This window comes from Podarcis melisellensis, assembly GCF_964234715.1.
Source record: "Podarcis melisellensis genome assembly, chromosome: 8".
Classification (NCBI taxonomy): domain Eukaryota; kingdom Metazoa; phylum Chordata; class Lepidosauria; order Squamata; family Lacertidae; genus Podarcis; species Podarcis melisellensis.
The window spans coordinates 87,481,124-87,621,601 of record NC_138540.1 but is presented as its reverse complement, the minus strand read 5'-3'; the positions used below and the strand labels follow the sequence as shown (position 1 = coordinate 87,621,601).

The 140,478-nt window shown below is 48.6% G+C and overlaps 4 protein-coding genes and 2 long non-coding RNA genes across 12 annotated transcripts in view; 4 read left to right on the top strand and 2 right to left on the bottom strand.

The window, feature by feature from the left end:
* LOC309376192 (snake venom vascular endothelial growth factor toxin HF-like) overlaps positions 1 to 8,994 on the top strand; it is an 11,563-nt gene extending 2,569 nt beyond the window's left edge. The window contains exons 3-7 of one of the 2 annotated variants that reach the window (XM_081922450.1): positions 1,284 to 1,480; positions 3,704 to 3,783; positions 5,908 to 5,937; positions 7,419 to 7,481; positions 8,682 to 8,994. In XM_081922450.1, the coding sequence (XP_081778576.1) occupies positions 1,284 to 1,480; positions 3,704 to 3,783; positions 5,908 to 5,937; positions 7,419 to 7,481; positions 8,682 to 8,778 (467 nt within the window). In that variant the 3' untranslated portion in view covers positions 8,779 to 8,994. Of the gene's footprint in view, positions 1 to 1,283; positions 1,481 to 3,703; positions 3,784 to 5,907; positions 5,938 to 7,418; positions 7,482 to 8,103; positions 8,230 to 8,681 lie in introns of those variants that run through there. The other variant, XM_081922451.1, reaches the window with a different exon arrangement.
* LOC309376256 overlaps positions 1 to 15,071 on the bottom strand; it is an 18,979-nt gene extending 3,908 nt beyond the window's left edge. The window contains exon 1 of the long non-coding RNA XR_014171123.1: positions 14,995 to 15,071. This is a non-coding gene — a long non-coding RNA (uncharacterized lncRNA). The remainder of the gene's footprint in view (positions 1 to 14,994) is intronic.
* LOC309376285 overlaps positions 1 to 74,764 on the top strand; it is an 85,699-nt gene extending 10,935 nt beyond the window's left edge. Inside the window, exon 2 of the long non-coding RNA XR_014171154.1 lies at positions 74,628 to 74,764. This is a non-coding gene — a long non-coding RNA (uncharacterized lncRNA). The remainder of the gene's footprint in view (positions 1 to 74,627) is intronic.
* PPP1R13L (protein phosphatase 1 regulatory subunit 13 like) lies at positions 14,596 to 71,305 on the top strand (the record flags this gene model as incomplete). Of its 3 annotated transcripts, none has more annotated exons than XM_081921971.1 (13): positions 14,596 to 14,707; positions 39,166 to 39,284; positions 45,244 to 45,374; positions 46,132 to 46,702; positions 47,801 to 47,899; positions 49,765 to 49,862; positions 51,416 to 51,812; positions 54,733 to 55,283; positions 56,183 to 56,320; positions 58,729 to 58,862; positions 61,113 to 61,279; positions 69,621 to 69,820; positions 70,535 to 71,302. In XM_081921971.1, 12 exons carry the CDS (start codon positions 39,230 to 39,232, stop codon positions 70,571 to 70,573), a joined length of 2,580 nt encoding a protein of 859 aa, XP_081778097.1. In that variant the 3' UTR covers positions 70,574 to 71,302. The 3 variants fall into 3 exon arrangements, with proteins under 3 accessions (XP_081778097.1, XP_081778096.1, XP_081778095.1); XM_081921970.1 differs by lacking the exon at positions 14,596 to 14,707 and adding an exon at positions 31,720 to 31,858; XM_081921969.1 differs by lacking the exon at positions 14,596 to 14,707 and having other exon boundaries at positions 39,143 to 39,284; positions 70,535 to 71,305.
* A 3,072-nt stretch (positions 74,765 to 77,836) lies between the features above and the next one.
* On the top strand, positions 77,837 to 109,194 carry ERCC2 (ERCC excision repair 2, TFIIH core complex helicase subunit). The gene is made up of 23 exons (XM_081922022.1): positions 77,837 to 77,992; positions 80,562 to 80,661; positions 82,337 to 82,414; positions 84,294 to 84,356; positions 85,072 to 85,185; positions 85,431 to 85,547; positions 88,269 to 88,385; positions 92,222 to 92,345; positions 92,792 to 92,888; positions 94,749 to 94,882; positions 95,494 to 95,662; positions 96,057 to 96,175; positions 98,963 to 99,032; positions 100,002 to 100,071; positions 100,217 to 100,318; positions 101,108 to 101,171; positions 102,337 to 102,458; positions 103,147 to 103,239; positions 104,132 to 104,204; positions 105,368 to 105,438; positions 108,088 to 108,231; positions 108,356 to 108,499; positions 108,901 to 109,194. Exons 1-23 carry the CDS (start codon positions 77,988 to 77,990, stop codon positions 108,991 to 108,993), a joined length of 2,283 nt encoding a protein of 760 aa, XP_081778148.1. The 5' UTR covers positions 77,837 to 77,987; the 3' UTR covers positions 108,994 to 109,194.
* Positions 109,195 to 110,188: 994 nt separating this feature from the next.
* On the bottom strand, positions 110,189 to 140,187 carry KLC3 (kinesin light chain 3). Of its 4 annotated transcripts, none has more exons than XM_081922168.1 (13): positions 140,057 to 140,187; positions 133,728 to 134,108; positions 130,905 to 131,132; positions 128,086 to 128,164; positions 124,036 to 124,258; positions 122,660 to 122,747; positions 120,191 to 120,292; positions 119,477 to 119,650; positions 116,020 to 116,119; positions 114,996 to 115,039; positions 113,623 to 113,756; positions 112,288 to 112,354; positions 110,189 to 110,762 (listed from the first exon to the last, which is right to left on the bottom strand). In XM_081922168.1, exons 2-13 carry the CDS (start codon positions 134,025 to 134,027, stop codon positions 110,682 to 110,684), a joined length of 1,620 nt encoding a protein of 539 aa, XP_081778294.1. In that variant the 5' UTR covers positions 134,028 to 134,108; positions 140,057 to 140,187; the 3' UTR covers positions 110,189 to 110,681. The 4 variants fall into 4 exon arrangements, with proteins under 4 accessions (XP_081778294.1, XP_081778295.1, XP_081778292.1 ...); XM_081922169.1 differs by lacking the exon at positions 140,057 to 140,187 and adding an exon at positions 139,616 to 139,968 and having other exon boundaries at positions 110,189 to 110,759; XM_081922166.1 differs by lacking the exon at positions 140,057 to 140,187 and adding an exon at positions 139,616 to 139,967.
* Between the last annotated feature and the right edge of the window lie 291 nt (positions 140,188 to 140,478).

Here is a 140,478-nt window from a genome sequence, read left to right as displayed (position 1 = left end):
AAAGCCACAACCTTCCAAACTGCAAAGTTTGCACCCAGGGGCAAAGAGTGTTTTGTTTGCCAGCTACAGCCCCTTTCGGACAGAGATGACTTGGCCACTGCACTCCAGGCACTGGTAACTTTCTGGCTGGATCACTGCAATGTGCTCCACATGGGGTTTTCAGTCGGTCAAAAATGGAAATGTCAGTGGTCCAAAATGCTTTGGCCAGATTACTGGCTGGAGTTCCATTTAGATTTTATAAAAAGGTAAAGGTAAAGAGGGAAGCGGGTGGCGCTGTGGGTTAAACCACAGAGCCTAGGACTTGCCGATCAGAAGGTTGGCGGTTCAAATCCCCATGAGAGGGTGAGCTCCCATTGCTCGGTCCCTGCTCCTGCCAAGCTAGCAGATCAAAAGCACATCAAAGTGCAAATAGATAAATAGGTACCGCTCCGGCGGGAAGGTAAACGGCGTTTCCACAGGGCGGGCACCACCACCGAGAAGGCCCTCTGTCTGGTTCCCTGTAACCTCACTTCTCGCAATGAGGGAACTGCCAGAAGGCCCTCGGCACTGGACCTCAGTGTCCGGGCGGAACGATGGGGGGAGGGAGACGCTCTTTCAGTTATACAGGACCGAGGCCGTTTAGGGCTTTAAAGGTCAGCACCAACACTTTGAATTGTGCTCGGAAACGTACTGGGAGCCAATGTAGGTCTTTCAAGACCGGTGTTATGTGGTCTCGGCGGCCACTCCCGGTCACCAGTCTAGCTGCCACATTCTGGATTAGTTGTAGTTTCCAGGTCATCTTCAAAGGTAGCCCCACATAGAGCGCATTGCAGTAGTCCAAGTGGGAGATAACCAGAGCATGCACCACTCTGGAGAGACAGTCCGCGGGCAGGGAGAGTCTCAGCCTGTGTACCAGATGGAGCTGGTAGATAGCTGCCTGGACACAGACCTGACCTGTGCCACCATGGACAGGTGTGAGTCCAAAATCACTCCCAGGCTGTGCACCTGGTCCTTCAGGGGCACAGTTGCCCCATTCAGGGCCAGGGAGTCCTCCACACCTGCCCGCCCCCTGTCCCCCCCAAAACAGTCCTTCTGTCTTGTCAGGATTCAGCCTCAATCTGTTAGCCGCATCCATCCTCCAACCACCTCCAGACACTCACACAGGACCTTCACCGCTTTCACTGGTTCAGATTTAAAAGAAAGGTAGAGCTGGGTATCATCTGCATACTGATGAACACCCAGCCCAAACCCCCTGATGATCTCTCCCAGTGGCTTCATGTAGATATTGACTGTATGTTCTGCAGTGGTGCCCTTTGAGGAGGTCTGGAGCCGCAGCTACTGCCGAGCCCGGGAGACCCTGGTGGACATCCTGAGCGAATTCCCCCACGAGGCCGAGCACATCTTCAAGCCCCCCTGCGTCCCCCTCTGGAGATGTGCTGGTTGCTGTGGAGACGAGAGTCTGGAGTGCATCGCCGTGGAGACCCGGACCATCGACTTGCAGGTGCGCCGGTGGGGAAAGGGCTGCTGCCCTGCCCCGAGTCCTAGAACCACAGAGGCATCACGGAATTGTAGAGTTCAAAGGGACCCCCAAAGGTCATCCAGCTCAACCCACTGCAAAGCAGGAATTGCAACTTCAGCCCTTCCTTAACGTCGTCACCTTGCAAAGCTCTGGTGGTTTCCCTCAACCTCACTCCACTTATTGGGAGTCCACTTAGGGTCCCAGACTCCCAGTTGCTTAGTTACATGTAAAACCAGAGGCACACTTAATGCTCATAGTACTGTATGGTTGGAAGGGATCCCCCAGAGGTCATGTAGCCGACCCCCCCAGTCAATGCAGGAATCACAACTAAAGAACTCATGGCAGATGAACCTCCCAAGTCTTGCAAGGAACGGTTGAGGTAGCTGAAGAGGAGACTGAAAGGTGATATGATAGCCATCTTTGCATGTCTGAAGGGCTGTCCCATGGAAGAGGGGACTAGCTTGTTTTCTCCTGCTCCAGAGGGTAGGACTCGAACCCGTAGCTTTGAGATACAAGACAGGAGATTCCGACTAAAACTTAGGCAAGATGGTAAAGAGCTGTTCAACGCCGGGGAAGGTGATAGATTCTCCTTCCCTGGAGGTTTTAAGCAGTGGCTGGATGGCCATCAGTCATGAATGCTTCAGTTGAGATTCCTGCATTGCAGGGGGTTGGCCTAGATGACCCCCGGGTGCCCCTTCCAACTCGGTGATTCCACAATGGATGCCAATGGGTCGAATCCGTATGACTTTTTCAGCCTCCCCCCCCCCCCCGCATATCGTATTTTTTGCTCTATAAGACTCACTTTTTCCCTCCTAAAAAGTAAGGGGAAATGTGTGTGTGTCTTATGGAGCGAATGCAGGCTGCGCAGCTATCCCAGAAGCCAGAACAGCAAGAGGGATTGCTGCTTTCACTGCGCAGCGATCCCTCTTGCTGTTCTGGCTTCTGAGATTTAGAATATTTTTTTTCTTGTTTTCATCCTTCAAAAACTAAGTGCGCCTTGTGGTCTGGTGCGTCTTATAGAGCGAAAAATATGGTATATATATAGCGTCTTACGTTTCCACCGAATGTCTTTTGTCCCAGTAGTTTTTATCCATTGACGACAGGGGTTCCATCTGTTCCTTATCGTGGTGGACTTGTCCTTCCACGTTGTTTCCTGTGACGTGACTGCGACAATGTCCAACTGAACAAGTTCAAAAAAATAACTATTCCATGCCTCTACTGTCCATTTTCCTCTGTCTTCCCAACCTAAAGCTATCGTTGCCTTTCCCGCTGATATCATAGCTTTGAAAGTAAACTGGTCCCCTTTCCATATACCCATTGTCATGTAATCAAAGTCTATTGAAAGCTTCACTTTAAACAGTTCATTAATAACCTTTAGGATTTTATTCCAAAATTCCTTTACCGCTGGGCATTCCCAGTACATCTGGGGGAAACATCCCTTGGCTAGTTTTTTTTTTTTTTAAAAGATTTTTATTAGGGTTTCAACAAATTTTATCATAACAAACAAAACAAAACAACGCAATAACAGACAATAAACAATATAACACAAAAAATCAAACAGAAATATATAAGTTCAATTCTTAATTTCATGTACCTTACTTTCCCGACTTCCTCACACCTCCCTTTTCTGTATTCCAATTTCCAAATTAGTTTCAGCAAACTCTTCCATTATTTTGTCTGATTTTAATGTTACTTAATTTCTTTTAAATTAACCATTATCACTATTAACCACTTATCTTCTAATCCCCCATCATTGATTAATTTTGCTATGTTTCTTTACTTGTTACTTATAAGACATCTTTGCACGTTCCTTTCAACTTTGTCACTAATGCCGCACTATCTCTATATCCTGCATCGTTTTAACATTCAAATAGTTTACAATGTTTTTGCAGATCATCTTTAAACTTCATCCAATCTTCTTCTGTTTGTTCTTCTCCCAAGTCTCGGATTCTGCCAGTCATTTCTGCCAATTCCATATAGTCTATCCCTTGGCTAGTTTAGTGTATGACTAACATTGGATCTGATCCAGGATTTGGCAAGAAGCCTAGCAGGCACACGAGGGTATGTCTGGCTGGATGAAGCCCAAAGTTCAGTCTTCCCCAGCACACTGTCTCCGTCGTCTAGTGGGGCAGGTACCCGAGGAGGACGGGAGCTGGAGTGCGTGCAGCTGGTGGAAGGTGACATGTCCCCCTTCCCCCTTGGCAGGTGGTCCGAGTGAGCCCCATTCTGGGCACGACACAGCAGGAAGAAATGAAGTTCGTGGAGCACACCCGCTGCTCTTGCAGGTGAGACGAAGGCCAAGCAGGAGCCAGCTGGGAGGTTTGGCGGGGAGGGTCTGCAACTGGATGTTGGGGGGGTGTGGAGGGGCATAAAGGGTTCCGCGACCAGAAGGAGTATCAGAAAGAGTGGGATAAATTTAATGATTATCTAGTTAAATTTGTTAAGTTAAATTAATTGAAAATAGCTTGCAGATACTTAATTGGCTTAGGATTTTATTTATGTGAAGTGATGAATTAATATGTTTAATTCCATAAGATTTAAGGATGTTAATGTTTAAGTTAAATTTCATAAGAATTGGGATTTGGAAAACCGTTAAAAGGACATGCAATGAAATTCAACCAAGGGGAAGCGAGGAAGTCACTTAACTTAATTTTCAATAAGGCTATGATTTATGTTTGTTTGTCTTGTTTGTTTGTTTGTTTGTTTATAATATTGTGAAAACAAACAAACAAAATTTGGGGGGGAAGGGTTCCGTTTTATGCCACAGCTCATTCTCGCTGCACCCCAGAACCTATTTCCCAAACCACAGCTCATCCCTATAATGTATGGTGCACTTGTAAAAGTGCCCCTGAGCACGTACAGAGGTTCCCCCTCTCCCCCATATCCACCCATTCCCTGAATTTTAGAAAATGTGCATTTGGGACTCTTTAGTTCAGGGGAAAAGAAAAGGAAGGAGTGATTTGGTCGAAGTTTATAAATAAGTATGGTATCGGATAATCTGAAAGCTCAACCGAACACTCAGGAAATGGACAAATTGATGCAGAATGTAGAGAAGGATCTAAACACCTTCACAGAGGAGGTCAGGTAATTGAAAGCGCAGAAATTCAACGGGGACAAAAATGATTATGCTCACAACAATGTATATTGGTGGTTCAGTGACAATGATAAAAACAAGAACAAACAGACCAGAAGATGTGCTGGTGGTAATACGCCACGAGATTTCCCTAGTGACTGTGATTCCATTAGTGACATAGAGAGAGATAGGGAGTTGCAGCTTAGATCCAGTAGGCGCTGTCCGGGTTTTCGCGAGGGCCAGATGACACGTCCTCACAGGAGAAAAGGATCATTGGTTGTTAATTTGTCTTCTCATAATTTAACTAGAGCAGAATTAAGTATATTAAAGCCCTATACAGCCTAGGACTCTCGTATCTACGGGACTGCCTCTCCTGGTATGTCCCACAGAGGACCTTACGGTCTTCAAACAAAAACATCTTGGAGGTCCCGGGCCACAGGGAGGTTAGGCTGGCCTCAACCAGAGTCAGGGCCTTTTCAGTACTGGCCCCGGCCTGGTGGAACGCTCTGCCACAAGAGACTAGGGCCGTGCAGGACTTGACATCTTTCCGCAGGGCCTGCAAGACGGAGCTGTTCCGCCTGGCCTTTGGCCAAGGCGCAGTCTGACCCCCTCCTTCGGTAATCCTCACAGAACTCTAGCCCAATGGTTGCCATTAATTCGATTTGAACTGATTTTATAATGAACTGATTTTAGAATGTTGTATTATTTTACTGTTGTTAGCCGCTCTGAGCCCGGCTTCGGCTGGGGAGGGCGGGATGTAAATAAAAATTTATTATTATTATTATTGAGAAAGGATTGGGTTTTGTACCCACACCAAGCTATTCTGCCTTCCAAACTTGTGTAGATATTCATAAGATCATTTGTCAAATCACACTTAGATCCTGTTTTGCAAGTATGGCATGGAGGAAGTGGCAATTTCTCGTCCCCCTCTCTCATAAGACTAGAACTCATGGACATATAATGAAGCTGGAAATTCAGGACAGATATAGGAAAGGGCTCCTTTCACACAGCACAGAGTTAGACCATGGAACTCACTGCCACAGGAAGCAGGGTTGGCCACCCGCTTGGATGGCTTTAGAAGAGGAAGAGACAAATTCATGGAGGACTAGTTGGGATATTGGCCTGATCCAACAGCCAGGCTCTCCTTAGGTCCTTGTGGAACCTCCAGCTGCAGCGGCAGTCTATCTACATTCCTAGGTTCTTAGGGATATTTGGCCACTTCGAAAACAGGATGCCGGACTGGGTGCTTTTTCTACGGGAGGCACACACACCAGATCAGCTTCAACCAATCCATCCGCTTCCGCTTGAGTAAATATATGTTTTCCTCTTTTTCCAGGCCTCGGCGGAAACGTTTGAAAGGCGAGAGGTAAGTGGTATATAATAATAATAATAATAATAATAATAATAATAATAATAATAATAATAATTTATTATTTATACCCTGCCCATCTGGCTGGGTTTCCCCAGCTACTCTGGGCGGCTTCCAACGGAATATTAAAATACAATAACCTATTAAACATTAAAAACTCCCCTAAACAGGGCTGCCTTCAGATCTCTTCTAAAAGTCTGGTAGTTGTTGTTTTTCTCTTTGTGGGAGGGCGTTCCACAAGGCAGGTGCCACCACCGAGAAGGCCCTCTGCCTGGTTCCCTGTAACTTGGCTTCTTGCAGCGAGGGAACGGCCAGAACAGCAGAACTAACCATGAAAACTCTTTAAAACATTCGGAAGATAAAATAAACAATGAAAACACGCATCAACATCTGCCTGCCTGGTGCCAGAGTTCAGGTGCTGCCACACTAAAATATTGACTTCTTTAGAAATGTGGAATGGGGTCTTATGTGGCAGCTGGAACAGGGCCACTTCCATAGATCGAAGCGGTTGAGGGGGAGGTACCTGGGATAAGGAGATCTCACAGGTGAACCGGTCCCAAATTGTTCAGGGCTTTATATATTAATAGCAGCACCTTGAATGTGGCCATTGTGAATCAGAGCAGATCTCTGGGCACAGGTGTTGCCAAGGCTACCTTCCTGCCCAGGGCCGGATTTAGATTTGATGAGGCCCTAATCTCCTGAAGGTAATGGGGCCATTTATATGTCCAGCTGTCCTTTGTCAACAACAAATTGCCGCTGTTTTTTGTGTTGAATATATGCTATTTGGTAATTTATGGACCTAATATGTATCTAAAGGGACATGGGTGGCGCTGTGGGTTAAAGCACAGAACCTAGGACATGCTGATCAGAAGGTCGGCAGTTCGAATCCCCGCGACGGGGTGAGCTCCCGTTGCTCGGTCCCTGCTCCTGCCAACCTAGCAGTTCGAAAGCACATCAAAGTGCAAGTAGATAAATAGGTACTGCTCCAGCAGGAAGGTAAACAGTGTTTCTGTGCGGTGCTCTGGTTCCCCAGAAGCAGCTTAGTCATGCTGGCCACATGACCCGGAAGCTGTACGCCGGCTCCCTCGGCCAATAAAGCGAGATGAACGCCGCAACCCCAGAGTCAGTCACAACTGGAACTAATGGTCAGGGGTCCCTTTACCTTTACCTAAAGAAATATACAATAATAAGAGTACATTCAATTGTAAAAAAGGAATATACAATGGGATAGACAGGAAGTCCAAAGTGTTGGTACAGATATGACTTTTTTGTCTTTGTTTTTTCCTTTTCTTCCTTTTTTGTTACCTTTAGGTATATAAACTTTGTATATAAATTTTGTAAACATGTTGAAAATTATATGATAATAAGCATTGTACTGTAATATGATATTCTTTACAGATATAACATAATAACATTAATAAATAAATAAAACTGCCAAAAAAGACAAAAAAAGATTTACCTGTCTCTCCTTTCCCCAGGAGCCACCGGATTGGGCCCAAGAGGAGACCCCGGGAGCCAAGCCTGACGCCTTTTACACCACTGTAGGTACACGAGAGCACGGTGTCTGCGTGGCAGTTGGCGACAATAGGAAAGAGGGGGAGAAATTGCCTGCAAAAGCCTGGCATCTCCAGATTAAAAATAAAGGTCCATTGGGAGAACGTGATGGGAAAGACTGAGAGAGGCTGCCAGCCAGAGTAGACAACATGGTTAGATGGACCAACGCTCTGACCCAGGTGGTTTCATAACATTATTCCTTACTTGTAAAGCTTCTCAGGTGTCCTAGGAGATTGAAAGGTCAGGCAAGCCTTGCCTGCAGGCTCTCGATTGAAAAGACGCAAGAGGAAAGAGGAACAGGGAGGGCAGAGGAAAAGTAGCGAGCTCAGTTGCCAAGTATTGATGTTACATACTCAGAGCAGTGCAGTCTGATCTGGAGGGGCACCGTGCTTTTATGAGCATATTTCACACCCGACCAGCACCCCTTAGTTCTCTAGATGGTGGGTGGGGCCAGAGCATAACCCCGCCCTCTGGCTTCGGGATGGAGGGAATGAAGGGCAATGTTACGATAGGGTTAGCAATGTCCTGAGCTGCCTGTGGGTGCCGCTGTTGCTTCAGCCCTGGCTATTTAAACCAGCCCTTTATCTCCCCAATTTTCCTCTCCTGCAGTGCAGAATTCTGTAAAGTCAGCAGGTCTGCTGGGGACTGGCACCTTCAGACCTCTCCAGTGTAATAAACGAAAATCTGCCCTTATTTCCTTATGGGGGACACAAGAGCCCTTATAGAGTCCTTTGCAGGTTCTCCATCATAAAATCATACCTACATCACAGAAAGGGCGGTCTACAACAGAAATCTGAGTGCATTGTTTATCTCCTGTCTGGCAGGTTACCTATTAATGCTCACTTGATTGGATACCCTGGGGAGCCTGGCCAGTCTTTTGTAATGATAAATACTTAGTTCCTGAGCCAGGTCACAGGCTCACCCTATTCATACACAGACATACCCTGAAGGAAAAGACAATGGGGAGGCTTGTCCATTTTCCTTTGACCTTGCAGAGAAATCATTGGGTCAGTTTGGGAGACAAAATGGTTTTCAGGGCTGTTTTCCTGTGCTGCTTCAGACATGTGGTTTATATATCTTTATGTACGTGTTTGCTTGGTACATTTATGAACATTTATTATATATATCAGACCTTATTTTTTTTATTTCACCCCCCCCCAAACCTGTTGCATGTGGTTTTATTTCAGCTGCAAACTCCCCGGTGCGGAGAGACCAGAGGCGCAGCACAGAGACCAAGAAGAAGCCAAGAATTTGCCCCTGTCCGAGAGAGACATTCCTGTCTGAAATCCGGACGCAGGCAGGACTTCCTCGTTCCCAGCTGCCCATGCAAGAATGGCGGACAGAAAAATCCCTGCAGGCCCAGTCTGGGGGCTGCCCTCCGTGGGGGCTGGGGTCAGGGGCTGCCCTTTTCTGGACGCTGATGGGATCGGGAGACCCTCCATCTACAAAGGGGTGGGGCAGCCGTCCGCTGACCATCCATTAAAGAGTCCTGCTCCCTGACTGCTCCCCAGATACATCTTACAGACTTCCCTGATCTGGTCCCCGCCAGCTGTTTCGAACTCAGAACTCCAAAGAGAGGACCAGGTTGGGGTGGCCGGACCGTGGCGTGCCGACGCATTTCCCCCTTCTTCTGATGACCCAAAAAGGCATGTTTTGTTTCTGCACTAAAAAAGGAGCCTTTTGCAAAGCATTCCTGCCCCCCACCCCATCGCTGCCTCCCTCCCTCCCTCTTTTATTTATGACGCATCGTTCTTAGGTCTAAAACACATGTCCAGGCATGCGTCTCGCGTGTGGCTGTATGTGTGGAAGTGAGTGTTTGTGTGTCCACCCGAAGGACGTTGCGTTGGTTTCCGTGCGCTCCTAGCATGAAAGAAGCCGCAGCTTTTTGCAAATGTTGTGTTTTTAAAATAGCATTTTCTATGCCCCGCCATCAGGGAAAAACCCAGTGCTTACTTTTGAAAACAGGAGATGTTATATGGGCTGACCGAAATTGAGGCACTTCAAACCCCAGATAAGTGGGAATCAGCTTTGGCTACTCAGTGGTGGTGAGGGAAAAGCACTCTCCACATGTGCAATGACACTCTTTCCACTATTATTATTATTATTATTATTATACCATATATTTCAGTTTATGTCTTCATTAGCCTCTCATCTTGCAAGTCAGCCTTCCAAGTGCATTAGAATTACTTGAGCAGCGTTGAAGGGCATTGAAGCCCACCTCATTGATATTTCTTTTTAGCCACTGGCTTATGAAGCCACTCACGCCTCCTTCATTTCCTCGACAAAACACCGCAGAGCCTTTCCTTCCTCACTGCCGAGAAGCCTGCCTTTTGAAGTGCTTTGGAGTTAATTGTACAGCGCTAAACTGCATTGAAGTCTGCTGCGTGTTTCTTTCAAGCACCGACAGATGGAGCTGGTGCTTTCCTTAACCCTGCTGTCAGCGATGCTCTGGGGAAGAGAATAGCACTTTTAAAAACTAGGCCCCGAGAGAGTAGGAATCCTGCGCCAGGAGATCCTGAAGTGTAGAAGGAAAGTCGGCGGTAAACCTAGGTGTGGCACTGGTACCCTTTTGGTTATTATGGCCACAAACCACTTTTAAAAAACACACCCACCTGTATGGACGAAAGAGAGGATTATATATTTTTGCATGCATGCTCTGTAGATGGCTAAGAACAGATTTACCACCTAAAACACCACCTGCAAGTTCTGTGCAGTGGTTTGATTTCATTGGATACGTGGGATTACAGAGGATAAGACTTACCCGTGACTATCAGTGGCTAAGAGCCACAACGGCTATGCCCTGCCTCTACGGACAGAGGCATCACTTCTGAATACCAGGAGGGGAGAGCGTTCTTGTGGTCAGATCCAGTTTCTGAGCTTCCCATTTGAGCACCTTGTTGACCACTGTGAGAACAGGATGCTGGCCAAATTGGCCATCGACCTACCTGGTCCAGCAGGGTCTTCTTATAGAGCCTCCAGGTCTAGAGGAAGTCTACCTGGGTTCCTAGAGGTATTTGGCCACTGGGAGAACAGGATGCTGGCCTGAAACAGGATGCTGGCCTGATCTTATAGCCTTACGACTGCAGAGCTTAAACAAACTCAAAGGGTTTGTGCATGCGCTGTGTCTTTCAACCTTTATTGGGAGTTGGGAAATAGATTGAGGAAGCAGAACGAGACTGGGATGTTCACTTCCTTTCTGGCTCTATGTAAATCCTGGATGTGGGTGGCGCTGTGGGTTAAACCACAGAGCCTAGGGCTTGCCGATCAAAAGGTTGGCAGTTCGAATCCCCGCGATGATGGGGTGAGCTCCTGTTTCTAAGTCCCTGCTCCTGCCAACCTAGCAATTCAAACGCACTCAAAGTGCAAGTAGATAAATAGGTACCGCACCGGCGGGAAGGTAAACGGCGTTTCCGTGCGCTGCTCTGGTTCGCCAGAAGTGGCTTAGTCATGCTGGCCACATGACCCGGAAGCTGTACGCCAGCTCCCTCGGCCAATAAAGCAAGATGAGCACCACAACCCCAGAGTCGGCCACGACTGGACCTAATGGTCAGGGGTCCCTTTACCTTTACCTTTAAATCCTGGAGATCAAACCACTTGCAAAAGTTATATCCATGTCTACGGGAAAGATATGTCACAAAGTGATAGATTTTGTGGTTTTTGGCGTGTGGTTTTGATGTTCCGATCGAGTGAGCCAGTTATAAAGGTGAGTTTTATCTGCTTCCTTTTCTGGACTGTTAAATCTTCAAGAGTCCGACTGTGATTCATTCGCCTCGCCCCAGTTATGGCCAAATAAATTCCCTCTCCCTGCCACTGTTTGCTTTACAAAAATGCACACGGATATTCTTAAATGTAAAGTGAAAAAGTTCCCAGGCACTTTTCGAGGGGTGGAATGGGGGGGGGGATTTCCTGATTAAGAGGCAGTGTGGTGTAGTGGTTAGAGTGTCAGACTAGGACCTGGAAAACCAGGTTCTTATGACTGCAGAGCTTAAACAAATTGGTAGGGTTTGTGTTTGTGTCTTTCAGTTTTTATTGAGAGGTGGGAATCAGATTTAGAAGGCAGAATGAGACTTGAGTGCTCACTTCCTTCCTGATTCTATGTAAATTCTGGCGATCAAACCACTATTAAAATTTTTATCTGTGTCTGAGGGCAGGATCTGTGACACAGTGGTTGCTTTTTGTGGTTTCAGACATGTGGCTTTTTATGTTCTGATTGATTGAGATGGTTGTAAAGGTGCGTTTTATCTGTTTCTTCTTTGGGGCTGTTAAATTTACAAGAGTCCGACGGTGATTCACTCGCCTCTCCCCAATTATGGCCAAATAAATTCTCGCCCTGCTGGTGTTTGCTTTACACAAATGCACATGAGTATTCTTATTTACAAAAAATCTGTTTACAAACAGATATCCCCCGCCCTTTTTTCCCGGCAAGTGTTTCAAATTGTGGGTGTCGTTGGATTTCGGGATTTAAAAATTATTATTATTATTATGAAAAAAGCATTGGTGCCGCAGCTAAATCCTTTTAAAAGGCCATTTGCTTTGCTTTGACTCCATCCTATAGAAAGGTCACCAGACAGTTTTCTATAGCCAGCTTAAAGATTTCTTTTTTCTTTTTTAAAGAAAACAAAAGAGAATTCAGCTTTCAAAAAAGTTCCCAGGCACTTTTTGACAGCGCGGTGGAGGGAAATTTCCTGATTAAGAGCCAGTGTGGTGTAGTGGTTAGAGCATCGCACTAGGACAGGGGTTGGCAACCTAAGGCCCGTGGGCCGGATCAGGCCCAATTGCCTTCTAAATCCGGCCCACGGACGGTCCGGGAATCAGCATGTTTTTACATGAGTAGAATGTGTGCTTTTATTTAAAATGCATCTCTGGGTTATTTGTGAGGCATAGGAATTTGTTCACCCCCAATCTTCCACCAATCTTAATTCCGGCTTTTGGATTCATCCAGCCCAGCCTTTCGCATGATGAATTTTGCATATAAGTTAAATAAGCAGGGAGATAATATGCAGCCTTGTCGTACTCCTTTCCCAATCTTGAACCAATCAGTTGTTCCATATCTAGTTCTAACTGTAGCTTCTTGTCCCACATTGAGATTTCTCAGGTGACAGATGAGGTGATCAGGCACTCCCATTTCTTTAAGAACTTGCCATAGTTTGCTGTGGTCGACACAGTCAAAGGCTTTTGCATAGTCAATATGATATGATAGCCATCTTTAAATATCTCAAGGGTTGTCACATGGAAGATGGAGAAAGCTTGTTTTCTCCTGCACTGGACGGTAGGACTCGAACCCGTGGCTTCAAGTTACAAGAGAGGAAATTCCGACTGAACATCAGGAAGAACTTTCTGATTGTAAGAGACATTCAGCAGTGGCACCAACTCTCTTGGCAGTTTTTAAGCAGAGGACGGGTGCCAGGGATTCTTCATCAGTGATTTCTGGGGTTGGACTAGATGACCCTGTGGGAACCCTTCCAAATCTATGATTCTAAGTTAGCCACCCTCTTATTAAGGATGGAGCCAAGTTACAGGGAACCAGGCAGAGGGCCTTCTCGGTGGTGGCGCCTGCCCTGTGGAACGCCCTCCCACCAGATGTCAAAGAGAAAAATAACTACCAAACTTTTAGAAGACATCTAAAGGCAGCCCTGTTTAGGGAAGCTTTTAATGTTGAATAGGTTATTGTATTTTAGTGTTTTGTTGGAAGCCGCCCAGAGTGGCTGGGGAAACCCAGCCAGTTGGGCAGGGTATAAATTTATTATTATTATTATTATTATTATTATTATTATTATTATTATTATTATTACCAAGGTGAAGCCCTGGAGGGAATCTGGTGATGGACTTAATCTTAATCTTCAGCAGGGGAGAGAAATGCCAAGCTGGCAAGGCCAGGAACCGCTCCTGGCTTGGCTGCTACCTTTCTGCTTTCGGGGAGAGGCGCTGCTGACTCGAGGGCGATTCCCGGCTCTCTGGACCGGTTTCTGCGCTGCAGAAGGAGCCGGAGAGAAAAGGCTGGCATTCCAAAGCCATGTGTCACCCGGCGGGCGCGGGGGCTGCTGGGAGTTGTAGTCTTCTCCCCCCTTCAGCTGGAGAAGGTCCCAGGTGTGCTGCCGTCCCCTTTTCTCTTTCCCGATCCTCTCCTCGATTGTTTTAGCTGGCCCCCACCCCGCCTGCCCTCCACGTGCCAGCTCATCAGAGACAGTGATGTGGCCTCTGAGCATGGGCAAAGTACTTTCCCCCCCCTCCCTCCCTCCAGGGAATCCAGGGCGAATCAGAATGGTAAAAAAACAACAACAGGGAATGCAATTCAAAGAAGGCGCAGTGTTTCCAATAATAATAATAATAATAATAATAATAATAATTTTTATTTATACCCCGCCCTCCCCAGCCAAGACCGGGCTCAGGGAGCCTAACAATCAATAATAAAAACAAGTTGATTAAAATACAACTTTAAAAACAAGATTAAAATACAACATTAAAACCCATGGGGGGGCCGCGTTGTACCCCCGTATCCACACCTTAAAATAAGCGCCCTCCATCCCCCGACAGACCAGCAGCAAGAATGACTTCAGACCCCCCCCCCAAAGAAAAAGAGAGGGAAAGGGCTTGCGGGGACAGCCTGGGCACTCTGCCCATGCTCAGAGGTCTCCCTGCAGCGTCGGCTTCCAATCGGATCCCACCCCGCCCCGTCGCGGGACCTTGTGTGTGTGTGTGTGTGTTTTAAATTTTTATTAAATTTATTAAATAATGCAAGAATGTCAAAAAAAGAGACACATTTCAAACATATGCATCTAAAAACACAATCATTCACACATTGTTAAACGATATTTAGAAACCAAGAAAAGAAGCAAAGACAAATTGGGAAATGGAAAGATACTTTGCGTAAACAACGCTTGCACGCAAACATGCATTGCCATGCCACAAAAATCCCCCAAACACCAAATGCAAATCTTTGTGCGTGTGAACGGCCCTAATAATCCGGTTCAGGGCAGGACTACCAGTCCCAGAATGCAGCAGGAGCCGCTCCGGAGCTGTCCTACCTGTTGGACGGCCAAGGAAAGCCGCGGTGGGCGGAGGCAGCGGGCAGGGAGCCCGACCTGTTCCCGGGGAGAGGCGTGGGGCGCACGGCGGCGGCGGCGGATCACTCCCAGGAAGAGCCCCGACGGCGGCGGCGGCGGCGGCCGGAGCCCCCCCGGGAGAAGCACCAGCAGCGCCCGTTCAGCCCCAGGTCGGTCCGCGGAGGGCGAGGGGACGGGGGCAAAGTTTGGCAAACTTGGCCAAACTTGGCTAAACTTTGGGAAACTTGGCTAAACTTTGGGAAACTTGGCCAAACTTTGGCAAACATTTCCCTCTAAGCGCCCAGCCGGGGTGGAAAAGCCTCCTTTAGGTGGGGGCGGCCAAGGGTTTGGGGGGCGCGGGTCCTTCACCCCCCAAAAAAAACTTTCCCCCAGGCGGGGACTGGGCGGAGGAATGAGGGTCCCCCCCCTCCCCAAAGCCGTCCAACGCGCCTCCTACCTCTGCGTGGGAAACTGCTGCTCTGCGTTTTTTCTTGCCGCTTTTTGGGGGGGTCTTGCCAAGATGCCCCCATTTTCCGTCTCCCCTTTTCCTCTCCTCCCTGATTCTCTCTCTCTCTGGGAATCGGATCCGCCTGTCTCCAGGGCACCGCGGCGGCTGGAGGTGGGGGGGTCGGCCGGCAGGCGGATCCGATTCACGCCCGGGCTTGCTCTCGCCCTGCGCTGCAGACATTTTGGGTGCGATTATTCACCGCTGCAGAGCCAGGCAGGCAGGCAGCCTCAAACCCCCCCCCCCTTCCACCAAAGACTGGAGGGGAGCGGGGAGGGAGGGGCCGCCCTGGAATTTGACTTGGAAGAGAGAACGCACCCCCCCCCCGCGCGCGCAAAAAAGAGAGATTTATTTATTTTGTTTTGGAAAAAAGATGTTTGCCAAAAGAGAGCCTAGCCTCCCGGGTTTCTTTTCCCCTTCTGAGTTTGCAAATTGCATCCTATTTTTGGCGGCTGGTACATTAGGGTGGTGGGTGGTGGGAAAGGAGGTCTGCGGTGGAGAGCTGCTTGGCATGCAGAAGGGTGTCCCGGGTTCAGGGGCGCGGGTGGCGCTGGGGGTTAAACCACAGAGCCTAGGACTTGCCGATCAGAAGGTTGGCGGTTCGAATCCCCGCGACGGGGTGAGCTCCCGTTGCTCGGTCCCAGCTCCTGCCCACCTAGCAGTTCGAAAGCATACCAGTGCAAGTAGATAAATAGGTACCCCTCCAGTGGGAAGGTAAACGGCGTTTCCATGTGCTGCAACTCTCTATGTTCAGGCGCTGCCCCCAAAACCTCAGTCGGCCATCTCCCCATTTCCTGGTCTGATTTCTTACATACAACCGGCCCAGCGTTGTCTCTGCCTGCCATGGGGCTTAGACATCACCCCAAAAGGGTCTGCCAGCCTCTTGCACTGGGCACCAGCTGCCACTGCTCTCCCGACGGGGCCTTGGCGAGGGTGGCTGCCCCCGATTGCCCTGCGAGCGGCACAACGGTGTGTGTGTATGTGTCATAGGGGCACAAAACAGGCCCCAAAGCTCCCTTGAATATTGTGTTGTCATCAAAGAAGCTTCGGCAAGTGATACATGGAATAAGCAGGGTAAGAAGGGACGCTGAGGGTCATCCAGCAGGAGTCCCAACGGCAAATGACACACACTGGCAGCTAAAAATATTTCACGTTTTCTTTGCTGCGTGAGAAGGTGCGGCTGCGGTTTCACCGGAGGCTTGGTGTGGGCAGCTGCCCAGGCAGAGGGTGTGGCGGGCGGCGTGTTCTCCTGGGCCTGGGCCCAGCTGCCTCCGGTGGCCCCGTGCCACGTGAGGAAAGCTTCCAGTGGCGAAGGCATTGTGCGATAATTGGGATAATCCGTACGTGTAAAAGATGGGCATGCCCGAATCCGCCTTGGGTTATCCTGATCCACGTTAATGGCGCTTTACCCAACATGCAGGGTCCCTGCCCCTCCCACTCTCACGCACCCTAAAAAAATTGGGGGTTGACCACCTGTAAGCAGCACAAGGGGTTCCTCAGAGGTAAAGGGGGGCAGGGGGGGAACAGAGTGGAGGAAATATGCATTTATTTCTGATATGTGTGATTCAGCGTAATAGGAGGATGGAGCAACCAAAACAGTCAGGGAGACCGAGAGACTAGGAGAAAAAGGGTTGTGGCATTTTGGACTCTTTAGTTTAGAGAAAAGGCAAGTGATACCTTTTAACCATTAAAGCCCTATACGGCCTAGGACCCCCGTACCTACGGGACCGCCTCTCCTGGTATGTCCCACGGAGGACCTTACAGTCTTCAAATAAAAACATTTTGGAGGTCCCAGGGCACAGGGGGGTTAGGCTGGCCTCAACCAGAGCCAGGGCTTTTTCGGCCGTGGCCCCGATCTGGTGGAACGCTCTGTCACAGGAGACTAGGGCCCTGCGGGTCTTGACATCTTTCCACAGGGCCTGCAAGATGGAGCTGTTCCACCAGGCCTTTGGCCAAGGCACAGTCTGACCCCCTCCTTTGGTGAGCCTCGTAGAACTCTGGTTGCAATTTGATTTTGAATTGATTTTAGAATATTGATTTTAGAATGCTGTGTTACTTTTATTGCTGGTGGCCGCTCTGAGCCCAGCTTCGGCTGGGGAGGGTGGGCTATAAATAAAAGTTGTTGTTATTGTTGTTGTTGTTGTATAAGATAAGTTTATTATAAAGTAATGTGTGGCCTGGGGGAAGTGGGCAAAGAAGATGTCCCCCCATATAACACTAGAACCCGTGTTCATCCAACGAAGCGGAACGTTGGAAGATTCAGGACAGAGGCGAGATAATGACTTTGTCACGCGGTTAAACTGTGGAACTCTCTGCCACAAGAGGCAGTGATGTCCTGGGTGGCTAGGCAGATTTGTGGAGGAGGAGAGGGCTCCTGTGCTCAGGCCCTGCTTAAGGGTTTCCTTTGCGGCATCTGGGGGAACAGGATGCTGGACTCGATGGGCCTGATCCTGCAGGCCGTTCTGTTGTTGTTATGATAGCCTTGGCTGGCCCAGGCTGAGCTCAAAAGAGCTGAGGCTTTCAGACAGATAAGCTAATGCATTCCTGGCCCTGCGAGTTCCAAAAAAAGGAATCTCCTTCCCTCCCGTCGCTGTTGAAACTGGTTCCTCCTCTGCCGATAACCTCAATGTCACCCTTCCCTTCTCCTGATCACGTGGCCTCACACTCAGACCGCAAGGCCAGGATCTGCGGGATAGCTCAGTCGATAGAGCACGAGACTCTTAATTTCATGGTTGTGGGTTCGAGCCAGACGTGGGGCAAAAAAGATTCCTGCATTGCAGGGGGTTGGACTAGATGACCCTTGTGGTCCCTTCCTACTCTTCGATTCCGGGGTTTCTAGGATGCATGGCTAGCTAAGGACGTCAGGGGACTCCTAATGGACCAGGGTACACCCAGTCCTGAGTCCATTTCTTGCAGTGCCGCACAGAAATTCAGTTTTGTGGTAGTAGAAAAGAAAGCTAAGTCTGCAGCTTAGCAGAAACTGAGTAGATGAGGCACAGGGTTAAGTGCCAGCCCCCTTGGTGGTGGGTCAATGGGTGAGGGTCAGCCTGCAGAGCTCCTGGTTTTAATGCCAGCTTTCCTGAAGGACTCAGTTGCAGAGAAGCCGTCTTCCTTACCTTGACTTTAAGATCTGCTTCGAAAGCCTTGCTTATTATTCCACCACCAAGTATAAGGCACGAATATCCATCACTCATGAAAAGGGCCTTCTTGGTGGTGACTCCGTGTTTGCTGGAAAAGCCACGCAGCAAAGACTCTGTTTAGTTTTTGGCCCTGGTGAAAACTTGCCTCTTCCTCCAGGCTTTTAACGATGCAGAGCCCTGAGGTTTTAGGCTACTAATTGGCCGGGGTGAGAAGGAGCGGTTAATATTGTTTTGACAGTTTTAATGCTTCAGGTCTGAGATCTGCGGACGAAGGGCAGCATGCAAATTATAATAATAATAATAATCAGGGCTTTTGTCAGTCGGAACTCACTGGAACTTGGCAATTCTCAGGTGGGCGCCATTGCCATTTTAAGAAAAATATTTCTAGAAAAAATTCTAATAATAATAATTCTAATTATGATGATGAAGAATAATCTAATAATAATAATGATGATGATGATGAAGATAGATCAGGCCTGTGTTATGGGCAAATGTGGACCACAGGGTTTTTCCTAGGCCACTGATCCTAATTTTCACCCTCCTTGAGTATTCTTCCCTGGTTGGGAAGTGTCCTTCAGCTCTGAATCTACCGTATTTTTTGCTCTATAAGACTCACTTTTTCCCTCCTAAAAAGTAAGGAGAAATGTGTGTGCGTCTTATGGAGCGAATTCAGGCTGTGCAGCTATCCCAGAAGCCAGAAAACAGCAAGAGGGATTTCTGCTTTCACTGCACAGCGATCCCTCTTGCTGTTCTGGCTTCTGAGATTCAGAATATTTTTGTTCTTGTTTTCCTCCTCCAAAAACTAGGTGCGTCTTATGGTCTGGTGCGTCTTATAGAGCGAAAAATACGGTGTCTCCTGCTCACTTGGCTGGAAGACAGAGAGAGCCTGTGTGTAAGTGTCTTGTCGAAACTGGCCTACGATGCCAAAGTGAAATTCAGCGCCTCGCCCTCTTTTCGCCTCTGGCCCTGCCCAACGCTGGCATTCGGCCCCCGGAACATTGCCCAGGAGGGAATTTGGCCCTCGGGTTCCCAATAGCTGTTTTAGATTTCGTATTCGATGTCCCCGGCCCTTGCGTGATGAGAAGGTGAGAAGCAAAGAGAATGAACAAGTAGGAATAATTCCCACAGATCCACAAGGAAGTAAGATTGCTGTCTGAGCATCCTTAGACATGAAATGAATAATAATTATTATTTTGTTATTTATTAAAACTGTATGCCGCCCTTTGTCCGGAGATCACAGGGCGGTCTGAGGCAGAATAATACAAAATGAGAACACAAGACAATGCGGAAAAATTTAGATATGATATAAAAAAGCCAGAAGGAGGGAAGTCAGGTCTTAGGAGCAAGTGTAAATGTAAAATGTAAAACCATATTTGTATGTGATGTAACTGAAAAACCAATAAAGATCATTATAAACAAAATGAGAACACAAAATACATATGAAAACAAACCAATAATTACACACACACCGCATTTTAAAAGCCATAGAATGTGAATCAGCTGAAAGACTGGTTGAAGAGGAATGTATTTGCCTGGCACTTAATGTTATGTAATGAAGGTGCCAGGCCAGCTTTCCTGGGGAGAGCATTCCACAGATGGGGAGCCACTGCAGAGAAGGCCCCGTTCCTGTGTTGCCACCCTCCAGACCTCTTGTGGAGGAGACACACAAAGAAGGGCCTCAGAAGGTGATCTTGGTCCGGGTACGTTCATAAGGAAGAGGTATTGTGGTCCTGAGCCGTTTAAGGCTTTATAGGTCAAAACCAGCCCTTTGAATGGGGCCCGGAAGCTAATTGGTAGCCGGTGCAGTCAGACCAGGATCGGTGTAAGATGCTCAAACTGTCTTGAGCAGGGGTCAGCAAACTTTTTCAGCAGGGGGCCGGTCCACTGTTCCTCAGACCTTGTGGGGGGCTGGACTATATTTTGAAAAAATAAATAAGTGAAGGAATTCCTATGCCCCACAAATAACCCAGAGATGCGTTTTAAATAAAAGCATACATTCTGCTCATGTAAAAATACCAGGCAGGTCCCACAAATTACACATGCTACTCATGTAAAAACACGCTGATTCCCGGACCATCCGTGGGCCGGATTTAGAAGGTGATTGGGCTGGATTTGGCCCCCAGGCCTTAGTTTACCTACCCATGGTCTTGAGCAACCTGGCCACTGAATTCTGCACCAGCTGAAGTTTCCAAACCGTCTTCAGCGGCAGCCCTACTTGTAACACATTGCAGTAATCTAACCTTGAGGTTAAGGAACGCGGGTGGCGTTGTGGGTTAAACCACAGAGCCTAGGGCTTGCCAATCAGAAGTTCGGCGGTTCGAATCCCCACGACGGAGTGAGCTCCCGTTGCTCGGTCCCTGCTCCTGCCAACCTAGCAGTTCGAAAGCACGTCAAAGTGCAAGGAGATAAATAGGTCCAGTTACAGATAGGTAGCCGTGTTGGTCTGCCATAGTCAAAACAAACAAAAAAAATCCTTCCAGTAGCACCTTAAAGACCAACTAAGTTAGTTCTTGGTATGAGCTTTCGTGTGCATGCACACTTCTTCAGATACACAGTGTGTATCTGAAGAAGTGTGCATGCACACGAAAGCTCATACCAAGAACTAACTTAGTTGGTCTTTAAGGTGCTACTGGAAGGATTTTTTTTAGATAAATAGGTACCGCTCTGGCGGGAAGGTAAAGGGCATTTCCATGCGCTGCTCTGGTTCGCCAGCTTCATTGAAACAGCCTGGGGGATAAAATTGAGCTCTGAGCAACCCCACATTGAAGACTCCATGGGGCTTGTGCATCACTCTCTGGCAATGACCATCCCAGTAGGATCGCGACCACCTCAGAGTAGTGCCAGCCACCCCAAACTTGGACAGCCACTCCAGAAGGACACCATGGTCGATGGTATCAAAAGCTGCTGAGAAGTTGAGGAGGATTAAGATGATTTGTTAAGAGATGTAAAGGCAATATCAAGTTAAGAAATGCATAAGAAGTGGTTAACCTTTAAATGCATAAGAAGTGGCTTTAACCTTTAAAGCCCTATATGGCCTAGGACCCTTGTACCTATGGGACCGCCTCTCCTGGTATGTCCCACAGAGGAACTTACGGTCTGCAAATAAAAACATCTTGGAGATGTTTTGAGGCCACAGAGAGGTTAGGCTGGCCTCAACCAGAGCCAGGGCCTTTTCGGCCGTGGCCCCGATCTGGTGGAACGCTCTGTCACAAGAGACTAGGGCCCTGCGGGACTTCCGCAAGGCCTGCAAGACAGAGCTGTTCCACCAGGCCTTTGGTCAGGGCGCAGCCTGACCCCCTCCTCTGGCAACCTGCACAGAATTTTGCTTGATGGTTGCCATCAATTTGATTTTAATTAATTTTTATAATGAAATGTTTTTAGAATGTTGGATTATTTTGATTGTTGTTAGCCGCCCTGAGCCCAGCTTCGGCTGGGGAGGGCGGGATATAAATAAAATTTATTATTAAAACGGTGGATCATCAGAGGTACTGATTGAAGTCTAAAAAGATTGTATAAGTGATAAGTTTTGTGGTACATTTTATAATTTATATGTTAAAATCAATAAAAATTATCTTAAAAAAAAAGAGAGAGAGAGAGAAGTTGAGGAGGGTTAACAGGGACATATTTTCCCTGCCTCTCTCCCGACGGAGGGCAGTTTCTGGGCCTAAACCCCGACCGAAATGGATCTAGAAAATCAGTTTCCTCCGAGAGTGTCTGGATCTCGTCCACAAGCTATTGGCCAGTAGTAAGATTTTCCAGATATGGAGGGGCAGTTCTTGAGAAGTGGTCTTATTCATTCAACTTGTTTTTATTATTGCTTGTTAGCCGCCCTGAGCCCGGCCTTGGCTGGGGAGGGCGGGCTATAAAATTTTTATTATTATTATTACCCCTCTCTGCCTCCTTCAAGCAGGCAGGGACCACCAGGAAAACATTCATCACCTCCCTGGCCCAGCCAGCTGTCCCTCCTAGTTTTTATCAGCCACGAGTGTCCAGGGCACAAGCAGTCGCCTTGACCGAAACAAGGACTTTGTGCACATTATCAAGCCTTCCCAACTGAAACTCATCCAGCACAACAGGACTCAGCTGTGCTCTGGACACCCCAGGAGATAAATCTGCTGTCAAAGCAGACTCCAGATCCCAGTAGAAGGAGCGTCTCCACCCCCATCGTTCTGCCCGGACACTGAGGTCCAATGCCGAGGGCCTTCTGGCGGTTCCCTCACTGCGAGAAGCCAAGTTACAGGGAACCAGGCAGAGGGCCTTCTCGGTGGTGGCGCCCGCCCAGTGGAACTCCCTCCCACCAGATGTCAAAGAGAACAACAACTACCAGACTTTTAGAAGACACCTGAAGGCAGCCCTCTTTAGGGAAGCTTTTAATGTCTGATGCATTATTGTATTTTAATACTTTGTTGAAAGCCGCTCAGAGTGGCTGGGAAAACCCAGCCAGATGGGCGGCGTATAAATAATAAATTATTATTATTATTGTTATAGATGACGCAAACGATTCTATCCTCAAAATGCTTTGCAAAAAAAAGTCACAGGAAGTTCTGCCACCTCCTGTCCCCTCGTGGCGCTTCTCAGCTAGAAACAAACTGGGCAGCTGGCCGTTCCTACAAGGTGATGGTTCTTGGGCAGACTTTGGGGCTGTGGCCACAGTGGGCAGCTGGGTGGCTCCTGTGAGAACAGGATGCTGAACAAGGTGGGCTTTGGGTCTGATCCAGCAGCCAAGCTCTTTTTATTTCCTTCTTCTTGGGCTAGAGCTTGCAGTTCACCTCTTGCAAAGTGCATCTTGTTTTTGGGCACCCCGCACCAGATAACAAAACAATGGATTAAGATACAACTTAAAAACAAGATTAAACTACAACATTAAAATGCAGCCTCATTTCAATAGAAACTCAAAAACTTTTGGGGGATGAAAACGTCAAGTCTTCACCAAGGCCAACTATCCAGACTGGTCCTACGTGGGCCAGAAAAAAGCCAGGGAAGTCCCCAAATAGGAGTTCCATAACAAGAGGAAAGAGGGGGAGGGGATCAAGTTGATTCCAAGCCAAAGGCCAGGCGGAACAACTCTGTCTTACAGGCCCTGCGGAAATCAGATCCTGCAGGGCCCTGGTCCCATGAGACAGAGCGTTCCACCAGGCCGGAGCCATCACTGAGAAGGCCCTGGCTCTGATTGAGGCTAATCTGACTTCCTTAGGGCCCGGGACCTCTAGGGTGTTGCTATTTATGGACCTTAAGGTCCTTTGCAGGGCAAACCGGGAGAGGCGGTCCCGTAGGTACGAGGGTCCAAGGCCAATATAGATCAGACGCAGGCATGGGATCAATTTATTTCTTCCATTTCATCAAATTGGTTGGGGGTTTTTTTTTGCCAAGTGAAATGCCAAAGCCTTGCCCTCTCTCCTTGGCAAATCCATGTGGGTTTGGCAACACAGATTAATATGCTAACTTGCCTGGCTCTCTGGAACTGGGTGTGGGCTGAGAAAAATAAGAACAGGTTTTTCCCTCCGGATGGGACCGGGAAGAGCAGCTTTGGGGCGGAAGAGTCTTGCGCAGCGGCGGTTTGTTTCAGTCAGACGCCTTCCGAAAGGAGTTTCGGCGCATGCCATGTGCCAGGGAACCCGGGGCAAATGCCCCTACGCAGTGGCTAATTTTGCACTCGTGCCTTTTGGAGAGGAGTGGCTATGGAGCTGTTGCGTGCCATCCTTTTGCTGGGCTCCAGAAAAGCACTTTGTGTCTTGAGAACGTGTTTGGGGTGTGTAAAATCTATTGACGAAACGTCTATCCTCCTCTGATTTGGGGGTTCCCAGTGGTTCCGCCTTCTTGCTCCCAATTAGATCCCGGCTTACTTAACTTCAGCAATCCTACAGCATTCATTTATTTCCCATGGAATCGTAGAATTGTAGAGTGGGGACACAAAGGGCCATTTGGTCCAACCCCCTTGCTTTATTTAGCAGAATTTGCTTGCTGCTTCATTTGTAATCGAAACTTCTTAATTGGCCCTCCCTGTGGACTTTATTTTGGAAAAAAGAGACCCAGGGTTCAGACAGTGCCTGGAAACACCACTCAGCGATTAGGCAGACCTTCTCCCAAATTCTGAATATTTGGAAACTTCACAGCAAAGAAGGGAAAGGCACTCTGCACGTCCCTAGAAGCTCATTTGTCCCGGGAAATTAGCACACGCCCTTCAGCCCTGTCCCTGCTATGGGAGGAGTCAAGCCTCAAAGCTGCCACTTTAATGACAGGTAACAAAGAAGACCAGTGTGCAGCTCTGAGCTCTTCTTGCCCTATTTCTGCAGGCTGCGGCTGCATCCAGGTTAGACTGCTACAATCCACTGTGCCTGGGGCTGCTTTTGAAGACAGTTCAGTAACCTCGGTTGCTGTAGAATGTGGCCATTTAGATTCCTATTTCGGGCCCAATCTCATTACACCAATATCCATTTTTATTGGTTTTTTATTTGTTTCCAAGGGACGCGGGTGGCGCTGTGGGTTAAACCACAGAGCCTAGGACTTGCCGATCAGAAGGCGGTTCGAATCCCCGCGACGGGGTGAGCTCCCGTTGCTCGGTCCCTGCTCCTGCCAACCTAGCAGTTCAAAGTGCAAGTAGATAAGTAGGTACCACTCCGGCGGGAAGGTAAACGGCATTTCCGTGTGCTGCTCTGGTTCTCCAGAAGCGGCTTAGTCCTGCTGGCCACATGACCCGGAAGCTGTACGCCGGCTCCCTCGGCCAGTAAAGCGAGATGAGCGCCGCAACCCCAGAGTCGTCCGCGACTGGACCTAATGGTCAGGGGTCCCTTTACCTTTATTTGTTTCCAACTCATGATGATATTGAAATACACACACACACTCCACACCCCTTTATAAAGCTCCAAATTCCCGCTATGGGGAATACTGTCCCCTGGGGAGTGATGGTAGTGGCATTTCCTGGTGGAAAGAGACGGCAGAGATGTAAATGAGTATCACACTTTGACAAGTTGTGTCAAGTTCTCCAGTTCAGTTGAATTCATTAAACCACATAGTTTTAATGGGATGTTGAATAAATGTGCAATTAATTGTTGCTATTTTGAATCATTCTGTGCTACTACCTTAGTGGGTCGAGCCAACGGGAGCTCCCTGTTCCAGAAGAGGGGTGTTGTTGTTGTTGAATTTGACCAAACTGCGGGAGGCAGTGGAAGACAGGAGAACCTGGCGTGCTCTTGTCCAGGGGGTCACAAAGAGGCGGACATGACTAAACAACAACAACATTATCAAATTTATATACTGCCCTATACCTGGGAGTCTCAGGGTGGTTCACAGAATAAAATCAAGATATAAAACCATAAAATACCTAATAAAAATTAAAACAACAACCTAATAGCCGCCGCCCCCCAAAAAGGGCATAGGTTGTCAATCAGTTCAGCCAAAGGCCTGGTTAAAAAAGAACGTTTTTGCCTGGCGCCTAAAGCTGTATAATGAAGGCGCCAGTCAAATTTCCCTGGGGAGAGCATTCCACAGTTGGGGAGCCACTGCAGAGAAGGCCCCGTTCTCATGTTGCCGCCCTCCGGACGTCTTGAGGAGGCGGCACCCGAAGGAGGGCCTCAGAAGATGATCTCAGGGTCCGGGGAGGTTCATATGGAAAGAGGCGGTCCTTGTGGTATTGAGGTCCTGATGCGTTTAAGGCTTTATAGTTGAAACCAGCACTGTGAATTGGGCCCAGTAGGTTGGGCTTCATGGGGACACGACTCCTGTTCCAGTTTGGGCTGCTACTTGACCGGGGGGGTGCAGAATAGTACCAGTTGCCAGAGTCGCATCAGAGCCTGGCTGCTGACATCTAGCAGCTGTGGGCAACCAAACACCGAGCTGGTTTGCCTTCCCCAAAACAATGTTTTAAATAATAATAATAATAATAATAATAATAATAATAATAATAATAATAACTTTCTTATTTATACCCTGCCCATCTGGCTGCGTTTCCCCAGCCACTCAGGGCGGCTTTCAACAAAGGATTAAAAATACTGTATTTTCTGGCGTATAAGACTACTTTTTAACCCAGGAAAATCTTCTCAAAAGTCGGGGGTTGTCTAATACGCCGGTTACAGCAGCAGCTCCTGCAGCAACTCCCCACCAAAGGATAAAACGACAGCAAATTAAATCAGAGGACACCAAGCTCTCTAGATGAAGCAGAAATACGCTTGAAAATTGGCCCCAGAAGCCCCCGGCCACTGGGAAGTGGAGCGGATTTCCGAGCCGGACTGGAGACTGGTTTTTTTTGAATTTTTATTTGGTGTGCGTTGTAAGAGGGGTAGTCTTATACGGCGAGTATATCCCAGACTCTATACAGTGGTACCTTGGGTTATATACACTTCAGGATACATACGCTTCAGGTTACAGACTCTGCTAACCCAGAAATAGTGCTTCAGTTTAAGAACTTTGTTTGAGAACAGAAATCGTGCTCCGGCGGCGCGGCAGCAGCAGGAGGCCCCATTAGCTAAAGTGGTGCTTCAGGTTAAGAACAGTTTCAGGTTAAGTACGGACCTCCGGAACAAATTAAGTACTTAACCTGAGGTACCACTGTATTTTAACTGGAAAAGTTGGGGGGTCGTCTTATATACCCAGTCATCTTATACGCCGGAAAATGCGGTACATTAAAACATCAGTTGTTCAAAACTTCCCTAAACAGGGCTGCCTTCAGATGTCTTCTAAACGTCAGGTAGTTGTTTATTTCTGTGGTGTTTTGAGACACACATCCTCCAATTTGTGGGAAAGAATTGTGCCACGCAAGATAGACCCTGAACACCAGAGGAGGGCAACCAAAATGGTCAAAGGCCTGGAAACGATGCCTTATGAGGAACGGCTAAGGGAGCTGGGCATGTTTAGCCTGGAGAAGAGGAGGTTCAGGGGTGATATGATAGCCATGTTCAAATATATAAAAGGATGTCACATAGAGGAGGGAGAAAGGTTGTTTTCTGCTGCTCCAGAGAAGCGGACACAGAGCAATGGATCCAAACTACAAGAAAGAAGATTCCAGCTAAACATTAGGAAGAACTTCCAGACAGTAAGAGCTGTTCAAGAGTGGAATTTGCTGCCAAGGAGTGTGGTGGAGTCTCCTTCTTTGGAGGTCTTTAAGCAGAGGCTTGACAACCATATGTCAGGAGTGCTCTGATGGGGTTTCCTGCTTGGCAGGGGGTTGGACTCGATGGCCCTTGTGGTCTCTTCCAACTCTATGATTCTATGATTCTTTGATTCTATTCTATGGTACCTCTGGAGCTCCCATTGCCACAGCGAGGTCAGGTGAAATCAAAGCGCTCCGCTACCTGAGCTATCGCGATGTGGAGACCAGTGTAGCCGCTGACAGGTGGCATATTTGGTACACGATCCAGGTTCAGTGTTCACAACCTAGAAGCAGAAGCCTTTCCGAGAGTAAGGCGTGGTGAAGTTGCCCCGGTCAGGAGTGAATAAGAGGGGAGCTTGCAACAGACAGAGGCTAAGGAAGAGGAGAAGGGAAAGGAGGCAGGAACCAAACAGGTGAGCAAAGCTGGGTGAGGTCCCCGGGGGGAAGCTGTCGCTCTGGGCCAAAGAGAAGGCAGGCAGAGATCCCAAGAACAAAGTGCCGACAAAGGAGAAGAAGCTGGAGTTTTCAACAGAAGCCATGAACCGGGATGATGGTCCTTGCATTCCCCATCAAACAAAATTTATTTGCATGTAAAACAAACATGTAATTTGAAGTACCATCAAAAAACTAAAAATGCAGACTAGTCCTTCCCCACCTCCTCAGTCACCAGAATTATTATTATTATTATTATTATTATTATTATTATTATTATTATTATTTATTATTATTTATACCCCACCCATCTGGCTGGGCTTCCCCAGCCACTCTGGGCGGCTTCCAACAAAATATTAAAATACAGTAATGCGTCAAACATTAAAAGCTTCCCTAAACAGGACTGCCTTCAGATGTCTTCTAAAAGTCTGGTAGTTGTTGTTCACTTTGACATCTAGTGGGAGGGCGTTCCACAGGGCGGGTGCCACCACCAAGAAGGCCCTCTGCCTGGTTCCCTGTAACTTGCTTCTCGCAGGGAGGGAACTGCCAGAAGGCCTTCGGCGCGGGACCTCAGGACTGAGGCCGTTTAGGGCTTTAAAGGTCAGCACCAACACTTTGAATTGTGCTCGGAAACGTACTGGGAGCCAGTGTAGGTCTTTCAGGACCTGTGTTATATGGTCTCGGCGGCCACTCCCAGTCACCAGTCTAGCTGCCGCATTCTGGATTAATTGCAGTTTCCTGGTCACCTTCAAAGGTAGCCCCATGTAGAGCGCATTGCAGTAGTCCACGCGGGGATAACCAGAGCATGCACCACTCTGGCCAGGCAGTCTGTGGGCAGATAGGGTCTCAGCCTGCGTACCAGATGGAGATGGTAAACAGTATTTACACAATTGTTCACAAATTGAGAGTAAAGGACCTACCATGTACATGAAAAGAACCAATCTTAATCTCAGGTGAAGTACCTACACCTGAGATTAATAGGTTTGATTCTTTCCTATTTTTTGTTTGTACAATACTGAAAGATGTAGGTTACTTTTAGAAGTAAACATGAAAGATTTTAACTCAGAAAAGGATTGTGTGATGATTCTGGTATGTGTACTCCCACGTTTAATTGGTGGAACTATTCTTTGAATGGCTTATCTTCATTCCCTATGAAAAATACCATCACTGCTGGACAAAAAAAAGGAATGTTGTATTAAAAGTAGAACTTTATTAACATCCTGTTTGCATAAGATTAAAAAAAAAAAACCCCACACAATTTTGGAACCTGTTAGCATAGCAGACTTTAGACTTCCATGGAACTAATAGGACTTAATTCAGTTTATGTACAGAGGACTCATAGGCCACAATAAACCTAATCTCTCCCCTCCTTCCCACATATAATTGGGTGTTCAGCACTCAACCTCATCCCTCATATGTGCCAGGGAAAGAGCCATTATGACTGATAAGGGAATCCATTCATGAGCAAATCCTGCACCTGTCATATACTGGATCAAGGCTTTAGGGGCCTTGCATCTTAATCCACAGAAAATTCTGCGCCAAGATGGCCCAGCAGGTAGAGCGTGAGACTTCATCTCAGGGTTGTGGGAAATAGGTCCATGTTGGGGGCTGGACTAGATGGGCTTTGTGGTCCCTTCCAGCTCTACAGTTCTAGGATGCTAAGAGCCCGTCTCCCAGCTGGGAGAGCTTGAAATGGACATGCAGGCGAAACACCCCGTCTACCACTAGATCTCTGCCTCTGAGTGGCTCCTGATGGTGTTTTACACACGCTGGTGTGTATTATCTATATGCTGTACGGGGCCCTGGGGCTGGTCCTCCTGGCCTGCTACTGCCGCTTGAACGGTGAGGTGGGCGTGGGGCTGATGATCCTGCTCTTCTCCATCCCCAAGGGGTCTTGCGGGTCAAATCGGAGCAAACTTAAGGCGCTGCGGTCCTCTGCGAAATTTCCCTGGCTTTTGTGGGTTTGTGTATCGTCCAGTGTGTCCTCATTAGTCTGGTGCAAAGCATGAAAGTTGGAAGTGAGAGCTGTACCATAAAGAAGGCTGATCACTGAAGAATGGATGCTTTTGAATTCTGGTGCTGGAGGAGATTCTTGAGAGTCCCATGGACTGCAAGAAGATCCCACCTCTTCATTCTGAAGGAAATCAGCCCTCAGTGCTCACTGGAAGGACAAATCGGAAAGGACAAATGGGAAAGATGGAGGGCACAAGGAGAAGGGGACGACAGAGGATGAGATGGTGGGACAGTGTTCTCGAAGCTACCAGCATGAGTTTGACCAAACTGCGGCAGGCAGTGGAAGACAGGAGTGCCTGGCGTGCTCTGGTCCAGGGGGTCACGAAGCGTCTCCACCTTCATCGTTCTGCCTGGACAGTGAGGTCCAGCGCTGGGGGCCTTCTGGCGGTTCCCTCCCTGCGAGAAGCAAAGCTACAGGGAACCAGGCAGAGGGCCTTGTCGGTAGTGGCACCCACCCTGTGGAACACCCTCCCACCAAATGTCAAAGAGAAGAACAACAGCTACCAGATTTTTAGAAGACATCTGAAGGCAGTCCTTTTCAGGGAAGCTTTTAATGTTTGATGCATGTCAGGGAACTGCCATCGGAAGGACAGGTGGTGGAAGGGCTCACGGAGGCTAGGAGAGACTTAGCAGCAGAAGAGGGAACCAGCAGGGGGAGAGAAGGAGCTCCGAGGGAAAGTGAGTCGGAGGGATGGCTCAGAGACACTTCCAGCGATAACAGTGAGGAGGTTTCAGGACCTCCTATAGGGACACCCACCCCTCGCCGGAAACTGTCGCGCCGAGAGTCCAGAAGACGCGTTTCCGTTAAGGAGCTTTTATGTTGGAAGAGATTCCGTAAACGCCCACTGTCGGATTCTGCCAGCGATTGAGGGAGCCATGCTTAAGGGGCTCCGTTATAGACAGAGGTTTGCTAACCTGGCCAAACTCTGAGGGACTAAGCTTTTACGCACAAGTAGCTCATCATCCCATCACAATGCATTACTGTATTTTAATATTTTGTTGGAAGCCTTCCAGAGTGGCTGGGGAAGCCCAGCCAAATGGGCGGGATATAAATAATAAATTATTATTACTATATTATTATAAAGCTCTTCATCCCCTTTACTCACTCTAAGGTGTGGAACGAGTAACGCCTTCCTCTAAATTTGCTGAGGCTGTTTTGGGTGCCCTGCCATTTTCCGTTCTGTGGGCATGACCGAGCCAACGTAGACATGGCTGAGACAGGAGTGCAAGCAGGTTCAGAATGTCGGCTTGGGAGAGCACATTTTTGCTTGGAGCTCTGTCCTGCCGTGCGATGCTCAAAATCCTGATGCAAGGCCTTGACGCATCGCTCCTGACAGTTGCAGCTCGCCCGCGACTCACTTCCACAAAGCAGCATGCTCAACGCACAAGTCTGGCAGGCCTTAGATGTTAGCATCACATTCTCCCACATCCTTTCGGAGAGGCGAGCCATTGCCGGGGTTGCCTTGCCAACACAGTGGTACCTCAGGTTAAGTACTTAATTCATTCCAGAGCTCTGTTCTTAACCTGAAACTGTTCTTAAGCTGAAGCACCACTTTAGCTAATGGGGCCTCCTGGTGCCGCTGCACCGCCGGAGCCCGATTTCTGTTCTCATCCTGAAGCAAAGTTCTTAACCTGAAGCACTATTTCTGGGTTAGCGGAGTCTGTAACCAGAAGCATATGTAACCTGAAGCGTATGTAACCCGAGGTACCACTGTATGCATATCCAGCTCAGCGTCAATGGAGAATTTCCTGGTTATGGTACAGCAGCCCAAGGAGGCAAGATCCCAAAGGATATGCTGTACGGACAGCTGGCTTCAGGCTTGCTGGCAGACCAACTTTACAAAGATGTCTGTAAAGAGGACACGGAAGCCCTTGGGGGTGGCTAATGGCTTGGCTTCTCTGCATCCCGGGTGGAGGAAAGGAACCCCAATTTCCTTCTTTTAGGCTGCAACAAAAATTGGGAAAGAGAAGGGGCAGCCTGGCCTAGATTGCATGCTGTTTTGCCTTGCAATCCCTTACGAAAAGTATAATTAAAGGAATAATTAGTTTCCCCCTCTCTTTTAGCTGCTGATTACAAAGCAGAGGAGAAAATGAGATCCTAGGAAGGGTCAGGGTTGTGCCTCCAGCTCTGTCCTCAGGGCTTCAGGTGAGCTCAGGGGTCAGATCTACAACCTGTTTGTTTTTCCGTGAGAGGGAGACAAAGGCGTCACCAGGGAGGAATGCCTCTGAGCATGTGCAGAATACCGTCTCCTTCTCATTGAAGGGTGGAATATTCAGGGCAGGATCAAAGAAAGGAAGAGCTTTTCATGCGTCGCAGAGTTAAACTACGGAACTCCCTGCCACAGGAGGCAGCGATGGCCGCCAACTCGGATGGGTTTAAAAGAATAGTGGATAGTTTTGCGGAGGAGAGGGCTATTGAGGGGTCCTAGCCAGAGGCAACCATGCTTCTGAATAACAGCTGCAAACCACAGGAGAGAGCTGCTCTTGTGTTCGAATCCTGCTGACATTGGGGCATCTGGTTGGCCACTGTGAGAGCAGGGTGCTGGCTTAGATGGGCCATTGGTCTGATCCAGTACACTATCTGGAGAACTCTAGTTTTTCTTTAAAAAACAATAATATTTGGTTTTTCAAATTAAAATTTTACAAAGATATATCAAACATAAATCATAAAAACAAGATTCCAAGGAATCTCCTTTGTGGGTCCTGTTATTAATCATTTCCTTTGGCATCTTTTACATCTCTATTATGTCCAGAATTCACCCTTAAAAACTACAAGTGATACTCCAAGCCTACTAACGATTTTAACTGTTTGCAATGGTCTTTGAGATAAGTTACAAATTTCCCCCATTCCTTATTGGAATTTTGGTCTTCCTGATTTCTGATTCTTCCGATAATAATAATAATAATAATAATAATAATAATAATAATAATAATAATAATTTATTATTTGTACCCCGCCCATCTGGCTGGGTTTCCCCAGCCACTCTGGGCGGCTTCCAACAAAGATTAAAAGGTACCATATTTTTCGCTCTATAAGACGCACCAGACCATAAGATGCACCTAGTTTTTGGAGGAGGAAAACAAGAAAAAATAATATTCTGAATCTCAGAAGCCAGAACAGCAAGAGGGACCTCTGCGCAGCGATCCCTCTTGCTGTTCTGGCTTCTGGAATAGCTGCACAGCCTGCATTCGCTCCATAAGATGCACACACATTTCCCCTTACTTTTTGGGAGGGAAAAAGTGAGTCTTATAGAGCAAAAAAATACGGTATATCAAAATGTCACACATTAAAAACGTAGTCATTTCAGCATAGTCCACCTGCCATTCTCCTCTGGTAGGGACCTTGTCTTCTTCCCATCTCTTTACAGCAGACTATTCTTAGTTTTTTATGAGATCGGGATGCCGGACTAATGGGCCCCCATTGGCCTGCCCGGCACCAAACAACACTTATTATGTTCTTACATCATGTTCTTATTGTGCAACCGACGCCCTCATGTTTGGGACCCTGCGAGGCCTCTAAAATCGGCGGTTTGTCATTTCCAGACTGGTTTGGCAGGTGTGCAGGATGCGATCTGCCTTGGGAAATGGGGTGTCCCTTTTATTGTTGGTGGTGCTGGGGGGTGGAGGAACTGGGAGAGAGGTTTAGGGCTGGCTCCGTCCTTGCCTGAACTGGTTCCCTGGGCATTACAAAATGGAGTTGGCACTCTGCCCGGGGAATCTCTCCTCCTAGACAAAGGGCTCTCTTTGCAGGCGGAATTGGGCTGCCAGATTCCCTCCTGATTAAGGATGGCCTCTTGGGAGAAATCTGGCTGCACCCCGTCTCCCAGATCCCCAATTTTGTCCTTTACTTATTTATCTATGTTAACGGGAAAATCCGAGGGCTCCCTTGGACAAAAAACAAAGACACCAACCAGGATAACTTGGAGCAAAACAGCAGCCTGTAGGCTTGGCCTTTATTGATCTGTTGCAACAGGGTGCTCCCCTCACCCGCAGGAGAGAGGAGGGACCCAGAAAAATGGTGTGCAAGACCTTATAAAGACTTTTGAAATTGCCACCCTGTAGATCAAGACCACCCCCAGATACATCACACCTACATCACAGAAAAGGCGGTCTAAAACAGAAATTTTAATATAGTTTTTTTCTCCTGTTGTTGTTTATCTCCTGTCTGGCAAGTTACTTGCTTGGATTTCCTGGGTAGCCTGGCCATTCTTTTGTAATGATAAATACTTAGTTCCTGGGCCAGGTCACAGGCTCACACCCTATTCAAAACACAGACATACCCTTAAGACAGGATTTGTGAAGGAAAATTCCATTTTGACCTTGCAGAGGAAAGATTTGCTCAGTTTGGGACAGTTTGGGAATAAAAATGGTTCCAGGCTGGCCTTCCTGTGCTGATCTATGTATGTGCTTGGTTGGTACACTTATGAACATTACCATATATCTAAGACCATAATATTCCTATCACATCTATTAAATTTACGTCCTTCATCCAAAGCCCTCAGGGCACTTCGCAGCACGAAATACGGAACAAAAACCACAAAGTACACAATAAAAACAAGAACAGGAACAAATGACAACAAGAACAGGAACAAAACAGTAACCCTGCCTCACCACAAACACATTTAAAAGTTTCTTCCGTGAGGGCAAATTAGATCAGGCATGTAAATTGGTCTAAATATATTTCCTCCACGTGTTTTTGTAAACAACAGGTGCCACCTAATTTATTTCTTTATTGTTTAACATTCCACTTTTTCCTCCCCTCCAAAGAGTTCAAAGTGGCAGGTACGTGGGGATTCGAACCCTGCTCCCTCCCTGGTCCCAGCCCAGTGCCACGACTGGTGCAATTAGGTGGTTAGCTTTAAACTTAAATGTTTGCATGATTGCGTGCTGTTGTTGTTGTTTAGTTGTTTAGTCGTGTCCGCCTCTTTGTGACCCCCTGGACCAGAGCACGCCAGGCACTCCTGTCTTCCACTGCCTCCCGCAGTTTGGTCAAACCCATGCTGGTAGCTTCGAGAACACTGTCCCACCATCTCGTCCTCTGTCGTCCCCTTCTCCTTGTGCCCTCCATCTTTCCCAACATCAGGGTCTTTTCCAGGGAGTCTTCTCTTCTCATGAGGTGGCCAGAGTATTGGAGCCTCAGCTTCAGGATCTGTCCTTCCAGTGAGCACTCAGGGCTGATTTCCTTCAGAATGGAGAGGTTTGATCTTCTTGCAGTCCATGGGACTCTCAAGAGTCTCCTCCAGCACCAGAATTCAAAAGCATCCATTCTTCGGCGATCAGCCTTCTTGATGCTCCAGCTCTCGCTTCCATACATCACTACTGGGAAAATCATAGGTTTAACTGTACGGACCTTTGTTGGCAAGGTGATGTAGTATTTCGCAAAACTGCCTCTGAGCAACGCCTGCCGTGTTCAATGGGACTTGCTGCCTTGCAGGTGTGTTTAGAGTTGCGGAGCTTAAACAGTGTTGAAAAATACAACATTGTAACTTTAAATATAACAATAAAAAGGATGAAATGTTCAAATGTTAACAAAGGTACCTTCTGCATACCTTGGCTAATTTAAATTATACCATGCCCTCTCTGAAGACCCAAACGAGACAACAGATGAGTTAATATTCTGCATTAGGTTATTGTATTTTAATATTCTGTTGGAAGCCGCCCAGAGTAAAAATAATAAATTATTATTATTATTATTATTATTATTATTATTAACCATACTCACGAGTTCAGTGGAGTTTTGTGACTTGTCCATGGATTTGAGTGGGTCTACTCTGTGGTTTAACCCACAGCGGGTGGCGCTGTGGGTTAAACCACAGAGCCTAGGACTTGCTGATAAGAAGGTCGGCGGTTTGAATTCCCGCGACGGGGTGAGCTCCCGTTGCTCGGTCCCAGCTCCTGCCAACCTAGCAGTTCGAAATCACGCCAAAGTGCAAGTAGATAAGTAGGTACCATTCTGGTGGGAAGGTAAACGGTGTTTCCATGCGCTGCTCTGGTTCGCCAGAAGCGGCATAGTCATGCTGGCCACATGACCCGGAAGCTGTACGCCAGCTCCCTCGGCCAATAAAGCGAGATGAGCACCACAACCCCAGAGTCGGCCACGACTGGACCTAATGGTCAGGGGTCCCTTTACCTTTACCTACTATGAGTATGACTTTGGTAGCTATCACCCAATATTTTTTAAAAATGGAGCCTTTTGCTTTTAATTGTTTTTAGAAGAGCATATTGTTTTAATTCATTTTTTTAAATAAAAAATAATAATTCCATTAATCCCCTCCCAGTTTGTCTTCTGGCAACTGGTGGTGTTATTTTTTCTGTTCTACTTCACTACTTCTGATGTTTGCTTGATGGCTTTAAACGCAGCCAGCGCATGAAAACGTGCACGGAGTTGAGAAAAAGATGTGCCATTTGCTTACGGATTAGCTTAAGGATATTGAGTGGTAAGAATCCTTTGCATATTTGTTTTTGCATTGTCCCCTGCTATTGGTTTACGGACAGCCCATAGTTTTATAGAAATTTGGTCCCTGCCCTGAGGATCTTACATTGAGGCAGGAGCGAAAGGAAGAGTTGTCAGTGTGGGAAAAGCCATGGTGATGATAACGGAGGATTTTGCTTCACAATTCTTAGTTCAAGGAATGGGAAGTCATGGAAAGTGGTTGACTTTCCCCAATTACTCAGATAGGAGCATATGACCATAAGAAGATCCTGGGTCCTGGATCAGGCCAGGGACCCATCTGGTCCAGACTCCTGTTCTCACAGACATCAAACTCACTCTTCCAGTTTCCAGCAACTTGAATTCAGACGCATCGCTGCCTCCGGGACGGACCAAATATTTAAAGTTTTTACAAATATTATGCCTGAATGTATCCTTTCAACTTGACAGCTCAGGCAAGATACCTAGCTTTATGAATTTGTAAAAAAATCCATACTTTAACCGACTCTCCTCATTCCAGCGCCATGTTAACCCACGAGACTAGCGCCTCCAGGACTTGATCTCCTTCTTCAGGGCCTGTAAGACAGAGCTATTCCGCCTGGCATTCAGTTTGAATTAGCCTGATTCTCTACAGTCATACCTCGGGTTACAGACGCTTTAGGTTGGGTTTTCTTGAGCTGCGGACTGCCGAAACCCAGAAGTACCAGAATGGGTTACTTCCGGTTTCAGCGGTCGCGCATGCACAAAAGTGTTAAATAGTGCTTTGCGCATGCGCAGCAGGGGCGCCGACTTATAAAAAATATTGGGGGGGCCCATACCAACTTATAAAAAATATGGGGGGGGGCCAAGACCTCCAAACCGCTGCTGCTGGGGGAACGAAAGGGGCGAGCCCCGGGCTGCCCCGACCTTAAGTGAACCTGTGAGGGCCCGCCCTTTGCGGCAGCCGATTGGCTGCCGCCGTGGGCGGTGAATATTAATGAGCTAGGGGGAATCCCCGCTTCTTGCGGGGCTGGTGCCAGCCCCGCGAGATTGTTGATGGGTCGAGAGCCCACAACCCCACCCCCTCTCTAGATCGGGAGTGGCTTTGTTTTAACTCATTACTGAATGTATTTTAAAAGGTAACTATCGTCAAACAAGGAAAATAAAAAATACCAACATAATTTTGTGATTTTACAAAGCATAATATAACTAATAATTTTCTTAAATTATTGGGGGGGCGGAGCCTCGGGCCCCCTCAGGCCCCATGGAGTCGGCGCCTATGATGCGCAGAATCACCGAATCGCAACCTGCACGTGCGCAGACGCGGGTGGCGAACGCTGCAGGTTGTGAACGTGCATCCCATACAGATCACGTTCGCAACCCGAGCGTCCACTGTATTCCCTTTTCCCTTTCCTCTTCTATGAAGAAACCCTTTCTGGAACCCCACATTTAAATTCTTCCTTGGTCTCCTTGCTGGCCCTAGTTGTTGTTGTTTGGTCATTTAGTCGTGTCGCCTCTTTGTGACCCCCTGGACCACAGCACGCCAGGCACTCCTGCCTTCCACTGCCTCCCACAGTTTGGTCAAACTCATGCTGGTAGCTTCGAGAACACTGTCCCACCATCTAGTCCTTTGTCGTCCTCCTTGTGCCCTCCATCTTTCCCAACATCAGGGTCTTTTCCAGGGAGTCTTCTCTTCTCCTGAGGTGGCCAAAGTCTTGGAGCCTCAGCTTCAGGATCTGTCCTTCCAGTGAGCACTCAGGGCTGATTTCCTTCAGAATGGAGAGGTTTGATCTTCTTGCAGTCCATGGGACTCTCAAGAGTCTCCTCCAGCACCATAATTCAAAAGCATCCATTCTCTGGCGATCAGCCTTCTTTATGGTCCAGCTCTCACTTCCATACATCACTACTGGGAAAACCAGAGCTTTAACTATACAAACCTTTGTTGGCAAGGCTGGCCCTAGTAGGACCTCCCAAAAATGACCCCTTAATTTTTGAATTTTATTGATATTGATGCTGCATTTTATTTTGTCTTTTATGCTGTTTTATGCTCTTTTATGCCCTGATGTTGGGAAAGATGGAGGGCACAAGGAGAAGGGGATGACAGAGGACAAGAAGGTTAGACAGTGTTCTCGAAGCTACAAACATGAGTCTGACCAAACTGCGGGAGGCAGTGGAAGACGGGAGTGCCTGGCCTGCTCTGGTCCAGGGGGTCACGAAGAGTCGGACACACCTAAACGACTAAACAACAACAACATGCTCTTTTTAAGCTGCATTTGAATCAATGTTTTATATTTGCTGTTAGCCGCCCTGAGCACGGTTTTTAAACCGGGAAGGGCGAGGTATAAATAAAATTTTAATATTTATTATTATAAAGAAAGGTGAATTTGGGCTCCACCTCCCTCCGTGAACCAAAAAGCAAGAAGTCACGCAGGGCATCCCACCATAATTCCCCAAGTGTGAGAGCATATATATGCCCCCCCCCCCACCCAGGGAGTGACCAGGGGGGCAACACTGGACATCCGCAGAGGCAGTTGAGCAAGGCTGGTGTTCTGAAAGCCCATCTCCAGTCACCCCAAATTCACCATCAGATCACATAGCATGTCTGTGGCTACAGCCTGCACCAAAAAACCCACGCACCCACTGTTGTGTGGGGCCGCAATGGCGCAAAAACAAAGCACTGATCCTCATGGATCCTCAGGATTTTTGCATTGGGCGACCCCAAACTCACTGTCAGATCACATCTGTGGCCACAGCATGAACCACAAAAACCATGCACCCACTGTTTCGTTCAGAATATTTTTTTTTCTTGTTTTCCACCTCTAAAAACTAGGTGTGTCTTATGGAGCGAAAAATACGGTATAAGTGGGTGACTGGCAAGGCTGGCTTCTCAGTTTGCTGCAAAACATCCCTGGGAAAAGAGGGGCAGAGAGTGTTGGTGGGACAGGGGGTGGTGTGGGGGGTGGGAGGTGGGAAAGCTGGGATGCTCTGCTAGCAGGTGGCCCGTATCCACAGACACCAACCATGGAGCTCCTCCATCTTCCTAGGTCCCTGCGACGCTTGGGGTGCTGGTGGCTGAGAGGATCGGGACCCCGATTGCCAGCTGGCATTATGGCGAGCGAAGACATCACCAGTGCCCAGGACCTCTTGGACCTCAGCTTCAAGTGTGAGTGATGGGAGCTCACTAGCAGATTTCCAGGTTGCCTTGGGGAAGAAATTACCCTAGAACAGATTCTTCACCTGTTGTCCTGTGAGCAGGGAATTGCCGCTCTGTGGGAGGAATGGGGGGGTGTCTCCCTCCTAACAACCTTCAGCGCCCTTAAGAAACTATAACTCCAGGATTCTTTGAGGGAAGCCAAGTGGTGTCATACAGCAACAATTCCCAGAGTAGTAAACTGTCAATCCCACTTCCCTAGGAACTCTGGGAACAGCAGCGTGGCGGGAATATGGGCTCCCCTCAACAAACTACAACTCCCAGGATTTGGGTGGGGTGGGGAGAAGCCGTGACCGTTTAAAGTGCTACCAGAGTACTTTAAATTTATGGCATGAGTGTGGTTCTAGAAGGGACCAAGGGTCTGGCTCAGTACAGTGGTACCTCGGGTTAAGTACTTAATTCGTTCCGGAGGTCCGTACTTAACCTGAAAGTGTTCTTAACCTGAAGCACCACTTTAGCTAATGCGGCCTCCTGCTCCCGCCGCGCTGCTGGAGCACGATTTCTGTTCTCATCCTGAAGCAAAGTTCTTAACCCGAGGTAATATTTCTGGGTTAGCGGAGTCTGTAACCTGAAGCGTCTGTAACCCGAGGTACCACTGTACATTCCTAACCCGCTGTTGGCGAAAACGATTAGGATAAAATTTTGGTAAATTACGCTGAGGGAAAACAAATAAGGACGGAAGCAGCTGGGTCTGCCTTTTGTCTCCTGCATTTTTGGTGTTCCTGGTTTGGCTGCTATGCTTTGGAACATGAAGAGAGCAGGGATTGGCTGTTTTCTCTGACCGAAGTGCGAGGGTGGGGGTGAGGGGGGTATCGTCCTGAGCCTTTGAAAAGCGTCTCAGGCTCCCAAGCGTGTTACGTGAGCGGTTGCAAACTGGGCCTTTCCGTGGGGCGATTATGCAATCTGCCTTTGGGGCTACGGCGGGCTTTGCTGAGCCCGCCCCAGGAATGTCAAAAGAGGCTGCAGGCCAAAGACTTTGCGTTGCTCATCTCCGCTTTGAAATGCCCAACTAACTTCAAAGGGAGAAAAAGACCGGATCGTAATAATAATAATCGTAATAAACACTCTCCAATGCCTATGTTGCTTTGCAAAGTAGCAGAGGAGAGCGTCCTGTCCCCCCCCCCCCAAGGGACTTTTGCAACCTAAGATTTGAAACGGGAGGCAGGCGGTAAACAAGCAGATTCCTTAATCTGTCCTGGTTGCCCAAATCAAGACACAAACACTAGATCTCCACTCAAGCAAACAGGAATGGCAGAGAGGGAGACAGGAACAGAAGACATGGCTGTTCTGCTCCAATTAGCTCAGTATGGGCAGTTCTTTTGTCAACAGGGACAAATGTCAGGTTCTGCTTAGGCAGGAAGAACCAGGCGCACAAAGTTAGGATGGGGACACATGACCCGAAAGCAATACATGTGAAAAGGATCTAGGGGTCTTAGTGGACCACAAGCTAAACATCTGAAGGAGCGCCTCCACCCCCATCGTTCTGCCCGGACACTGAGGTCCAGCTCCGAGGGCCTTCTGGCGGTTCCCTCGCTGCAAGAAGCCAAGTTACAGGGAACCAGGCAGAGGGCCTTCTCGGTGGTGGTGCCCGCCCTGTGGAACACCCTCCCACCAGATGTCAAAGAGAACAACAACTTACCAGACTTTTAGAAGACATCTGAAGGCAGCCCTGGTTAGGGAAGCTTTTAATTTTATTTTTGTTTTAATTTTTAAAATACAACTTTATTAAATAAATAATAATAACAACAATAATAGAAGACATCTGAAGGCAGCCCTGTTTAGGGAAGCTTTTAATTTTATTTTAATTTTTAAAATACAACTTTATTAAATTAATAATAATAATAATAATAATAATAATAATAATAATAATAGAAGTCATCTGAAGGCAGCCCTGTTTAGGGAAGCTTTTAATGTTTGATGCATTACTGTTTTTCAATATTTTGTTGGAAGCTGCCCAGAGTGGCTGGGGAAGCCCAGCCAGATGGGCGGGGTATAAATAATAAATTATTATTATTAGTCAACAGTGTGATGCAGCAGCAAGAAAAGCTAACACTATTCTAGGCTGCAGCAACAGAAATCCATAGTCCAAGGATAGTCCCACTCTATTCTGCCTTGGTCAGGCCACACCTGGAATACTGTGTCCAGTTCTGGGCACAACAATTTAAGAAGAACATCGACAAGCCAGGGAACCCCAAGCAAGCACAAAAAGAGCCCTCTGCCTTGCTTTCTGGGCAAGATCGTCTCGGCACGCTAGGGATGCTTGCAGCCAATCTCACACAAACTCGTACGGCCCCACAGGATCTCACAAGAGCGTCTCAGAGCTGGTACACTGAGCACGCTTTGCCTCCCCAAGCGAGACAGAGAGCTTCAACGCTCTTTCTGTGCCAGCAAACCTGAAGCAGACCCGGCGCAAAAAGAGCTTTTGAGCTCTCTGCCTTGCTCAGATGCAACTTGCGCAGTTTCAGCCCCCTTGCCTGCTACGGCGTATGGTTGGAACCGCACAAGTTAAAAGAGCGTGAGGTTATTATTATTATTTATTAAATTTATATACAACCCTTTTTCACAAGATCTCGGGGAGGTTCGCAGGATAAAAAATATATAAAGCAACAAAACAACACCCCCCCCAAGAAACACATTGAAAAGGCAGTAGAATGTTAGCCTTATAAAACCCAAAAATACAAAATAACATACTTAAAATGTAAAGGGACCCCTGACCATTAGGTCCAGTCGTAAGCGACTCTGGGGTTGCGGCGCTCATCTCGCTTTACTGGCCGAGGGAGCCGGCGTACAGCTTCTGGGTCATGTGGCCTCCATGACTAAGCTGCTTCTGGCAAACCAGAGCAGCGCACGGAAACGCCGTTTACCTTCCAGCCAGAGTGGTACCTATTTATCTACTTGCACTTTGACGTGCTTTCGAACTGCTACTTTGGCAGGAGCAGGGACCGAGCAATGGGAGCTCACCCCGTTGCGGGGATTCGAACCACCGACCTTCTGATCGGCAAGTCCTAGGCTCTGTGGTTTAACCCACAGCGCGAACAATTTAAAAATACAAAAGTGTGTGTGTAAGCCACTTTGCTCAGGCTCTGCCGGGAAAAGTGACTCAGAAATGATTTTAAAACACACACACACACACATTCAGTATTGCATCGCCTGCTGGTGTGTGTTGCTCTATGGGAGCAAACGCCGGCCCTTTTTAATTTTAATTTTCTTCGCTTGGCAACTGGCCCGGCATTTCATATCCGCGAGCAAAGCGGGGCTCTTCCCTGGGACGTCCTGGGCTTGTCTTGACATTCCTGTGGCATTTTCAGCCGAACCCTTTGTAGCCCGCTGAGCTTGCCCAGGAGGCAGGTGGCGTAATGGCCCCACGGCAAACGGGTGAGGAAACCAGGAAGGCTGGGCTCGCAATGCAGGGCCGGTGTGTTTTTGTGAGCGGGCGCCAGGCTTGATCTCACCCCATGGGCCTCCCTTCCCTGGGGAGTGCCCTAGAGGGCTTTCTGAGAAAAATGGGTGGCACCTGCTAGGAATTTTGCAGCCTAGTGGCTGAGGAGTGTTTCTGTGTGTATCTGCTTGGATCTCATGTGCTACAGCGCCGTAAAGTGCCAAGCCCCCTCTGGCAGGTAAAAAAAATATTGGAGAGAAATCTGGTACCCCCAGATCCTTAGCGGAACTATTTATTGGTTTATTACATTGTCGTCCCATCTTCCAGCTCAAAAGTGGTGCACACAGCTCCCTCCCTTCCCGTTTCGTCCTCACACAACAACCCTGCGAGGGAGGTGAGGCTGAGGGAGACAGCAACTGGCCCAAGGGGACACTCAGTGCGCTTCATGCAAACGAGTGGGAATTCGAACCCAGGCCTCTTCCATACCCTAGTTTGGTAATCCAGATCCATTTAAACAGAAATCCTAAATAGGATCCTGGTAGGCTGTGCAGTGGGATGCGGGTGGTGCTGTGGGTTAAACCACAGAGCCTAGGGCTTGCTCATTAGAAGGTCAGCAGTTCGAATCCCCACGATGGGGTGAGCTCCCATTGCTCAGTCCCTGCTCCTGCCAACCTAGCAGTTCGAAAGCACGTCAAAGTGCAAGTAGATAAATAGGTACCACTCTGGCTGAAAGGTAAATGGCGTTTCCGTGCACTGCTCTGGTTCGCCAGAAGCGGCTTAGTCATGCTGGCCACATGACCCGGAAGCTGTACGCCAGCTCCCTCGGCCAATAAAGTGAGAAGAGCGCCGCAACCCCAGAGTCAGTCACGACTGGACCTAATGGTCAGGGGTCCTTTTACCTTTACCTATGCTGTCCAGTATTTTGTTTCGTGTTTTCTGTTTGTTCCACCCACATGTCAGGGCCAAAATTCTTGCGAGAAAGGGGAATACGGTAGATCGTAGAATCATATAATTATATAATAATTTATTATTTATACCCCACCCATCTGGCTGAGTTTCCCCAGCCACTCTGGGCAGCTCCCCATTGAGTGTTAAAAAAAATACAGTATTAAATATTAAAAACTTCTCTAAACAGGGCTGCCTTCAGATGTCTTTTAAAGATAAGATAGCTGCTTATTTCTTTGACATCTGATGGGAGGGTGTTCCACAGGGCGGGTGCTACTACTGAGAAGGCCCTCTGCCCGGTTCCCTGTAACCTCGCTTCTCGCAGTGAGGGAACCGCCAGAAGGCCCTCAGCACTGGATCTCAGGGCTGAAGGATGGCGGTGGAGATGCTCCTTCAGGTATACTGGACCGAAGCCATTTAGGGCTTGAAAGGTCAGCACCAACACTTTGAATTGTGCTCGGAAATGTACTGGGAGCCAATGTAGGTCTTTCAGGACCGGTGTTATGTGGTCCCGGCGGCCGCTCCCAGTCACCAGTCTAGCTGCTGCATTCTGGATTAATTGCCGTTTCCAGGTCACCTTCAAAGGTAGCCCCACGTAGAGTGCATGGCAGTAGTCCAAGCGGGAGATAACTAGAGCATGCACCACTCTGGCGAGACAGTCCACGGGCAGGGAGGGTCTCATCCTGCGTACCAGATGGAGCTGGTAGACAGCCGCCCTGGACACAGAATTGACCTGCGCCTCCATGGACAGCTGTGAGTCCAAAATGACTCACAGGCTGCACACCTGGTCCTTCAGGGGCACAGTTGCCCCATTCAGGACCAGGGAGTCCCACCCACCCACCCGCCTCCTGTCCCCCCAAAACAGTCCTTCTGTCTTGTCAGGATTCAACCTCAATCTGTTAGCCGCCATCCATCCCCCAACCGCCTCCAGACACTCACACAGGACCTTCACCGCCTTCACTGGTTATGATTTGAAAGAGAGGTAGAGCTGGGTGTCATCTGCATAGAATTATAAGGGCCCACAAGGGTTATCTAGTGCGACCCCTTGCAATGAGGGAATATCTTTCCCCACGTAGGGTTCTAACCCACGACCCGGAGTTTCGCACTCTATCAATTGGTGCTCTCCTTCCTGGGACAGGAGCAGAGAGTGCTTGGAGGGGGGCATGGGGGCCACATTCGCTTCTGGGGGCCGCATGTGAATGGTAGGCAGGGCCAAATGGACAAAAGCAACACCTGTGGATTTTCTACCTTGCCTGGTAGGCTAGGTTCTCTACATGCGCTTACATCATCTCAGCAGGGCTGGCGGGGGGGGGGGGAGGGCGGCTAAGGAGAGGTCCAAAGGCCAGTCAGAGAGCTGTGTCTGGCCCTCGGGGGTGAGGGGCATCTTGGACCACCACTAGCCCTGCTCTGAACATCTCTGGTTCCAGGCATCCTTCGGGAACCAAGTGTCTTGGTTCCTTCGCTTTGAAAATGTTAGAGTTTTAGAGTCGGGGGGCACCCCAGAGGTCATCTAGCCCAACCCGCTTCCCAGGCAGAGACCTGCCTCTCCTCTCCCTCTCTTACCCTACTCTCTCGCGTTCCCCACAGCTCTGGCCTCAAAGCACATGGACCTGAAGCAGTTGGAACTGGACACGGCGGTGGCCAAAGTGGACGAGCTCTCCAAGCAACTGGAGTCCCTCTGGACAGAGAACCCAGCCCAGCCTCTCGGGCAGCTCAAGGTGCGGAGGCAGCAAAGGAGACTCTCGTGGGGGGGGCGGCCGGACCTGGAACCGGCATCCATCCAATAAACATTAGATGATCCCCAGGGCTAGCTGGCTAAATTAGTCTTATTTGGGCCGGTGAGGAGACCAGGGGAGAATTAGCTGTGGGATCCCAGAGCAGGTAATCTTCTTAAAAAGGGGAGAAGGAAGGAAGGAAGGGGAATAAAAGATCAGGCTAAGTTCAGGTTGAAAGCCAGGCAGAATAGCTCTGTCTTACAGGCCTGGCAGAAGGAGGTTAAATCCTGCATGGCCCTGGTCTCGTGGGACAGAGCATTCCACCAGGTCGGAGCCATCACTGAGAAGGCCCTGGCCCTGGTGGAGGATAATCTGACTTCCTTAGAGCCCGGGACCTCTAAACTACGATTATTCATGGACCTTAAGGTCCTCTGCAAAGCCGAGTGATAGCTTGCGATTGCATGATAGAATTAATGCATCAAAATAATTTTTGCTAGTACTTCATTTCATGAATATTACAACAAAATACAGCAGCCTCTTCTGAATGCTCTTGCAAGTATCTTCAAGAGAAGCCAGTTGTTGGGGAATTGGAGGTGGGGGGACACCAAACAGGGTCCCCACAAGCAGCCTTGTGGGGCGAGGTTGCTTGTCAACCAAATCCCACAACCCTGGCCTGTGGCTGCCAGCTCTTATTTTACCAGACCTGGTGGGGGAGACGTTGTTGAGTCACCCTCCAATGTCCTTTCTCTGTTCCTGGCAGGCTATGGAGAGATTCAGCACCAGCCCCTCCCACGAGCTGCTGGGCAGGATGAGTCCCATCGCCCCCTCCCCTCTGCCCCTCTTCCCCCGCAAGAGCCTGTCGTCGGAGACCACGGAGAGTGCCCACTACTCCTTTGGGGAAGCGGCGCCGGGATTCGCACACAGCTCCACGTACAGCTCGCCATCCCCCAGCCAGCTCCTTGCACCCAGATCCCCGCTGGGCCGCCCCACCTCTCCGCGGCCGTCCCTCTTCCTCCAGCCAGAGGTGGACCGGGCACTGCCGCCCCCCAGGCCCAAGGTGCTGCCTGTACCCTACGAGACGTCGCCCAGCCCCACGGCCTCTCCCCGCTCCCTCCGGCCCAGCGTCTCCCTGGAGCGCCAGTATGACTACAAGACCTATGGCGGGACGCTGGGCCGAGCCAGCTCCCCACGGATGCCCACAGAAGGAGCTGCGCCCCAGTCCTTCTTCCCGGACCGGGTGCCGTCGCCACGGCCGCCTCTGCCGCCACCGTATGAGAGCCATAGCCTGTACCCGTCGCCACCCAGCACTTTTGCACCTTTCCGGTCTCAAGGTAAAGGTCGGGCGAGGACTGTGGGGGGCACTTTTGAGGTGGGGGTGGGACTGCTAGCCTTTGGGTCATGAGCCCATCAGTTTCGTCAAGTTGATGAAACAGAATTACAGTGGTACCTCAGGTGACTTAAGCTTCAGGTTACATATGGTTCTGGTTACAGACTCCGCTAACCCAGAAATAGTGCTTCAGGTTAAGAACTTTGCTTCAGGATGAGAACAGAAATCGGGCTCCGGTGGTGCAGCGGCAGCAGGAGGCCCCATTAGCTAAAGTGGGGCTTTAGGTTAGGTACAGTTTCAGGTTAAGTACGGACCTCCGGAACAAATTAAGTACTTAACCCAAGGTACCACTGTAATTGGATTTTGGATAATTGTGCAATTTGAATTCTGTTGTGTTATCAGCCTTGGTGGGTCATGAAATTGCTTTCTGAATGTGGCTTCTTTATATTATAGGGTGGGTTCTGTCAACAGCCCTGAGACCTCTGGGTATAGGGCAGTATATAGATGATATTATTATTATTATTATTATTATTATTATTATTATTATTATTATTATTATTATTATTTATACCCAGCCCACCTGGCTGGGATTCCCCAGCCACTCTGGGCGGCTTCCAACAGAATATTAAAATACAGTAATGCATCAAACATTAAAAGCTTCCCTAAACAGGGCTGCCTTCAGATGTCTTCTAAAAATCTTGTAGTTGTTTTTCTCTTTGACATCTGGTGGGAGGGCGTTCCACAGGGCAGGTGCCACCACCAAGAAGGCCCTCTGCCTGGTTCCCTGTAACTTGGCTTCTCTCAGTGAGGGAACTGCCAGAAGGCCCTCGGCGCTGGACCTCGGTGTCCAGGCTGAACGATGGAGGTGGAGACACTCCTTCAGGTATAATAATAATAATAATAATAATAATAATAATAATAATAATATTAGGGGGCACTGGGGATGAGCTCAAGGGGACAATGGCTTGAAAAGCTTTGGAAACAGCTGGGCTGGAAGGTCAGGAAAGACGGGGTGAGCCAGAGGTTCTGGGTCAAGGGATGGCAACGGCGTATCCCCGAGAAAGGTCCTCTGGTGGATCTCTGAAGATCTCCCTCTCTGCAGATGACCTTGTGATCCGGAGGAGGGTGCAGAAAGGGTGGAACGAATCCGACCTGGACGTGGCGTATGAAAAGAAGGCGGCCCACCCAGTTGGTTATGAGCGTGAGTGTCGGCCGGGGTCTCTGGAGGGCGGAGAGGAAGAGACGTCTTGATGTGTCAGTGGGCGGGCAGGCGGGAGGCACGGGGGGGGGCAAGGAAAGGGCTTCACCCCCGGGCATCATGATGCAGAAGCCACGCTGCTGGGGCATCCGCAGGACCAGATTAAGACCTTTAGAGGCCCCCACATATATATCTAATTCAAAATATAGGCAATAATAAACTGTCAAATAAAATTTTAATTTTTGAGATTCAATAGAACTTACAGTAGGGACGCGGGTGGCGCTGTGGGTTAAACCACAGAGCCTAGGACTTGCCGATCAGAAGGTCGGAGGTTTGAATCCCTGCAACGGGGTGAGTTCCCGTTGCTCGGTCCCTGCTCTTGCCCACCTAGCAGTTCAAAAGCACGTCAAAGTGCAAGTAGATAAATAGGTACCACTCCAGCGGGAAGGTAAATGGCGTTTCCGTTGCGCTGCTCTGGTTTGCCAGAAGCGGCTTAGTCATGCTGGCCACATGACCCGGAAGCTGTACGCCGACTCCCTCGGCCAATAAAGCAAGATGTGCGCCGCAACCCCAGAGTCGGTCACGACTGGACCTAATGGTCAGGGGTCTCTTTACCTTTACCAAACATAATGCTATGGGATGCAGGTGGCGCTGTGGGTTAAACCACAGAGCCTAGGACTTGCCGATCAGAAGGTTGGCAGTTTGAATCCCCGTGACGGGGTGAGCTCCCGTTGCTCGGTCCCTGCTCCTGCCAACCTAGCAATTCAAACGCACGTCAAAGTGCAAGTAGATAAATAGGTACCGCTCCGGTGGGAAGGTAAATGGCGTTTCCGTGTGCTGCTCTGGTTTGCCAGAAGCAGCTTAGTCATGCTGGCCACATGACCTGGAAGCTGTACGCCGGCTCCCTCGGCCAATAAAGCGAGATGAGCGCCGCAACCCCAGTGTCAGCCACGACTGAACCTAATGGTCAGGGGTCCCTTTACCTTTACCTTTTTAAAACTTACAGTAAGGTGGAAAACAATGCCTAGAACCCACGTACCTACAGGACCGCCTCTCCTGGTATGCCCCGCAGAGGACCTTAAGGTCCACAAAATACAACATTTTGGAGGTCCCAAGTCGCAAGGTGATTAGATTGGTCTCAACTAGGGCCAGGGCCTTTTCAGTACTGGCCCCGACTTGGTGGAACGCTCTGTCACAAGAGACTAGGGCCCTGCAGGACTTGACATCTTTCCGCAGAGCCTGCAAGACGGAGCTGTTCCGCCTGGCCTTTGGTTTGGACTCAGTCTGACCCTTATGTTTCCCTCCCCTTATGGTTTTGATCTATGGGCTACTTTTAAAATGAGGCTGCATTTTAAATTGTATTTTAACCTGTATTTTAAATTGTCCCCCCCCCCCACATTATGTTTTTATTGTAATTTTACTGGTGTTGGCCGCCCTGAGCCCGGCTCTGGCCTGGGAGGGCGGGGTATAAATATATTATTATTATTATTATTATTATTATTATTATTATTATTATTATTATTACTTCCATTTTCTTTATATTTGAAAAACATTTCTCCTACTTTTTCTCATTGCAATGTCTTTTGGTCAGATCCTCAAAGCCAATCTCGCATGACACATCTCCTCCTATACTTGCCTTGTCGCATTAGTTGTTTTGCTGGGGTTTCTAATAGACTTCAGCTGAGAAAAGGAATGCTCAGCTGAGCCATTTCTGGCCGTTAATGGTAAAAATCTGGCAATGGGATATTTCTATGGTTGCCTCCCTTCTTTCCTCGATGCCCTAAGTAAGTGCTTATTTTGCTTAATGGTTTATCCAGCACTGGGCGCCCCGTCCCCAATCAGTCTCTCTTTTTCCACCCCCCATTTAGGAGGAGACACCCACATGGGGCTCCGCCAGAGCCCGGCAGGCGTCCCGCTGTCTCCATGGAGGGAATCAAGTTTAGACGGGGGTATCGGGCCAAGCAAGGTAGGTTTGGGCCTGCGCGGCTCCCCTTTGGGTCTGTGGCATAGCTGTCAACTTACAGATTTGAAAATAAGGGACCAGCAGCCTCGAAAATAAGGGATCAGCAGCCAAAATAAGGGATTTTAGTCAATCAGCAGCCAAACAAAGCCTCAAGCGGTGGTTCCCACAGCGCAGCAACCCGGCAAAGGGGATGCAGCAAGGAAAACCACCGTCGCCTCTCTGCTGGGAAGCGCTGAGCAAAGGCGAGTCCCCAGGCAACGCGGTCGATTTGATTGGCACAAGGCATGCAAGCTCCACCCCCCAGTTGTTCTTAGACTCCTTATTGGGCGAGCAACGCAGCCAAGCAACACAGTTGGAGCCTCCCTCCTCCCTGGCCAGCAGGGAGGGAGGGAGAGGAGCTGCTTCCTTTGAAACCCGGGAAATTTAAGGGACATCATCAATAAGGGACAGCAGCGGGACACGGCGCTGGAATAAGGGACTTTCCCGCCAAATAAGGGACGGTTGACAGCTATGGTCTGTGGGGTTTACTCATTTCACGGATATCCCACCTTTTTTTCCTTTCTTGTTCTCCTCCTCATTTAATTCTCCACGACCACCCTGCGAGGTAGGTTAGGCTGGCCCAAGGTCACCCAGGGAGCTTCATGGCCGAGGGGGAATTCAAACCCTGGTCTCTCCCAGGTCCTAGTCCAGCGCTCTAACCACTACACGACACTACCTCTCAAGGAAGACTTTCCAGGGGAGGGTGCTCATTGGGGAACCCTGCGACAAATGGCAGGTTGAAATCACGGGCGGTGGTGACAAATTAAAGTAAGGGGAGGGGATACGGATTTACGAAAAATGTAATAGCTAGATATTTGTTCAAATCCTTCTTGCAGGTTTCCCTGGGCATTTGGTTGGTCACCGTGAGAACAGGAGGCTGGACTAGATTATGTTTTTATGGAAGTCCGTGCTCAGTAGAGCATTGTGAAAATAAGTGTGTATAAGATTGTGGAAGTTCATTGTAGTTTTTTGTTTGGTTTTTGTTAAAGAAAAATCAATAAAAAAGCATTTTTTAAAAAATAGATTACCGTATTTTTCGCCCCATAGGGTGCACCTAGGGTTTTTTTGGGGGGGGAATAAAGAAAAGAATTTTATTTCCCCCCCCCCCACCAGGCGCGGGGCTGGGGCAGGGGAAGCCCGAGCTTCCCCCAACCCCAGCCCCCAGAACAGGCTGCCATCCGCAAGCCTAGGGAGCCCGGCGGGAAGTCGCACCGGGCTCCCAAGGCTTGCGGATAGCTTCCTGAAGCCTGGAGAGCGAGAGGGGTCAGTGTGCACCGACCCCTCTCACTCTCCAGGCTTCAGCGAAAGCCTGCATTTGCCCCATAGGACACACATTTCCCCTTCATTTTTGGAGGGGAAAAAGTGCGTCCTTTGGGCGAAAAATACGGTATGTTTTTATGGAACCTCCAGGTCCAGGGGCAGTCTATCTAGGTTCTTAGGGGCACTTGGCTACTTCAAAAACAGGGACTTACATGGGCCGTGGGGTGTCTCACTTCTCTTTGCTTCCTTTCCCCTAGGAGGAGCATTATGGGATGCACAGCGCCACCTTGCCCAGGAATTACAAGGTCTCCCCGCTTGCCAGCGAGCGCCGCCCAGACACCTCCTTCCGCCGCTCCCTCCCCAGCAACCCGACGGGAACCCTGCCCCGCAACTGGCAGCCCATCTCCCGCATCCCCATGCCGCCCCCGAACCCGCAGGGCAGCCTCCCCAAGCGCCACAAACCCCTGCCGCTCTCCATGATCTTCCGGCTGCAGAACGCCTTCTGGGAGTACGGGGCAGCTGGACAGAAGTTCCCCCTTCCCCAGGGGCCCCCGGGCTCCTCGCTTTTCCTCCGCTCCCTCCACAAGCAGCTGATGCAGCCCACTCTGCCCCAGAGCCAGCACCACCTGCGCATGTCCTCGCTCGGGAGCGAAGGTAAGCGTCACGCGACAGCGAAAGAGGCTAATAGTATTCTTGGCTGCATCAACTCTCTTCTGTCTCTCTCTTCATGTAGCGTTACAAAAGCAAGGAAGGATAGGACCCTGATTAATAAAATACACACGAGGCTTGACCAGCAAGACTCTGGGACGAGTGCCAATAATAAACCTCCTGTCCACCCCTCGGTCCAGGTCGTTTTATTCACAAAAGAACTTTTTACACAGTGTTCGCAAGAACCAATCAGATTTCCTCTGAGCATTTCAAAAAACCCCACGTGGGACAAAGTCAGATCAGAAGAAATTCTTTTAACTACAAAGAAACTATTTCCTACTTGAGCATCCATATGTGTTGTTGTTGTTTAGTCATTTAGTTGTGTCCGACTCTTCATGATCCCCTGGACCAGAGCACGCCAGGCACTCCTGTCTTCCACTGCCTCCCACAGTTTGGTCAAACTCATGCTGGTTGCTTCGAGAAAACTGTCCCACCATCTCGTCCTCTGTCATCCCCTTCTCCTTGTGCATCAGGGTCTTTTCCAGGGAATCTTCTCTTCTCATGAGGTGGCCAAAATATTGGAGCCTCAGGTTCAGGATATGTCCTTCCAGTGAGCACTCAGGGCTGATTTCCTTCAGAATGGAGAGGTTGGATCTTCTTGCAGTCCATGGGACTCTCAAGAGTCTCCTCCAGCACCAGAATTCAAAAGCATCCATTCTTCGGCGATCAGCCTTCTTTATGGTCCAGCTCTCGCTTCCATACATCACTACTGGGAAAACCATAGCTTCAACTATACGGACAATAATAATACCGTAATCCTGTCCACCCCTCAGCCCAGGTCGTTTTATTCACAAAAGAACCTTTTACACAGTGTTCGTAAGAACCAATCAGATTTCCTCTGAGCATTTCAAAAAAAACCACTTGGGACAAAGTCAGATCAGAAGAAATTCTTTTAACTACAAAGAAACTGTTTCCTACTTGAGCATGCATATGTAGTTCAGAGTAAATAAAATAGGAATAAAAGGCGGAATGCATTCAGCAAAACCCCGGAGGTCATAAACAGGAACGGCTAAGGGAGCTGGGCATGTTTAGCCTGGAGAAGAGGAGGTTAAGGGGTGATATGATAGCCATGTTCAAATATATAAAAGGATGTCACATAGAGGAGGGAGAAAGGTTGTTTTCTGCTGCTCCAGAGAAGCGGACACGGAGCAATGGTTCCAAACTACAAGAAAGAAGATTCCACCTAAACATTAGGAAGAACTTCCTGACAGTAAGAGCTGTTTGACAGTGGAATTTGCTGCCCAGGAGTGTGGTGGAGTCTCCTTCTTTGGAGGTCTTTAAGCAGAGGCTTGACAACCATATGTCAGGAGTGCTCTGATGGTGTTTCCTGCTTGGCAGGGGGTTGGACTCGATGGCCCTTGTGGTCTCTTCCAACTCTATGATTCTATTCTATGATTCTATGATTCTAAGAATAAACTGGAGAGGAAGGAATGGCAGTATTTACCATCTCCTTGTGAACTCTTTTCCTGGCCCTTAAGATCTATCTAAAGATTAAACTACATCAAAGCTACCTTCTATCTTTATGACCCAGGATGCCTGATGAAGCAACCGGCAACTGGTCTTGTGTATTTAGAATGCTTATATGTGCTTGTCAGGTGTAGAGAAAGCAAATGGCAGAGGTGCAGAGGCTTGTGGGATTTGATCAGAAATTATTGTCAATGAATCAAACCCAGTCAACGCAATGCTTTCATCGCTGACACAATGGCTTGCTCCATATTTCATAATTCCTCATAGCAATCCCACCTGACCCCCACACTCTGGATATCTGCACCCCTACATCTTCTGCCTTAGTCAGACCACACCTGGAATACTGTGTCCAATTCAGGGCATAGCAATTTAGGAAGGATGTTGACAAGCTGGAAGGTGGGCAGAGGTGGGCAACCAAGATGATCAAGGGTCTGGAAACCAAGCCTGATGAGGAACGGTTGAAGGAGTTGGGTCTGTTTAGCCTGGGAAAGAGGAGACTTGAGAGGAGATAGGAGAGCCATCTTCACGTATCTGAAGGGCTGCCCCATGGAGGATGGAGAAAGCTCGTTTTCCGCCGCTCTAGAGAGAAGGACCCGAACCAATGAATTGAAGTTACAGTGGTACCTCTGGTTGCAAACGGAATCCGTTCCAGAGCCCTGTTCGCAACATGAGCAGAACGCAACCTACGTCTGCTCGTGAGCGGGTCGCGATTTGCCGCTTCTGCGCATGCGCGTGACGTCATTTTGAGCGTCTGTGCGAGCAGCAAAACCCGGAAGTAACCCGTTCTGTTACTTCCGGGTCGCTGTGAGATGTATCCTGAAAGAACATAACCTGAACCGAAAGTAACAAGAGGTATGACCGTACAGTGGAACCTCGGTTTTCGAACATAATCCATTCTGGAAGACCGTTCGACTTCCAAAATGTTCAAAAACAAAAAAATAAAAGTGGAAGCCACAATACAATAGGGAAACTCAAAACGGAATCTGTGCGGAAGCTTCTGAGAATCGTTCGAAAACCGAAGCTGTTACTTCCGGTTTTTGGCGTTCGGGTTCCAAAACGTTCGCCAACGGAGATGTTCGAAAACCGAGGTTCCCCTGTATGAGAAAGGAGATTCTGACAAAACATCAGGAATAACTTTCTGAACGGAAGAGCCGTTTGGCAGTAGAACGGCCTCCCTTGGGAGCTTGTAGACTCTCCCTCCTTGGAGGTTTTTAAGCAGAGGTTGGACGGCCATCTGTCACGGATGTTTTCGCTGAGATTCCTGCATTGCAGCGGGTTGGACTGGATGACCCCAGGGGTCCCTTCCGACGCCGCAACTCCAGCATTCGTTTTCCAGGAAGCGCTCCCTTCCCTAGGAACGGCATCCCCGGTGGTGACCCCTCTCTTCTTTCTCTTCCAGGGAATGGTGTCGCCAAAGCGGCCAGCCCCCCGTCCGAGCCTGTCCGCATCGTCCCCATCGTCTTGACCGCGGGCGACGCAGAGGCTGAGTTGGAGAACCTCCTTCCAGGAGGGGAGCCGGCCGAAGCGGAAGAGGTCCCCCGGCCTCTGAGCCCCACCCGCCTCCAGCCTCTGCTGCCCCCCGAGGCCCAGAAAGTGCCCGAGTTTGAGGAGGTGGCGCGGGTCCTGGCCGAGATGCCCCGGCCCCTGAAACGCCGTGGATCCATGGAGCAGTGTCCCGGCCCCGTCTTGCCCCCCACCCACAAGAACCAGTACCGCCAGATCATCAGTCGCCTCTTCCACCACCATCCCCGCAAAGAGGACGCTGGCTTGGCCGGAGAAGCATCCCCGCAGGCGGAGCTCTCGCCCATCACCGAGGCCATGGAACAGAAGGCGCCTGGGGCTGTCGTGGCCCCCATTCCAGCAGCCCCCCTGCCACCAATGCCGGCACCCCCCATCCCGCCTCCGCCTCTGCCAGAGAGCCCCGTGAGCTTCAGTCCTTTGCCCAGTCCGGTAGGTCTATTGCAGGGCTGGGGCCGCATTGCCTTGTGGGCAAGCTTCTGGGGTCCGCATATGGGTGGTGGGCAGGGCCGAAAGTGGGTGGGACCAAGGGCTGTAGTATTATCATCATTATTTATGAAATTTCTGAGGCTCAGCAAGATAAACACTTCTTTTAAACTGCTTTTTAATTGTATTTTTTTAAAAAAATGTTTTTAACTGTTTCATGGAGCTATTCGGCTGTTTCTGTTTCTGTTTTGTTGATGTGTTTTGTGTTTTTATATTGTAATTTTACCTTGTGAACCACCCTGAGACCTGTGGGTATAGGGCGGTATATAAATTTAAATAATAATAATAAATGGAGTCAAAGAGACTAAACCAGACCTCGAACCCATTCCCTGGCTGTCCCCGGTACAGTGGTACCTCGCAAGACGAAATTAATTTGTTCTGCGAGTTTTTTCATCTTGCGAATTTTTCGTCTTGCGACGCACGGATTTCCATGGGAAACCTCAAAAAAGGCTCCTCGAAGTCAAGTCGCAACTGCACCTCTTCAAGCAATGCACCCTGGGTATTAACGGTTTTAAGAAAAAGGAAACAAACTTGCAAGACGTTTTCGTCTTGCGAAGCAAGCCCATAGGGAAATTCGTCTTGTGAAGCAACTCAAAAAACGAAAAACTCTTTTGTCTTGCGAGTTTTTCGTCTTACGAGGCATTCGTCTTGCGAGGTACCACTGTAGTTGTGCTGTAGTTATTGACTAGAGAGCGCTCTGCACCTGCTCAGAGGCACTTGTGGCCTTTAAAAAAACAACACGCTGGATGGAGTTTTGGCTTCAAAAGGCAGAGGGAGTGGGGACTGGCTGTGTGTGGGTTGTTGGCCTCCCTGCTGATGGCTGCCTGTCGTCTGCCATTCAACAGGAGAAGCGTTCGGTGCTGCGCAAGGCGTCCTCCCCACGGAAGCGGCTGTCAAAGAGGGCGCGACTCAACCCCCTGGTGCTGCTGCTGGATGCAGCCCTGACCGGCGAGTTGGAAGTCGTGAAGGAAGCCATGAAGGAGGTGAGTTTTTTTTGGGGGGGGGCTTATCTTTGGGGACAACCAAAAATATCAACAACCTCAGATATGCAGATGACACAACATTGACAGTAGGAAGTGAGGAGGAATTAAAGAACCTTTTAGTGAGGGTGAAAGAGGAGAGCGCAAAATATGGTCTGAAGCTCAACATCAAAAAAACGAAGATCGTGGCCACTGGTCCCATCACCTTCTGGCAAATAGAAGGGGAGGAAATGGAGGCAGTGAGAGATTTTACTTTCTTGGGATCCATGATCACTGCAGATGGTGACAGCAGCCACGAAATTAAAAAAACACCTCTTTGTGACCCCCTGGACCAGAGCACGGCAGGCACTCCTGTCTTCCACTGCCTTCCGCAGTTTGGTCAAACTCATGCTGGTAGCTTCGAGAACACTGTCCCACCATCTCGTCCTCTGCTGTCGCCTTCTCCTTGTGCCCTCCATCTTACCCAACCTCAGGGTCTTTTCCAGAGAGTCTTCTCTTCTCATGAGATGGCCAAAGTCTTGGAGCCTCGGCTTCAGGATCTGTCCTTCCAGTGAGCACTCAGGGCTGATTTCCTTCAGAATGGAGAGGTTTGATCTTCTTGCAGTCCATGGGACTCTCAAGAGTCTCCTCCAGACCCATAATTCAAAAGCAGCCATTCTTTGGCCATCAGCCTTCTTGATGGTCCAGCTCTCACTTCCATACATCACTACTGGGAAAACCAGAGCTTGAACTATACGGACTTTTGTTGGCAAGGTGATGTCTCTGCTTTTTAAGATTCTGTCTAGGTTTGCCATCACCTTTCTCCCAAGAAGCAGGCATCTTTTAATTTCGTGTCTGCTGTCACCATCTGCAGTGATCATGGAGCCCAAGAAAGTAAAATCTCTCACTGCCTCCATTTCTTCCCCTTCTATTTGCCAGGAGGTGATGGGACCAGTGGCCACGATCTTAGTTTTTTTGATGTTGAGCTTCAGACCATATTTTGCGCTCTCCTCTTTCACCCTCATTTCCTGTAGCAGGAACCAGCAAGCCACTCCAGTATCCCTGCCAAGAAAACTCCATGGACAAAGACAACAGGCTACCAATCTAGATGGCTTTAAAAGAGGACTGCACAAATTCATGGAGGGCTATTGACGGCTTCTAGCCACAATGGCTGTATTCAGTCTCCTTAGCAGAAGGCAACAATGCATTGCTAGAAACCGCAGGAGGGGAGAGTTACTCTTGTGTTCGAATCCTGATCGCTGGTTTCTCTTTGGGCCTCTGGTCGGACCCTGTGAGAACAGGCCGCTGGACCAGATAGGCCCCTTTTGGCCTGGCCCAACAGCCTCTTCTCAAGTGGCAGGGAGTTCCACAGTTTGCACTGCGTGAAGAAGGATTTTATTTTATCGGTCCTGAATCTTCCAACGTCCTTGAATGTCCACAAGTCCAGGAGAGAGGCAGGGAATCCTTTCCCTTCTTTCTCCTTGGCATGCATCGTTTTATAAACTCATGTTGCTTCTGACACGCCTTTAATTTCTCCACTTTTTCAGTGCCATGTGTAGTTTGATGAGCTTCCATCACATCCCTTCTAGGTCACCTTTTCTCAGACCATAATATATTCACGTGGTTTTTGTCATAGGACTTTTGTGACTCTGATATCTTTTTAATGAATACTGTGGCACCTTGGTTCTCAAACTGAATCGTTTCTGGAAGTCCATTCCAAAACCAAAGCATTCCAAAACCAAGGCACACGTTCCCATAGAAAGTAATGCAAAACGGATCAAACCGTTCCAGATTTTTTAAAATAACCCCTAAAACAGCAATTGAACATGAATTTTACTATTTAACGAGACCATGGATCCATAAAATGAAAGCAATAATCAATGTACTGTACTATAAAATAAATAAGACAGTATTGTAGATAATAAAAATAATAATTTTTTTCTTACTTGCACTGATGATAGTCATTGTTTGGATGGGGGGCTCGTATCCATTTACACAGTCACACAATCAGTCAGTAGCTGAACTGGGTTCCACACAGTCGCAAAAACAAATTAAATGAAAAAGCCTCAAAAACAAAAACACCAAATAAATAGCAAAAACGAAAGCGCCAAACGTAATCCATTCTGGAAGCTCATTTGACTTCCGAAATGTTCGAAAACCAAGGAGCAGCTTCTGATTGGTGCAGGCGCCGCGGAAACAATAGCCGACCGCCGCATTGGATGTTTGGTTTCAGAAAAACATTTGAAAACTGGAAGACTTCTGGGTTTACGGCGTTTGGGAACCAAGGCATTTGAGAACTAAGGCGTTTGAGAACCAAGGTACCACTGTAGCGGTATAGGATTATTATCATAAGTAAAATGAAACCATGGGAGCTGAAGCACACACAAGCACACGGACCCTCCAAAAGTGCATTCTCCTGCTTCTCCCCCCAGCTGAACGACCCGAGTCAGCCCAACGACGAGGGCATCACTGCTCTCCACAATGCCATCTGCGGTGCCAACTACAACATCGTGGACTACCTGATCAACATTGGGGCCAACGTCAACTCCCCGGACAGCCATGGATGGTGAGCTTCTTTTTTTATTTATCCAAAAATCCTCAAAGCAGTTTACTAAAAGAAGCTAAAACAATTAAATTGTTGCTCTTAGGATTCTTGGGTTTTCCTTGTTTTTCATTTTCATTATGCGTTCTGTGTCTTTTAGAGAGCATAATTTTATGTTGTGAACCACCCTTCAGGTATAGGAAGGTGTACATATGTAATAAATAAAATAATAATAGTACAGTGGTACCTCAGGTTAAGTACTTAATTCGTTCTGGAGGTCCGTTTTCAACCTGAAACTGTTCTTAACCTGAAGCACCACTTTAGCTAATGGGGCCTCCTGCTGCCACCGTGCCGCTGGAGCCCGATTTCTGTTCTTATCCTGAAGCAAAGTTCTTAACCTGAAGCACAATTTCTGGGTTAGCGGAGTCTGTAACCTGAAGCGTATGTAACCTGAAGCGTATGTAACCCGAGGTACCACTGTAAAGGTAAATGGACCCCTGACCATTAGGTTCAGTCGTGGCCGACTCTGGGGTTGCGGTGCTCTTCTCGCTCTATGGGCCTAGGGAGCCAGTGTACAGCTTCCGGGTCATGTGGCCAGTATGACTAAGCCACTTCCGGCGAACCAGAGCAGCGCACGAAAACGCCGTTTACCTTCCCGCCAGAGCGGTACCTATTTATCTACTTGCACTTTGACGTGCTTTCGAACTGCTAGGTTGGCAGGAGCAGGGACCGAGCAACAGCAGCTCACCCCGTCGCGGGGATTCGAACTCTTGACCTTCTGATCGGCAAGACCTAGGCTCTGTGGTTTAACCCACAGCGCCACCCGCGTCCTAAAATAATAATAAAAGTTACAATAACAATCGTCTAAAAAGAAAAAATGGCCCAGTTTTCTGAGCAGCCGGGTGGGCTTGTCTAAACAAGGACGTTTCTAGCAAGTGCCGAAAGGGCTTTACAGCAAAGGCGCCTGTCTTATCATGAGGCAGGGAGTTCTGAAGTGTAAGCACTGCCACAGTAAGCCATCTACAAATGCAGAACGGAGAATATGGGGCACCTGGGACAGGGCCAGATCCACCGACCTGAGTGGGTGTTTGTGGGGTGAAGTGATCTCGCAGACAAACCGGTTTGTGTACTAGTTATTAACACCTTCAACCTGGCAGCGAGTGCGGATCTCTGAGCACAGGTGTTCTATCCTGGCAAGCCCTTGGCTTTTGTCAGCAATCGGGCTGCAGCTATTCCCTGGGGGAAGGTAGGAAGTGCAGCTGCAATGCTCCACAGCTTCCTTCTCTCCCTACATTCCCGCCATCCCCCAGGAGGAAGCTGCAGAACCACAGAACTGTAGAGCTGGAAGGGAACCCTAGTGGCCATCTAGTCCAACCCCAGCAATGCAGGAATTGCAGTTAAATTATTATTATTATTATTATTATTATTATTATTATTATTAATACCCCGCCCATCTGGCTGAGTTTCCCCAGCCACTCTGGGCGGCTCCCAATCAAATGTTAAAAACAGTACAGCATTAAATATTAAAAACTTCCCTAAACAGGGCTGCCTTCAGATGTCTTTTAAAGATAGGATAGCTGCTTATTTCCTTCACATCTGAAGGGAGAGCGTTCCACAGGGCGGCAGCCACCACCGAGAAGGCTCTCTGCCTGGTTCCCTGTAACCTCGCTTCTCGCAATGAGGGAACCGCCAGAAGGCCCTCAGAACTGGACCTCAGTGTCCGAGCTGAATGATGGGGGTGGAGACGCTCCTTCAGATATACTGGACCGAGGCCATTTAGGGCTTTAAAGGTCAACACCAACACTTTGAATTGTGCTCGGAAACGTACTGGGAGCCAGTGTAGGTCTTTCACGACTGGTGTTATGTGGTTTCGGCGGCCACTCCCAGTCACCAGTCTAGCTGCCGCATTCTGGATTAATTGCAGTTTCCAGCTCACCTTCAAAGGTAGCCCCACGTAGAGCGCAGTGCAGTAGTCAAAGCGAGAGATAACCAGAGAATGCACCACTCTGGCGAGACAGTCCGTGGGCAGGTAGAGTCTCATCCTGCGTACCAGATGGAGCTGGTAGACAGCCACCCTGGACACAGAATTAACCTGCGCCTCCATGGACAGCTGTGAGTCCAAAATGACTCCCAGGTTGCGCACTTGGTTCTTCAGGGACACGGTTACCCCATTCAGGACCAGGGAGTCCCCCACACCCGTCCGCCACGAACAGGGCACACACACACACACACACCTTAACTGAGCTTGGGTGTTTCCCCCCCTCTCTTTCCCAGGACACCCCTGCACTGCGCTGCCTCCTGCAACGACACGGCCATCTGCGTAGCCCTGGTCAAGCACGGAGCGGCCATTTTCGCCACCACTTTCAGCGACGGCAGCATGGCCATTGAGAAGTGCGACCCGTACCGTGAGGGCTACAGCGACTGCTTCAGCTACCTGGCAGGTGAGGCGGCAGGAGGGCACATGGGAAAGGCACCAGGAAGTCCTTTTTTAAAAAATAAAATAATAGTAACTTGTATTAAATTTTCCATTTTAACAATCCACTCAAATCACATTAAATATTCCAAATTATACATATTGTTGTTTAGTCGTTTAGTCGTGTCCGCCTCTTCATGACCCCCTGGACCAGAGCACGCCAGGCACTCCTGTCTTCCACTGCCTCCCGCAGTTTGGTCAAACTCATGCTGATAGCTTCGAGAACAGTGTCCCACCATCTCATCTTCTGTCAGCCCCTTCTCCTTGTGCCCTCCATCTTCTCATGAGGTGGCCAAAGTATTGGAGCCTCAGCTTCAGGATCTGTCCTTCCAGTGAGCACTCAGGGTTGATTTCCTTAAGATTGGAAAATTATACATATACATTTCATATAGGTAATCCAAATATTCTGCTGAATTATAAATCTTTTGCTGGGGCTTCCCATGCTTTGAGTTCAGGGGTGGGCTCTGACCATCTCATATCTCTGCTGCTTTTGATAGTCATTTCTAATAGTTCCAGTGTGGTGTAGTGGTTAAGAGCGGTAGATTTGTAATCTGGGGAACCGGGTTCGCGTCTCCGCTCCTCCACATGCAGCTGCTGGGTGACCTTGGGCCAGTCACACTTCTCTGAAGTCTCTCAGCCCCACTCACGTCACAGAGTGTTTGTTGTGGGGGAGGAAGGGAAAGGAGAATGTTAGCTGCTTTGAGACTCCTTCGGGTAGTGATGAAGCGGGATATCAAATCCATACTACTACTACTACTACTATTCTTCTTCTTCTTCTTCTTCTTCTTCTTCTTCTTCTTCTTCTTCTTCTTCTTCTTCTTCTTCTTCTTCTTCTTCTTCTTCTTCCTCCTCCTCCTCCTCCTGTTGCTTTCCTTCTTTCACTGCCTCTGAGCTGTTTCCACAAGCGAGCTGAAGTAAAATGATATGTTTCTGTGTGGATGCACCGGAAAGTCCTGTGCCACACAGCTGCAAAACATTTCCATGTCCTAAATTATACATATCGCAGCTGCAAATTTAGTCTGGCGATTTTTCCCAGATGGGGCAAAACAAACAAACAAACGGGCTATGGGTCTCTGAGCTGTGGGGAGAAGCTGTTGGATCAGGCCAAAGGGGGCCCATCTAGTCCAGCCTCCTGCCCTCACGGTGACCACATACCCCTAAGAACCTGGGGATCTGGATAGACTGCTCCTGGACCTGGAGGTTCCATGCAGACATACCAAGAGCATGTCTGCTGGATCAGGCCCATCTGCTTCAATGTCCTCTTCTCTCAGTGGCCAATGAGGTTCCCCCAAAGTGGAAACTCTCAAACAGGACCCCTGAGCACAAGGGCAACTCTCTACCCACCCCGGTTTCCCTCCAGCTGTTTTGGGACTACAACTCCCATCATCCCTAGCTAATAGCACCAGTGGTCAGGGATGATGGGAATTGTAGTTTCAAAACAGCTGGAGGGCTGAGTTTGGGGGTGCCTGGCAGAGCATGTTGTTGTTGTTTAGTCGTGTCCGCCTCTTTGTGACCCCCTGGACCAGAGCACGCCAGGCACTCCTGTCTTCCACTGCCTCCCGCAGTTTGGTCAAACTCATGCTGGTAGCTTCGAGAACACTGTCCCACCATCTCGTCCTCTGCCGTCCCCTTCTCCTTGGGCCCTCCATCTTTCCCAACATCAGGGTCTTTTCCAGGGAGTCTTCTCTTCTCATGAGGTGGCCAAAGTCTTGGAGCCTCAGCTTCAGGATCTGTCCTTCCAGTGAGCACTCAGGGCTGATTTCCTTCAGAATGGAGAGGTTTGGACTTCCGGAGGTGGCGCAAAACGGCAATGGCGGTCCTCTTTACCCTGTGAAGAGGGGCTCCGCGAAAAAGGGTCGTCCGCTGCGGCAAAGCGGAGACCCATTAAGATAAACCGCAGGCAGAGCGAGCCTGCGGCCGTGGGACTCGGCGGGTGCCAGAAGCCCCCCCAGAAACGGAGAAGGGACCTCGTAAGAGGCTCCGGAGCGTGAAAGGGGGAGCGGCGCTGTGAGTTCATCGCTCTTTTCGCGGAAGTGAAGCCGCGCTGCTGCTGCTGATGAGCGTCGACCTTTCTTCTTGAAAAACATCGGAATTGGCTGCAATTTACCCGTGAGTAAGGGGTACTAAAGATTGACTTAAATTTATTTAATTCGGCTGAAAACGGGAGGCGAGTAACAGGAAGTCCGTCTCCCGATCCTGCTAATCAGAGCAAAGCAAAGAATTCGATGTGGGCTGAAGCGCTTAAAAAGAGACTCTGAAAGCAGTACGAAGGGGCATCAATAGACTGTGTTTCTAGAAATTAAAAGGATTGAAGGATTAATATTTTTTTTGGTTTATTTTGCTACGGAACCTTCCCCCTGCTGTGGAGCGATGTGGAGTTAAAGGGGATAACCGAGCTGTCGGACTGCCAGTGTTGCAAAGGAGAACTGTCAGGCTGTTGAAACTTTCTTTGAAGTAAAAATTGTCGCATTGATGGATACATTTTCGCTTTAATACTGATACTGGAACCTTTCTGTCACCTTGTGGCAATATCTTGAAACAGATTTATCTGGAAGCCTCCTTTTCGAACTTGGGGACTATAAAAGTTGAAATAGGAACTTTGATGGTGGAAAAGAAACTTTCCTTCCTATGAAACACCCCCCCTAGTGGATTTGCGGAGGTATAGAGGTCTGGGAACTGTACTATATTGAGATTTTTTGTGGTTTAATTGTTTACATTCTGGACTTGCCTTTCTCATGGATTGAAAGACTATTTGACCTTGAACAGAGGCAGCTGGGGAATGAGTGGCCCAGGGAAAACAAGAGCAGCTAAAGCTAAGGAAGCTAAAGAAAAAGATAAGAGAGCTGGGCAGCTTGTTCAAACAACGTTAATTCATCAACGCAGATCCTCTGTACCAACTGTGTTGACAGCGCAGGAGGAAGAAGCTGAAACGCTTGCCACAGAAGATATGGCAACTGGAGGAACTGATCCAGTCTTGAAACAAATTTTGGAACAATTGGCACTTCTGAATAAAAAGGTGGATGATCAATCATCTAAAATTGATAGAGCTACATCTACTATCAGTAAGTTATCAGATCAGGTTTCCCAGCATACCCAGGCTATTGAGAAACTGCAAGGAGCTACGGCAGAGAACTATAAATTAGCTGCGGAAGCCAACCAAAAAGCTGAGCAAGCGTGTAAAAAAGTCGAGGAGATCAAAGGGGAAGTAAGACCTCTGAAAAGACAGGTAGGAGAACAGCAAGCCTACCTGTCAATGGTGGAATTGAAAAGTAAGGAATGCAATCTTAGGCTGAGGGCCGTCCCAGAACTGGAGCAGGGCAACCTAGAGGAATTTTTGACGCAGTTATTTTCTAAATTTTGGGGGGTTGAGGAAGACAAAGACTTTAAAATTGTGACGGCCTTCAGATTGGGAAGATCGGTTAAGAAAGACAAGTCCAGAGACTGTTTGGTCTGTTTGAGAACAAGAGAGGAAAGAGACAAGATACTAGGCCAACATTTTAAAAAATCTCTGGAAGTTGAAGGCAAAAGAGCAGAAATTTATAGAGACATTCCTAAATATCTGTTGGACCTTAGAGCCTCATATACAGACTTGGCCAAACTGTTAAGGTACAACGCAATTCCTTACAGGTGGGAATTCCCTCAAGGTTTATCATTCACCTATAAAGGAAAGAAGGTAAGAATTAAAACATTAGAGGACCAGCAGAAGTTCCTACACGACAACGAGGAGGACCTCCAAAAGGGAGCTGCAGTTTCTTGGCCTCCACCACCGGGATTACCACCAGGAAGCGTACCATCTGGAGGCGGACCGGCACCACATCCTTCGGGAACGGAGGATAACATAGATACCCAACTGTGATACTTAAGTATTAGACCAGGATGTCTCTACAGCTTCTTAGTTGGAATATAAATGGCGGGAACTCCCCAGAAAAAAGGAGAAAAGTATTTCACATTTTGAAAAAAGAACAATTGGACATTATCTGCCTGCAAGAAACACATGTGACAAGACTCCATAGAAAAGTGTTAATTAATAAAAGGTTAGGCCAAGAATTTATCTCATCGGACAAAGTTAAGAAAAGAGGAGTGGTGATATATGCAAAGGAGAACTTGTCACCAAAATTTGTATTCAAAGATGAACAGGGCAGAATTTTGGCAATTGAAATTCAGACACAAGGAGAAAAGTTTTTAATTTTAGGAATATACGCCCCAAATGAAGGAAAATCGGAATTTTTCAAGAGGCTGCATGAGACCATGCTGGACTATTTGGACTATAACAACATTATCATGTTGGGAGATATGAACGGAGTCGTCTCAGTGAATATGGATAAGTCGCAAAGTGCTAACATAACGAAAGACGGCAGACTACCAAAAACTTTTTTTGAAATGACTGACAATTTGGATTTGACTGATATATGGAGGATCAAGAACCCTCTAGGGAAAGAAGGAACTTTCTTTTCTGAGGCCCACATGACATGGACGCGAATCGACCAAATATGGATAACTAGAGGACTGGCACCTAAGACCAGAAAAGTGGAAATCTGCCCCAAAACCTGCTCCGACCACAATGCTTTGAGAATGGAATTGAGATTAAATACAACCGGATCTTTCAGATGGAAAATGAATGACGCTTTGTTAAGAGACCAGGAGATTGTTAAGAAGGCCCAAAAAGTTTTAAAGGACTATTTTGAAATAAATCTAAAGACAACTGTGGAAAAAAGAACAATCTGGGACGCAAGTAAAGCAGTTATGAGAGGGTTTCTAATACAGCAGAACACGATTAAAAAAAGGCTCTGGAATGAAAAGAAGGAGAAGATTTTGGAGAAAATAAGAGAAGGAGAGAAAAAGTTGAGATCCAGGCCTAAATCAAAGGAAGCATTGAGAGAAGTGAAGTTTTTCCAGGCACAATATTCGAAATTGATAAATCAAGAGGTGGAATGGAAAATTAAACAAATGAAACAAAGATCCTTTGAATCTGCTAACAAGTGTGGGAAGCTGTTGGCTTGGCAGTTGAAAAAGAGACAAAAGCTTAATACAGTTACAAATCTAGAGATCGAAGGGAGAACGGTTCAGAAACCCGAGGAAATCAGAAAGTGTTTCCAGAGATACTTCAAAGAACTTTACTCACAAAGGCCACAAAAAGATTCGGAGGTGGACCAATTTCTCATAACTAATGGATTACAAAAAATACCTCAGGAAATGAGAGCAACCTTGAACGGTAATATTACGTTCCAAGAAATTGAATGCGCCATTCAGAACCTTCAACTGGGCAAGTCTCCAGGACCTGATGGACTTACTTCCAAATACTATAAGGTGCTGAAGGATTCGTTGATACAACCATTGTTGGAAGTTAGTAACCAGATTATGGAGGGGAGGAAGGCACCGGAAACGTGGAAAGAAGCTTTCATCACGTTGATACCAAAATTAGAAACTGAAAAAACCCAACTTAAAAACTACCGTCCTATTTCACTCCTAAATGTGGATTACAAAATTTTTGCAGACATTTTGGCAAGTAGGTTTAAGAAAGTATTAAATGAAGTGATTCATAAGGACCAAGCAGGCTTTCTCCCTGGCAGGCATTTATCTAATAACACAAGAAACATCATTGACATTTTGGAATTTTTACAGACAAATTTAAATACAAGAGCGGTGTTGATTTTTATTGATGCGGAGAAAGCCTTTGACAACATTTCTTGGATGTTTATGAAGAAAAATTTGGAAAGGATGGGAGTAGGGCGGGGGTTTGAAAATGGAATAGAAGCAATTTATTCAGAACAAAAAGCTAAATTGATAGTAAACAACGTGGTGACAGAGGAGTTCAAAATTGAAAAAGGGACACGACAGGGGTGCCCTCTGTCTCCTCTGCTGTTTATTTCAGTCCTGGAGGTGCTATTGAACATGATCAGAAATGACCGGTTGGCACAGGGAATTGTGGTCGGAGAGAAACAATATAAACTGAAAGCATTTGCAGATGACTTGGTATTAACACTACAGGAGCCAGCCTCTAGTACTAAAAGAGCGTTAGAATTAATTTCTGACTTTGGTCGGGTGGCGGGATTTAAGCTGAACAAACAAAAAACTAAAGTCCTAGCAAAAAATTTGACAACTACTGAAATAGAGGAGTTCAGAAAAGAAACGGAATTAAATGTGGTTAAAAAAGTAAAGTACTTAGGGGTGCACTTGACCTCCAAAAATTTGAATTTGTTTAAGGACAATTATGAGAAATGTTGGTCAGAGATCAAAAGAGACTTGGAAACATGGTCAAGACTGAAACTTTCCTTGTTGGGTAGAATAGCTGCTATAAAGATGAATGTATTGCCGAAAATGTTATTTCTGTTTCAGGCCCTCCAGATCGTGGACAAGGTGGAATGTTTTGGAAGATGGCAGAGGGATATTTCTAAATTTGTTTGGCAGGGCAAAAAGCCCCGAATAAAGTTTAAAATACTAACTGATGCGAAAGAAAGAGGGGGGTTTGCCCTGCCGGACTTGAGGTTATATTATGAATCTGCAGCCCTCTGCTGGTTGAAGGATTGGATTTTATTGGAGAACACCGATGTCCTCGACCTGGAGGGATTTGATAATGCTTTTGGGTGGCATGCATATTTGTGGTATGACAAGGTTAAAGTTCATAGATTGTTCAAAAACCATATTGTCAGAAGGGCAATCTTTATGGTCTGGTCAAAATATAAAGACTTATTGGAGAGTAAAACTCCGAGGTGGCTCTCACCGATGGAGGCCAAAGCACGTAAAAGACTCAACATGGAGGCCCACTGGCCTAAATATTGGGAAATAATTGAAAAAATTGGAGATAATTGGAGGTTGCAGAGTATGGAAAAGTTAAAAAACAAGGTGCGAGATTGGTTGCATTATGCTCAAATCCAGGAAGTTTTTAAAGCGGACAAAAAAGTGGGTTTCCAGGAGGAAAAATCGAAATTAGAGACAGAGTTGCTAGAGCCAAAATCTAAGTTAATTTCGAGAATGTACAACTTGCTGCTTAAATGGAATACACAGGATGAGATTGTTAAATCCTCCATGATAAAGTGGGCGCAGGATTTGGGGCACAACATTATGTTTGAAGACTGGGAAAGGTTATGGAACACCGGAATGAAATTTACGGCATGTAGTGCCCTGAAGGAAAATATTATGAAAATGATATACCGGTGGTACATGACCCCAGTCAAGCTTGCAAAGATATATCACCTGTCTGACAACAAATGTTGGAAATGTAAAGAGGAGGAAGGGACATTCCTACACCTCTGGTGGACCTGCCCGAAGGTGAAGGCCTTCTGGGAAATGATACATAATGAACTAAAAAAGGTGCTTAGATTTACCTTACCCAAGAAACCGGAGGCCTTCCTCCTGGGCATGGTAGACCAGAGGGTAGCAAAGAAAGATAGAATTTTCTTTATGTACGCTACTACAGCAGCAAGGATCTTGATGGCAAAGCACTGGAAGACACAAAATTTACCCACATTGGAAGAATGGCAGACGCAGCTGATGGACTATATGGAACTGGCTGAAATGACTGGCAGAATTCGAGACTCGGGAGAAGAAGAAATGGAGGAAGTTTGGGAAAAGTTTAAGGATTATTTGAAAAAGCATTATAAGTTGTATGAATGTTAAAAAATGCTCCTTTTTAGGAAATTACAGCTTCAGCATCGGAAAATTTTTTGAATTGGAAAATAAGGTATAACAAGACAGAAGTGGTGTAATGAAATAATTTTATTGTGTTGAAACTAAAAATTAATGGATTTGGAATGAAATGTATGGAGACTAGATATCATGATAAAATGGAAGATATATTATTATGTTTAAAATAAGTTAACAAATTGCTGAGGTTTTGAATTCACAGAGAATGCAGTGTTCGGAAGATGGGGGGAGTCCACTAGATCTATGGAAATATGTATCTGGAAGTTGGATTTTGCATACTATAAACTTAATAAAAAATTATATTAAAAAAAAAAAACAGAATGGAGAGGTTTGATCTTCTTACAGTCCATGGGACTCTCAAGAGTCTCCCCCAGCACCAGAATTCAAAAGCATCCATTCTTCGGCGATCAGCCTTCTTTATGGTCCAGCTCTCACTTCCATACATCACTACTGGGAAAACCATAACTTTAACTATACGGACCTATGTTGGCAAGGTGATGTCTCTGCTTTTTAAGATGCTGCCTAGGTTTGTCATTGCTTTCCTCCCTAGAAGCAGAGCACCCAACACTACAATTCTAGGATTCAGATGGTGGGCGGCAGTGAAGTCATGAGTTTTGAATGAATGTTGATCCACATTTTTGGGTGCTCCCCATTCCTCTTTGCAGATGTTGAGCAGAACATGGGCCTGATGAACAACGGGGTGGTCTACGCTTTGTGGGATTATAGCGCCGAGTTCAGCGACGAGCTGTCTTTCCGCGAGGGCGAGCCGGTCACCGTCTTGCGCCACGACAACCCCGACGAAACAGACTGGTGGTGGGCATCTCTCTACGGCCAGGAGGGCTACGTGCCCAAGAACTACTTCGGGGTGAGTGTTCAAGACATGCGCAAGGATGGGATGGGAGGTTTGCAGGCTACGAAGGACTCGTTCACAAATATGTTGACAGCTGCACGAATTATTATAGCTAGCAAGTGGAAGGGGCAAGCAGAATATAAAATGGAAGAATGGAATAAAGAGGTGTGGGATTTTGCTGTTAATGATAAATTAACATGTGCCATTAAGGTAAGACGGGGAATATGCAGGAGGAATGATTTTGAGGAGATATGGAAAGTGTTTGTAGAATTTGTACTATTAAAACAGAAAGGGGTCAAACCATCGCAAGAAGCGTTGAAAATCTGGGAGGCTGGAAAGTTGAAAATCTGGGAGGCCAGAAGGCCCTTGGCACTGGACCACAGTGTCCAGGCTGAACGATGGGGGTGGAGACGCTCCTTCAGGTATACTGGGCCTTTGAGGCCATTTAGGGCTTTCGAGGTCAGCACCAACACTTTGAATTGTGCTCGGAAACGTACTGGGAGCCAATGCAGATCTCTCAGGACTGGTGTTATGTGGTCTCGGCGGCTGCTGCCAGTCACCAGTTTAGCTGCTGCGTAAAAGCACCTGGGTGAGCTTCTGCTTACGTTGTTAACCAGCGATGAGCTTCCAGCGGCCACCAGGATCCAGCCTGGCGTGCTGGTTTCTCTGCCTTGCTGGGCTTGCTCCGTTCCAAAATACGCAACCCACCTGTGCTTCTCTCCTCCGCAGCTCTTCCCCAGGGTGAGGCCGCAGCAGAGGAAGGCGTGATGTTTCGGAGGGAGGAACCCCGTCGCTGCCATCCCAGGAGGAACCTGAGGAATGTGCCTGGACAGGATCCCGAAGAACAGCTTCGCAGTGCGGATGAATCGCCTTGCCTGCCTCAGGAGGGCGGCTGTCTGGCATCCTCAGATGCGCTGTATTGGTGGAGGGAAGGGAGAGACATGAGAAGACGGCGAATCCTTGGCTCTCTCGCTGTGTGTGTGTGTGTGTGTGTCTGGAAAAACATGCCTAAAAGCACAGGGTCTGACCTGATTTTTTTTATTTTTACTATTTGCCTTCCTCTCCCCCTGCTTCCGTTGAGGACCTGCCATGATGCTAGGAAGGGTGATAGTATTTCATAGCTGTCAACCTTCCCTTTTTTTGCGGAGAATTCCCTTATCCCAGCGCCATTTCCCGCTGCTTCCTGCTGCTATCCCGGATTGTTAGATATCCCGTAGACTGTCCCTGGGACAGGTGAGGCTGCTGTTCCCTTATTTTCAAATCTGAAAGTTGACAGCTATGGTATTTTTTTATTGTTTTGCATAGAATTGTAGTGTTATAAGGGAGTCCCTGGGACGCGGGTGGCGCTGTGGGTTAAACCACAGAGCCTAGGACTTGTTGATCAAAGTCGGCGGTTCAAATCCCCGCGACGGGATGAGCTCCCATTGTTCAGTCCCTACTCCTGCCAACCTAGCAGTTCAAAAGCACATCAGAGTGCAAGTAGATAAATAAGTACTGCTCCAGCGGGAAGGTGAACAGCGTTGCGCTGCTCTGGTTCGCCAGAAGCGTCTTAGTCATGCTGGCCACATGACCCGGAAGCAGTACGCCAGATCCCTCAGCCAGTAAAGTGAGATGAGCGCCACAAACCCAGAGTCGTCCGTGACTGGACCCAACAGTCAGGGGTCCCTTTACCTTTAAGGGAGTCCCTGAGAGGCATCTAGCCCAACCCCCTCAGCTGAGGAATCCCTGGTGGGTGGGAATCCCAATCTCCAAGGAAGGAAAGCCCCCACCACTTAGGATTCTAGCTCCAGCGGCTGGAAGGTTTTTGCCCCGTTCATCCAAACGAAAATTCAGATGCTGGGGTGACTAATTGATTTGCCCAAGGGGTACATAGCGCACCTCTGGGGGAATCCTTCCCATAAATTCAACCACTGCTGGAGCAGCCTTGCCTCTCAAAGAGATTGCCCCCATCTCTCCCTCCCAGCTCCTACCCTGAGCATATTCAGAGGTGCCTGACCCTCTCTCCATTCCCTTGGCTTCCTTGCCTCTCTGGACACATCCACCACCAGCTGACCTCTCTGCTCCCAGCTCCGGCCACGTCGCCAACAGCTTCCTTTGGGCCTCAGCATGAGAACTTGAGCCATGGCAGCTGCTTCCCCCCCTCATTTCTACGATCGTTGCTCAGCTGCGGTTCTCCCTCCACGAATCTCCGGCTCCCTGTCCCAGCGTTGAAACTGGAGACATGAGAGAAGAGGACCTCGCTTCCCTGGGACTCGCAGTTTCAATGGGATTCTCGAGGAGAGCTCCCTCTCTGCCCAGGAGGAGGGCTCCACAGGATGGGACCGTGGCCTGGGCAAAATCCACTGCTTTCTGCTCTTTTGACTTTTGCACAAATGGGAGCCACAAGGGAGCTTGTGCCTTGGCGAGTTTGCCTCACCAAGAGGGTGTTGTCTTCTACACAGCTCCATCTAGCCCAATGTGGCCTGTACTGACTGGCAGCTGGCTCTCTGGCAGAGAGACGCCTTCCCTGCTGCTAGCTCCCTGATCTTCCTAGCTAGAAAGGCCCCTGTTTGAACCCAAGACTTAATTCATGTCAAGCTGGTCTCTGATCCAGAGCTGGGCTGCCTCCCTTCCAACTGCGGAGGAAACCCCGGCTCAATTGCAGAAGCTCTGTTTTGCTCTGCCTTTTCCCACTCCTAAAGCCTTCCTATCACACATGACACCCTCCTTGGGCAAGCTGCCCCACGCCCTCCCTACCTTATTTTGTGGGCTTTTATTCTGCCCAGGAGGGACGCAGGTGGCACAGTGGTCTAAACCACAGAGCCTTGGGCTTGCCGATTGGAAGGTTGGCGGTTCGAATTCCCGCGACGAGGTGAGCTCCCGTTGCTCAGTCCCTGCTCCTGCCAACCTAGCAGTTCAAAAGCACGTCAAAGTGCAAGTAGATAAATAGGTACCACAGCGGCGGGAAGGTAACCACAAAGCAAAAACTCCTCAAGGAGATTCCATGCTGTTTTCATTAAATGGGAGGGCAAACCCTAGCAATAATCTGGGACACGGTTGAAGCTTTTGTCCGTGGAAACTGTATTAGTAAAAAATGTGGCGTTAAAAAGGAGAAAAGTAACATTAACGCTCAAATTACTACTAGGAATACTACTACAGGAGCTTGAAACAAAACAGAAATGCAAAGCAAAAGAGTTTGCTGTAAACCTAGGGGAAAAAGGGAGAATTGGAATCATTGGAAATATCCCAGATACTAAACTCTCTTATCTAGGAACTGGATCACATAAATTTGGAACTTAATACTTATGAACAAATTTACCACTTTGCTACGAGAACCTCAAACGGGGGAAAGGGACTCCTTTTAATGCAACCTGGTTATTCACCATGTACAATCCATCGAGCATCAATTCTGCCCTCCAGAAGTGCACAGGGACCCCCTGGAATTACTCTCGCTTCCTGTTTTTGCACCTGTAGCATGTAATGGATATTGTATTAGGCATAAAACTGGAGCCACACTCTTTGGCGAGGGGGATTACTTTTCTGTTGATGATGTATTTGTAATTGCTTATATCTAAAAAGTATGTTTTAAAAAATAATAATAAATGTGGACTAACTGGATCATCGATGCGTTGCTTCCATTTATCGGACAAGTTCCTCTGCTGAATTGTGGAGGTATTGGGGTAGGGAGGAGGGTGGGTTTTGTGCACACACACCCCAGCATAGCTGTCAACTTACAGATTTGAAAATAAGGGACCAGCAGCCTCGAAAATAAGGGCTCAGCAGCCAAAATAAGGGATTTTAGTCAATCAGCAGCCAAACGAAGCCTCAAGCGGTGGTTCCCACAGCGCGGCAACCCGGCAAAGGGGATGCAGCAAGGAAAACCACCGTCACCTCTCCGCTGGGAAGCGCTGAGCAAAGGCGAGTCCCCAGGCAAGGCGGCCGATTTGATCAGCACAAGGCATGCAAGCTCCGCCCCCCAGTCGTTCTTAGACTCCTTATTGGGTGAGCAATACACTTGGAGCCTCCCTCCTCCCTGGCCGGGAGGGAGGGAGGGAGGGAGAGGAGCTGCTTCCTTTGAAACCCAGGAAATTTAAGGGACTTCATCAATAAGGGACAGCAGCGGGACACGGCGCTGGGATAAGTGACTGTCCCGCCAAATAAGGGACGCTTGACAGCTATGCACCCCAGCTAATTTACTGTTCTCTTTTGGCCCTAACGGAAGCTGCCTTTAACAGATTCAGGTTAGACAGAAACATGTACAGTTAGTTCCCCTTGTTCCTACCCTAATTTACATCATCAGCTATGAATAAGTGCTTGACCTGCAATTCGCCTTGAAATACAGTACAGCATGATTTCTGTTATGAGAATTTTAAGATCATATATAAAAAAATTAAATGTTCATAGCTGTATATATAAACCACATGTCTGAAACCACACAGAAAAGGTCCTGAACAAATTGACCTCAAATATTTCTCTGTGAGGTCAAGGTGGGAAACCTCCCTATGGTCTCTTTCCTCACAAACCTGCCCTCACAAATCCTGTCTTAAGGGCACATTCAAGATATAAAATAAAAAAATTCCTTCTAGTAGCACCTTAGAGACCAACTAAGTTTGTTATTGGTATGAGCTTTTGTGTGCATGCACACTTCTTCAGATACAAGATATGAACAGGGTGTGAGCCTGTGACCTGTGATCTAGATTCAGGAATTAAGTAGTTATAAAACAAAAGAGTGGCCAAAACCCAGATAATGCAATCAGGTAACTTGCCAGACAGGAGATAAACAATGCACTCAGATTTCTGTTGTAGACCGCCTTTTCTGTGATGTATGTATGATGTTTCTGAGGGTGGTCTTGGACTCCAGGGTGGGCAATTTAAAATGTCTATATAAGGGCTTGCATGCATGGCTCTGGGTCCTCCTCATCTCTCCTGCGTGTGAGGGGAGCACCCTGTTGCAACAGTTAATAAATATCAGGCTTACTAGCTGCTTTGCTTCTCAGTATTCTCTGGTTGGCCTCTGTTATTTTCTCCTACCAATAGAGAACCTAAAAAGAGGACTCTATATGGGCTCTTGGGTACCCCATAAGGGGAAAAGAGCAGTTTTTTTTCTTATATCATTTCCATCTCCTGAAACACTGCTTGCTCACTCCTTTTCGAACCCGTCAAATATGGCCTCGTTTTCTTTCCACTTAGCAGCTTCTCTTCAAGACAACTTAATTGAACCATTTAACTATTCCGGTCTCTCCCTATAACCAGCAATGTGTCTGCAGCTCTTTGGGCCAGTTGAGATCCCTGCGCGCTTTTCAAAGGATAGCCCCAAGCACGGCACATTGCAGTAGTCCAAATGGGATGACTAGGGCGTGTGTCACTGGGGCCAGACCAGAAACCCACAGCCCTACTGAGGGTTGCAAAGGGCTGTTGCTGCTGCTGGAGGTGCTCATTCCGAGAGTCTGTGGTTGGGAAAACTTTTTATCCTTTACCCCTCCCATCCCAGGCCTTTCCTTCTTTGGTTCCCTGGGTCTAGTTTGAGCTTGCAAGCCCCCACGGGCTACAGGTTTGCCAAACCGGTTATTCGCAATTTCGCAAAGCACCACATCCACGAATGGGTCTGTAGAAATTAAAGGTGTGGAGGCCTGGGGGGGGGGGGGAAACTGGGGAAATGGTGGGGGACCTGTTCACCCCCAGATCCATATTTATTATTGTATATTTATTTATACCCCACTCTTGCTGTGCTCAGGCCCTGCTTTTGGGCCTTATTGCCATTCTCCATGTTATAAGAATTTAAGGTCTCAAATATATCAATTAAATGTTCATAAATGTACAAGACAAGCAGGTACACAAGTATGTAAACCACGTGTCTGAAATAGTACAGGAGAACAATCGGGAAGCCATTTTGACTCTCCCAAATTGATCTCAAATATTTCTCTGTAAGGAGGAAGGAAATGGGAAAGCCTCCCTGTTGTCTCTTTGCTCACAAATCCTGTCTTAAGGGCGTATCTGTGTATGAATAGGGTGAGCCTGTGATCTGGATTCAGCAACTGAGTACAGTGGCACCTCGGGTTACAAACTTAATTCGTTCCGGAGGTCGAGTTTGTAACCTGAAGTGTTTGTAACCTGAGATACCACTGTATTTACCATCACAAAAGGATGCCCAGGTAAAAGCAGTCATTGACCATTATCAGGTATCCTGGCAGACAAGATTTCTGCGGTAGACCACCCCTTCTGTGATGTATGTATGATGCATTGGGGTTTGGCCTTGAGCTACAGGGTGCCAATTCCAAAAGTCTATTTAAGAGCTTGCACATCGTTGTTCAGGGTTCCTCCTCCCTCCTGCATGTGATGAGTGAACACCCTGTTGCAACAGTTGAATAAAGATCAGGCTTATGAGCTGCTTTGCTACTCAACATACTTTGGTTGGCCTCTGTTATTTTCTTCTACCGATAGGGAACCCACTTAAGGACTCTATACATTGTGCGGCTACCTGATGATCATCTTCCAAAGCAACTACAGTGTACACCCGGGTTGTGAATGTGATCTGTGTGGGATGCACGTTCACAACCCGCAGCATTCGCAACCCGCAGTGGCGCGTCTCTGCACGTGCGGGTTGCAATTGGGCGCTTCTGCGCATGTGCAAAGTGTGATTTAGTGCTTCTGCGCATGCACGACCGCAGAAACCCGGAAGTAACCCGTTCCGGTACTTCCGGGTTTCAGCAGGTCCATAACCCGAAAAAACGCAACCTGAAGCGTCTGTAACCCAAGGTATGACTGTACTCTATTCCAAACTTTAAAATGGAAAGTGTAATACTGGTTGTCAACAGAGGTTTAATGACTCTCAAGGCAAATCTTTAAAAATGTAGTATTTGTTGTTGTTTAGTCATTTAGTCATGTCCGCCTCTTTGTGATCCCCTGGACCAGAGCACACCAGGCACTCCTGTCTTCCACTGCCTCCCGCAGTTTGGTCAGGCTCATGTTTGTAGCTTCGAGAACACTGTCCAACCATCTCATCCTCTGTCGTCCCTTTCTCCTTGGGCCCTCCATCTTTCCCAACATCAGGGTCTTTTCCAGGGAGTCTTCTCTTCTCCTGAGGTGGCCAAAGTCTTGGAGCCTCAGCTTCAGGATCTGTCCTTCCAGTGAGCACTCAGGGCTGATTTCCTTAAGAATGGATGTGTTTGATCTTCTTGCAGTTCATGGGACTCTCAAGAGTCTCCTCCAGCACCATAATTCAAAAGCATCAATTCTTCGGCAATCATCCTTCTTAATGGTCCACCTCTCACTTCCATCCATCACTACTGGGAAAACCATAGCTTTAACTATACGGACCTTTGTTGGCAAGGTGATGTCTTTGCTTTTTAAAATGTAGTATAAACACCAACAATTGGGAAACACTGGCCTGCGAGCGCTCCAGTTGGAGAACAGCCTTGACCAAAGGTGTCCTGGGCTTTGAAGACACTCGAACTCAGGACGCAAGGAAGAAACGTGCTAAGAGGAAGGCACACTTGGCAAATCCACACCGCGATCACCTCCTGCCCAGAAACCAATGTCCCCACTGTGGAAGGATGTGTGGGTCCAGAATTGGCCTCCACAGTCACTTACGGACTCATTGTTCAAACCGTGTTTATGGAAGACAATCTTACTCGGCTACGAGGGGTCGCAGAAGAAGAAGCACGGGCTCTTGGATACCCCATAAGAGAAAAGGAGCAGTTTTTTTCTTTTAGCCCTGCCTTGCACCCTGCCCAGCCTCAAGCCTAACCTACAGGGCTGTTGTGGGAGGATAAAATAGGGAGGAAGAGAACCTTGCGGGAAAGGTGGGACACTATAAATGCAATCAATCCTTCCATCCATCCATCAAAGAAGCAAGCAAGCAAGCTTCATTATTCATAGTTTTTAGCATCCCTCCAACCAAAGCCATCCCTATTTCTGGGCTCGACTACTTCAGCCTTCAACCGGTACGTACGATTAGGTCTCGAGCGGCTTACGATGCCTTTTCACAGCGCAGCCGAACTCCCTTTGGGGTAGGCGGTAAGTGCACACTTGACTGTGGGGCGGAGCTTTATTCATCTTAGCCAACCAGAAGCGCGACCCGACGGGTCCTTCTAACCAGTAGAGCGCAGCGGGGAAGGCATGCGCAGAAGAAGGAAAAGCTTACCTAGAGTGGACCGACGTGAGCAGCTGCGGCGGCCAATGGGATTGGAGGCTGGGAGAGACCATGAAGTGAGTGGGGGGGAGGGGAGACCTGGGAAATACCACTAGGGCAACAGGGAGGGGGGAGTGTTATTGGGGACAGATATAGACTAAGTGGGCATTATTAAAAAGAGGGGCTATTGTGGGGGGGGCGTTGAGTGGGCGGGGGGGGCAAATACTTGGAGGCGTTTGGAAATCATTGCTTGGGTTAAAGGGGGGCATTTGCTGTGGTCATTGACATGACTAATTCCACACTCTCTGTGGGTGCAATATTTTTTTGGGGGGGCAATTTTTTTTGGGGGGGGTGCAAAAGCAACCCTTTTCCACCAGCCAGAGAAACATGCACCCCCATATCTTTGCATGCATTCATTCCATAACTCTGCCCAGGATTTTAGGGAAGCCGCCAAGTCAGACCACCGGGTCCATCTACCTCAATATTCCCAACACTGACTGGCAGCAGTTGCTCTCGAGGGTTTCAGTCAGGGGGCAGTCCCAACCCCACCTGGAGATGCTGCCTGCAGGGAGTGAACCCGGGACATCGCCTGCATGCGAAGCGGGTGCTGCCCCTCTGAGCTGCGGCCCATTAATTATTATTATTATTATTTATTATTATTTACACCCCACCCATCTGGCTGGGTTTCCCCACCTACTCTGGGCGGCTTCCAACAAAACACTAAAATACAATAACCTATTAAACATTAAAAGCTTCCCTAAGCAGAGCTGCCTGTTTTTCCCTGCCTGTTTTTCCCTTAAAACAAGCTAAGATTCCCTTAAAACGAGCTAAGATTCCAGTCTTCATGATTCTTTGGAGAGACATATGATGATTAGATAGGAGCTGGTCTGTAGCAACTTCAGTCCTAAAAAAAGCTCAGCAACTTTGGGGTAAATTGTAAAAAAGAAAAGAAAAGCTGAACAACTTCAATTTGAAAAATTGAAATGGTCGGCCCTCATGCATGTTCACTTTTGGTGATTGGTCTGGCTCTCTTTGAAAAAAGTTTCGACACCCCTGTATGGAGTATCTAAGAGCCCGTACAGAGTCCTTACGTGGGTTCCCTATCGGTAGGAGAAAATAACAGAGGCCAACCAGAGCAGTGTTTTTCAACCTTTTTTGGGCAAAGGCACACTTGTTTCATGAAAAAAATAACGAGGCATACCACCATTAGAAAATGTTAAAAAATTTAACTCTGTGCCTATATTGACTATATATAAAGTAATTCTCTTGAATAGGAATCAAATAAACACAAAGAAAGTATTTTATAATTACTTTATTAAGAAATAGTAAGTAAACAGAAATATGAAAAATTATAAAATACTTTATTTTTAAATCTTTCGAATTTTTCAATTTTCCCCACGGCACACCAGGCAACATCTCGTGGCACACTAGTGTGCCGCGGAACAGTGGTTGAAAAACACTGAACCAGAGAATATTGAGAAGCAAAGCAGCTAGTAAGCCTGATCTTTATTCAACTGTTGCAACAGGGTTCCCACTCACCACATGCAGGAGGAAGGAGAGGAACCCAGAACATTGGTGTGCAAGATTTTATATAGACTTTTGTAATTGCCCACCCTGTAGCTCAAGACCACCCCCCAAAACATCATACATGCATCACAGAAAGAGGTGGTCCCAAGCAGAAATTTGTGTGTGTTGCTTCTCTCCTGTCTGCCAGGATACCTGATAAGGCCTTATCTTAGGGGTCAGCAAGGTTTACCTTGCCCTGGCCAGATTGGTCCCGGGAGAACCCTCCGTGGGCCGGATCGTGCACACGCATAGGCTCATGTGCCCGCAATTTTCGGTGTCTGTGCATGCGCAGACGCTATTTCCAGCACCGTGGAAGTGAGTCCCCATGCCACACTGTGCTGCTATGGCTCAGCATGCGAGTGGGCAGCTCAATTCAGGGGTGGCTTGTGGGCTGGTCATGGGCCTTAGGTTGCTGGCCCCTGCCTTATCTGATTCCCTTTTCTGGGTAGCCTGGCCATTCCTTTGAGATGGTAAATACCGTATTTTTTGCACCATAACACTCACTTTTTTCCTCCTAGAAACTATGGGGAAATGTCTGTGCATGTTATGGAGGAAATGCCTACAGGTGGCATGCCTACAGATTTTCCTCCTCTAAAAACTACGTGCATGTTATAGTCGGGTGCGTGTTATAGAGCGAAAAATACGGTACTTAGTTCCTGAATCTCTTTCGCATCTTGTTAGTGTGCTCAGCTTAACAGATACTTGCCAGACTGTATTTACAGGGAGGTGTAAGCAGCCCCAACAGTCCAAAGACAACTGGAAAGCTTTTCCCATTTCCTTCCTCCTTGCAGAGAAATATTTGAGGTCAATTTGGGAGAGTCAAAATGGCTTCAGGGTTGTTCTCCTGTACTATTTCAGACACGTGGTTTAATTACTTATGTATGTGTTTGCCTTGTACATTTATGTACATTTATATATATAAGGCCTTAGAATTCCTATGGTCCCCTCAGTACTGCCTACACTGACTGGCAGTTCAAAACCTAAGGACTAGGAGCTTGGCTTTGCGTCAAGCACCTCCTTATGGGCAATTCTTTTCCCAGGACATTTCTCTGATGCCTCTCTCGCTTTCCCTTCCTTCAGGCTGAACATAGATGGACTGCTTGTTTATTTCCCCTATGATTACATCTACCCGGAGCAGTATTCTTACATGCTGGAGCTGAAGAGGACATTGGATGCCAAGGTTTGACCAGAGGCTGGGTTTGTTTGGGGTGCCGGTGGAGGAGGAGGAGGAGGAGGGTGTTGCTGCGTTTGACCTCAGTGCAAATCAGTTTCTTGTTTCAAGAGGTGAGGTGGAATAATGTGAGGCAACATCAAAAAATAGATGATGCTGTTCTAGGAGGCGCAGATTGCAGCTATAACAAAGGCGGCATTTTTCCATCTCCGCCAAGCTAAGCAGTTGGCTCCTTACCTCTCTCGCCCTGACCTCGCCACTGTGATCCACGCGTCGGTCACCTCCAGACTGGACTATTGTAACTCGCTCTACGTGGGGCTGCCCTTGAGACTGACCCAGAAACTCCAGCGGGTGCAGAATGCCGCGGCGAGACTCCTTACGGGGTCTTCGCTACAGGATCACATTCACCCAGTGCTATACCAGCTGCACTGACTTCCAGTGGGGTACAGGATCAGGTTTAAGGTGCTGGTTTAAACCTTTAAAGCCCTATACGGCCTAGGACCCTTGTACCTACGGGACCGCCTCTCCTGGTATGTCCCACAGAGGACCTTTCAGTCTTCAAACAAAAACATCCTGAAGGTCCCGGGCCACAGAGAGGCTAGGCTGGCCTCAACTAGAGCCAGGGCTTTTTCGGCTGTGGCTCCAATCTGGTGGAACGCTCTGTCACAAGAGACCAGGGCCCTGTGGGACTTGACATCTTTCCGCAGGGCCTGCAAGACAGAGCTGTTCCACCAGGCCTTTGGCAAGGGCACAGCCTGACTCCCTCCCTCAGCAATCTTTGCGGAGCTCTGGCCCAATGGCTGCCAGTGGCTTGAATTAATTAATTTTATAATGAATGATTTTAGAGTGTTGTTTATGCTGTACTGTACTTTTGTACTGTTTTATTGTTGTTAGCCGCCCTGAGCCCGGCTAAGGCTGGGGAGGGCGGGATATAAATAAAATTTATTATTATTATTATTATTAGGTTTCATCAACAGACATCTAAGCATGGGTAGGCAAACTAAGGCCCGGGGGCCGGATCCGGCCCAATCACCTTCCAAATCCGGCCCACGGACGGTCCGGGAATCAGCGTGTTTTTACATGAGTAAAATGTGTCCTTTTATTTTAAAATGCATCTTTGGCTTATTTGTGGGGCCTGTCTCATGTTTTTACATGAATAGAATGTGTCCTTTTATTTTAAAATGCATCTCTGGGTTATTTGTGGGGCCTGCCTCGTGTTTTTACATGAATAGAATGTGTCCTTTTATTTTAAAATGCATCTCTGGGTTATTTGTGGGGTCTGTCTGGTGTTTTTACATGAGTAGAATGTGTCCTTTTATTTTAAAATGCACCTCTGGGTTATTTGTGGGGCCTGCCTGGGGTTTTTACATGAGTATAATATGTGCTTTTGTTAAAAACACATCTCTGGGTTATTTGCGGGGCATAGGAATTCATTCTCTCCCCCCCCCCCCAAATATAGTCCGGCCCCCCACAAGCTCTGAGGGACATTGGACTGGCCCCCTGCTGAAAAAGTTTGCTGACCCCTGGTCTAGAGTCTAGACTTGATAGCAAAGCTTTTACATCGCCAGCATCACAACGATTGAATGGAGAACAGCCTGTTTTAAATTTTTCCACTTTGAGATTTGACGTAAGCCGCATTGCAGTATTGCCGCTAATTCATACTGTCTCTCTGTTTCTCCGCTAGGGTCATGGCGTTCTGGAAATGCCATCGGGCACCGGGAAGACAATCTCCCTCCTGTCTCTGATTGTGGCCTACCAGCGGGTGAGTCGCCTTGCCTCGGCTTCTGTAAAGGCGGCCGGGCAGCCCCTCATACAGATAACGACACCTGGCCTACCTTGCAGGCTTGGTGTAACAATCGCCGGGAGAATGTGAAACACTTTGAACACCCCAAGGGGCTACATGAAGATGAAGTATTATTCCCGCTGGACTACAGCTCCCTTGATCACCCCAACCATTGGCCATTTGGGCTGATGGGAGTCCAGCAACATTGGGGAGGAGAGCCCCGGTTCTGCAGTCTTCCATTATTAGTACTTTATCTGCAGAAACATCAATAAGAGAGCCAGTGGTTAGAGAGTTGAACTAGGACCTGGGAAAGACCAGGGTTTGAATCCTCATTTGTCCATGAAGCTTGCTTGGGTTGATCACTGCCTCTCAGTCTTGTTGTTGTTTAGTCGTGTCCGACTCTTCGTGACCCCCTGGACCAGAGCACGCCAGGCACTCCTGTCTTCCACCGCCTACCGCAGTTTGGTCTAGCCTACCTCAAGAGTTTTTGAATTCTGGTGCTGGAGGAGACTCTTGAGAGTCCCTTGGACTGCAAGAAGAGCAAACCTCTCCATTCTGAAGGAAATCAGCCCTGAGCGCTCACTGGAAGGACAGATCCTGAAGCTGAGGCTCCAAGACTTTGGCCACCTCATGAGAAGAGAAGACTCCCTGGAAAAGACCCTGATGCTGGGAAAGATGGAGGGCACAAGGAGAAGGGGACGACAGAGGACGAGATGGTGGGACAGTGTTCTTGAAGCTACCAGCATGAGTTTGACCAAACTGCGGGAGGCAGTGGAAGACAGGAGTGCCTGGCGTGCTCTGGTCCTGGGGGTCACGAAGAGGTGGACACGACTAAACGACTAAACAACAACACCTCAAGAGTTCTTGAGATTAAATACACATATGCATTTAAAATATTCCCCCATTCCCGTGTTCTTATGATTTATTTTCTGTTTACCGCTGAAGAACACAAGCATCTAGATAGGAAGCTAACTTCTCTCTATCAAACTGGGCACCAAAGTTAATCCCCTAGTAGTACAATAAAATAAAAAATAGATCTATCCTTTAAAACGGGGTTTTGGATGTACTGGTTTGTTTTATCTGTTTGAGCAGAAATTACTGTTTTTTAAAGTGAAAGAACCTGGCTTCCTATTTAAAAAAAAGTAAAGGACCCCTGCCAGTTAAGTCCAGTCGCGGATGACTCTGGGGTTGTGGCGCTCATCTCGCTTTACTGGCCGAGGGAGCTGGCGTTTGTCCGCAGACAGTTTTTCCTGGTCATGTGGCCAGCAGATAAATTTAGTCAATTCCTTTATGGCCTGCATTGTAACGAAGATGACTTACATTAAGCCAGTATAATAAAAGCAAGTGTTTTAAAAATGCAAGATAAAATACATAGCTATATATATTTACAAATAAAGCTGTATTCGATGGATGAAAGGATATATGATTTTTTACATGACTGAGAATCGCATAGCCAGGGACGGAGAACTTTAAAATGTTAAGATCAGAAGGCGGAAAATATGAAAGCAACGAGAAGAGGCAGGAATGAAGATTTGGAGATATGCTTCAGAGGTCCAGACTATGGGGAGCCCAGAAAAATTAATAATTACAATTTGGACTATAATTTGGTCATTTTTTAATTTTAGTTTATTGTTTTTAATTGGATTATGATGCGGATATGCTGATTGGCTGTTTTATGGAAAAATCAATAAAAATGATTTTTTTAAAAAGGTAAAATATATTGCTTTCTGGACCCCTCCCCCCCCGTGTAACTGGCCACTCTTCCCTCCTGTCAATTGGGCACCTCTTTTGGCCGATGTCCACCCACCCACCCAAAAAGCTCTTTCTAAGTAAACCCGTTTTCCCTTTCCCTCCTCAGGCTCATCCCTTGGAAGTGACCAAGCTCATCTACTGCTCCCGAACGGTGCCAGAGATTGAAAAGGTAACTGGGACATGGTTGGGTTTGTTGGAATCCATAATCTGCAGGCAGCTTAGCAAGTTTGCAGTTAGAATCTCCACAGCGTGGGAATACAGAACATGAAAGGAATCTGCCCAGCAACAAGCAAGTGATTGGCTGAGTTCCTTATATAGGCATGACCTATAACACTGATAAGGACGCGGGTGGCGCTGTGGGTTAAACCACAGAGCCTAGGGCTTGCCGATCAGAAGGTCGGCGGTTCAAATCCCCGCGACGGGCTGAGCTCCCATTGCTCTGTCCCTGCTCCTGCCAACCTAGCAGTTTGAAAGCACGTCAAAGTGCAAGTAGATAAATAGGTAGCACTCCGGCGGGAAGGTAAACGGCGTTTCCGTGCGCTGCTCTGGTTCGCCAGAAGCGGCTTAGTCATGACCCGGAAGCTGTACGCCGGCTCCCTCGGCCAGTAAAGAGAGATGAGCGCCGCAACCCCAGAGGCGGTCACGACTGGACCTAATGGTCAGGGTTCCCCTTTACCTATAAGACTGGTGTGTGTTGGAGACTGTTAGTGTGGTGTGGTTAGTTCTGAGGAGTGCTGAGAGTGAGAAGTTGGAGAATGATGGGAGCTGGAGTCCAGCCCGCGCCTCTGTCCCTGACCCCTCGACTTGCCTCCATCCTCCGTGGCTCGCAGAGAGAGAGAGAGGACCAAGGAGTCTTTGGCGCGAGTGCTGTGCTTTTCCCCCAGGTCATCGAGGAACTGCGCAAACTCCTGGATTTCCACGAGAAGCAGACAGGAGAGAAGCTGCCCTTCCTGGGCTTGGCGCTCAGCTCCAGGAAGAACCTCTGCATCCACCCGGAGGTTTGCCCGTTGTTTTGATTAGCGCCGTTCTGCCCAATGGGCTTACTTGGGAGTCGCCCACGTCACTGCCTTTCAGGGCGTTCAGACACCTTGGGCTCAGCCCCTCTGTGCTCACCCACTTGCTGTGGGGGCCCCTTATCCCAGCTTACCCCCCAACCTGGCACCAACTGTGGGTGCTGGAGGTGATGGGAGCTTGGGGTCTCTGCCAGCTCTACAGTTCTAATAACCGTTATTCCTCTCTGCAGGTGAGCGCCTTTCGCTTCGGGAAGGAGGTGGACGGGAAATGCTTCAGCCTGACTGCTTCCTACGTCCGGGCTCAGCAGCAACAGGACAGCAGCGTCCCCTCTTGCCGCTTCTTTGAGGTATCGCGATAATAATCGCTGTTTCATTTAGAGTAGGCGTCCCCGACCTGCGGCCCTCCAGATGTTTTGGCCTACAACTCCCATGATCCCTAGCTAACAGGACCAGTGGTCAGGGATGATGGGAAATGTAGTCCAAAACATCTGGAGGGCTGAAGGTTGGGAATGCCTGATTTTTGTTGTTTAGTCGTGTCCGACTCTTCGTGACCCCCTGGACCAGAGCACGCCAGGCCCTCCTGTCTTCCACTGCCTCCCGCAGTTTGGTCAAACTCATGCTGGTAGCTTCAAGAAACCTGTCCCACCATCTCGTCCTCTGTCATCCCCTTCTCCTTGTGCCCTCCATTTTTCCCAACACCAGGGTCTTTTCCAGGGAGTCTTCTCTTCTCATGAGGTGGCCAAAGTCTTGGAGCCTTCATGATCTGTCCTTCCAGTGAGCACTCAGGGCTGATTTCCTTCAGAATGGAGAGGTCTGATCTTCTTGCAGTCCATGGGACTCTCAAGAGTCTCCTCCAGCACCAGAATTCAAAAGCATCCATTCTTCGGCGATCAGCCTTCTTTATGGTCCAGCTCTCACTTCCATACATCACTACTGGGAAAACCAGAGCTTTAACTATGCCTGATATAATAATTAATAATAATAATAATAATAATAATAATAATAATAATACCTTTATTGTCAATGTACAACCTGTGTACAATGAAATTAACCGAGCCTCTCTCCCCACCCCAAACACCCAATCTCATTGCACTCTGTGTGCTTGTCGCACAACACACCCACCCCGAAAGTCAATTGCACTATATTCTTTTCCGTTCAGCAGCCTAACAGCCCACGGATAGATATTGTTTTTTAGCCTGTTGGTATGACTGATTATGGGACGTGGGTGGCGCTGTGGGTTAAACCACAGAGCCTAGGACTTGCTGATCGGAAGGTCGGCGGTTCGAATCCCTGCGATGGGTGAGCTCCCGTTGTTTGATCCCAGCTCCTGCCCACCTAGCAGTTCGAAAGCACATCCAAGTGCAAGTAGATAAATAGGTACCGCTCTGGCGGGAAGGTAAACGGCGTTTCTGTGCACTGCTCTGGTTCGCCAGAAGCGGCTTAGTCATGCTGGCCACATGACCCGGAAGCTGTACGCTGGCTCCCTCGGCCAAGTAAGCGAGATGAGCGCCGCAACCCCAGAGTCAATTTTGTCTGGATTTAACTGTCCAGTTGTCCCTTTACCTATTAGATCCATCATAACTTATTTACACTGTTGAATTTATCTCAACACTGCCAGCGTTTTCAGCTGTACACAGTTGTATCAATACACATTTTCCATTTTTTTCTAGACGTATGTGTGACGTTAACATATATGAGAGAGTGCTGGAGGGGAAATAGTTAAACAGGTTGCACAGTCAGGACCCAGGGGCCTGGAGTGAGTGAGACTATAAAACAAGTTCTGGGAGGAGTTCGTTGGGAGTTGTTGGTGGGTACTTGGTTGGTTTTAGTGGGTTGGCTGGTTGGGAAAGGCAGTTGGTAATAGAGAGACAGGGCCGTGGGTTCTTGAGTGTGGGGAGGTAGAAGAGATAGAGAGAGGAAAATAAGACTAAGAAAGTACCGTATTTTTCGCCCTATAAGACACACTTTTTCCCCTCCAAAAATGAAGGGGAATTGTGTGTGCGTCTTATGGGGCGATTGCAGGCTCCTTGGCTTCAGCGATAGCAACGCAAAGCCTCTGAAGCCTGTGCTCCGGAGGCTTCGCGTTGCTTCCGCTGAAGCCAGGAGAGTTTGCTCTTTGAGGCTGGCGGGGGGGGGGGGAAGCAGCGCTTCCCCCATCGCCAGCCCCAGAGGATGGGGGGCAGCGGGAAGGCGCGCGACGCCTTCCCGCTACTCTCCAATCCTCCTGTGGGCTTTTGCGGGAGATGGAGGAATTCCCCCACCTCCTGCAAAAGCAGGCAAAAGCTGCACGCTCTTTAAAGGGGCTCCGCGGCTTCTGCTGGCTTTTCTAGGACTTGGGGGAATTCCCCCACCTCGTAGAAAAGCCCACAGGAGCCGTGCACCCTTTGAAGAGCGTGCCGCTCTTGGGGGCTTTTCCCAGAGGAGGGAGAAGGGACTGACTGGCCGTTTCAGTCCCTTCTCCCTCCTGGTCGAAAAGCCCGTAGGAGTCGCGCACAGCTCCTGTGGGCTTTTGCGGGAGGTGGGGGAATTCCGCCACCTCCCGCAAAAGCAGGGAGAAGGTCTTGGAGTAGCGCACAGGCTGCGTGCAGCCTGTCCGCTGCTCCCAGAGCTGCCGGGGGGGAAATCATATTTTTTTCCTTGATTTCCCCCCCTGAAAACTAGGTGTGTCCTATGGGCCGGTGCGTCCAATAGGGCGACAAATACGGTAAAGAGCAACAACGTTTGGAATGCCGTAAAAGTTTGATTGTGTCTGAAATAAAATACACTCTTCTTTATTAATTGAGAACCTGACTGAGACTGAAGTGATTTTAACAGGGAGGGCCTGGTTGGTAGCAGCGGATTAGTGGTGTACAGGTTAATAGTCCGTGAGACGACCGGGGGCTTCGTATGAACGCCCCAGTATATTCTTCTTGTTCTCTTATTTTATATGATAGAATCGACATCAACTTTCTAAGCATCTTGTCTTAGAAAATGATGTTTTTAGCAGGTGCCAAAAAGAATAACTGGCCCTCGAGGGTTCCTGCCATGTCTGTGATTCAAACTGCATTTGCTTTCCCCTTATTTGGCAGGAATTTGATGCCCACGGGCGGCAGGTGCCCCTCCCATACGGCGTGTACAATCTCGACGACTTGAAGACCTTTGGTCGCCAGAAAGGATGGTGCCCTTACTTCCTTGCACGATACTCGGTAAGCTGTCTTTTTTTTTGCATAATATGTAACCATGTATATTTTGTATGGGTCCCCTTCCTGTTGGGAAAGGGCTCTGCCTCCGTGTGACTGGCATCATAAATTTCTGGAGCGGGGAAAAAACAGCCCAAATGGCCATGGCATCAAATATAATAAAATTTATACACTGCTTGATTTGAAAAACAAAACAAAACAAAACACAAACTAAAGCAGTTTACGAAAGATAAAACAGTAAAATCAAGAAAGATTTGCAGCCCTTTTTAAAACACGTGACCCGGAAGTGTCTGCAGACAGCGCTGGCTCCCGGCCTCTAGAGTGAGATGAGCGCACAGCCCCAGAGTCGGTCACGACTGGCCCGTACGGGCAGGCGTACCTTTACCCCGCCCATCTGGCTGAGTTTCCCCAGCCACTCTGAGTGGCTCCCAATCGAGTGTTAAAAACAATACAGCATTAAATATTAAAAACTTAGCAATAATACTAATAATACTAAGACAGATTAAAAATACTGTTCAGCTTCTTAAGAACCTCCTCAATAATAATAATAATAACAACAACAACAACAACAACAACAACAACAATAATAATAATAATAATAATAATAATAATAATAATAATAATAATAATTTATTTATACCCCGCCCATCTGGCTGAGTTTCCCCAGCCACTCTGGGCGGCTTTAAAGGTGCCAAGTTCCTGACCTCATGGCTCAAAGAGTGCAAGGCCTGCTGGAATATCTGAGGCCAGAGAGCCAAGTACAAACTAACGAATGCAAATAATTTTGTTTGAAGAAAACCCTCTCAGAAACACAATATCGGCAGCTAGAGATTGTGCTCCCGGCCTTAGAATGGAAAGGACACGGCATGCAAGGAAAAAGGGATGGGGAGGGAAGAGGAAGGGGAAAGCTCAGGCACCTGTTCTTGAACATTACGGTTCTTCTCATGACCAGCTGGGAGGGAAGCTGGTAGCCTGATGGAACGCCTGCTGTGAGGAGAGAGGGGGAACCAATGTGGCAGAGGTGATGGAGAAGAGTCCTGTTTGCTTGTTTCCGTCTGCAGCTGGCATTTTCTGCTTAAATTTCCAATAATTGGGGGTGGGTTTGGGAATTCAGTGCCTTCTCACCACCCATTACTCACTAAATTAGATTAAATGTGCAATATAAGGTTGTGTTGTTGTTTTCCCCCCAAATTTTTTTATTCGTTTTCGAAGTTTAAAACAGACATATCAACAAACATAAAAAGAAATCATCAAAACGTCAAAAAATAAGCAAGCAAACAAACATATATCCTAACTGTGGAAAATCCACTTTTGTTAGCGTTGTTAAGTGACTTCCTCGAATCTCCCTGGCTGAGTTTCCATATAAATCATTGTAGCGGTTTTCCAAAACTAATTTCACATAAAATTTACATAGTCCTATTGACATCTTTCTTTCTTTCTTTTCATTTTGACTTTTATCCATAGTATTCTACAACATCACATATTTAAATCCTAGGCCAATTTGGTACTCGCAAGCACCGTATTTTTCGCTCTGTAAGACGCACCAGACCACAAGACGCACCTAGTTTTTGGTGGAGGAAAACAAGAAAAGAAAAAATTCTGAATCTCAGAAGCCAGAACAGTAAGAGGGATCGCTGCGCAGTGAAAGCAGTGATCTCTCTCGCTGTTCTGGCTTCTGGGATAGCTGCACAGCCTGCATTCGCTCCATAAGACGCACACACATTTCCCCTTACTTTTTAGGAGGGAAAAAGTGAGTCTTATAGAGCAAAAAATACAGTAATTCTATTTAAATTATCTTAACATATTTAACTAAATATTCTTTAAATTTCCTCCATTCCTCTTGATACTCCTCCTCCTTCTGGTCGCGGACTCTTCCGGTCAGGTTGGCTAGCTCCGAAAAATCCATCATCTTCATCTGCCATTCCTCTACTGTTGGGACTTCTTGTGATTTCCAAATTTTGGCCAGCAAAATTCTAGCAGCAGTTGTGGCATACAAAAACAATCGAACATCTTTCTTGGGCAATTCCAAACCTATTATTCCAAGAAGAAAGGCCTCTGGTTTCTTAATAAATGTACATTTTAACATTTTTTTCAATTCATTATAAATCTTTTCCCAAAAGTCTTTCACCTTGGGACAAGTCTACTACATATGAAGTAAGGTTGTGTTTTTGGGTTTTTTTTAAGGGTACACCTCCGATTTCATTACCTCCATTCCCTGCCTGCCTGAAGTTTTCTGTGTAGCTTGAAAGCTTGCACAGGTGCTGTTCCTATTTTTTTTTTTTTTAAGAGCACATCTCTTTACATGTTTTGAGCATCTATGGATACCTTTTAATGTCACTGTCCTTTTGGGGGGGGGCAGAGTTGGTTTCTCCCTCCCTCCACCCCAAGAGGACTGGAAAATGGATATTACTGGTCCAGCGATGGGAAGGAGATGGGAAGTTCCTACCAGAGAAGAATACCAGATGAAGTTAGTGAACTATGCTGAAATGGCTAAAATGACCGGAAGAATCAGAAATCCGGAAGACCAAAATTTTAATAAGGAGTGGGGGAAATTGATAACTTATCTTAAAGACCACTGTAAACAGTTAAAATCGTTAGTAGGACTGGAATATCACTACAAAAAAATTCCTTCCAGTAGCACCTTAAAGACCAACTAAGTTAGTTCTTGGTATGAGCTTTCGTGTGCATGCACACTTCTTCAGATACACACTGAAGAAGTGTGTATCTGAAGAAGTGTGTATCTGAAGAAGTGTGCATGCACACGAAAGCTCATACCAAGAACTAACTTAGTTGGTCTTTAAGGTGCTACTGGAAGGAATTTTTTTGTTTTGACTATGGCAGACCAACACGGCTACCTATCTGTAACTGGAATATCACTGATAGTTTTTAAGGGTGATTTCTGGATATAATAGAGATGTAAAAGATTTGGACTGTCATAAAAGATGCCGAAGGAAATGTAATAACAGGACCCACAAAGGAGAGAATGGAAGATTCCTTGAATTCTGGACATAATGGAAGAAGTAAAGGGTTTGAATTATCATAAAAGTTGTGGGAGGAACTGATTAATAATAATAATAATTTATTATTTATACCCTGCCCATCTGGCTGGGCTTCCCCAGCCACCCTGGGCGGCATCCAACAAAATATCAAAATACAGTAATGCATCAAACATTAAAAACTTCCCTAAACAGGGCTGCCTTCAGATGTCTTCTCAAAGTCCAGTAGTTGTTGTTCTCTTTGACATCTGATGGGAGGGCGTTCCACAGGGCGGGTGCCACCACCGAGAAGGCCCTCTGCCTGGTTCTCTGTAACTTGGCTTCTCGCAGTGAGGGAACCGCCAGAAGGCCCTCGGAGCTGGACCTCAGTGTCCAGGCTGAACGATGGAGGTGGAGGACCCACAAAAGGGAGGATGGAAGTCCAGGATATTCCTTGAAATCTGGTTTTTATAATTTGTGTTTGATACATCTCTGTAAAACTTTTAAGTTGAAAAATCAAATGAATTATTTTATTTCATTTTTTCAAAAAAAAAAAGGAAAACTAGAGTTCTCCGGATGTGATAACTTGGTCCAATACAGTACAGTGATACCTTGGGTTAAGAACTTAATTCGTTCTGGAGGTCCGTTCTTAACCTGAAACAGTTCTTAACCTGAAGCACCACCTTAGCTAATGGGGCCTCCCGCTGCCACCACGCCACCAGAGCACGATTTCTGTTCTTATCCTGAAGCAAAGTTTCTAGGTTATTGGAGTCTGTAACCTGAAGCGTATGTAACCTGAGGTACCACTGTATAGATTTTCATGCCACGTGTGTCCTTGTTCTGCTCTTTCTCTCCATGCTGGACCAGATCCTTCATGCCAACATCGTGGTATACAGCTACCACTATCTCCTGGACCCCAAGATCGCTGACCTGGTGTCTAAAGAACTGGCCAAGAAATCCGTCGTCGTCTTCGACGAGGCTCACAATATCGGTATGCAAGAGCAGCTCTTGCCTGTCTTGGACATCTGCAAGCACGTACCTAGAATCACAGAATTGTTGAATTGGGTGGGGACCCCAAGTGCCATCTAGTCCAACCCCCTGCAATGTGGGGGGATAATGTGACTGTCCCTTTAGGGCCAAGCGTGGCAGAGGAGCGACTGCCTTTCCTGAGCCAATGGGGTGAGGGTGGTGGTTCACGTAGCACACGCAGAGCCTGCGGAACTCACCGCTACATGGTGCCGCGATGGTTATCAGCGCAGAGTGCGTTAACGTTCGAGGAGGTGTTGTGAGAAGACGATACTCTCAAGAAAGGAGGCCTTGCTGCCCTATCCTGACAAGCGCGGTGGCTCAATAGCTGTTCCAGAAAACTGCCGGTCTGTCTTCACCTGCCTAGAAAGTCACATAGACCGGCTGGCCGGCCTCTTTCTTCTCCCACAGACAACGTCTGCATCGATTCCATGGGTGTCAACATCACGCGCAAGATGCTGGACCGGTGCCAGGGGAACGTGGCCACGCTCCAAGCCAGCATACAGAAGTAAGTGAGGAGACCCTCTTATTTCCCCATAATTTTTAAATTCAATTTTCTGTTTTACAATTTAGAATATTCATTTCTAATATCAGTGTGACTTCCCTTCTTCTCTTTCCATGGTTCATTTTGCATAGCATAAGTCCCTGCAAGTTGTATATAAACTAAACCATTCAGTATTTCATTATTACTTCCATCAAAACTTATTTACACTGTTGAATTTATCTGGCTCCCGGTGGAGTACAGGGTCAGATTTAAGGTGCTGGTTTTGACCTTTAAAGCCCTTTGTAGCTTAGGGCCCTCGTATTTACGGGACCGCCTCTCCTGGTCTGCCCCGCAGAGGACCTTAAGGTCCATGAATAACCATAGTTTAGAGGTCCCAGGCCCTAAGGAAGTCAGACTATCCTCCCCCAGGGCCAGGGCCTTCTCGGTAATGGCTCCGACCTGGTGGAATGCTCTGTCGCATGAGACCAGGGCCCTGCAGGGTTTAACTTCCTTCCGTGGGGCCTGTAAGGCAGAGCTATTCCGCCTGACTTTCAACCTGAACTTAGCCTGATCTTTTATTCCCCTTCCTTCCCTCCCCCTCCCCTTTTTATGAAGATTCCCCGCTCTGGGATCCCACAGCTAATTCTCCCCTCGTCTCCTCGCTGGCCCAAAGAGGACTAATTTAGCCAGCTAGCCCTGGTGATCACCTAATGTTTATTGGATGGATTTCCCCCCTAAATTGATTCTTGAATTCTGAATTTATTGTTATTCATGTTTTATACTGTATTTTATGCTGTTTTTGTTGCATCAATTAAGTGTTTTAAATTTGTTGTTAGCCACCCTGAGCCTGGTTTTTTGATCTGGGAAGTGCGGGGTATAAATAAAATTATTATTATTATTATTATTATTATTAAGATAAGACCCTCTTATTTTCCCACCCGGCAGCCTCAACTCAGCAAATGCCCATGAGCACGATGTCGAAATCCTGAACTAAGATCACCCCCTGATTCTATGGGACGTCCCGCATGCATAATTCCAGTTACAGAATTGCAGCGTTGATAGGGGACCCTAAGGGTCATCTAGCCCAACCCCCCGCTACTCAGGAATCACAGCTTGTTGGATCATGAAGCGGGTGCGGCAAGGAGCCGCTGTAAAGCCCTGGAAACCCTCCTTGGGGCAGGGGGAGACCTTTTCCAACCACCCTGGCCTCCATGAGAGCTAGAAACTTGGCTTGTATGCTTTTAACAGCTAGAAACTTGGTCCATTTCTAATACTGATAGCTGAAATTCTCAGGGAACTGAATTAGGAACATGGGAAGATGTTTCCTACTGCGTCAGACTGCCACTGGGATCCACTCTGTGCGCTCTGTGGGGGTCAGAGGCGTTCCGTACATGGAGGGGTTGCTTACCTATTTGTTTGTTTGAGGGCCACATCCTGCAGGTCCCCTGCGCCCTCCTGGGATTGTGCACAGCCCTGGCTGCTCATGACCCACAGGTATAACAACAACAACAACAACAACAACAACAACAACAATATAGTTATAGCCCGCCCATCTGGCTGAGTTTCCCCAGCCACTCTGGGCGGCTTCCAATCAAGTGTAAAAACAATACAGCATTAAATACTAAAAACTCCCCTAAACAGGGCTGCCTTCAGATGTCTTTTAAAGATAGCTACTTATTTCCTTCACATCTGATTGGGGGGGGGTGTTCCACAGGGTGGGTGCCACCACCAAGAAGGCCCTCTGCCTGGTTCCCTATAACCTCACTTCTCGCAATGAGGGAACCGCCAGATGGCCCTCGGAGCTGGACCTCAGTGCCTGGGCAGAACGATAGGGGTGGAGATGCTCCTTCAGGTATACAACCCCCTTCTCCCTGTTTCCTCAAGGATCAAGGAGACTGATGCTCAGAAGCTGAAGGAGGAATACCGGCGCCTGGTGGAAGGTCTGCGGGAGGCGAACGTCGCCCGCGAAACGGACGTCTATTTGGCCAACCCGGTGCTGCCTGACGAGGTCCTGCAAGGTGCTTGTGCCTCTTTCTGCAGCGGGAGGTGGGGAGCCTGTGGTGGTTGTCCCCCATTTAAGACAAGACTCCAGGCGAGGTGTTGGGACGCGGGTGGCACTGTGGGTTAAACCACAGAGCCTAGGGCTTGCCGATCAGAAGGTCGGCGGTTCAAATCCCTGCGACGGCATGAGCTCCCGTTGCTCAGTCCCTGCTCCTGCCAACCTAGCAGTTCAAAAGCACATCAAAGTGCAAGTAGATAAATAGGTACCGTTCCAGCGGGAAGGTAAACGGCGTTTCCGTGCGCTGCTCTGGTTTGCCAGAAGCGGCTTAGTCCTGCTGGCCACATGACCCGGAAGCTGTACGCTGGCTCCCTCGGCCAATAAAGTGAGATGAGCGCCGCAACCCCAGAGTCAGCCACGACTGGACCTAATGGTCAGGGGTCCCTTTACCTTTACCTACTCCAGGCGAGGTGCACCCTTGGTTTCATCCAGCATTGACCCATTTCTCATTCTTGAAGAGGGTGGGGAGAGATTTGTTCTGGCTGCCCTGGGGCCTCCTGCTGCTGGACTGGGCTGCCCCACAAGGGTAGCGGCAAAGGCCTGACCTGCCTTTCTGTCCCCTCTTGGCAGAGGCCGTCCCAGGCAACATCCGGACCGCGGAGCACTTTGTGGGTTTCCTGAAACGCTTCCTGGAGTACTTGAAGTCCCGCTTGCGGGTACATCACGTGGTCCAGGAAAGCCCCCCGTCTTTCCTGAAGGACATCTTCGAGAAGGTCTGCATTGAGCGCAAGCCCCTTCGGTAAGTGGGGCGTCAGGAGGGAGAATCTCCCACCCCCAAAAGCCAACCCCACCCTTCGTACCCTTGCTTACACCCCAACCTGGGAGTGGTGTTCGACTCCAGGGCAGAGATGGCGATGTCTTCAGGTTCTGTTTTACTGACGGTTTGTTAATTCTTTGATACGATTTATGTTTCAACGGTGAAGTTCTGCTGTGCTACTATTTATTGTGTGTAAACCACTTTGCCGACAAAGGTCCGTATAGTTAAAGCCATGGTTTTCCCAGTAGTGATGTATGGAAGTGAGCGCTGGATCATCAAGAAGGCTGATTCCCCATTACTGTTCCTTCACGCAAACCTTCTCCCCCGAAGGAAACACCTGCCTTCCTCCAAACTCGGGCTTCCCTTCCTTTTGCAGATTCTGTGCAGAGCGCCTCCGCTCCCTTCTTCGAACACTGGAAATCGCCGACATCTCTGATTTCTCTCCCATCACGCTGATTTCCAATTTCGCCACCCTGGTCAGCACTTACTCCAAAGGTAAGGGAGACTTTCTGCGTCTGATAGGGTAGTTTCCGCCTTTAAAAAGCAAAACCCTTAGCTCTCTGGCAGTGGCTGTGTCTGAAAAGTTCAAATAGCAGCAGAGGTAACAACTGATTTGTGCAAGGCTTGTGTTCCAGACCCTTGTGGACGTCAGTGGGGCCTGTGTAAGCCCCCTTGTGTGACTTTTTGGGTCACTTCCGGGTTTGGTGCATGTCTGCCAAATAGGTACACTAATCAGCCGTGGCCTGTAGACTGTTAACAGAGAAATCTGAAGGCTCCCTTGGACAAAAAACAAGGACCCCAGCCAGGAATACCAGAGCAAAACAGCAGCCAGTTGGCTAGGTCTTGATTGAAGACTGTCGCAACAGGACTCCCACCTGCCACAAGGTGGAACAAGATGGAAGCCCCGAACAAAAGAGAACCCAAACTTTTATTAGCTGCTAATCCCCATGTTACACCCCCCCTAAACTACATCACTCATACACTATGAAAGGGGAGGTCTGGTGGCAGTAATCTGAGCATCTTGGACCCTGCCCCATGGTTCCCCTTGCCCTCCACCAAACACCCATCAAGTGTAACAAAAGAGATATTTATATTTCCCTGTTTCCCAGCCAAGTTATCACACCCTTTTGTCTTCATCTGGGTTTGTTATTTCTGGAATGGTTACCTGTCTGGCACTCAGGTATCAGGAGGCCAGGGATTATCACTCAGGCAGAGGGGCTGCTGAGTTAGCTGAGCTCACATGTCTATATGAATTTCTGAAGTTTCCCCAGTGAGCCAGTACATAGATACATTTATCAGTGAATTCTTAACATTTGGTATCGTGCCGCAAAGGCCCTTTGAATAGATAGGAAGGAATTGTGATGAAGTGTTTTGTGGGGACAAATCACAAAAGTCACAAAAGTGATTGTGCTGATTTTGGTAGTGGGCTGCATGTGCATGATATCTGCTGGAGGGGCAACCCCCCCCCCCAACCTAGACATAAATTCCTGCAACAAGACTAATATTAAAACTTTCATCGACTTTCTAAACATCTGGACAGGCTTGTATAAACAAATACGTTCTGGACCAGCCACAGCTTCGGGATCAAGGACGAGGGAAGCCCCACAGAGAGCGCGTTGCACTCATCCAGTCTTCAAGTCACCAGTGCCTGAACTGCTGTGTCCAGGCCTTGAAGCCACCAGGGGGCTCTCCTCTGTTCCACATCCCGGAGGTGCGCTGGAGCCAAGCACGATGGCGCTCACATGTGCTGAGGACTGACGTTGCCAAGGCATATAAATACCTCCTAAGTCTCTTAAGTGCTTAGCCCTGAGGATGAGTCAGTGCAGCCGCCTTTAAGAAGCTTAATTCTTCCTCCTCGGCTCTCAGAAGGAAAGGTTTCTGGTGTCCTAGAAGCTTGGGCCTCGAACGGCTTGCAGGCCCAGGGCAAGAAATATTTCAGCCTGCAACGCTTTCTGCATAAACCTAATCATACATCTGGAAGGGACCCCAAGGGTCATCCAGCCCAACCCCAGGAATCGCAGTTAACCATGGAGTGTTTATCCACCCCTGGGTTAGATTTTCAAGCTGCTTCTTCTGCAGTGAAAAGCTTAAAACAAAAAACTGAGTAACATACAGTTTGTACGAACATGGGAGATAAAACAACAGTTCATTTAAAGTAGGTAAAATGAACACTTGAAATTTCATGCCCGGAAGCTTGAAATATGTTAGCAAAGTACTGCCTGGCTCTCAAACTCCCCCCCCCCCCGGTAATAATAATAGTAATAGTAGTAATAATAATTTTATTTATACCCTGCCCTCCCAGAGCCGGGTTCGGGGCTGTTAACACCAATAAAATCACAGTAAAAAACATAATAGGGGGACAGGCCACGGCCGCTTTGTGTACCAATTTAAAATACAGGTTAAAATGCAATTTAAAATACAGCCTCATTTTAAAAGTAGCCAATAAATCAAGACCATAAGGGGAGGGAAACAGAAGGGTCAGACTGAGTCCAAACCAAAGGCCAGGCGGAACAGCTCTGTCTTGCAGGCCCTGAGGAAAGATGTCAAGTCCCGCAGGGCCCTGGTCTCTTGTGACAGAGTGTTCCACCAAGTTGGGGCCAGTGCTGAAAAGGCCCTGGCCCTAGTTGAGACCAATCTAACCACCTTGCGACTTGGGACCTCCCAAGTGTTGTCATTTGTGGACCTTAAGGTCCTCCGCGGGGCATACCAGGAGAGGCGGTCCTGTAGGTACGTGGGTCCTAGGCCGCATAGGGCTTTAAAGGTCAAAACCAGCACCTTAAACCTGACCCTGTACGCCACCAGTGTAGTTGGTAAAGCACTGGATGAATGTGATTCCGTGGCAAGGACCCCGTAAGGAGGGCTAGAAGCTTGTATCGCTCCTTTATTCAAAGGAAAGCCGAGCTCTCTCTGGAACGGCCTTAGGGAGATCAGCATCCTGATTTTGCACACAACGTATTTTTCGCTCCATAAGACGCACCAGACCACAAGGCGCACCTAGTTTTTGGAGGAGGAAAACAAGAAAAAATATATTCTGAATCTCAGAAGCCAGAAGAGCAAGAGGGATCGCTGCGCAGTGAAAGCAGCAATCCCTCTTGCTGTTCTGGCTTCTGGGATAGCTGCGCAGCCTGCATTCGCTCCTTAAGACGCACACACATTTCCCCTTACTTTTTAGGAGGGAAAAAGTGAGTCTTGTAGAGCAAAAAATACGGTAATTTATTTTTTAAGGTGTGTGTGCGTTCGTGCCAGATACCCAAACGTCTTTGTTTAATTATCCCACCGCAGGTTTTACTATAATCATCGAACCGTTTGATGACCGAACTCCCACTATCACCAACCCCATCCTGCACTTCAGGTGAGCGCAATGAGGGCAGCCTGGGAAATCTCCCAATTTTGGGGGGGGGGATCCTTGGGTCCCTTTCTTCTCTAAAAAGATGCACAGCTGGAGGAGGGGAAGTGGTCAGTCTTGACGGGCGACAGGTAACCCCAGGAGTCAACCACGTGTCAGCTAGAAGGTCATAGCTATCCATGGAGGCGCAGGGCAATTCTGTGTCCAGGGCAGCTGTCTACCAGCTCCATGTGGTACGCAGGATGAGACCCTCCCTGCCCGCAGACTGTCTTGCCAGAGTGGTGCATGCTCTGGTTATCTCCCGCTTGGACTACTGCCATGCGCTCTACGTGGAGTTACCTTTGAAGGTGACCCGGAAACTACAACTAATCCAGAATGCGGCAGCTAGACTGGTGACTGGGAGTGGCCACCGAGACCACATAACACCGGTCCTGAAAGACCTATGTTGGCTCCCAGTACGTTTCCGAGCACAATTCAAAGTGTTGGTGCTGACCTTTAAAGCCCCAAATGGCCTCGATCCTGTATACCTGAAGGAGCGTCTCCACCCCCATCGTTCAGCCCGGAAACTGAGGTCCAGTGCCGAGGGCCTTCTGGCTGTTCCCTCACTGCGAGAAGTGAGGTTACAGGGAACCAGGCAGAGGGCCTTCTCGGTAGTGGTGCCCGCCCCGTGGAACGCCCTCCCTTCAGATGTGAAATAAATAAGCAGCTATCTTATCTTTAAAAGACATCTGAGGGCAGCCCTGTTTAGAAAAGTTTTTAATATTTACTGCTGTATTGTTTTTAACACTCGATTGGGAGCTGTCCAGAGTGGCTGGGGAAACTCAGCCAGATGGGCGGGGTATAAATATATTATTATTATTATTATTATTATTATTATTATTATTATTATTAGGGAGGGGAGCCTGGGGGTGTTGCGAGGGGGTGGACTAGATGTCCCTTGGGTGTCCCGTCCAACAATTCTGTGATTCTCCCCAGCTGCATGGATGCCTCCATCGCTATCAAGCCGGTCTTTGAGAGGTTCCAGTCGGTCATTATCACCTCAGGAGTAAGTGTGGCCTTTTTACTGGGTCCGTGAGGGTCCTCTTCCTGCAGGCCAAAACTGGTGTGAGTTTGTGTGTGTATTTGTATGAGAGAAAAGTGTGATTTGTGGCCATATTTTCCACCCCAATTTCCTCCTCATTCTGGCACAGACCCTTTCGCCGCTGGACATCTACCCCAAAATACTGGACTTCAGGCCCGTCACCATGGCAACGTTCACCATGACCCTCGCCAGGACCTGCCTTTGCCCGATGGTGAGTGTGAGGAGACGGGGCAGTTGGCAGAGGGCTCTCCCCACAGTGCCAGAGCTGCCGTCAGCCCAGAGGAGCAAAGGGTCAAGAAGCTGGTTGCTTTTTTTACGGGTGTCGAATCTCGGGAGGCAGCCCCCCAACCTCCAAGCCTTCGGGGCCGGTCACTGCCTCTCGGCCCAACCTTGCAGGGTTGTTGTTGTGGAGAGAGAGGGAGAGCCCCATATGTCCCCTTTGAGATCCCTGGAGGAAAAAGCAGGGTAAAAGGTAAAGGGACCCCTGACCATTAGGTCCAGTTGTGGCAGACTCTGGGGTTGCGGCACTCATCTCACTTTATTGGCTGAGGGAGCCGGCGTGCAGTTTCCGGATCATGTGGCCAGCATGACTAAGCCACCTCTGGCGAACCAGAGCAGCGCACGGAAACGCCGTTTACCTTCCCGCCGGAGCGGTACCTTTTCATCTACTTGCACTTTGACATGCTTTCAAACTGCTAGGTTGGCAGGAGCTGGGACCGAGCAACGGGAGCTCACCCCATTGCGGGGATTCGAACCGCTGACCTGATCGGCAAGTCCTAGGCTCTGTGGTTTAACCCACAGCGCCACCCGCATCCCTTAAAAAGCAGGGTACAAAGGCAATAAAATAAATGCCTTTTCGTCGGGCGTTCCACCCCCAAAGGATTTTTTTTGAGGTTCCCTTCTGTAAAAAGAGGGGTGTTCGATTAATCAACCACCCAACTTTCCCCATTTCCTTGCCCCCCCAACGGGCCATTTCTCCAAATCCCCTTTCCCGTTTCAGATTGTGGGGAGAGGGAACGACCAGGTGACCATCAGCTCCAAGTTCGAGACGCGCGAAGACATTGGTAAGGAGGGGGAGCAGAGTATTTGCCTTGCGTGGACTTTGCTCCCCACCCCTTCTTGCCTAAAATGCAAATTCACACCAAGCATTTTTAAAGGGCTTAAAAACAGCCGTAGTTCCCCCCGCAAAGCATTCTGGGAATTGTAGTTTGTTAAGGGCGCTGAAGCTCAACATCAAAAGAACGAAGATCATGGCCACTGGTCCCATCACCTCCTGGCAAATAGAAGGGGAAGAAATGGAGGCAGTGAGAGATTTTACTTTCTTGGGCTCCATGATCACTGCAGATGGTGACAGCAGCCACGAAATTAAAAGACGCCTGCTTCCTGGGATAAGAGCGATGACAAACTTAGACAGCATCTTAAAAAGTAGAGATATCACCTTGCCAACAAAGGTCCGTATAGTTAAAGCTATGGTTTTCCCACTAGTGATGTATGGAAGTGAGAGCTGGACCATAAAGAAGGCTGATCGCCGAAGAATGGATGCTTTTGGATTATGGTGCTGGAGGAGACTTTTGAAAGTCCCATGGACTGCAAGAAGAGCAAACCTCTCAATTCTGAAGGAAATCAGCCCTGAGTGCTCACTGGAAGGACAGATCCTGAAGCTGAGGCTCCAAGACTTTGGCCACCTCATGAGAAGAGAAGACTCCCTGGAAAAGACCCTGATGTTGGGAAAGATGGAGGGCACAAGGAGAAGGGGACAACAGAGGACGAGATGGTGGGATAGTGTTCTCAAAGCTACCAACATGAGTTTGACCAAACTGCAGGAGGCAGTGGAAGACAGGAGTGCCTGGTGTGCTCTGGTCCAGAGGGTCACGAAGAGGCGGACACGAATAAACGACTAAACAACAGGGCGCTGTGAGTTCCAAGGCTCCCCTCGCAGAGGGTGGTTTTAACAATCCATCCCTATTCCTCACAGGGAGCTTTGGGAATTGTAGTTCCCAGAGGGTCTCCTAACAAATCTCAGCGCCTTTCGCAAACTACAATTTCCAGGATTCTTTAGGGGAAATATGCAGCTGTTTAAAGGGCTTTAAATGCCTGGCTTGGGCAGAGGCCAGGAGTGAGAACGTGGTTGGGTCATGGGTCTCCTCTGCCCTCCTTCGCGGCAGGGGTTGACAGAGGGAAGGCTTCCTTGTGGCTCTCTCCCCAAAACGGTCCTTGATTTTCTCGCAGCCGTAATCCGCAACTACGGGAATCTGCTGCTGGAGATGTCAGCCATCGTCCCGGACGGCATCGTGGCCTTTTTCACCAGCTACCAGTACATGGAGAACATCGTGGCCTCGTGGTATGAGCAGGTATGTGCGAGTGTGCGCGCACGCATGTTTGGGGATCGGGTCCGGGTCTTCACTGCCGGCCGGGAGGCTCCTGAGAGTGACCTTTAGAGGGTGGTGGGTTTCTTAAGCTGGGGCAATTGGGAACGCTTTCAGGCTTGGCCTTGGGAAGTAGATATGGCCCTCAAGACCTTTGTATGTGGCCCTTGGGCTCTCCGCTGGCCACAGCCTTCATCAGCTTTGCTTCTTGCCTTCCTTGAGATTTTTTGCCCGGGTGAAAATTGCCCCTGAAGTGTGGAAAGGTCCAGGAAAGGGCAGCCAAAATGGTTACAGGGTTGGAAAGATACCACTATGAAGAAAGAATGCAGTGTTTTAGACTTTTTAATTTAGAGAAAAGGCAAGTAAAAGTGACTTGACAGAAGCTCTCTCGCTCTCTCTCTCGTAACAACACTAGACAGCCAACGATGCTGAGCATCAGAAAATTCGGGGCAGAGAAAAGGAACCTCTTCACCCAGCGCCAAGTTAAACTGTGGAACTCCCTGCCACAAGGATGGCCTCTGACCGAATCCTCTCTTCGAGCCGTCTCTAGGGCCGTTACAGCTTCTTGTGGGAGGGAGTTCCACAGTCTAACCACCTGCTGCATGAAGAAGCCTTGTGATTTTTTGAATTTCACGCACCCGCCATCCCCGGTTTTTCTCTCCGGCCGCTGCAGGGGATCCTGGAGAACATCCAGCGCAACAAACTCATCTTCATTGAGACGCAGGACGGAGCGGAGACGAGCATGGCCCTCGAGAAGTACCAGGAGGTGAGCCGCCAGCCGGGATGCAGTGGCAGGCAGTTCCCCTGGTGAACAGTGGGGCAGGGCAAATAAGCAGTGACCTCGAAGTACTCACCATTACTGAATGAAATCCCCCCTGTTTGTTTTACCAGCCCAGCTTATTTATTTCAAATGTTTGAAAACTTTATTTTTGAAGAAATCTCTGAGCAGTGTAAAACATTAGAACAGTTAACAGTACCGTTAAAATAGGATTCATTGAGGATTAAGTGAATTAAGGAGAATGGAAATACAGGTGCAATAGATGATGGAGTCTGTTTTGATTATAGCTTATAGAAAACAACGAACGCCGTAAGGGAAAAAATAAGAGTTAAATTTATTGTGCTTTAAAGAAGTTAATCTGAATCCTGAAATACTGTTCCTGACCAGGGTGTGTTTAGTAATTTACATCAATACTCTAATGAGTGAAACTTTGGGAGCAGAGTTTGGTATGAAATATCTGTCTGACCTAGCTAAACAAAACCCTCAAAACAAAAATATAAAACCAGTAAAACAGTAGTATAAAATCGTATAAAAATGGGGATTGACAAAATCCAATCTTACAGTTAAGGGAAAGACTGGGCAAGAAGATTCAGGTGTGGCAGAATATTCATTCTGCCTTTATAATAAATTGATTTTTCAGCGTGGCAGGAACCAAACTGTGGAACTCCCTGTTGATGTCAGGCTGGCACCATCACTGAACTGTTTTCGGTGCCTGATATAAACACTGTTTTCGTTCTGGCAAGCCTACTCAGATATATAAAATCCTGACATAAATCCAGGAGGAAAGTCAGGGCAAAATTATTCCCCCCTCGAGTGATGGCCCCCATGTGGAGGAACTGGCCGGATTCTGCAATGTTGTGTCTTGTCTCTTCCTTGCCAGGCCTGCGAAAACGGACGGGGAGCCATTTTGCTGTCTGTGGCCAGGGGGAAGGTCTCTGAAGGGATTGACTTTGGTGAGTACCTCTGCCTGCCATCTCCTAATTTTCTCATGCAATTCCTCTCATCTCTGTCTCTTTCCCTGCCAGAGAGAAAAGGAAGAGATTTAAGCATGTGGACTAGAAACTTAGAACATGGGTAGGCAAACTAAGGCCCGGGGGCCGGATCCAGCCCAATCACCTTCTAAATCCGGCCCACGGATGGTCCGGGAATCAGCGTGTTTTTACATGAGCAGAATGTGTGCTTTTATTTAAAATGCATCTCTGGTTTATTTGTGGGGCATAGGAATTCGTTCATTTTCCCCCCCTTCAAAATATAGTCCGGCCCCCCACAAGGTCCGAGGGACAGTGGACCGGCCCCCTGCTGAAAAAGTTTGCTGACCCCTGACTTAGAAGATGACACACACACAGGGAAACACAGCAGATATTAGCTTCAGGGAGGCAAGATGCCACTGTGAGTGTAGTTACTGGGGCCCAACAACCGAAGATGCTTGCTGCCTTCACACCCTCCAGGATGCTGGACCAGATGGGCCAGGGGCCTCATCCAGCAGGGATTTTGTTGGAATCGTAGAATTGTATAGTTGTAAGGGACGCGGGTGGCGCTGTGGGTTAAACCACAGAGCCTAGGACTTGCCGATCAGAAGGTCGGCGGTTCGAATCCCCGCAACGGGGTGAGCTCCTGTTGCTCGGTTCCTGCTCCTGCCAACCTAGCAGTTCGAAAGCATGTCAAAGTGCAAGTAGATAAACAGGTACCTCTCCGGCGGGAAGGTAAACGGCGTTTCCGTGTGCTGCTCTGGTTCGCCAGAAGTGGCTTAGTCATGCTGGCCACAGGACCCGGAAGCTGTACGCCGGCTCCCTCGGCCAGTAAATCGAGATGAGCGCCGCAACCCCAGCGTCGGCCACGACTGGACCTAATGGTCAGGGGTCCCTTTACCTTTTAAGAGACCCTAAGGGGTCATCTAGCCCAACCCCACGCAATCAGTGACGCACGACTTGCAGCTAAAGGATACCTGGCAGGTGGCCATCTACCTCCCTGCTGTAAAACCTCCAAGGGACGATGGAATCATAGCATTGTAGCGTTGGAAGGGACCCCCAGAGCCCATCTAGTCCAACCCGCCCCCCCGGAATCTCAGCCACACCATGTCATTCAACCCAGTTTAGATTTGCGTCCTTCTCCGCAGTCCACCACTACGGGAGAGCCGTGATCATGTTTGGCGTGCCCTACGTCTACACCCAGAGCCGAATCCTGAAGGTGAGTCCGGCGTCTCCTCTCTGCCTGCGCATTCAAGCCGGGCTCCCTGCCTCCTTCCTCCGTCTTGGCTCCAGAGCAGGTGTTTCCCAAGAGCCTCCTCTCGAGGCTGCGCGACTCTCTTGGGGCTCCACCGGCGCAAAACAAACCTTGGCGTCTCCTGGATACGGGGAGGGCGAAGAGGATGTCTCTTCCCAGCTCCTCTTCTGCTGAGCTGGAGGTGGGAATTTCTGTACAGCAAGCAAGGAGGGGAAACTGTTGTGAGACACACACACACACACACACACACACACACACACACACACATATATATATATATATATAACTTCAGATATGCAGTTACAGATAGGTAGCCGTGTTGGTCTGCCATGGTCAAAACAAAAAAAATTCCTTCCAGTAGCACCTTAAAGACCAACTAAGATATGCAGATATGCAGAAAGAACCTTTTAATGAGGGTGAAAGAGGAGAGTGCAAAATATGGTCTGAAGCTCAACATCAAAAAAACGAAGCTCAACATCAAAAAAACGAAGATCATGGCCACTGGTCCCATCACCTCCTGGCAAATAGAAGGGGAAGAAATGGAGGCAGTTAAAAGATTTTACTTTCTTGGGCTCCATGATCACTGCAGATGGTGACAGCAGCCATGAAATTAAAAGACACCTGCTTCTTGGGAGAAAAGCATTGACAAACCTAGACAGCATCTTAAAAAGCAGAGACATCACCTTGCCGACAAAGGTCCGTATAGTTAAAGCTCTGGTTTTCCCAGTAGTGATGTATGGAAGTGAGAGCTGGACCATAAAGAAGGCTGATCGCCGAAGAATGGATGCTTTTGAATTCTGGTGCTGGAGGAGACCCTTGAGAGTCCCATGGACTGCAAGAAGACCAAACCTCTCCATTCTGAAGGAAATCAGCCCTAAGTGCTCACTGGAAGGACAGATCCTGAAGCAGAGGCTCCAAGACTTTGGTCACCTCCTAAGAGAAGACTCCCTGGAAAAGATCCTTGAGAATGGAGAGGTTTGATCTTGCAATCCATGGGACTCTCAAGAGTCTCCTCCAGCACCAGAATTCAAAAGCATCCATTCTTCGGCAAACAGCCTTCTTTATGGTCCAGCTCTCACTTCCATACATCACTACTGGGAAAAGCATAGCTTTAACTATACGGACCTTTGTTGGCAAGGTGATGTCTCAAGAAGATGAACTACCGTATTTTTCACACCATAGGACGCAGCGGACAATAGGACGCACCTTGTTTTAGAGGGGGGAGAACAAGGGGAAAAAATTCTTCCGCTCTCTTCCCAGCGCCCCTTCAGCGAAGCGGCAGGAAGCGCTGCGCAGAGAGTGGGAGAATTTCCCCCCTCTTGTTTTCCCGCTCTAAAACAAGGTGCCATTTAAGGTGCGTTCAGGCGGCTACCTTGGAAGCCTGGAGAGCTAGAGGGGTCAGTGTGCACCAACCCCTCTCGCTCTCCAGGCTTCAGGTTCCTTTCGACCTGCTCTTTGGGGCTGGCGGGGGGAAGCCCACCACCAGCCCCAAAGAGCAGGTTAGGGAGCAGCGGAAAGGCGCAGCGGAGAGGCTGCTGCCATAGTCGCGCGTCACTTCTCCAGCCGGGAGAGGATCGTGGGGCTATGGCTGCTTTAGTCCCCCGTGACCCTCTATTGGAGGCTCCTGCCATAGCCGCGCGTCACCTCTCCAGCCAGGAGAGGGTCGCGGGGCTATGGTGTCTTCGCTCCATAGGACGCACACTCATTTCCCCTTCATTTTTGAAGGGGAAAAAGTGCGTCCGATAGAGCAAAAAATACGGTACGTACTGCTTAAAGAAGAGCTTTGAAGGCAGCCTTCACCAGGAAGGGGCTGGTGGGAGTTGTAGTCCGAAAGAGCCAGAGGGTGCCTGGTTGGCAAAGCTGTGTGAATGTTGGGATATTGCCAGCCCCGTGCTACAACCCCTGGCAGAGAGTCTGGGATCTGAATTGGCTTACTTGATCCCAATTAAGTCAGATTAAGGAGCCGCCAGCCTGCTTCCAGGAAAGACATAAGCTTTCAGGAGAGACCTAGCGCTGTCAAAATCCCGGCCCAGGATTTTGCTGTATTTCCTTTGTTGTATTTTAACCCTTCTTGGAGAAGGGTTAGGCCACTGGTTCACAAACATTTTTTGGGGGGGCACTGCCCCCTTAGTTCCACACACTCACCCCCTGTGCCCCCAACGCTGTAAAAATGCACTGGGGATACCAGCAAATGGAGGTGGGGAGAGTAGCTCTTGGGCCCGGATCCTGCTCACTGGTTTTCCATGTTGGGCATCTTCTGGCCGGCCCCCCCGTGAGCACAGGATGCTGAACTAATAGTAATAATAATAATTTTTATTTATACCCTGCCCTCCCCAGCCAAGTATTTCAATCAATTTGTTTTTTTATCGGTTATTAGCCACCCTGAGCCTGGTCTTGGCTGGGGAGGGCAGAGTATAAATAAATTGTTGTTGTTGTTGTTATTATTATTTTATTAGTGTTCTTTGCTGCTAATTTTCATGTTCAGATCAGTGGATTTTTGCATGCAGGGAACTGCATTTGTGTGTGTGTTTTTCTCACTGGGAGTGGGGAGGAGATCCGAAAAAGGACACACAAACACACACAGAGACCTCCATGGTAGCCCCCTTTCCCCAGGCCCGTCTAGACTACCTGCGGGACCAGTTCCAGATCCGCGAAAACGACTTCCTGACCTTCGACGCCATGCGCCACGCAGCCCAGTGCGTGGGGAGAGCCATTCGCGGCAAGACTGACTACGGCCTGATGGTCTTCGCTGACAAGGTTTGCTGGGGGGCGGGGAAGAAATCCTGAGCGGCGGTTCCGCAGACTAAGAGGGGGAGGTGGGCGTGTGGGCAATGGCGGGCACCCATTCTCCCCAGGTAACACGCCCCATGACTCTCGGCAGCGCTTCGCGAGGGCGGACAAACGAGGCAAGCTCCCCCGATGGATCCAGGAACACATCACGGACGCCAACCTCAACTTGACGGTGGATGAGGCCGTGCAGGTGTCAAAGTTCTTCTTGCGCCAAATGGCCCAGCCGTTCCGCAAGGTGAGTGGCGGGAGACGAGGGTCCGGGTTGGCCGACTCTTAACTGGGCTGGAGGAAGGGACTCAGGGAGTGCCAACGGTCCACAGGTTGGCAGGAACAATACTTGCCCCGCCCGGGTACAGGCAACCCACGCTATGTCACTGCTGGGATAAACGGCGTTTCCGTGCACTGCTCTGGTTCGCCAGAAGCAGCTTAGTCAAGCTGGCCACATGACCCAGAAGCTGTACGCCGGCTCCCTCGGCCAGTAAAGCAAGATGATCGCCGCAACCCTAGAGTCGGCCACGACTGGACCTAATGGTCCGGGGTCCCTTTACCTTTTTACCTTAGGACTGGAGGGGGTGGCAGGGAGGAGGACGAGCCCTTCCTACTCCTGAACCCAGATCCCGTCCTCTCTTTCGCCAGGAGGACCAGCTGGGTCTGTCTCTCCTCACCTTTGAGCAGCTGCAGTCGGAGGAGACACTACGCAAGGTGCAGGAAATTGCCCACCAGGTGTGAGGCAAGCAGGAAGAGGAAGCAGAAAGCACACATGGGGGTCTCCCCACAGCTCCTGCCTCAGCCTGGCCCACCGGCGGAGACAAAATCAGAGGGGCCAAACTCACATGGATTTCATACCCCCCACACCCAAAAAGACTCTGCTTGCCAGTTCCAGATTTTGGACTCAGGTTGCAATAAAATAGTTTTTTTGGTTTTTCTTAAGTGCTGAGTGTTATTCATTCTGCTTTGTTATCCTGCCATATTATTATTATTATTATTATTTATTTATACCCCGCTCATCTGGCTGGGCTTCCCCAGGCACTCTGGGTGGCTTCTAACAAAATCTTAAAATACCATAATGCATCAAACATTAAAAGCTCCCTAAACAGGGCTGTTTTCAGATGTCTTCTAAAAGTCTGGTAGTTGTTCTTTTCTTTGACATCTGGTGGGAGGGCGTTCCACAGTGCGGGCACCACCACCAAGAAGGCCCTCTGCCTGGTTCCCTGTAACATGGCTTCTCGCAGGGAGGGAATCGCCAGAAGGCCCTCGGAGCTGGACCTCAGTATCTGGGCAGAACGATGGGGGTGGAGACACTCCTTCAGGTATACAGGACCGAAGCCGTTTAGGGCTTTAAAGGTCAACGCCAACACTTTGAATTGTGCTCGGAAACGTACTGGGAGCCAATGTAGGTCTTTCAGGACCTGTGTTATGTGGTCTCAGCGGCCGCTCCCAGTCCCCAGTCTAGCTGCCGCATTCTGGATTAATTGTAGTTTCCAGGTCACCTTCAAAAGTAGCCCCACATAGAGCGCACTGCAGTAGTCCAAGCAGGAGATAACCAGAGCATGCACCACTCTGGCGAGACAGTCTGCGGGCAGGGAGGGTCTCATCCTGCGTACCAGGTGGGGTTGGTAGACAGCTGCCCTGGACACAGAATTGACCTGCGCCTCCATGGGCAGCTGTGAGTCCAGAATGACTCCCAGGCTGCACACATGGTCCTTCAGGGGCACAGTTACCCCATTCAGGACCAGCCAATCCTCCACACCTGCGGCCTCCTGTCCCCCCAAAACAGTCCTTCTGTCTTGTCAGGATTCAACCTCAATCTGCTAGCCGCCATCCATCCTCCAACCGCCTCCAGACACTCACACAGGGCTCTTCCCCTTTTCCCCATCCACTAAATTAATGATACAGACAACATTCAGCAGTCACTGGTCCAGTATCCATTGACAACCATTTATTTGGGACAGAGAGATATGCTTCCAGTTGCATAAATACAATAAATATTGTGACTTTGGCTGGAGGGAAATAGCAGCGATTTTTTCCACTGGCGGGGGGGGGGGGGAGGAGTGCAACTTTACCTGGTCGTACGCAAAGAGTTAAGGCAGCAGTGGAGTGGGGGGCAGACACCCTCCCGTCCAGCTGCTTTGGAAAGGGCAACCCACTGCCCCCCCAAGGTCCTGAGAAGTAACAGCCTGTTTGTCCTGATTGCGGGTGGACTGGACCTGATCTCCATCCCGGCCCCAGGGAACAGGGGCGTTCCAGCTGTGGGATGGGGGGGTCTCCATTTGGTGCAGGACACCCAGCCCTGGTTCCAGCAGCCCCACAAGCTCAGCTGAAGGCTGGCCGAGGAGAGGAGAGAGAGGCTCAAGCTTCGGCCCAGCCCAAAGGCAGCAGCGAGGGAAGCGCGGCGGGAGGAAGGGGCCGGGCCAGGCCTAAGTGGAGCTGCTTTGCATGAGGTCCTGGGAGCTGGAGCTCAGCGTCCGGGCGCCAGTCAGGGTCCTGCTGCTGGGCTGCTGCAAAACAAACAGACAAGGCTACAGCACTGCAGCAAAAGCCAAGTTTCTTTTTTTTATATATTAAAATTTTTAGAGGTACCAAAAAAGAAAACAAAAAACATCATTTTAAACCAAAATAAGATAAAATACAAAAAGGAAAAAAGAAAAAAGAAAGAACAGAGAATTAAAATCCATTGAGCAAAAAGAAAAAACAAAGAAAAATGAAACAAATCTTCCCATCACTTATTTTTCATTAGCTTATTTCCCTGACCGCCTCACACCTCCCTCTTTTGTATTCTAGGTCAGTTATCCATTTCAGCAAATCCTTTCCCTCTTTTCAAATTTTTGTCCTGTAATTTATCTTGATATTAATATAACTTTACTTTCCCTCCTTTGAACCAATTAGCAGTCTGTTTTTTCCTAAATCTTTGTAACATTTCTGCTAAAATCACATAAATTCATACTCATACTCTGGTTTCTCTTCAGATCGTATAAATCTTTCGCCTTTTACAAAAGCCAAGTTTCTAGTCCCCATTGCTTTGGCTGCAACCCCTTCCTTTGAGGCTCTGCCTAAAAGAGCATAAACGTAAGAGCCCAGATTCCTGTTCTCACAGCAGCCAACCAGGTGCCCAGCACGGAAAACCCGCAAGCAGGACCCGAGTGCGAGAGCAACTCTCGCCTGCTGTGGTATCAAGCCACTGGCATTCAGAAGGCCTTTGAGCCCAGCCAGCATGGCTAGTAGCCATGAATTTATCTTTGCAGTTCTTTCTAGTAAGTACCATAAAGATCATGATTATTTGTCGGCAGCTTGCAGAAATCAATAATTATCTCCAAATGTGGCGGCTTTGAATTTAGGAGTGAGTGCCATCCAGCGGAAGGGAGCGTTTTGGAGACCCTGTAGCTGCCACCTGGGCTCACTCGTCAACAGTTCGGATCATCAAGTTGTTTCTCTTCCTTAATTTATAACTAGTATCTTGTAAACTTTGGCTCGACTTTGCGTTTGGCACTGCCTAGCAAAGCGCTTAGCCCAGCCCAGCTTCACGCAGCCTCACAGTTTAGGAGAGTTAGAACAATAAAAGAGATAAAACAATAAATTAAAACAACAAAACGAAGCACTAAAAGGAGTTAAGAAATAAAATGGAAGAGAGGATAAAAACAAATGCTAAGGGTTGGTTATAGAGCAGAAACTTGCCTTAGAGCTCAAAACCCTGCTTCAACATTCAGCAGCCAGCTTAAAACCCTCTATCTCATCCTCATTTAAACCCGCCCAATTTGGGTTTCCTGTGGCAGTGAGTTACGCAGATGCACTTCTAAGGGGCTCAACACCAGCATCTTCCAAACTGACTGGCAGGCCAACAATGCCAGGAAGGCACATGCCAGGGCAGGGAGTGGCAAAGCACAGCCTTTGCTGGCTGGGCTGCCAGGGCCCCCTTCCACCAGCCACAAGGGAAACTGACCCCCCCAGGATTTCTTGCATGTGAGGCAGGGCTCTGTCCCCGCAGCCCTGGCACCTTGCCCCTCCTCTCCCTTGCCACAGACTCACCGTCGGGGACGCAGCAGCCGCTCTCTCGCCCACGTGCAAGACGTTCAAGGAAGTGGCTCTTTTCATCCTGTCCAAAAAGACAAACACCTGTCAAGTTTTGATGCACCTGTGCATGTCTGGTTTCTGAGCACAATTCAAAGGGTTGGTGCTGACCTTGAAAGCCCTAAACGGCCTCAAAGGCCCAGAATACCTGAAGGAGCGTCTCCACCCCTATCGTTTAGCCCGGACACTGAGGTCCAGCTCCGAGGGCCTTCTGGCGGTTCCCTCCCTCCCTGCGAGAAGTGGGCCTTTGCGGTAGTGGCGCCCGCCCTGTGGAACGCCCTCCCACCAGATGTCAAGGAAATAAACAACTCTCTGACTTTTAGAAGACTTCTCAAGGCAGCCCTGTTTAGGGAAGTTTTTAATGTTTGATATTTGATCAGGTTTTTAGTACAGTGGACGCTCGGGTTGCAACGTGATCCGTGCGGGATGCATGTTCACAACCCGCAGCGGCGTGTCTGCGCACATGCGGGTTGCGATTCGGTGCGTCTGCGCATGCGCAAAGCGCGATTTAGCACTTCTGCGCATGCGCGACCTCCGAAACCCGGAAGTAACCTGTTCTGGTACTTCCAGGTTTCGGCGGGTCCGTAACCCGAAAAAACGCAACCTGAAGCATCTGTAACCCGAGGTATGACTGTATTCTGTTGGGAGCTGCCCAGAGTAGGTGGGGAAACCCAGCCAGATGAACAGGGTATAAATAATAAAATTATTATTATTATTATTATTGGCTTTTTAAAGAATCATAGAATTGGAAAGTTGGAAACAGCCCTTCCCGCGCCCCGTAATCTAGTGCAACCTCCTGCAAGGCAGTAATCGCAGCTCAAGAATCCCTGACCGATGGCTGTCCAACTGCCAGTGAATCATGAAGTTAGAAGGGACCCCCAAAGGTCATCTGTTCCAGCCCTCTGCAACAATGCAGCTAAAGCATCCAAGACAGATAGCTATCCAACCTCTGCTTAAAAACCTCCAAAGTCGGGAAGAGGGGACCACCTTCCCAGGGAGCCTCTTCTACTGTTAAGAGTTCTTCCCCTTCGAAAGTTCTTCCTAATATTTAGTCAGAATATCCTTTCTTGTAACGTGAAGCCATTGTTTCGGTTCCTGCCCCTCCAGAGCAGGAGAAAAACAAGCTTGCTCCATCAGCCCTTCAGATATTTGAAGATGGCTGTCATCTCACCCTCTCCGTCTAAACACCCCCAACTCCCTCAATCGTTCCTCATAAGAACAGTGTTTGTGTGCAAATTGCTTGCTTGGAGGCAAACGTTCCTGCCACCAGGTTCAAGGGAGACCCAGACTCACCCTGGGGCCGAGGCTGCAATGGGTCTCCGTCCGCCTTCCCCTTTGAGTTTGGAGACGAGTTTCTCGCTGCCTCGCTTGAGGGACTCGCGGAAGCGGGAAAAGGAGCTGCTGCGCCTCAGGTTCCCCAGGGAGTCCTGGCAAAAAGGGAGGGATCACAGAATTGTAAAAAGGTAAAGGACCCCTGGACGGTTAAGTCCAGTCAAAGGCAACTATGGGGGTTGCGGCATTCATCTCGCTTTCAGGTCGAGGGAGCTGGCGTTTGTCCACAGACAGCTTTCCGGGTCATGTGGCCAGCAGGACTAAACTGCTTCTGGCGCAACTAGACACTGTGATGGAAACCAGAACGCATGGAAACACCGTTTACCTTCCCGCTTGAGTGGTATCTATTTATCTACTTGCACTTTGACGTGCTTTCAAACTGCTAGGTTGGCAGGAGCAGGGACAGAGCAATGGGAGCTCACCCCGTGGCAGGGATTCGAACCGCCAACCTTCTGATCGGCAAGCCCTAGGCTCTGTGGTTTAGACCACAGCGCAACCAGTGTCCCTCTACAGAATTGTAGAGTTGGAAGGGACCCAAAGGATCATCTAGTCCAACCCCCTGAAATGCAGGTAAAAAGGTAAAAGTAAAGGGCCCCCTGACCATTAGGGTCCAGTCGTGGCCGACTCTGGGGTTGCGGCGCTCATCTCGCTTTCTTGGCCGAGGGAGCTGGCGTACAGCTTCCAGGTCATGTGGCCAGCAGGACTAAGCCGCTTCTGGCGAACCAGAGCAGCGCACGGAAACGCCGTTTACCTTCCCGCTGGAATGGTACCTATTTATCTACTTGCACTTTGACTTTCAAACTGCTAGGTGTGCAGGAGCAGGGACCGAGCAACGGGAGCTCACCCCATCGCGGGGATTCAAACCGCCAACCTTCTGACCTGCAAGCCCTAGGCTCTGTGGTTTAACCCATAGACAGCATTCCAGGTCATGTGGCCAGCAGGACTAAACTGCTTCTGGCACAACTAGACACTGTGATGGAAACCAGAACGCACGGAAACACTGTTTACCTTCCCGACGGAGCAGTATCTATTTATCTACTTGCACTTTGACATGCTTTCAAAGTGCTAGGTTGGCAGGAGCAGGGACAGAGCAACGGGAGCTCATTCCGTCGCGGGGTTTCGAACCGCCGACCTTCTGATTGGCAAGTCCTAGGCTCTGTGGTTTAACCCACAGCGCCACCTGCGTCCCTCTAAAATGCAGGAGCCACAGTTAAATCCTGCTACGGGTGCAAAGGGTACCAAAATCTTTCTGCAGACTAGGGTGGGGAGGTGGGGTCAAGACCTAAAAACAGAGAAGAGGGAGGGAAGCTCCCCAAAGCAGCCCCAACACAAACCTGGCTATACAGAGCGCCTCTTCCGGGTCCCGTTCTGCTCTCATCTGAAAGATGCAGGGGGAAGGATGGAGAGAATAAGATAAGGTTGCCAGACATCCCCGTTTCCCAGAGACAGTCCCCCAGATTTACAAATCAGCCCCTGACAAAATCCATCTATTTAGCAGGAAGTTGAAAAGTGTCCCCGGATTCATTGAAAAAAATCTGGTAACCTTAGAAGAAGATGCTCCTTAGCTTTCTCGCCCTGACCTGGCCACTGTGATCCACGCGACAGTCACCTCCAGACTTGATTACTGTACGTGGGGCTGCCCTTGAGACTGACCCAGAAACTCCAGCAGGTGCAGAATGCTGCAGTGAGACTCCTTACGGGGTCCTTGCCGCAGGATCACATTCACCCAGTGCTATACCAGTTGCACTGGCTCCCGGTGGAGTACAGGATCAGGTTTAAGGTGCTGGTTTTGACCTTTAAAGCCCTATACGGCCTAGGACCCTTGTACCAATGGGACCGCCTCTCCTGGTATGTCCCACGGAAGACCTTAAGGTCCACAAAAGACAACATTTTGGAGGTCCCAGGTCACAAGGTGGTTAGATTGGTCTCAACTAGAGCCAGGGCTTTTTCGGCTGTGGCCCCGATCTGGTGGAACGCTCTGTCCCAAGAGACTATGGCCCTGTGGGACTTGACATCTTTCCGCAGGGCCTGCAAGACAGAGCTGTTCCACCAGGCCTTTGGTCAGGGCGCAGCCTGACCCCCTCCTTTGGCAATCCTCACAGAACTCTAGCCCAATGGTTGCCATCAATTTGATTCTGAATTAGTTTTAGAATGAATTGATTTTAGAATGCTGCGTTACTTTAATAGTTATTAACCGCTCTGATCCCTGCTTTGGCTGGGGAGGGCGGGATATAAATAAATTTATTATTATTATTATTATTATTATTATTATTATTATTATGCGCTACATCGCCCTTCCCCAAGCTTCCCTCTCCATACTCTGCTGCAGAGAAACACAACTGCAAGCTGGCTGCTCACCGCCTCTGCTGACGCCCAAATCCTGGTCATGTGTGGACAGAATTTCTTTGTAGAGCTCCTCAGCCTGTTGGTACTTGCCCTGCTTCAGGTAAGACGATGCCTGGGCGAGAAGAGAGGAAGGCAGTTTTAGCTGGGTGACTCTGTACCCGATGACGTCACCTGTTTCCCTACTGAAAAAACAATTAACTTGAAAGGAGGGTTTTTTTTATCCTATGTGGTGGTCTTCTAGTAAGGTTAAGGCTTACTGGGAAATGATATATAATGAAATGAAAGGGATGTTTAAAATAAGATTTGTAAAAAAACTTCAGAAGCTTTCCTTTTGCGCATTACAGTGGTACCTCGGGTTAAGTACTTAATTCGTTCCGGAGGTCCGTTCTTAACCTGAAACTGTTCTTAACCTGAAGCACCACTTTAGCTAATTGGGCCTCCTGCTGCTGCCGCGCCGCCAGAGCACGATTTCTGTTCTCAACCTGAAGTAAAGTTCTTAACCTGAAGCACTATTTCTGGGTTAGCGGAGTCTGTAACCTGAAGCGTATGTAACCCGAGGTACCACTGTATAGGAACAGAACTACCCAAACTGTACAGCGATTTATTCATGTATGCGACTACTGTGGAAAGAATGTTACTTGCCCCAAAATGGAAAGAAGCAGAAGTTCCAGCAAAGGAAGAATGGGTACAAAAACTTATGGAATATGCCGAAATGGCGGGACTCACCGGAAGAATAAGAAATCAAGATAAACTTTTTTATAAAAGAACGGAAATGGTTTATTGAATGTTTGCAGATAAACTAAACAGATAAGAAAAATTGGCAGGATTATTGTAATAACCTGCCATTTCATAAGAGTTTATACTTAAAGAAGATGAATAAATAAGTGAATTAAGTTAATTTGGATACGCAGAAGATATTAAAAATAAATTTAAGGACCGCAGAAAGAGGGGGAAGGAAGTCGAGTTTTGAAATGTCAAAACGATTGCAAAATCAGTGAAATGTATAAACCTGAAAAGTACAAAAAAAATAGAAAAAGAAAAAATGAAAAAACAATTAACTAGCTTTTACATCATTCTAATTTTATGTACTGGCAATGAAACCCTTTCTACGGGGCCTGTTCCCCTGTAGGTCTAAGTTGCACTTTGCACTTTGATAACCTAGGTTGAATTTTAGCTGGTTTACATTTTTCACTGACGGTTGGTTACCTCCAGCCGAGCTTTTTTTCATCTGCAAGAGCAGCCTAACCTTTATCACCTAGGAAATCCTGCTTGCAGATTTTTCTATTCTCCCACAGTCAAATTGCATGCATATATATTATGGCTGATCTTTGCAATCGATGGCAGCAAAGCCATGGCAAAAATAAACAAAAGATAAAGCTTTAAAGTGGCTGTTGTGCAAATGCTGCAAATATTGAAATGCGTGTTGCTTGTGTCCAAGAACATCTCATCGCTATTGTTACTCTACATTAAAAACAGCACAAATACTGAATCATTATGAACCACAGTGGTGCCTCGCAAGATGAAAATAATCCGTTTTGCGAGTCTCTTCATCTAGCGGTTTTTTCGTCTTGCGAAGCAACCCTATTAGCGGCTTAGTGCTATTAGTGGCTTAGCGGCTATTAAAGGCTTAGCGGCTTAGCGGCTAAAAGGCTATTAGTGGCTTAGAAAAGGGGGGGGGAAAGCGGAAAAAATCGCAAGACTCGCAAGACATTTTCGTCTTGCGAAGCAAGCCCATAGGGAAATTTGTCTTGTGAAGCGCATCGAAAAACGGAAAACCCTTTCGTCTAGCGGGTTTTTCGTCTTGCGAGGCATTCGTCTTGCGGGGCACCACTGCATTTCTAAATGAAACACCAGCACCGAGGGAGTCAAAAGGCACCCAAAAGTGTTAACAGTCCTGCAATGAGCAGGGTGGTCGTGTTGCTGAATAGTCATCTTCTATAGCAGATCCTGTCTGTGAAACGCCCACCCAACTGAGAAGCCTGCCTGGCAACAACCTTGTCATCGTTTGGGCTGCACCAATCATGGGATGCTTTTCCTCTGATTTCTGTGTATTTTTTTTTCTACTGTACAGTCATACCTCGGGTTGAATATGCTTCAGGTTGAGGGTTTTTTGGGTTGCGCTCCGCAGCGACCCGGAAGTAACAGAGCGCGTTACTTCTGGGTTTCGCTGCTTGCGCATGTGCTCAAAATGACATCACAGGCATGTGTGGAAGCAGCACATCGCAACCTGCACACATGCAGAGGCGGGTTGCGTTCGCTTCAGGATGCGAACGGGGCTCTGGAACGGATCCTGTTCGCATCCAGAGGTACCACTGTATTTTATTCTTGTAAATCATTTTGGGACCTTTCGATTATTGAGAAAGTCAATCATAAACTGATGGAGGAGAGGTCTATTGATGGATACCAGCCACAATGACCATGTTCTGCCTCTGGCAGTTGGGAGGCAGCAATGCTTCTGAATGCCAGTTCTTGGGTTCTTGTGGAGCCTCCGGCTCCAGAGGCAGTCTACCTTCTGTTGGAAATTCAAGCCCATATCAGCAGAAACTGGCAACTCTCCCAGGCACCTGGCTTGATTCCCTGTTGACCTCCCTGGCTGCATTCCCCAGCAAACGCAGGCAAGGTCTCGATCAGCGATTCTTCTCAAACGTGAGAAGAACACCCCCCCTCTTTCCTGCCCCACCCCCCGGCAGGGAAAGAGATAGACAGAAACGTATTTACATGCTTTTCTTTCTGTCTTTGCAGCGTTACAAAAAACATGGCTGCTCTCTTCAAACTCCAGCAGTGTTGTGACAAACACTTCCTGCACTTCCTGGACAGGAATAAACGGAAGAGCTCATATTACACTCTGAGCTAATTCCGGTGCTTCGCACTGTGAATTGACTGTCCCCTCTGTTTCCCACGGGCAGTCCCAACATTCCCATCATGTTTACTTTTCAAGCTAGGACTTTGCAGCAGCATTGCTTCAATATCCTAAGACCTTGTTTCCTAGGTTCTTAGGATTATTTGGCCTCTGCAAGAACAGGATGCTGGACTAGATGGTCCTCTAGTGCAGTGTTTTTCAACCACTGTTCCGCGGCACACTAGTGTGCCGCAAGATGTTGCCTGGTGTGCCATGGGAAAAATTGAAAAATTCGAAAGATTTGAAAATAAAGTATTTTATAATTTTTCATATTTCTGTTTACTTACTATTTCATAATAAAGTAATTATAAAATACTTTCTTTGTGTTTATTTGATTCCTATTCAAGAGAATTACTTTATATATAGTCAATATAGGCACAGAGTTAAATTTTTTAACATTTTCTAATGGTGGTGTGCCTCGTGATTTTTTTCATGAAACAAGTGTGCCTTTGCCCAAAAAAGGTCGAAAAACACTGCTCTAGTGGCCAGGCTCTTCTGATGTCCTGAAAACTAAACTTCCTCTGGCTCACACACACACATACACACACAAAACGTCTCCCCATCGTTTACCAGGTTGTTCTTCGTCTTGGCCACATTTGGGTCGTCAGGCCCCAGCCGGGTCTGGTAGATGCAGAGTGCCCTGTGGTAGTACTGCTCCACCTCCTCGAACTTCCCTTGGTTCTGGCACAGGAGCGCCAGGTTGTTCAGCTGCTTGGCCACGTCCGGGTGATCGGTGCCCAACACCTAAAAAACGAGAATGGGTAAGAGATTCTAGCATTAGGACCTGGGAGAGACCAGGGTTCAAATCCTCCCGCTGGATGTCACTGCCTCTCTCAGCCTGGCCTACCTTGCAGAGGTGTTGTGATGGGGATTAAATGAAGGAGGGGGGGAACCAGGCATATACTATCTAGAGCTCCTCGGGGGTGGGGGGTGAGATATAAATGTATTCATTCTCGAAGTTTTGGGAGAAAAGAAATGCGAGTTTTCTTTTTAAAAATGCAGATTGATGCAGTACACACACACACATAAACACTGCTTTAATTGCAGAGACCAGAAAGAGGTTGATTTCGCCGGCTATATTGTCAGACCATCCTACTGCTAAAATGTGAATTTGAAAGAGGGCTTCGTGTATTCCACAATTCTGGGTCCAGCGCTCAGTGCTGAGATCAGCATAATCGGAACCTTGTCTGTCTGTCTGGTTTGTTTTTTTAAATGAAGCTAAGTTTCTAGTCCTTAAGACAGGTTGAATACAGTTTTTCTTGGGGCCTCTGGTAAAGCCTGTACCTTCTCTCGGATTTCTAAGGCTCTCTTGCAGAGCGGCTCGGCTTCCGTGTATTTCCCCCTCTTGCCATAGAGCACGGCCAGGTTATTAAGAGTCGCAGCCACCTGTCAGAAACAGGAGGAAAGGTTTGGTTATTTCTTTATTATTATTTTTTTAAAAAAACCTTTATTAAGCATTCAACACAAATTTGCACAACAATACACCATTTTACATTTTCTACAAACTACATGCAGGTACTTTATGTAGAAAAAGAAGAAAAGAAAAAAAGAGAGAGAGAAAGAAGAAAATAAAAGATAAAGGATGGATAAAATAAAATAAAATAAACTTCTGATTATTCTTATTGTACTGTATCTCATTTTGTTATTTTATACACAGTATCTTATTGTTGTTATTTTTTTTTGGTACCACTATATATACAGGGGGTATCAGGGCGGTTCACAGAATAAAATCAAAATATAAAACCACAAAATGCAGAATCAAAATAAAAACAATAGTACAGTGGTATCTCGGGTTAAGAACTTAATTCGTTCTGGAGGTCCGTTCTTAACCTGAAACTGTTCATAACCTGAAGCACCACTTTAGCTAATGGGGCCTCCCGCTGCCGCTGCACCATTTCTGTTCTCATCTTGGAGCAAAGTTCTTAACCCGAGGTACTATTTTTGGGTTAGCAGAGTCTGTAACTTGAAGCATATGTAACCTGAGGTAAAGGTAAAGGGAACCCTGACCATTAGGTCCAGTCGCGGACGACTCTGGGGTTGCGGCGCTCATCTTGCTCTATAGGCCGAGGGATCTGGCGTACAGCTTCTGGGTCATGTGGCCAGCATGACTAAGCCGCTTCTGGCGAACCAGAGCAGCGCATGGAAACGCTGTTTACCTTCCCGCCGGAGTGGTACCTATTTATCTACTTGCACTTGACGTGCTTTTGAACTGCTAGGTTGGCAGGAACAGGGATCGAGCAACGGGAGCTCACCCCGTCGAGGGGATTCGAACCGCCAACCTTCTGATCGGCAAGTCCTAGGCTCAGTGGTTTAACCCACAGCACCACCCACCTCCCTTGTAACCTGAGGTACTACTGTACTAATAGTGACACCCTGAACTTGGGCAGGTAGCAAATTGGCAGCCAGTGAGCAGACCTCTGAGCCCAGGACTTCCATGCAGACAAGTCCTCAATGCTGTCAGCAATTGTGCTGCAGCATCTGGCACCAACTGCACCATTTGGGGAGGGGCATCGGCCAAGCTCTCCTCACTGCCCCCCCTCGAAGGCCTAGCACCTTTTAAACACCACATCTCTGGGAGCCTGGACCATAAAGAAGGCTAATCACCGAAGAACGGATGCTTTTGAATTCTGGTGCTGGAGGAGACTCTTGAGAGTCCCATGGACTGCAAGAAGATCAAACCTCTCCATTCTGAAGGAAATCAGCCCTGAGTGCTCACTGGAAGGACAGATCCTGAAGCTGAGACTCCAATACTTTGGCCACCTCAGGAGAAGAGAAGACTCCCTGGAAAAGACCCTGATGCTGGGAAGGATGGAGGGCACAAGGAGGACAACAGAGGACGAGATGGTGGGATGGTGTTCTCGAAGCTATCAGCATGAGTTTGACCAAACTGCGGGAGGCAGTGGAAGACAGGAGTGCCTGGCGTGCTCTGGTCCAGGGGGTCAGGAAGAGTCGGATACGACTAAACAACAACAAATCTTTGGGAGCACAAACGACTCTTCAAAACTTCCAAGGGCGTCCAGAAGAGTTGTATTTTTCCTAAGAGAGTGACCTGCCCCTCCCAAGAAAAATGGTGTGATGGCCTGGGATTCGGACTCGGATGCTGAACCTGAGGGATCCCAGCCTGCACAGGAGTCCCCGCCTCCAGAACCAGCTGAGCCGGGGCTGGAGCATGAGCCTGAAGGGTCCTCAGCTGTGCTGGGTCCTCAGGTGTAGGCACCAGCTGAGTCTGCTCTGGCTCCTGAGGTGAGTGAGGACCCATTGCCTGCAGGTGCTCCACTCTCAGCCCCGTCAGAGGAAGCTGAGGTTGCCTCTGGGTCCGGTAACCCCCCAGCCTCTCCTGAGCTGCAGAGGCTCAGGGCAGAGAGGCGGAGGGAACTAAGTTCCCGCAGGAGGAGGGCTCGCCTCCAGGCCAGGAGAGGCGAGTCACCTGTGGACTTTGGCCGCCCTCTGCCTTGGGGCAGATAAAAGCCGGCCAGCCCCGGTCCCAGGTTGCAGGAGCAACATTGTAGGTAGCCTGTTCCTGCCTGAACCCTGTCCTGCGTTCCTGACCTCACCTGACTCCCTGCCCTGTACCCAGCTTCAGCTTTTATGGACTGCCTCCATATTGCTCCTTTGACCTCGGACTGGACTTGGACCTTGCTTCTCCATTAACCCACGGGACAAGCACAAATGATCTCTGCCCCCCCCCATCCAAATATTCCCAGAGGAGAAAACACAACACAACCCTCCACCGAGCCCCGGACAGACACTCACGGCGGGGTGCTCCACACCCAGAGTCTGCTCCCGGATATCGAGGGCATCGTTCAGCAGCTCTGTGGCCTCTTTGTACTTGTTCTGGTCCCTGCGGCAGAAGAAGTCGGCACAAAAAGAAATAGAAGATTGGAAAATGTTTATTGAATATACGGGAAATAACAGTGTACAGCTGAAAACGCTGGCAGCATTGAGATGAATTCAACCATGTAAATATGTTTTGGTGGATGCAATAATGGAGTATAGGGAACGGTATAGTTTTTGTAAACTATGCAGGGATTTATTATACGTAACGTGAACCATGGAAAGAGAAGAAGGGAAGTCGCTGGTAACTTGAGGATGTATAAATGAGGATTTTAAATTGTAAAATAGAAAATTTAATGATAGATAGATAGATAGACAAAGAGAGAGAGATACGGCCTTCAATTTGAATTATCCTAACATCCTTAGACTTCCTCACGTCTCCCGCTCCCACTTGCATCGTTAATAAATTTTTGTCAAGCAAATTATCATCTTATTTCCAAATCTATAACCACTTATTTGAATATAATAAAGAAAAAATTCTCCTACAAATTTTGTTTCTCTTAATCTCTCTTATCATCAAATTCTGATCTATTTTAGTGATGGCCAATTATTTATAACCAAGCATCCTTCTTAATATTCCACTAAATCACAATGTTTTTGTAGATAAATCTTGAATTTCTTCCAATCTTCTTCAATCCTTTCTTCTCCCAGGTCTCGGATTCTGCCAGTTATGAAACTTTGTAAAAACAAAGCAACACTGTTTATTATTATTGTATTTCTTTTCTAAAAACTCCAATAAATATCTATTAAAAAAAAAACACAATTTGAATTATCCTGATCCTCTATTCCATTTTCTCTTTCCTCTTCTACGAGGAAATATGGGACTCCATATTTAAATTCTTCCCTGAATTTTTGAATTTCATTGATATTGATGCTGCATTTTATGTTGTCTTTTATGCTGTTTTTAAGTCGCATTTTAACCAATGTTTTATATTTGCTGTTAGCTGCCCTGAGCCCGGTTTTTAAACCGGGAAGGGGGGGGGGGTTAAAATAAAAATTTATTACTAGTATTATTATTATTATTTCATGCAGAAAGCATCGGTGCCTCAGCCACGCCTGCAGAAGTCCTGAGAAGGAGACGGCCTCTGAATGCAGGACATCTCTAACTTTGGTGGACCTTTGGGCTCCTGCAGAGGATGCTTATAGAATTGGGGAGTTGGCAGGGGCACCCAAAGCCCATCTAGCCCAACCCCCTGCAATGCAGGAATCACAGCTCTAAGTCTTCTCTTTCCAAGGCTCTTCTCAGCAGCCCGGGACCCTTTCCCACACAACACCCCCCCTGCCACGCCCCTTACCTATAAACCAAGGCTAAGATGTTCAGCATGGTGGCCACATCTGGGTGACTGTGTCCAGAGCTCTTCTCTAGGTCTTCCAGTGCCTGTTTGCACAGGGGGACGGCCACTTCGTAGCGCCCCTGGGAGGCGTACTGGATCACCAGGTTGTGGAGGGTCCGCAGCCGCGCCGGGATCTCGTAGCCCCCTTGCTGAGCGGCCGAGGCGGCTGCGCTCGGGCTCCCTCCTGCCACAGACAACAGAGACAGGTAAGTCGGGCCCATTGCAGGAGGAGATTCCTGAACCCAGAACCCATCCGAAAACGTCAGGGGGTTAGAACAGTGCTTCTAACGTGGAAACAACGACAAGAGCCAGGATTGAGATTTGGAGTTATGCTTCAAGGTCCAGACTCTGGAAAGCCCGAAAAATTAATAATTGCAATTTGGAAGATAATTCAACCTTTTTTTATTTTAGTTTTTTATTGGATTGTGATTTGATATGTTAATTGGATGTTTTTTATTGGAAAATTAATACAAATGATTTAACAAAAAGAAGAACAGTGCTTCCCAAACTTTTGAGAGCCACTGTCCCCTCGGTTCCAGACACTCAGCGTTATTCAGAATAGCACTTTGCACAACCCGCTAAGGAAGATAATGTCACAATAAAATTATGAGGTAAAGGGACCCCTGACCATTAGGTCCAGTTGTGGCCGACTCTGGGGTTGCGGCGCTCATCTCGCTTTATTGGCCGAGGGAGCCGGCGTACAGCTTCTGGGTCATGTGGCCAGCAGGACTGAGCCGCTTCTGGCGAACCAGAGCAGCGCAACGCTGTTCACCTTCCCCCTGGAGCGGTACCTATTTATCTACTTGCACTTTGACGTGCTTTAGAAACTGCTAGGTTGGCAGGAGCAGGGACCGAGCAACGGGAGCTCATTCTGTCGTGGGGATTCGAACCGCCGACCTTCTTATCGGCAAGCCCTAGGCTCTGTGGTTTAACCCACAGCGCCACCCATGGCCCAATAAAATTATAATGGGGAATAATTAATTAATTGCACGTTTGTTCAAAACCCAGTTAAAACTATTGACTTTAATTAGTTCAACAAAACTGATTGATTTGATCCTGTGATGCCAGGTTTTCAAAGTCCAGATACTTGTTCGCACCTCCAAGCGCCCTCCCTTTGCCTATTAGCGCTGCCCCCAGGTCACCCCACGGCCCCCCACAAACAGGAGAAACCACCCACTGGGTCAGAATGCGGCCTTCACTGGGGTGGGGTGAAGGTTAAACACAACCCCATGTAACCCAGCTGAAAACTGGCCCTCCTGTCTAGCTACCAGGAAGAAGACCAGTGTGAGTTTTAGGTTACTGACCAATCACTTAATTCTACTTTCCCAAGACATTCTATCTCTGACTGCGGGGTCACCACACCAGGGAAGGAAAATAAGAAAGAACCCAAGAAGAGGGTACTGGATCAGGCCAAGGGCCTGTCTAGACCAGCATCCTGCCTTCACAGTGGCCAGCCAGCTGCCTGTGCGAAACCAGCAAAGCAGAATTCAAGCCCAAGAGCAACTCTCCCCTCCTTCGGTTTCCCATCAACTGGGATTCAGAATCATCGATGCAACCAACTTTGGAGACAAAGCACAGCTAGTATCCATCGGCAGCCCTTTCCTCCTCCATGAATTTGTCTCGCTTTCTCTTAAAAGCATGCACCATATTTTTCGCTCTATAGGACGCACCTTGTTTTAGAGGGGGAGAACAAGGGAAAAAAATTCTCCCGCTCTCCGCTCAGCGCCCCTTCAGCGAAGCAGCAGGAGAAACGGAGCCCCTTCCATTTCTCCTCCCGTTTGGCTGAAGTGGGGCTGCGCAGCTCTCCCTCTCTGCTGAAGCCAGGAGAGTCTTGCTCTCCCGGCTTCAGCAAAAGCAACGCGAAGCCTCCGGAGCGTGGAGGGAGCACTCCCTCTGCGCTCCGGAGGCTTCGCGTTGCTATCGCTGAAGCCCAGGAGTCTGCATTCGCTCCATAGGACGCACACACATTTCCCCTTAATTTTTGGAGAGGGAAAAGTGTGTCCTATAGAGCAAAAAATACGGTAAGTTAGCACTGAAATAAAAAAAAATTAAGGTCTTATATATATAATAAATGTTCATAAAGGTACCAAGCAAACACGTACATAAATGTATAAAGCACATTTCTGAAGCAGCACAGGAAAACAGCCATGGCTCCCAAACTGACCAAATGTTTTCTCTGCAAGGTCAGAGGAAAATGGAAACACCTCCCCATTGTCTTTTCCTTCACAAATCCTGTCTTAAGGGTACGTCTGTGTATGAATAGGGTGTGAGCCTGTGACCTGGCTCAGGAACTAAGTATTTGTCATTACAAAAGACTGGCCAGGCTCCCCAGAGTATCCAATCAAGTGAGCATTAACAGGTAGCCTGCCAGACAGGAGATAAACAATGCACTCAGACTTCTGCTGTAGACCGCCTCTTCTGTGATGTAGGTATGATGTGTCTGGGGATGGTCTTGGATGCTCCAGGGCGGGCAATTTAAAATGTCTATATAAGGGCAGGCACACCTTTGTTCTGGGTCCTCCTCCTTTCCTACATGTGGGGGGAGCACCCTTTTCTAACAGTTCAATAAAGATCAAGCTTACGAGCTGCTTTGCTTCTCCATATTCTCTGGTTGGCCTCTGTTCTTTTCTCTGACCGATGGAGAACCTGCAAAGGACTCTATAAGGGCTCTTGTGTCCCCCATAAGGGAATAAAGGCAGATTTTTGTTTATTACAGCAGCTACCACTGCCTCCTGTGGCAGAGAGTTCCACAGTTTAACTCTGCGCTGCGTGAAGAAAGACTTCCCCAGATCATAAAAAGGAATCCTTTTCCTGCTGGGTTTTTGAGCAGCTGGAGAAGTAGGCATGCTTAGATACTTTAGTAAAATACTGTATTCATTCCTTTCCATTCCATGTTTCTCACTCAGCTTAGCGGGATCAAAATGTCTGCATGTATCCTCCTCTTTCTACCATTGTTCCCTTTTTAACCTCAGCCATACCCAACAGGTGCACAGGTGAAGCACCCATCACCTGGCCTGCATTCAGTGGAGCCCTTCCTCTGAAACTCAGGCTATTCCTCTGAAACTCTGTAAGTCTCTCCAAGGCAGCCTCTCCCCAACTACAACTCCCTTGTACTATAACTCCCATCCGCTCCAACCAGCATGACTGTCCACTGTCATGGAAGTTATACAGTAGTCCCTTGGTTCTCAAACGTAATCTGTTCTGGAAGTCCATTCCAAAACCAAAGGTGCGTTTTCCCATAAAGCAAAATGAATTAATCTGTTCCAGACTTTTAAAAACAAACCCCTAAAACAGCAATTTAACATGAATTTTGCTATCTAACACAGGCTTCCTCAAACTCAGCCCCCCTAGATGTTTTTTGCCTACAACTCCCATGATCCCTAGCTAGCAAAACCAGCGGTCAGGGATGATGGGAATTGTAGTCTCAAAAACATCTGGAGTGCCGATTTTGAGGAAGCTTGATCTAACAAGACCATTGATCCATAAAATGAAAGCAATAAACAATGTTCTGCAATCACACAGTCAATCAATCAATCAGTAGCTGAACTGGGTTCCGCACCGTCGCAAAAACAAAACAAAAAGAGCCGCAAAAACGTAAAATAAATAGCAAAAACAGATGGACCTCAGCGTAACACTCAAAACGGAAGTGTGGCACTCCAATCGGAAGCATAACACTCCAATCGGAGAACGTTCAGCTTCCGAAAAAAGTTCGCGAACCAGAACACCTACTTCCTGGTTTGCAGTGTTTGGGTTCCAAGTTGTCTGAGTACCAAGGCGTTGGAGAACCAAGGGACCACTGTAGTCCAGCCCCCGCCCCCCAAATGGAGGGCACCCAGTTGGGTAATGCCGGCCTGAGGTGCTGCTTTTGTGCAACTGGAAACAGAAAGTTGACCTGCGGCCAGAACTGAGCTCCCACTGAACCTCTGGACGGGCCTCGGTTTCATTGCAAGTTGGGGTTAAGCCTCAAAAGACATGCGCTGGTTAACACACATCATCGGCCCATGTACGCACCCTGCCTCTGCTCATCGTCATCGTTGGGGAAGAGAGAAGACAGGCTGTCCTTCCTCTGCTCTGAGTCGTCTTTCTCCGCCTGCAAAGAGAGTAAATGCAAGGCCCGCATATCCCGGCTTAGAAATAAATAATAATAATAATTTATTCTTTATACCCCACCCATCTGGCTGGGTTACCCCAGCCACTCTGGGCGGCTTCCACAGAGACCAAAAATACACTAAAATGCCACACATTAAAAACTCCCCTAAACAGGCCTGCCTTAAGATGTCTTCTGAATGTCAGGTAGTTGTTTATCGCTTTGACATCTGATGGGAGAGCGTTCCACAGGGCGGGTGCCACCCCCAAGAAGGCCCTCTGCCTGGTTCCCTGCAGCTTTGCTTCTCGCAGTGAGGGAACCACCAGAAGGCCTTCAGAGCTGGACCTCAGCGTCCGGGCAGAACGATGGGGGTGGAGACGCTCCTTCAGGTATACTGGGCCAAGGCCGTTTAGGGCTTTCAAGGTCAACACCAACACTTTAAATTGTGCTCGGAAACGTACTGGGAGCCAATGTAGGTCTTTCAAGACCGGTGTTATGTGCTCCCGGCGGCCGCTCCCAGTCCCCAGTCTAGCTGCCGCATTCTGGATTAGTTGTAGTTTCTGAGTCACCTTCAAAGGTAGCCCCACATAGAGCGCATTGCAGTAGTCCAAGCGGGAGATAACTAGAGCTTGCACCACTCTGGTGAGATATTCCGCGGGCAGGGAGGGTCTCATCCTGCATACCACATGGAGCTGGTAGACAGCTGCCCTGGACACAGAATGGACATTCGCCTCCATGGACAGCTGTGAGTCCAAAATGACTCCCAGGCTGCGCACCTGGTCCTTCAGGGGCACAGTTGCCCCATTCAGGACCAAGTGGTCCTCCACACCAGCCTGTCCCCCCAAAACAGTACTTCTGTCTTGTCAGGATTCAACCTCAATCCATTAGCCACCAACCATCCTCCAGAAAGCACAAATTGCAAAGTCAAAGCAGGTGGGAGTTTTTGCTGTGTTCGCCAAGAAATACAGGGAAGATTTATAGCACCGGGTACCATAATGGCATTTTACTAGACGGACAGATTGTGCAGAATCTTTCATGACATGCAAAGTACCATTCTGCTGAGGGATGGTTATTAAGAAATGAAACGAGAGCGATGAAAGTATCTGGATGACAATGACCACTGGCTGCACAAATCCATCACGTGAGATTTTCCCATTAGCGCTAAGTTCCAAGCTCACGTTGCATTCAAAAGAATCATATTTCTAGGCCTTATGGAGCAAGGCTTTGACTCACACGGGCGGAATGTTTCCGACCTTGCAAAAAATGAACCTGTGCTGCAAACCTGCAGCATGAGCACACAGGATCTTCGGGAGAGAGAAACCCCAGACAGACCCATAAATGAAGCACTAGGGCTATAGAGAGAGGATAGCAAGGGAAGCTTTGGGGACTTGAACGCAGAAGGTCCCGGGTTCAGTCCCTGAAGGCATCTCCAGGGAGGTCTGGGAAAGACTCCTTCCTGAAGTTCTGCAGAGCCATTGTTGACCATCAGTGTGGGCAACATTGAGCAACAGGTGTGGGCAGGTGTGGGGGGCTCCCTGGCCCTGAATGGGGTAACTGTGCCCCTGAAGGACCAGGTGCGCAGCCTGGGAGTCATTTTGGACTCACGGCTGTCCATGGAGGCACGGAGGATGAGACTGGGAGCGGCCGCCGGAACCACATAACACCGGTCCTGAGAGATCTGCATTGGCTCCCAGTACGTTTCCAACCACCCCCATTGTCCAGCTCCGAGGGCCTTCTGGCAGTTCCCTCCCTGCGAGAAGTGAGGTTACAGGGAGCCAAGCAAAGGGCCTTCTTGGTGGTGGCGCCCGCCCTGTGGAACGCCCTCCACTCAGATTCCAAGGAAATAAACAACTATCTGACTATAGGAAGACAACTGAAGGCAGCCCTGTTTAGGGAAGTTTTTAATGTCTGATGTTTTATCTTTTTAAACTATTATTATCATTAATTCTGTTGGGAGCAGCCCAGCGTGGCTGGGGAAACCCAGACAGATGGGGAGGGTATAAATTACATTATTATTATTATTATTATTATTATTATTATTATTATTATTATTAATTTATTTATTTACCACCACCACCACTACTACTACTACTACATGGGTCAAGCGGTCTGGCCCGGGTATACAGCAGCTGCATATTCAAAATACTGCATTTCTGAAAACCAAGGGAAATGCGGATTTGGGGAGCTTTGCAGGACGAGCATTTCGAACATCTCCTTTTGGGTGGGGTCTGAGTATCTGCTCCAATAATAATAATAATAATAATAATTTATTATTTATACCCCGCCCATCTGGCTGGGTTTCCCCAGCCACTCTGGGCGGCTTCCAACAGAATATTAAAATACAATAATCTATAAAACATTAAAAGCTTCCCTAAACAGGGCTGCCTTCGGATGTCTTCTAAAAGTCTGGTAGTTGTTTATCTCTTTGACATCTGGTGGGAGGGCGTTCCACAGGGCGGGCGCCACCACCGAGAAGGCCCTCTGCCTGGTTCCCTGCTCAACAAGGCCTGGTGGAATGAATAAGCGAGGGGATCTGGTTAGTTTTCAAAGGTGCTGGGGCTGACGGCTGCTGAGAGGCCTCTTGCCTCCGTGACTCGCCCTCTGATCCTGGGTAGGTTTCGAATTTGCTGGGAGTAAGGACAAGGCACTTTGCGCATGCTTAGAGAGCTCTGTCCCGCATTACAGATTCAGTAGAAGGCAGCTTCGGACATCCCTGTACCTCGCCACATCCCCCTGTCCTTACCTGGTCATCCCTCGGGTCATATTGCCTGAGCTGGTTGAGGAATTCAAGGTGCTTTTTTTCCTCCTCCAACTGCGCCACCGACTCCTCGCTGTGCTGAAGGCGCAGTTGGGTGAGCGCCAACTCATCCCGCAGCCAGAGGTTCTCCTGGCAGAGACGCTTGACCTGAGCTCGCAGCTTCTGTTTCTCCGCCTCCAGCGACCCGATGTGAGAGGACAGAGCTACCATCATCTGTGGGGCAGGGCGAGATGGAAGAAGGAAACTGGGTTTGTAGGTGGACTCTTTGCAAACTCTAAACTTCTGCAGCCCCCACCACAGCAACCCCGCCTGCCTGGTTTAAGAGCCTGGTGGCTGGATCAAGCCAAATAGCCCACCTTCCTTTTCTTACTGTGGCCAAATGCTCCATAGAGCCCAGATAGACTGCCTCTGAACCTGGAGGTTCCATAAAAATGTCAGGAGAGCCTGGCTACTGAATCAGTCCAAACTACAAAGATGCTGCTGCAGTTCTGTATCTTTTCTCTCGTGCTCCATCTGCAGCTCTCAGTTCCATCAGGTGGGGCGGGAGGAAGGGGGGAGGAAATAGCACCCGAAATAAACCCGCAGATCAGACCATCTATGCTAGTCTACCACTACAAATCTATGGGAGAAGCGCTTGCGGTCCTTCCCTTGTAGCCCTTGGAACACCTGCCCATGCCTCCGCCTCCTCCTCTCTCTGAACTGCTTTCTCTATGGTTGTCCTCATTTTCCTCTCAAGGCTCCTCAGCAATTCATAGGCATGCCAGGCTGCCCATCTCATCCGGGTCCTTCGGTGGCACAGCCGCAGAGGGGAGGCCCCAGGCAGAGACATTCAGTTTGGCAGCCGCAAGGAGGATGGCGGCAGAAAGGCCCAAGGCTCCCACCAGTCCCGGCGGGGAGGGGCTCCCAGGGGCCAAGGCTGGTGGTTCCCACAGCGCAGCAACCCGGCAAAGGGGATGCAGCAAGGAAAACCACCGTCACCTCTCCGCTGGGAAGCGCTGAGCAAAGGCGAGTCCCCAGGCAACACGGCCGATTTGATCGGCACAAGGCATGCAAGCTCCACCCCCCCAGTCGTTCTTAGACTCCTTATTGGGTGAGCAATGCAGCCAAGCAACACAGTTGGAGCCTCCCTCCTCCCTGGCCGGCAGAGAGGGAGGGAGAGGAGCTGCTTCCTTTGAAACCCGGGAAATTTAAGGGACATCCATGAAGAAGGGACAGCAGCGGGACATGGCGCTGCGATAAGGGACCGTCCCTCCAAATAAGGGACACTTGACAGCTATGAGTGGGAGGGAGTTCCGTAGGTTAACTACGAGCTGCGTGAAGAAGTCCTTGCTTTTATCAAAAGCATAAATTGTTATACAATGCACCAGGAGTTGCCAACTCTTTTTGTAGGCCGCACACACTAATTACGGCAACCTTTTCTATTAGCTACAACATAATGCTCTTTTCAAGCCTAATTTCAGTAGCGGCGAAAGGCAGGGTTGTGGATGCCATGGGTACCAGGGAAGGCTTTTGCAGGAAAATCTCTGCCCAGGGGCAACATCTCCGTAACCCCTGGGCCAAAGGGGAAATGCTCCAGAAAACTGAACCATCCTCATTCAAAACTATGTACAAAAGTTGCATTTAATATATACCAAATAAACTTAAGTGTTGGGATTCAATGCATTATATTGCATTGAGTTTCAGAAGCGGAACAACAGGTGTAACACCATCTTGAGTTTAATGGGAAGGTGGGCTTAAAGAAAGCAAAATCCGTAAAAAACTAAGTCCTTGCTTTTATCAGCCCTGAACCTCAACTTCATCCGATGTTCACGAGCTCTCGCGTTACAACACAGAGAAAAACTTTTCTCTAGCCGCATTCCTCATGCCACGCATACTGTATTTTTCGCTCTATAGGACGCACTTTTCCCCCTCCAAAAATTAAGGGGGAATGTGTGTGCGTCTTATGGAGCGAATGCAGGCTCCTTGGCTTCAGCGATAGCAACGCGAAGCCTCCAAAGCGCAGAGGGAGAGCTCCCTCCGCGCACCGGAGGCTATGCGTTGCTTTCGCTGAAGCCTGGAGCGCGAGACGAGTCGGTGCGCACTGACCCCTCTCGCTCTCCAGGCTTCAGGGATAGCCGCCTGAAGCCTTTGGAGCGCAGCGGGAACTCACGCTGCGCTCCAAAGGCTTCGGGTTCCTTTTGCTGAAGCCGGGAGAGCAAGACTCTCCTGGGTTCAGCAGAGAGGGAGAGCTGCGCAGCCCCACTTCAGCCAAGCAGGAGGAGAAATGGAAGGGGCTCCGTTTCTCCTGCCGCTTTGCTGAAGGGGCGCTGAGCAGAGAGGGGGAGAATTTTTTCCCCATGTTCTCCCCCTCCTATGGTCCGGTGCGTCCTATACAGCGAAAAATACGGCAATTTTACAATTGACTATCCTGCGGCCCCTTCCTCGCTTTTTCTCCAAACTGAAAACCCCCAAACGCTGCAGCTTTTGCAATCACTCCATCCCCTCGATCATTTTGGTCGCCCTTTCCCGAAGCTTTCCCAACTCTACCGTATCCTTTTGCAGGTGAGGTGGCCACGAACCCCAGCATCACCAGCCCAGCCTGCCTCTCTGGCACCTCTTCCCCCACTTTCTTATGTGGGGGGAGAGGGCCTCACCCCCACAGATTCCTAAAACACAAAACCCCTCAGGTTCTCCCCACAACTCCCAACTGCACCCAGATTTGGGTTCCTTCCCAGAAACTGTGAGCATCCGCCACCCTCCGAAGTTGGAACTCTGGCGGACATTCCGTGACATCACAGCAGCCCAGCCAATGGCTTCGCTGCAGCATACCTGGGCCTCCGCAATTCCCAGCTCAATCCCTTCCAGACTCTTGTAGACGAGGTCGTGCTTTTCCTCCAGCAGCTCCAGCGCCTGGATGTCCACGGCCTCCGCATCTGCCTCCACGGCCTCCTCTCTCTCGTCCAGCAGCTGTCTGTCCCTCAGCAAAGCCTCCTGCAGCCGCTGATGGATGCTCTTGTTCTCGCTGCGCAGAGCCTCCAGCCCTTTCATCACCTGCCGCGTGTGGACGATGATGTCGTCGGCCGTCATCCTCTCCGATTGGTTGTCGCCAATCTCCACCAGGACCGACATGGCGGGGTCAAGTCAGCTGGGAAGGAGAGGGGAAGAGGAGCCCAAAGGTGGTGTCTCCGCCCTTTGGGCGATGCTCAGCTTCTGGAATAAGAAAAATAGGTGCTGGGGTCAAGGCCCGAGTTGCGGCTTTCGAGAATGTAGCTTCTCCTCCGATCCCAGCAGTGAGGGCTGCTCGGCACTCTGCACAGACTCAGAAACCCAGCCAAGTGGGCGGGGTATAAGTCATAATAATCATAACACAGGGGTACCTCGGGTTACAGGCGCTTCAGGTTACATACGCTTCAGGTTACAGACTCCGCTAACCCAGAAATAGTGCTTCAGGTTAAGAACTTTGCTTCAGGATGAGAACAGAAATTGTGCTGCGGCAGCGGGAGGCCCCATTAGCTAAAGTGGTGCTTCAGGTTAAGAACAGTTTCAGGTTAAGAACAGACCTCCGGAACAAATTAAGTACTTAACCCAAGGTACCACTGTATATACCGGAGGTATCAGGGTGGTTCACAGAATAAAATCAAAATATAAAAGCACAAAATGCAGAATCAAAATCAAAATCAAAGCAACAGTACAGTGCTACTTCGGGTTACCTGTTGCTGTGCTGCTGCTGCATGATTTCTGTTCTCAACCTGAAGCAAAGTTCTTAACTCGAGGTACAATTTCTGGGTTAGCAGAGTCTGTAGTGTCTGTAACTTGAAGCGTTCTTACCTCAGGTTAAGAACTTTGCTTCAAGATGAGAACAGAAATCGTGCTTCAGCGGCGCGGCGGCAGCAGGAGACAAGTGGTGCTTCAGGTTAAGAACAGTTTCAGGTTAAGTACGGACCTCCAGAACAATTTAAGTACTTAACCCGAGGTACCACTGTAATCATAATAAATTTTATTTATACCTGCCCTCCCCAACCAAGACCAGGCTCAGGGCGGCTAACACCAGGTATAAAAACAATCAATTAAAATACAACTTAAAAACAAGATTAAAATACAACGTTAAAATGCAGCCTCATTTCAGTAGAAACTCAAATCAAAAACTTTTTGGGGATGAAAACGTCAAATCTTCACCAAGGCCAGCTATCCGGACTGGTCCTACGTGGGCCAGAAAAAAGCCAGGGAAGTCCCCAAATAGGAGTTCCATCACAGGAGGAAAAAGGAAAGAGGGGGAGGGGATCAAGTTGATTCCAAGCCAAAGGCCAGTAATAAAATTATCATTATTTCAGGGCCAGTTCCAAGCCCAGCTCTCTTTTTGCTCTGGATCTGCTAAGCCAGAATCCATCGCTTATTTTATTTTTATTCAACAGGATTTATATATTACATAAATCATCCCTTAAACAGTTTGCACATTGGAATATAAAATGTTCATCGTTATTATAAGATTGAATGCTAAAAAGCAAATTAAGCTAAAAATGATCAATATATGATTTCAGTTAAAAATCTACGCTACCAAATAAAACTCTAAAATTCTAAAGGAATTTTAAATTCTAAAGAAATAACTGGGAGTGGGGAATCAGATTTTTCCAATGCTTTTTATTAAAAGAACCCAAATTCAGAAATGTTATGGGGAGGAAAATTAACACCTGCAATATTTTGTGGCAAAGTTTGCTCTAAGTTTGGGATTTAGCAATACAAAGTAAAAACCCCACCCGAAAAAAGGTTGGTGATCTCACCAGCCAGACAGGAGATAAACTGCAGCAGACAAGCTGAGCTTAGACCAAGGTTTGGCAGACCCCCATGGGAGACGGTTTGGCCAGCTCCCTTCTCACCACTTGTGAAGGTTTCGCCCCACAGCTTCCCTTCGTCACCTCGGCTCTCGCCAGAACAGGTCCTGCCAGCGGACGCGCCCGTCAGAACAAGCCGGGACGTGTTTGCTGGCGGAGAGTTCTCTGCCTCCGTGCAAAAAACACGAAGCGAGTGCTTAAGAAGGCGAGAAAACACGCCGGATCATCGACTCAGGGCAGCCTTTCCCAGGTAGAGCTCTTCCAGATGTTTAGGACTACAACAGAACATAAGAGGAGGTTGCAGGATCAGGCCACAGAGGGAACCATCTGGTCCAGCATCCTCTTTCAAAGTAGCCAACCAGATGCCCATTATGGGAAACCTGCAAGCAGGATTCGAACACAGAGCCCTCTCCTTCTGGTTTTCAGACGTTTTGCTGCCTCCAACTGTGGAGAGCAGAGCTAATAGCCATCGATAGCAGCCCTCTCCTCCTCTAGGTAAAGGTAAAGGTACCCCTGCCCGTACGGGCCAGTCTTGACAGACTCTAGGGTTGTGCGCTCATCTCACTCTAGAGGCCGGGAGCCAGCGCTGTCCGGAGACACTTCCGGGTCACGTGGCCAGCGTGACGAAGCTGCTCCGCCGAACCGGCACCAGAGCAGCACACGGAAACGCCGTTTACCTTCCCGCTAGAAGCGTTACCTATTTATCTACTTGCACTTAGGGGTGCTTTCGAACTGCTAGGTGGGCAGGAGCTGGGACCGAACGACGGGAGCTCACCCCGCCGCGGGGATTCGAACCTCCGACCATGCGATCGGCAAGTCCTAGGCGCTGAGGTTTTACCCACAGCACCACCCGCGTCCCTCTCCTCCTCTACTAATTGTCAAATCCTTTTTCAAAGCCATCCAAGTTGGCGGCCATCCGTGCCTCCGGTGGGAAGGAGTTCCATAGGCTAACTAGGCAGTGCATGAAGAAGGACTTTGTTTTCTCCATCCTGAATCTTCAGTCAACTTCCCTGGCTGCCCAGGAGTCGTGAGGGAGGAGGATAACCTTTCTCTAGGCAATTTCCCTATGCCGTGCCTTATCTTATAAGCTGCCATCATGTTGCTTCCCTACTCGTCTTTTCTCTAAACTAAACAGTCCAAAATGTTGCAACCGTTCTTCACATGGGAGTCACCCCTATTTTGGTTGCTTTTTTCTAACCGCATAATGCCCTTTTTGAAACAAGGCAACCAGTTGGGGAAGCCTGACTTAATGTGTAGAACATTAAGAACATCACTTACGCGGCACAGGAACAAAATAATCGTCATAATAGCCCCCTATCCCAGTTGTAACAGGCCATAGATTATTTAACGGCTCAAGCCCCCAGGGTAAAGAGGACTGCTTTCGCCTGGCGCCTGAAGACACGGAATAAAGGCTCCAAGCGAGCCTCTCTGGGGAGAGCCTTCCACAGACAGAGAGCCACCACTGACAAGGCCCCGCTTTTGTGTTGCCGCCCTCCAAACCTCTCATGAAGGGCCTCAGGAGAGGCGGTCCTTAAGGTATTGAGGTCCTGAGGTGTGTAAGGCTTCATAGGTCAGCACCGGCACTTTAAATTGGGCCCGGACACTAACTGGAAGGCTTGGGAGAGCTCCAGTTTGCAGACACACCTCTCCCTTCCATCGGAACTAGGCTCCGCGACTCTACACCAACTGCTACACTAGCTTTTCCATCCTTGGGTCCCCAGAGGTTGCTAGACTACAACTCCCATTATTCCCATCCAGCATGGCAATCGTCAAGGATGATGGGAGTTGTAGTCCAACAGCACCTGGGGGACGTTGATTCAACCCCAACAATTTGCTAGGTGTTGTTCTACCTGGAAAGGAGAAGCGGAGGCCTTTTGGGTAGGACCAAAGGCCTCTCCAGGCCAGCATCCTGTTTCTGGAGAGCAACCAACCCCACCTTCCTGAGAAGCCCCAAAGTAGCCAGGCCCTTTCTGATTTAGAATACACACTTGCCTGGGGCGACTCAGAAGCTTTTCTAGGCAACCCAACAGGGGACCTTTCCTGAGGCAGGAGAAAAAGTGACTCTCCTATCCCTCTGTCCTGAATAAGACAAACGACGAATGCCAGCCCATCCGGGCCCGTCAATTTCATGAAGTTTTGCAGAGCGGGTGGCGCTGTGGGTTAGGAGCCTAGGACTTCCCGATCAGAAGGTTGGCGGTTCGAATCCCCGCGACGGGGTGAGCTCCCTTTGCTCAGTCCCTGCTCCTGCCAACCTAGCAGTTCAAAAGCACCTCAAAGTGCAAGTAGATAAATAGGTACCACTCCGGCGGGAAGGTAAAAGGCGTTTCCGTGCGCTGCTCTGGTTCGCCAGAAGTGGCTTAGTCATGCTGGCCACATGACCTGGAAGCTGTACGCCGGCTCCCTCAGCCAGTAAAGCGAGATGAGTGCCGCAACCCCAGAGTCGGCCACAACTGGACCTAATGGTCAGGGTTTGTTTTTATATACTATATATGTAATTTTATTAGTTTTTTAACATATCATTTTCAACAGTACAGTGGTACCTCGGGTTAAGTACTTAATTTGTTCCGGAGGTCCGTTCTTAACCTGAAACTGTTCTTAACCTGAAGCGCCGCCAGAGCACAATTTCTGTTCTCATCTTGAAGCAAAGTTCTTAACCTGAGGTACTATTTTTGGGTTAGCAAAGTCTGTAACCTGAAGTGTATGTAACCAGAGGTACCACTGTAGAAAAATAGGTACCGCTCCGGTGGGAAGGTAAAAAGTGTTTCCGTGCACTGCTCTGGTTCGCCAGAAGCGGCTTAGTCCTGCTGGCCACATGACCCGGAAGCTGTACACCGGCTCCCTCGGCCAGTAAAGCGAGATGAGCGCCGGAACCCCAGAGTCGGCCATGACTGGACCTAATGATCAGAGGTCCCATTACCTTTACACACATTGCGCCCAGGGAGCCAGAGGTCTCTCAGCTCCAAGTCCTGAGAAGGATGCACGCAGGCCGGCTTGCAATGCGCAAAGAGAAAGCCAGGATCTGGCACATGGATTGTGTGCAGCGCAGCCTCGCCTGTGCATGGTCCAAGACTCGGCGTGAGCCACTCCTACCTGCTTTCGTCAACTCACTTTGAAATATCACACACACACACACACACACACACACACACACACACACACAGCATCCTCCTGGATTGCTTGTGCAATGGGATGGGCTCAGTTTGCAAGCAATGTGTCTGCCCCGGCCAGGGAGCGGGGAGGGCATGGAAATGCAGGAATAATGACCTCAAGCCTTACAACAGCCTTCCTCAACCCGGCGCCCCCCACTCCGACATTTCAGACTACAACTCCCACCAGCTCCAGCCAGCACCTGATGGGAACTGTAGTCCGAAGCATCTGAGGACCTCTTGGAAGTTGCTGACTCTGAGCCAGAGGTTCGAGACCCACCTCGGCACACTTTCAAAATCAACATTTTATTTTTATTATTGATTCCAATTTATTTACACACACGCACCCTTTACAACAAGGTCCCTGGGCTGGGTTACAACAACCACAACCCTAACATTAAAAAAACAACAACAAAAAACACAAACAGTTTAAAACAAGCTAAAATGGCAGAACTAAAGGTGGGAATTAACTCCAAGGAACTAATTCCCTGGGAATTAGCTCCCAGGAACGAAAGGGCGCTGACTTCTGACAAGAGGCGCTCAAGTCTTGCCAGATCAGGAGGCGCTTCCCAGCCTACTTTTCATGAAATCTCCTCGCAGCGCCTCGGGTACTTCATCGTAAACAACAAGAAAAAAATGATATTTTTTTTTAAAACCCACAAACCGTCAACAGTGGGAGGAGCAGCAAGCTTCAGAACAAAAGTCCGGCGTGGAGAAAGAGGGTCTTTTATTTCCTCCTTACCTGGCTCAGAAGGAGGGAGAAGGGCGCGCTTTGGGGCGGGTAGGATCCAGCCCCCTTTTATTCTGCCCCTCCTGGAAGAAAAGCGCCCGCAGCTGGCGCGCAAGGCGGGTGGGGCAGCTGGAAACCGACGCTGCTAGATCCCTGGATCTCTCTCCAATGCAAGCTGGGGTTTTTTTGGGGGGGCGAGCTTAGATCTGCGCCCCACTCGAGAAAAGAGCACCCCGGGTCATGCTCTGGTGGGAGGAGCCGGAGATTGCAAGAAAGGAGAGTTGCAGGATGGCGAGGCGCCGCTTGCGAGAAGAGCCGAGGATGGCGAGGGAGGCGCGTCGCCAGCTGCGCGCCCCGATCCGCGCACCTGCCCTCCGGAGCAGCTTCGGCCTCGCCCCTCCCGGCCGCCCTGCCTCCCCGGCGGCTCCTCCCCGCCCCGCTGGGCCGGCTCACCTGCCTGCTCCGCCTCGCGCAGCGCCGGCCCCCGCGGCTCCCCCATCCGGCCCCCGCGCGCCTCTGCTGCTTCTCCTTCTTTGGCGCGCCCGGGGCGCGGCAGACAGGCAGGGCATCGCTGGGCTGCGCAGCAGGCGGACGGGGCCAGCCGGTCCTGGGCAGTAGCTGGCGCCCAGCTGGCGGGGGGTGGGTGGGTGGGTCGGAGATGGCGAGGTCCCGGGGCCGATGGGAGTTGTAGTGCAGCACATCTGGCGAGCCGCTGGGAGTCGTAGGGAGATGCGCCACCGGTGGCGGCAGGTCCCGGGAGGAGCGAAGCCAGGGGCGTTCTGGATGCCGAGCAGGTGTCCAAGGAAGGAGCAGAGGCCAAGATGAGTTGCAGGCAGAACTAAGCCCGTGCAAACGACTCCTTTTGTTTTAATAAT

Coding starts and splice junctions, on each gene's coding strand:
- ERCC2 (XM_081922022.1), top strand. Junction 88,386..92,221: donor ACTTCCTTGCACGATACTCG/GTAAGCTGTCTT, acceptor ATGCTGGACCAG/ATCCTTCATGCCAACATCGT. Junction 103,240..104,131: donor CCCTCGAGAAGTACCAGGAG/GTGAGCCGCCAG, acceptor CTTCCTTGCCAG/GCCTGCGAAAACGGACGGGG.
- KLC3 (XM_081922168.1), bottom strand. CDS start 134,027: ATGTCGGTCCTGGTGGAGATTGGCGACAACCAATCGGAGAGGATGACG. Junction 120,293..122,659: donor TGGGTGTGGAGCACCCCGCC/GTGAGTGTCTGT, acceptor TGTTTCTGACAG/GTGGCTGCGACTCTTAATAA. Junction 116,120..119,476: donor CCAAGACGAAGAACAACCTG/GTAAACGATGGG, acceptor CTTCTCGCCCAG/GCATCGTCTTACCTGAAGCA.